Source organism: Kogia breviceps, chromosome 15, assembly GCF_026419965.1.
Source record: "Kogia breviceps isolate mKogBre1 chromosome 15, mKogBre1 haplotype 1, whole genome shotgun sequence".
NCBI classification, from domain to species: Eukaryota; Metazoa; Chordata; class Mammalia; order Artiodactyla; family Physeteridae; genus Kogia; species Kogia breviceps.
The window spans coordinates 78,407,399-78,550,809 of record NC_081324.1 but is presented as its reverse complement, the minus strand read 5'-3'; the positions used below and the strand labels follow the sequence as shown (position 1 = coordinate 78,550,809).

Below are 143,411 nucleotides of genomic sequence, written 5' to 3'. Positions count from 1 at the left end.
CTGGTCCTCCTTCCCTCTCTCCCCCACATTCTCCATGGAGACATTTCCCCATAAATCACTGCCACCCAAATGCTCATCTCAGGGTCTGCTTCTGGGGAACCCAACCAAAGACGGGGTCTCTTTTCATCTCAGCCTCCCAGGTGCCCCTCCCTCCCACCCGGGTTCCATTTCTTCCTCACTCTTCGCCTTGCTTTTCCCTGCCCTGCCTTCCTTCCGCTCCTGGACGGCTCACTCAGCCACCTCCACCACCACCTTGGAAGCAGATGGCATCATCTGGGCAAGAGAGCTCCCTTCACAGTGATTTATGATCGTTGGTTGGGCAGCTGTTATTTTTAGCTGTCTCGCCCCACCTTCTGCTGTCCTCCAGGATAGAGGAAGTTCAGCCCTGTTTCTTGGGCGTCAGAGGGGGGCTATGTCAGTGGTTTTCAGCTGGAGACAGTTTTGTCCCCCGAGGAGCATTGGGCAGTGTCGAGAGACATTTTGGGCTCTCACAACTGGCATCTAGTGGGTAGGGACCAGGGGTGCTGCTAAACATCCTACAGCATGCAGGATAGCCCCCCCGCCCACCCCCCCCCTAAGAATGATCCCAAATGTCAGTAGTGCTGAGTTTGAGAAACCCTGGGCTTTGTGTTTCTCTACTTCTTTTAACTTTTTGTTACAGTATCAGGATATCACATCCTCCTCTTGTAAATACAAGGCAGCCAAGATGCTATGTCGCCTGCTGTCTGGAGCCTGCAATCAGAGAAAGGTCCAGAAGTGATATAACTAACACATGTCGATGTTTACTCTGTGCTAGGTCTGTAGCAAGCTGTTTATGTTATTAGCAGTCCTATGAGGTTTTAGAAACTCCCCATTTTACAGGTGAAGAAAGTGAGGCTTGGAGAGGGAGAGCAACTGCTGAATATCAGTCACCTTTGAACCTGGGATTCTCTCCAAAGCCCAGTGCTCTTCAGCGCTATGCTACATGCTGTCGACTAACTGATGGCTCCTAAAATGGTTACTTCCCATGGGACACAGCTGCATATGTTCATTGTGCAAGAGGCATCTGTGTTCCCATGGTCGCAAGTCCCCAAGAGGACAGATCATGAGACAGCATGGATGGAGGCCCTGGCCTCATGAGGGAGTAAGGTCCTATCTCCATGGGTGCTTAAGTCTGACAGATGTCAGGCCAATGATGGCCCTTTGAAACTGTCTCTCCTCGTATCGGTCAGCTTTGGCTGTGTAACAGTCCTTCCCCAAAGTAAACACCTGTTATTTTAAGTCACTATTGAAGTTCACAATTGTGCAAGTCGGCAGTTTGGATCTGTGGTCAGCTCCCAGGTTGTCTGGGGGCTGGCGGATCTGGATGACTCATCTCTGCTACACCTGGTCACTCAACCTCTGGCAGACTAGTCTGAGCTTTTATATGTGGCAGGGGCAGGATTTTGAGTGTGTGAGAGGAGCTATGACGACTCTCCGAGCCTTTTCTGGGAACCGGGAAATGTCAGTTCTGCTGCATTCTGTTGATCAAAGCAAGTTACAGGACCAGCCCAGACCCAAGGGGTGGGGAAGTAGATTCCACCCAAAGTATTATCACCGTGCAGTTTCCTCCATCGGCATTTTCCTCCCAGGCTGAGGTTACCTATTCATGTAATCTTTATGGCTGGTGGTACCAGCACTTAACCTGGCTCCACGAAACTGTCAATTACTGAGCTGTGTGGCCTTGGTCAGTTACTTAACTTCTCTGGGCCTCAGTTTCTTCATTTATATTATAGGACAAAATATACTCTTCCTGCCTACCTCACAGGTTGTCATAAAGCTCAAATAAGATAGTGGAGAAAGGGAGCTATTATTCTATTACCTGTCCTTGAAACAGAAGGAGGCCCGGCTCCTCACACCAGACACACCAGACACGTGCCTCTCTCCCCCTGAGCCAAGTCTCCTGAAATTTATCAGTAGCCAAAGCCTGAAAAGCTCCTGGTGGATTCTCCATCAATCCTCCTGTCTCTTTTTCCAAGGAAAACCCAAATGGTTTTGCCAGAAACGCTCAGAATTTCTTTCACTCAAGTTCAACTCTTAAGCACTGACCAAGAGCCCCTTTTATGATTGCGTTGTTTGGTTCAAGAGCAAACGTGGAGATTCCTTGGCCTGAACTGCTCTCTGTTAACCCCTCTCACCAGGAAAGGCTCTCTATTATTCAAGAAATACAGCCTGTGTGCTCCGAGACATCTCATACGCCTCTGGTTCTGAGATGGCAGGAAAGAACTGTGGCCTCCTGGATGAGGCCAGCTCTGTGGAAGAGTACCAGGCCTGCTCAGTGCATGGTTACCCTCCTGCAAGGGACCCCAGGGGTCAACCACCAAACATCCCGCAAGCCTGGGGAAACTGAGACCAGTGGTATGAAAAGAAGAGTGTGATTATCCCAGCTGGGGGTAAAGGGCCTTTGGGTTGTTCGGGCCAGAGGAGAGAATGAACACTGTCATATAGTTATTAAAACTGATTAACCCCAGTTATTGAATGCTGACTTTGTGACATGTCCCCTGCTGAAGGCTGGGGACCACTCCTGTCCCATTCACTGTTATAATACCCCCCATGCCTGGCGTTGAGCCCAGTCCAGGAGATGCGGGGATTTGTGGCATGATCTCATTTAATACCAAGCAGGTGCCATTATTACCACCCACATTTTGCAGATGAGAAAACTGGGGCTCTGGGAATGGAAAGAATGTGTCCAAGTCACACAGCCAGGAGGTGCCAGAGTCAAGACTCAGACCGGTCCTATCTGGCTCTGAAGTGCCTACACTCACAGCTACACAGTGGGGGCCCCTTCAACTCTGCTGGCTCCAGAGAGTCTAGACCTGTGGGCGGGATGCGGGAGGGGCACCAACAAAAACATGCAAAGCAGACAGACGACCCCGAAGTTTCTTCCTGTAGCAGGCCGGAGCCACTGTTCTCCCCACCCTCCCCCAGTCAAAAGCACCCTGCCCTTCTCTCCTGGTGCCAGCACGGCACATCGCCAAGAGGACCAATTTGGCCTTTTTGTACTGACTTAACGCTTTTTACATCCTTACTCGTACCAGGCACTGTTCCACCACTTCCCCTGCCTTAGTTAATTCCAGCCTCAGCACTAGGAAGATTCTGCAACCCTCCAAAGTGATCCAAAAGCGAGTGGTGTCCCTGGGCTTCAAAGCCAAGCAGATTTCACCATCAACATGATTGCGTTTACCATTTTGACTTCTCACCATATGCCAAGCACCGGCTAAGCATTTTACGTGCACAAATCCTCGCTTCAGCTCTCTGAGGTAGAGCTCTTTATGATCTCCAGTGCACAGAAGAAGAAACTGAGCTACAGAGGAGTGAAGTCACTTCCCCCAGATCACAACGACAGTACGTGGCGGAGCCGGGATTCACCCAGAGCTGGCTGAGACCGGAGGCCACGGTCTTACTCGTGAGGCCTCATGGCTCCCCCTGTGGGCGTTGAACCTGTTGACTGTGCACGTTACATAACACTGAGGGAAGAGATTAAAGAATGAGTGCGCGAATGAAAGGGAGCACTTCCAGGCACACCCGCCCCCGGTGACCAGACGTGAGAGGGCAGGGGGTCCCCGTTAAGTCTTAGCTCTGGAGCAGCTGGTTGCAAAGGTGGAGAACGGGGCGGGACTGCTGGACAGACCCCAGGAGATGCTCACGGCAAAAGCGTCACCTTCTTACAAAACCCCCGGGGAGGGGTCTCCGCGGGCCAGTGCTCCTGGGGCGCTGACACCTCTCCTGGCTGGACAGGGAAGAGCGGGGGACTTTGGAGGAAGGCCATCATCCTCTGCCCGTGGAAAGGTCACCACATGCTACGTTCATGAGAACTTGGCAATGACCCCTCAGTCCCTGCGGAGGGCAGGATTCCATTTCTGCCAGCGGAGTTGCACAGAGCTTGGCAGAAGCCACAGCCAGAGGAGCAAGGCATGCCTTGTCCATCGGGCCTCACAAACAGTCACTGCCCAGCCAGGGCCCTCTGGAAGGAGCACAGTTAGAACAACAAGAGACCAAATGGACATTTAAGGCGCCTCCTCTTGCCCCACAAAAAAGAATCCTGCTTTCTCCTGGGTGCAAGGAGAAGTAGGGTTTTAAAAACATTACTGAGTGGCTGGTGTGCCAAGCTCTGTGTGTACTCCTGGACCCCAGTAGTCTATCCTTATAGTGACCCTATGTTTATTCTCCCACAAAGGGGGATTCTATTAAAATATGAGTCAGATGACATCACTCCCCTCCTCAAAGCCTTCCAGTGGCTCCCCAGTCCCTTAGAATGAGGTCCAAATTCTTCACCATGGTCCACAAGGCTTTTCCCCTACCCTGTTATCTCTGGGGTCTCTTTTCCTACTGCCCTACCCTCTCGCTGACTCCACCCCAGCCATACCGCTATTTCTCCAGCACATCAAGCATGCTTATGCCTCAGGGCCTTTGCACTGGCTGTGCCCTCTTTCCCAGGTATCCCCACATCCCATTCCTTCATCTTCATCAGGTTCTGATGAAGTGATCCCTCATCAAAGAGGGCTTTACTGACTATCCTAGAATCCCCTGTCCCTTGCCATCTCCCTTCCCTGTTGTGGTTTTCTCCAAAGCATCGTTACCCCCCTGACACACTAGAATGTCACCTCCATGTGTATAGGGACGTGGTGTGTTCATTCTGTGTCTCCGGGACCTAGCACAGTACCTGGTACTTAGTAGATGCTCAAAAAGCATTGGTTGGCTGAATGAATGACCCTTTTAGATTGGAATGAATGACCCTATTTTGCAGATGAAGAATCCGAGGCTCAGAAAGTTTAAGGGACTCACCTGAGGTTTCCTACCCCATAAGTAGACAGCTCCAGGTGAGGAAGAGAACATCACTTTATAAAATGCATAATCTTCTGTTATCCAGTCTTCTGTTGTCAAGCATTTTTATTGTTTCTTCTCTCTAATCAATAACTTGATGACCCTCCTTGTACATTCGTCTTTTTTCCTATATCTATTTCCTTAAGATTTTATTTCTTCCCTTCTCTCCCCTGTTTCTGTTACCATATTCTGGGGGCTTAGAGTCAAATTATTATTATTATAAAATAGTTTTAGGTCTTGCTTTAGATAATTATTTTTCTATAAATCTTTCTAAAAAGCTTTATCGTTTTGTTTTCCTGGTTTTCTCACTAAGTGTCAGTGATTAAAAACCATGATCTCTAAAAAAAAATATGAAAAAACCATGATCTCTCCATTTGGGGATTATTTATTTTGATTTATCATTTGGTCAACTGGGGCTTATATTTGAGTAGGTTTTTTTTTATGGACATGTAAGTGGCAAACTTTCTAAGTCTTTGCACGTCTAGGAACATATTTCTGGCATCTTAGCCCATGAAAGGAGATTTGAAGGGAGTAGAATTCTTGGGCCACAATCCATTAGCCAGGATTGGGTATACAGGGTGTATGTGTGTGAGTGTGTGTGTGTGTGTGTGTGTGTGTGTGTGTGTGCAGAAGTATTTTATTGAGCTATCATAAACATACAGTAACATGCAGAAATTTTTAGTGTGTAGCTCAATAAAATTTTGTCAAGTAATTCACCCATACAACCATCAACCAGATCAAAATATAAAATATTTCCATCAGCACAGCATGTTCCCTTGGGCTCCTTTCCATCCTTCTTCCACCCACCAGATAATATGTTCTGATAATGCCATAGTTTCGTTTTGTCTGTTCTTGAAGTTCATATAAATGGAATCCTACTGTATGGACTCGTGTCTGGCTTAGTTCACTCAACATAATGTTTTTGAGATTTATGCATAATGTCATGTGTGTCATTAGTTCCTTTTGGTTTGTTTTCATCTGAGTGGTATTACATTGAATGAATATACCACAGTTGGTTTATCCATTTTCCTCTAGATACACAGAGTGGTTTCCAGTTGGGACTATTATTCTCACACAGGTCTTTTTGTGAACCTTGCATTTACTTCCCTTAGGTGTGTATGTAGGAGGGGAATTGCTGGATCATGGAGATGGTGTTTAGCTTTGTGAGAACCTATCAAACAATTTTCCAGTGTGGTTGGACCATCTTTATACTTGTTCCACATCCTGAACAGCACTTGAAATTGCCAAGGTTTTAAAAAATTGTTGTGTTGACGTTTTGCTTTGTTTTAACCATTACGATGGGTGTGGAGAGAGATCTTGTGGTTTTAACTTGCATTTCTCTGATGACCAGTGGTGAACACCTTTTCATGCGCTTATTGCTTGTTTGGATACCTTCTCTGGCAAAATGCCTGTTCAACTCTGTGGTCCATTGACTTCTTTGACTTTTGGTTTTGATTGTCAGAAATCTGAGGCAACCTGATTTTTTTCCTTTACAAAGGTCACCTGGGTTGTTGCTTTGTTTGCTTAGAGTTTTTCGGTTCATTTTGCTTCACTTTTTCTTAAATACTTGTAGATTATTTTCTTATCTCTGAAATTTCCTGCCATTGGTATCTGCTAGATTTAGATTTAGCTGAAACTCAGTCCAACCAATTATATATGGAAAGCTCAAGGCAGTTTTCCATTATTATTATTATTATCTTTTAAAGGATCCCCAGGGGGATCCCCTTCTTTTTTAATAAATTTATTTATTTTATTTATTTATTTTTGGCTGTGCTGGGTCTTCGTTGCTGCAAGCTGGCTTTCTCTAGGTGCACAGAGCGGGGGCTACTCTTGGTTTGGGTGCGCGAGCTTCGCATTGTGGTGGCTTCTCTTGTTGCAAAGCATGGGTTCTAGGCACGCAGGCTTCAGTAGCTGCAGCACGTGGACTCAGTAGTTGTGGCTCGTGGGCTCTAGATCGCAGGCTCAGTAGTTGTGGCGCATGGGTTTAGTTGCTCTGTGGCATGTGGGAGGATCTTCCCGGACCAGGGCTCGAACCCGTGTGCCCTGCATTGGCAGGTGGATTCTTAACTGCTGTGCCACCAGAGAAGCCCTTTCCATTATTATTTATTTGCTTTTTTTCTCTACTCACTCTGTTCCTTCTTCTGTAATTCTTTTTTTTTTTTTTTTTTTTTTGCGGCACGCGGGCCTCTCACTGCTGTGGTCTCTCCCGCTGCGGAGCACAGGCTCCGGACGCGCAGGCTCAGCGGCCATGGCTCACGGGCCCAGCCGCTCCGCGGCATGTGGGATCTTCCCGGACCGGAGCACGAACCCGTATCCCCTGCATCGGCAGGCGGACCCTCAACCACTGCGCCACCAGGGAAGCCCACAGAGCAGCATTTCTGGTTTGGAATTCCAGGCACCTAGGAGAGCAGAGTGGAGATTTGCAGCATGGCTTTGGGTCAAATAGTGTCTTGCCTCTGATAATTGTGGGATCAGAGGAATAGCAAAGGCAAATGCCCTTAACTCTTTGCTAAGCCTGGCTTCCTTCAGCGGCAGGCAGCCACGGCAACACGCTCAGATGACTAGCTTCCCCTTGGGGTTCCCCACAGCATGGCAGCCTGTACTACGCTACTTCCTTCCCAGAGGCACCAGCGGGATAGAAATGAACTGCTTGTTACTTCCGGCTCCTGAGAGTGGTATGCTCTGGGGTCTTTTCCCCAGACTTGACAGTAACTTACTCTTTCACACGTGACCTTCCATGAATCTGTTCAGATATTCCTCCAATCTAATCCCATCTCCACACTATTTTGCATAATTATCTGAAGTTTGGGGCAATGCGGATGCCAACCTTCCCTAGTTTCTAGATCCAATAAAGGCTTTTCCCTGGTTTTTCTATGCCACTGGTAATTTCAACAGATATCCCAGAGAGAAACACAGAGAGACTTGTCTGCAAAAGGCATCCTCTGCCCAGAAGTCTTTTCACCATTCCCTGAAGCCGTATGAAGCCGGCATCTAATTAAATAGAGATCAGTCAGACCTCACCTGTTAACACACTCCTTGTATTTTATTACACAATCCGAGAACCTTCTTATTAAATGTAAATTGCACACGTAACTAAGTGTGCTGTAAAGGTGTAGTCATGGCCCAGGGCCTGTTTTACTGCTGAAACCAAGGTACTTTCAGGTTTTGAGAAAAGGGAAGAGTTACACAAAGACCCTGAAGCCTTGGAAGGGCTTTTGTTTATAAAGGAGGGGAGGTCTGGGGCCGGCCTCTACCTCAGAAATCGTTTCCTTCTTCCCTGAGCACCTCAAATTGAATGCTGAGTCCCACCCCCACCACCCCCCCGCCCGGGTAAGTGAGCAGCCCAGGCTTTAGCAAAAGCATAGGTTACGAGACCGCAGAGCTGGGATTTGAACCCATGTTTACCTCCTTTAATTCTCAGAGCAGGCTGATGAGGTAGACATCATTATTTCTGCTTGGAGGTAAAACAACTGGGGCCCCAGAGAGTAAAGTTGAGAGGCAGGCGCCTTGCCACCACACTCAGCTAGAGTGGAGCCGAGCCTCAGCCGAGGCAGGGGTCTAAGGACCTGCTGGGAGCCCAGGATGGAGGTGTGAGCTGATGGGAGGGCTTGGGGACGGGACAGCCGGGAGGTGCCGGTTGAAGCTGCTGGAGTGGGGAAGAGGCGGCTCAGGATGGAGAGAAGGAGGACGGAGGGAAGATCGGGAGCAAAGAACCATGTGCAGGATGACACCAGAAGAGGCATCCACAGAGCGGATGGGGCAGGGCAGTGGGCGAAAACCAAAGGAGGTTCTTCCAAAGGATGAGGGTCCTCAAAGGCCAAACTTCCTCTGGCAGGGGCTCGACATAGAGTTGCTGGTCCCATAGGGAGGGGCCATCAGAATTACCCACAGGGCTTATGAAACTCAGATGCTTGGGACCCCCCCCCCCATCCCCGCCACCCGCCGCTCCAGAGTCTCTAAGTCAGTAGGTCTGGGGCAGGGGGCGGGGGGGCAGGAATTCGCGTTTCCAACACGTTCCCACTTGACGTCCATTCACGCGTCCCCATTCCGGAGGGCCAGCTTTCCTGAGAGGAGGGAACGTTGGCATGGATGGGGTTCAAGGTGCTAGGCCAGGTCCCTGAGCTTTTCTTCTTTGCTCTCCTACCTCAGTCCTTTCTGCAAACTCCCCCAGACCCTCTGTTTATCCACAGCTCTCTTTTTGAATGGAAGTATAAGTACACCCAGTAAAGTGCACGTATCTTAAAGGCACACGCTTGATGGGTGTTTGCATGGACGTACACCTGTGTGTCCACACCTGGACCAAGATGCAGAACATTTCCAGTGCACCGAGCGGTCTTTCTCACGTGTCCCCATAATCAGTAACCCACACCTAGAGGTATTCTAGGAAGGAACGGGGTCCTTCCTCTTGAACTTCGGAAGATGCAATCACACGGTATGTTCTCTTTGTGCCAGAGGCCCCTTCTCGAGAGTTGACAGGTTTATGTTTTATTCCTCACTCACTGCAAACATTCGGTCCAGAAGGTGCAAGGGCCTACACCCATGAACACTCCCCTGTGCCTCTTCCTGTGTGGAAGGCGCGTTTTCCTTGAGATCCTCCTACTTCTTTTCAGTTCTCAAAACAGCCCTGTGAGGAAGGTGTTTATATTCCTGCCATTTTATGAGGTTCAGAGAGGTTAAGACATCTGCCCCAAATCCCATAGCCTATACGAAGCAGCCTCAGGTAGTTTGAATCCAGAGCCTGCCTTTAACCATGAGACCATCCTGCCTCCCTCCCAATGGAGCCTTATGACCCAGTAGACATGCATGTCAGTGTTTGCTGATTGAATGAAGTGGTGAAGCGACCTTCCCACCTGCAAAGCAGCTGTTCTGCTGATCTTTGGAGTTGCTACATTAAAAAGCAGCCTAGGATCACTTCCCAGGGCTCAAAGTCAGGCTAGCTTTGCTCGCGGGGTGAACAGTGGATTCACGTCCCAAGTGGTCTAGCCTCAGCCTGACTCACAACTGAGCTGGCCAGTTTGGGAGGCTGAGCCCCGGGGCCTGGAGGTTGGGCTCAGTGAGACATGCCCCCCGGGGCCACCAAAGGCCAAAGTGGACTGCACTGCCTCTCTTGAAGCATCCTGGCACCTCTCAGGGTCCCCAGCTGTGGTCCTTGTGTGGCATTTATACCAGCCAGAAGCACAAGACTGCTCTATTAAACCGCAGAAGGCAACCTCGAGACAGTTGAACAGCCAATAGCCTTTGTGCTAGCAAAAGAGATACAAAAAAAGGTGTCAAAAATGGATAGTTTTGGGCTTCCCTGGTGGCGCAGTGGTTGAGGGTCCGCCTGCCGATGCAGGGGACACGGGTTCGTGCCCTGGTCCGGGAGGATCCCACATGCCGCGGAGCAACTAAGCCCGTGAGCCATGGCCGCTGAGCCTGCGCGTCCGGAGCCTGTGCTCCGCAACGGGAGAGGCCACAACAGTGAGAGGCCCGCATACCACAAAAAAAAAAAAAAAAAAAAAAAAAAATGGATAGTTTTTTTCTCCCCTAATTTTTCAAAGTGGATAAAAAGAAAGAGAGAGAGGAAGAGGGGGGAAAAGGGCCTAATTATAAATGAGGAGTGGCGTGAAGTTAATGATGACTCATATTTTAAATTGGTTTTTGACAAAAACAAGAAAGAACTGAAGCCAGAACAATTAGGAAGTAATGAAGAGCTTAAAAAACAGAGAGAAAAGCAGGTGAGGGAAGGACCCCTGAAGGCCGTGCCTGGAAATGACTAAGCGTGTCTCAGGGCCAGACTAGGGGTGGATGTCCCATAGAGGAGCCTCCGGAATGATTCTAAAGAGTTGGTACAGATGAGAGGGGCTCAGAAAGTCCAGCCAGACCACCAGCCTCAAATCTGCCCACTCCTTGCCATGTCCAGCTCCTCCACGCTGATCCAAGCCCCTGACATCTCTCCCTGGAGCCCAGAAATGACCACCTTGCTGGTTTCCTTCCTTCCTGCCTCTGCCTCTCTCCCAATCCATTCATCTCAGGAGCCAGAAGAATCTGTCTAGAGGCAAGGTGACTGCCATTCCCTTGTTCCAGATCCTTCTGTAGCTTCTCAGTGCTTATCAGAGAAAATCTCAATGTCTCGCCTTGATCTCCAAGTTCTAATCTAAGTGGCGAGCCGATGTCTACCTGTCCAGCCTCATCTCAAGCCAGGTGAGCCCTCACCCTGTCCACGTCAGGATTTTGGCGTCCTCAAACATATCACATTTGTTCCAACCTCAGGGCCTTTGCACATACTCTCTCCTTTACTGGAAATACCCTGTCTTCACATGAGGCACAGAGGGACCCATTCAAGTTTAAGCTTCATGTCAGAATAAATGTTGCAGAATACCTAGCTGAAGGATGTCTCCCCAGTCATTCTCTTTCACTACACCCTATGGCATTTCTTCATAACCCTTATCATGGCTTGTAATGATAGCTTTTGTTTATTTGCTTGCTTTTATGTTGTCTAGCTCCTCCTCTGGACTATGAAGGCAGGGACTGTGGATGTTTTATTTACCAATGTATAACTCAGAATCTAACACAATGAATTACATGTAGTAAACTAAATGAGAAAGCCATCTTATGCAGTGATTCCAGTTCTGGCTTCAGGCACAGCTGGATCTAGGTGAGCATTGTCATTAGGAATCTTTCTCTATTTACCTACATCCGCTCTCCTCTGTGCTGTCTTCATTCTCAGGCGAGGTCTCCTTGGGGCAGGCTTTAGCAACTCCAGTGGGAAAAGAGGCTCTCCTTTCGAGTCGTTTCAGCCAGAGTTAAGTTACCATTTATTCATTGGACAAGTCTTTTTTATTGAGTGAGCACTTAACTATGTTCTGGGCACTGTTCTAAAAATCAAAGAGTCATCAGTAAACAAATGGAGTCCTTGTCCGCTTGGGGTTTACATTCTAGTGGGGGAGACAGACAATAAACAAGTCAGGATAATGAACCCCTTAAACCAATGATAACCGGGAGGGGGTTGGAGAGTAGTGGGAAGGAGGTGGACAGGTGAGAAATCAGTTGATGTGTGGGACCTCTGACTGCCCCGGCTGCAGGTGCCTGCTCCTCAACCAATGTCATGACAATGAGAGCAAGGGGAGGATTGTCCCAAAGGAAAATAATGAGATATTTCCAGAAAAGGGTGGGATGGAGACAGTCAGGCAAACCCAGGAGGTGTCCTCCTCAGACCATGGAGGGAATAGACTCAGGGACTCAGGAGCCAGGATTGCTGACCCTACACCAAGTCTCATGGTAGGTACCCCTCTGTGCCAGGCATTGTGGAAAACACTCTAGGCACTGGTGGAGAGAGGTCATTTCTGGCCTTGTAGCTTCTCACCTCCAGGATGGGACAGTGGTGTGTCGGGATCAAGCAAGGGACCCTGGAGCACCTGAGCATGTCAATGTCTGACTCAAATCAGAGCAGGCTCTCGGAGGTCCCTGAGAAACTTTCACAAGCAGGAGAGAAAGATCTGGAGACACCACAGATGCATGAGGCTCGGCTCCCATCCTCCACCCTATTTCAGCCACACCATGCCTGACACCACGGGCCCCTGACTGGTTGGCTGTCAGTGGTCCTGGTGGTCATTGGCTATTGCACTGCTTTCCTTTTCTGCAAAATGTTTCTCTGGCCTTAAGATCAGGTATGCCCATGAGAGCGCACTGTCTCATCTGTTTTGTGGGTCTCAGAAAGTGAGAGTTGAGAATTGCAATTTAGTGGGCCTGGGGTAATATTTTCTCCAGAAACACTTGTGTCTGGGGAGGAGGCCAAGCTTCGAGTCGGGTTTGTTTTCAACCATCTTGGAAGGGTTTTCAGGTTGCCTCCATGTTATTGGGACGTCATCTGAGGCCCTGAGATTAGTGTCCAAGGGATTAGAAATGTTGCCTTGTCCTCAAGATGACTGTCTCAGGCAGGAGTAACACCTGGCTTTCATCTCAAATGCGATCTCAAAGGGGTCGGTAATGACTGCCTGGACCACCATGCTGAGCACAGATACAGGCTCAGCAGGAAAGTTTGCCGTGATCCACTGATAATGTCTGCCAGGGATACAGGAAGAGTGGGTTGTGCACACATGCCAGATATTTACCACACCTGATCAAATGGACAACACTGTGCTTCCTAGAGAAAAATGTCCCACTAGAAATAGATGCAGGGTGATAACAGGCATCGTCCCAAGGTCACATGTCAGGGTAAAGAGCAGAGTCTGAGGTCAGACCACTCCTGGTTCCACCACTTGTATACTGTGTGACCTCGGGCCAGTTATCTACCTCTCTGAACCTCAGTTTCCTCTTCTCATTATTATAGCAATAACATCACTCCTATCACGTAGGAGTTTTTAAAGATCAAATGGGATTACATATGCAATATGATTCAATAAGCCCTATCTCCCTTGTTTCCATCCTCTCCTCCTGGGACCATCCATACCAAGGAGGTGAGAAGTCAGAAAGGGGAGGCAGAAGACCTCCTGGCATAACCAGCTAAGGAACATGCAGAGGGGCTAACCTAGAAATGAACTAAAATTGGAATAATTAAGGAGCAATCGGAAGTTTAAAAAACCAATCCCAAAGCTTCCACTAGAGGTACAAGCTTGTCCGGCTGGCCCACTGCTTCCTGGAGAGGCTGTTGGGAGTGGTGGTTTGAGCCAGACCACATGGGTTAAAGGCCAGCTCTTCCTGCTACTGATTGTGTGATATCACCTCTCGTGTCTCAGTTTTCTCATCTGTAGAATGGGAGTGCTGAGAGCCCCTTCCCCTAGGTTGAGATGTCAATTAGTCCAGACCTAAGGAAAGTACTGGCACAGTGCCTAGAACATTAAATATTATTAGAATGGTTATTATTATTATTATTATTGTCTAGCAAGTATTTGCTTCCTCTGGAGCCTGGAAGCCTCATCACTAGGCTTCTTTCTTTCTGTCACATCATCGCCACATGAAAATGGGGGATGTTGAAGAAATCACCCCAGAGGAGAATTCCTCCAGCTCCGCCCAGGAGATGCACCCTTCCTGCGTTCTGGGGCTGGAGGACGTCCAAGGCCGCTGGGTGACCACAGCGTGCGGAGGCTTCTGAATCCCATCCGGGCAGATGGTGTCCCCCGGGTCCTTCACTAATTATCCTACAACAGAACCTTGCTGCTTCCCACCCTAATGCCCAGTAATCGGCCAAGAAACCTTGCAATCCACTATTTGGAAACAATTAGCCCAGTTCACGGCCTCTGCAGCGTCAATTAATGTGGACGTGAATATAAATTATGGGGAAGCAGGGACGGACACAGGGGGATGAGGTCACAGCAACCATAAACCTCTGGCTCAGATGAGATTCCCTCGGAAGGGGGCTGACAGGGGGGATCCTTCACCCTTCAATTTTACAGGTGTGGGCCACTCGCCACCGGAGGCCTCGAGGGACCCAGAGTCAGAGGTCTGCGGCCAGGGCCTCTGAGCTCAGGTCCTGGTCATCCAGGACTCAGACCGTCTACCTCGGCCATCCCCCTGCCTCCATGCAGGCTGCCCCAGCACCCTCTTCAACCTAAGAGGAAGAAGCTGCAACCCCACTGATCTCTCGGTCTCTTGGGACCAGTCTCAGCTTTGGGGAACCCTTGGGGAAGACAACACAGATGCCCTTCACTGACCCCACCGCAGGCTAAGGGCAGTTCTCAGAGGGAGGAGGGGCTCCCCCAGGCCCACTTCTCAGAAGGCCCCACCCAAATATGTCGGGAAGCAAAGGCTCAGAGGTGAGGCCGACTCTGGCTTTAGTCCCAGCTTGGCTACAGAGTGGCCATGTGAGCGTGTACACATCTCTTAGCCTCGCCAAGCCTCAGTTTTAACATCTGCAAAATGGGGATTTAAAAAATCAAGGAGGCAAATGGGTTCCACCCCTGTACTTTGGTCACTGGAGGTTTCTGTCGGCAGCTGCTGGAGTAATAGTTAACAGAAAAACAGCAGATCCCTTAGAGGGCTTCAGAGCTTCCAGAACACCTTAAAACCACAGTCCCCGTGGATCCCCCTGAAGGGTGGGGAAAGGCAGTAGACCAGTCATCTCGAGACTCCACCAGACCAGTCATCTCGAGACTCCACTGCGGGAGGATCCACTTCCCAGCAAGTCGCTGGCTCTCTGCAGCGCGGGTCTCGCTGCCTGTTGCCGGGAGACGTCAGCTCCTCACCACGTGGGCCTCTCCGCAGTCAGCTCCTAGCTTTCTCCCCAGCTTTCCCCAGGGCGAGGGGTCCGAGAGACTGCCAGGGTTAAACACTGTGCAGGCATATCATCTTACTTGTGCCTCACTAAGGCAAGGGCAGGAGAAGGCAAGAAGACAGGAGCCTCTATCTCTATTGGAACCAAGTCTCGGAAGTGACATCCGTCACTTGAGCTGTATTCTCTCCATTAGAAGAAATCACTAGGTACCAGCCACACTCTTGGGGGGAGGGTTCACAGGGATGCAGGGATGACTCCCGGGAGGCAGGGGTCACGGGGGGCACAGAGGAGGCTGCCTACCCCGCAGGGACAGTTAGCGTCATTCCTGAGTGCCAGGCACTGGATTAAATGCTTTGTGGGCGTCTCCTGTTTAATCCCCGCTTTGTCCCGTGGGCTAAGTGTTACCCACCCCTCAGCAAGGGATGAGCAGAGCGAATGATCATCCAACAGAGAAAGACAAACTGACCCCTTAAAAAAAGATGCTGGTGGGAAAGGAAAATACATCCTAAGAGGCAAAGGAAAAAGTCTGCCAAATACTGTTACCATCCCTACTTGATGGGTGAGAAAGTTGAGGCTCAGAGGAGTTAGGTAACTTGCCCAGAAATTGGGAGGAGCTACTGGAATTTGAACCATGTTTTTATCGTTGGCCTCTCACTCCACTAAGGTCAGGCCACTGTCCTTTGGGATCCGGCCACAGACTGGCTGGGCCACCCTGAACATGGGAAGTTGAATATCTGATTAATGGGGTGAGGAAAGCAGCCTACTGGCAGGTCAAGGGAACTTTGCAAATGAACTGTAATTCAGTAACGCTATTTCCTTGCCTGGGGCAGAGTGCGTGTTCTGGGCCAGCAGAAGCCAACTCCTTAGCTTATCTGGCTGGGCTCGTTGGAGACTCGAAAGTTACTGGAGAACTGTAGCCAGCCAGCAGTTTGCTCAGGTTAAAACTGGGAGAGCAGAGCTGATCCCATTGGAAAGAAACTGCCTTGAACTCCCAAAGGTGGCAAAGCACAGGAGCAGAACCCAGGAGGCCAAGAGAATGGCCTTATCCCTCCCTGACCCCAGCAAGCCAGCAGGGCAGCCTTCCAGAGCTCTCACCCAGGAGGGATGGGGACTTAGGCCCCAGCCAGGCCTGGTTCCCTGTCCCAGCTCGGCCACCATCTGACTGTAGGGCCCTGAGCAAGCCACAAACAACTGTAAGCCCCAATGGCCAGGACAGGATGTGATGGTAATCCGAACTCGCAGGACCGCGGAGAGGATTGAGAAGGCGTAAGACCTGCAAAACACCCCTCAGAGAGTGGGTGCTGAGCCCACGCTGGCTCTTCTCGGCGTGTGGGACGTGCCAGGCAGAGGCCTGTCATTGCTGTGCTTCTCTTCCTTGTGCTGGGCACAGACTTGGCTAATCAGTTAGACCAGCAAGGAAGAGCGCAACTTCTGGACAGGGTGAGGGCTCGAAAGATGCAAATCCGGGAGTTGGAACCATTCTCAATCATGGAGTCGCTACGAAGTGGGTCACGGCGCCATTTCTAAAGAAAGCTTTGGTCCAAAGAGTGATCGATGGCAATGGGGTCTGTTTCAACACCTCAAAAGAATAGAGTGCCCCCGACACCCGGGAGGCAGCCAGGCGCAAGGCAGACGGGGAGCAGTGCTTGTCACTCATTCCAGAGGGCTTCCTAAGACCCCCACGGGGATGTGGATTGATCTGCGGTGTCTGCCGTATGCCAGCTCTACCCTGGACCCTTCTGCATGATCTGTGGTGGCAGTTCTCGACCTACTAGAAAACCGTGAAATGATGTACATGCTCTGTGATCTTGGGAGAGAGACCTAACCTCTCTGAGCTTCAGACAACAGGGTTCATATCAGAGCTGTCCTCAGGACTTGAAGGTGACACACGAATCGCAGTGCCTGGTGCCTGATGTAAATCCTCCATCATTGGGAGTCCCCACTGCTATAAAGGTTGTGCCTCTTTAGAATGACTCTGCAACGTCTTAGAACCCCTGAGTCCCAAGGAGTGACGCTGCTTGTATCTTCCCGGAAACGGATCAAGGGAGCAGAGTTCTGGCTGGCTGCTCACAGGAGGGAGAGGGGACCCGGCCTCTCTGAAGGCTTAGGGTGGGCCTGGGACAGGTGAGGGACACTTCCCCCTTGCCACTCACGAATGTCCTCCTTGGATGCAACCAGAAATCTTGGTGTTTTTTCCTCCAACTTGGCATAGGGGAAAAAGGCCCCCTCCATCATAGCCCCGTGTCCACCAGGGTCCTAAGGAGAGGGAGGGGCACGCGTGTGACAGAGAGATGGATGGTTTCAGTGCCCACCAGGGCTCCTGGCACCCGAGGGACAGAAGCTGTGTGCGCGCGCGCGTGTGTGTGTGTGTGTGCACGCATGCACACATGGCGTGTGAGACGCTTTATCTTCGGCGGTCAGGTCTTCTAGAACCAGCAGTGAAGTACACAGTGTTGCCGGAAGACACTTCCCATCCACTGGGAGGGCTGCCTGCAGAGTTTGGGGGCTGCTGGCTGCAGATGGTCAGATATTAAATTCCACTCGGCCTCCCATCTGGTGGCGGCTCTGGCCGGCCGGGAGAATTCCCTGTGGGCCAGCTCTGGGCTCTGGCAAGGCACTCTGCCCCAAGCCGACCCTCCGGTGACCCTCAGACAGGGCTGTGCTCAGCTAATCTGAGGGGTCCCCCACCTCCAGCCGAGCGTCCCCTCATCTCCTGCCAAGGTAGCCGCCTCCGATCTCCCCCCCCCAAGTCTGCTCCCCCAGAGCTGGGGCTGAAACAACACAGGACGGGGCATCACATCTACCAGGGGTCACGTCCTGGCTCCTCTGGGCATTTTCCAGGACCTGAGCCTCCATTGCCTCCTCTGTTTTTCCTACGTCCCAGGGCCATTGGGTGGATGAAATAGCAGATCACACAGGTAGATCAGGGTCTCTTGACCTTGGTTGGCCCTGTTTATATATTGGTCTGGATAATTCTTCGTGGTGGGGGGGTTGCCCTGCAGGGCAATAGGCACCGTCCTTGACTTCCACCCACTAGATGCCGGTGGCACCGCTCCCTAGTTGTGACAACAAAAGCTGCCACGCGTCCCATGGAGGTCCGGCTTCCCCACCAGCCCTGCCGAGAATCGCTGGCGTGGAGTGCTCGGTGCCCTGCCTGACACGTGGTCAGCCACTTGACAGACAGAGGCTGCACCAGACCAGTAGCCGCTGTCTGAGCTCCGAGCGCTGGCAGCTCAGAACATGGCAGGATACACAGTAAGCACTCAGATGTTCACTGCGCTTGCGGTTGTCTGGCCAAAGGCCCTTCTGACGCCTTTCAAAGGAGGTTGTGAAATCTGTGGTTCGACAGTCATACACCTCGTGTGTGTGGAGAACTATAGGCCAGCTTGCGATAGATACGTATGTGGGCCCAGGTCTTTTTTTTTTTCAATTTGTTTTATTGAAGTCTAGTTGATGTACAATGTTGTGCTAATTTCTGCTGTACAGCAAAGTGATTTGGTTATACAGATACATACAATCCTTTTCATATTCTTTTCCATTATGATTTATCATAGGATATTGAATAGAGTTCCCTATGCTGTAAAGTAGGACCCTGTTGTGTATCCATCCTATACATAATAGTTTGCATCTGCTAATCCCAAACTCCCACCCCATCCCTCCTCTGCCCCCCTTCCCCCTTGGCAACCACACGTCTGTTCTCTATGTCTGTGTCTCTGTTTCTGTTTCACAGATAAGTTCATTTGTGTCATATTTTAGATTCCATATATAAGTGATATCATATTGTATTTGCCTTTTTCTGACTTACTTCGCTTAGTATGATCATCTGTAGGTCCATCCATGTAGCTGCAAATGGCATTATTTCATTCTTTTTTATGGCTGAGTAGTATTCCATTGTATACATGTATCACATCTTCTTTATCCATTCATCTGCCGATGGATATTTAGGTTGTTTCCATGTCTTGGCTGTCGTAAGTAGTGCTGCTATGAAAGTGGGGTGCGTGTATCTTTTTGGGTTATGGTTTTGTACAGATATATGCCCAGGAGTGGGACTGCAGGATCATATGGTAACTCTATTTTTAGTTTTCTGAGGAACCTCCATCCTGGCTGCACCAATTTACATTCTGTGGGCCCAGTTTTTGAGTAGGTGAGAGAAAGGGACCAGGGGACAAGGGAGGATTGTCCTGGTAACCCTAAGAGGTCGCTTCTCTTATGCTCCTGTTGTGTGGACAAGGAGACGGAGGCGTCTCCGGAACTTGCCTGTGGGCCCCGGCAACGCGATGGAGGGATTTCCACGGGTCCTGGAGGGGCTGTGTGCTGCGAGGGGTTAATGCTGCTCTGCCCAGAGCACAGCCGCCCGGCCGGCAGGTCAAGAAACAGGGACTGAGAGTTGAGCTGGATCTTGAGCCATGAGGAGGATTTCTTTTAAGGAAAGGAGGGGAAGGGAGGGAGGTCCAGGCAGAGGGTACAGCCTGAACAGCCCTGCGGCTGGACATGTCTCAGCTTTCATTCTATAGGGTGTCTGACATTTGGGGGGAAGTGGTGCAAAAAGAGAAACAGCAGCAGCCTCCCCCTGCCTGCCTCGGGGTACTGAGAGCCGCTCCTCTGCCCGAGAACAGCAGCGCCAGGTGCGTAGGGTGGCCCATCCTGCGCCTCCAGTAGCCACAACCCGTCTTTTCTCAACCTCATTATCCCGGAAGTGTTATGATCCTGCCCAGGGGATGTCTGCTGTGCTAGGGTGACCAAAAGTCCCAGGCCAGGTCTTCTGGATAAGCAGAATAATTTCCATTTCTATTTAAAGCCGAATAATGATTTAAAAAAAAAAAAACCTGAGGTTTATCCAGCTCTTCCTACACCCCAGCCCAGCACTGAATACTTGACTGGCCTCACAGCACTGAACGCCCATCCTGAGCCCCAAAGTTAATACTTTTCTTCTCAAAAGAAAAGAGGAGGAAACTGAAGCACAGAGACGTTAAATGGCTTGGCCAAGGGCACCTAGCTGGGTAATAGTAGAGTCAAGATTCAATCACAGGAAGTTGGACACCACAGTCAGGAAGTAACCACTGCACCACACAGCCTCATAGGAAGAGCCTCTTACCCAGCACGTGGTGGCAATGCTGCTGACAAGTCTGACTTTGAGACCCTTGCAAAGTACTGGGTTGTGAAATGAACACAGACAGACAGACACACACACACACACATACACACACACACCCCTTTCTGGGTCTTTTGTCCCATAGGATGCTCCCCTGACACCAAAAGTGTCACACACTTTTGTGGGGTCTCTACCTGAGGACCCCCGAGAAGGGGGCAATGCTTACATTTGATCATGACTTGCTCGTGGTGGTGGTTCCTGCTCTGTGGTTGATTAGAGCTGTGGGGACATGGGATCCCTTCCACAGCCTCTCACCCCCTACCTTGTGGAGGACCAGTAACTCTCTCTGTAATTCACAGGGCCCTGAGGGATGGGGGATGACGGGAAAGGAGAGATGGTATTCATTCAAAAGTCTTTACTGCGATTCTGTTAGGCATCAGAGAGCCAGCCAGTGCTGAACATGACACGGAGACGGAGACAGGCAGGGAGGTAAGCCCAGGGGACTCAGGAAACACAGAGTGGGGTACTTGACCCAGTCTCAGGAGGTAGGAGAGGCCTCCTGGGGATGGTGAGGTCTCAACTGAGATGTGAAGGAGAGGTAGGATTATAGCCAGGTAAAGAGTGGGGGTGGGGGGATTCCCTGGTGGCACAGTGGTTAAGAATCCGCCTGCCAGTGCAGGGGACATGGGTTCGAGCCCTGGTCCGGGAAGATCCCACATGCTGTGGAGCTACTGAGCCCATGCGCCACGACTACTGAGCCTGCGCACTAGAGCCCACGGGCCACAACCACTGAAGCCCACGTGCCTAGAGCCTGCGCTCCGCAACAAGAGAGGAGCCACAGCAATGAGCAGCCCACGCACCGCAACGAAGCGTAGCCCCTGCTCAAGGCAACTAGAGAAAACCTGCGCACAGCAACGAAGACCCAACGTAGCCGTAAATAAATAAATAAATTTATGAAAAAGTAAAAAAGGGGGTGGGAAGGTATTCCAGGCATAAAGAAGCACTTGTGCAAAGGCCCTGGGGTGAGCCCATGCTAACAACTTGTGAGTCTCTGTGTTCAGCTGGAGTCTGGATCATGGGGTGGGGGAGGGGAGAGGCAGGGAAGGAGGAGTGGGCGGGGGCTGCATCGGGTAGGGGCCTGTAGCTCATTCTATCTTGAGGGCAGTGGAAGGCCACTGATGGGCTTCTCTCAAGAAGCCAGAAGACCCGGTGATACTGGACTTGCATTCCACATGGCAAGGATTGGCTGGAACCACACTGTATCCCACCCTTTAGACGGGACCTGTTCTCTTCAATTCTCCAAGTCCCTTTGTGACCCATTTCTTTGAGTCATTAGCTGGCCGGCTCCTGCAGGTCCAGTCGGCCCTCCGTGTCCAGTTCTGCACCTGCAGATTCAACCAACTGCCAATCCAGGCCCTTCATATCCACCTGTTCCGCATTTTTCCGTCTGTGGTTGGTGGAACCGACAGATGCACAGATCCTCAGGGCTAACTGTACTGCACCATTTTATATAAGGGACTTGAGCATCTGCTGATTCTGGTATCACTGGGGGGGGGGGTCCTGGAACCAATCCCCCGTGGATTCTGAGGGGCAACTGTATTTGCTTTTGCTACCCTGGGGTTAGAGGCCATTGGGTGAAAATGTCAGCTTGCCAAGGGGTTTCTTCCAAGCTGCCTCCGCAGTCTGCCCAGAAGATCTTCCCTATGCAGCAGCCCCTCCCAAACCCCATGGAGAGAAAGACCCATAGCCCAGGGAGAGAGACAAGTGGCCTCATCCAGAGGGAGGTGAAGCCCAGCCTTGCTTTTTCGCACTCTGTTTTCACATCCTAGCCCATTAGGTGAAGCTGCTTGAGGGAATAAAAAACAGATACAAGTGGTTTTTATTGCATCAAAGATGAGTGTTTTCCTGAATGAAGTTACCTTCATTCAGCCTTTGAATAGCTAGATTCTCAAGCGTCTCTGAGCTCAGAGAGCTTCTTCAGTGGGCATAGGAGAGTCGAGCAAGGAGTAGGTAGTTCTTCACCTTGCTGTTGTGGTAGGGAGGGGGTGGGGGCGGAGGTCATTCATCGCTTTGGGATGATTTGCACTCACTGACTTCCAAGAGCTGAGCAGAAGTGAAGAAGAAATGATTCACATTCTGATTCAGAGAACGTTTATTGAGGACCTACTACGTACTTCAACCACTGTCTACAAGACAGCAAATCCCAAACTATGTCACCAGCTCAGACCTCTTCTGAATTCTTGTATTTGACTTTCTACTTAATGTCTCCATTCAGATGTCTCCCAGACATTGCAAACACCGTGTTCTAAACTCAACTCTTCACTCCCACAAAAATAGGGAAGGAAGAAAGAAAGAAAGAACTCTCTGCATCTTCCCCAGATCAGGAAACATCAACTTCATCTCTACAATTGTTCAAGCTAAAACACAGAAGTTATTCTTGACCTCCTTCTTGCTCAACCACACAGCCAATCCACCACCGAGTCCTGCTGGTTCTTTCTTGTAACTGCTCTGCCCAGTGCTTAGTTAAGGTAGTACTAGCTGCTGTAACAGTTAGACCCTATAATCTCAGTGGCTCAGTAGAACAGAAATGTCTTCTTGGGTCAAATAAAGTCTAATTAGGGATCTCGAGGGTGATTCAGGGACCCAAGGGGCTCCCGTCTTATGACTCCACCATGCCATAGGGCAGCAGTCCCCAACCTTTTTTGGCACCAGGGACCAGTTTCACGGAAGGCAGTTTTTCCACAGACGGGCCGGGGAGGGGGGGTGGTTCGGGCGGTAATGCGAGTGATGGGGAGCGATGGGGGGCGGCGGATGCAGCTTCACTCGCTCACCTGCCACTTACCTCCTGCTGTGCAGCCCAGTCCCTAACAGGCCGTGTACCAGTACCGGCCGTGGCCTGGTCCTGCCATAGGGATTTTGCTTCCAACCAATGGAAAGGAAACGAGAAGGCAGGGAAGACACACCTGCTCTTACTTGCTCCAGCCCAGAAGTGACACCATCACTTCTGCCCTCATTTCATTGGTCAGAACAAGTCACATGACCTCATCCAGCCACAAAGGGCACTGGGAAGTGTAGTCTCTGGTGGGGCAGCTGCTTCCCAGCCACAGTGATACACTGTAGAAGCGGAGCTTTGGTGGACAGCAGGCCATCTCTGCCTCAGTTCATTTCTTCCACCTTCACTGCCACTTCCCCAGTCTGAGCCAGTGTCCTGGCTCACTTGGGCAACTGCAACAGTCCCCTTCTGGTTTCCTTGACTCCATTCCTGGCCCTTCTCTAGTCTGTTCTTCACACAACAGCCAGAGTGGTCCTTCAAACCATACATCAGACCACCCATGTTCCTTCTCACGCTCAGAAAGAAATACAAGCCCGTCACTAAGGGATGCAAAGCTCTGATTAGCCTGGCCCCTGCCACCTCTCCTACCATCATCTGCTTCCCCTATCACTGTAGCTCCTCCAGTAACCACCTCCATCCCTGACGTGTCCTGTTGTCTTGGCTCACCTTTCAGCTGGCCTTCCTCATCCTCCAAGATTCAGCTTAAACACTAGCCGTTTCCTCAGAGAAGACTTTTCAATCCAATCAGGGCCCTTCATAGGAGGGCTTTCACAGTGAATAACTGGATAGCTATTTGTATGGCTCCTTGTTTATGTGCCTTTTCCCACATAAGCTGCGAGCTCCTGGAGGGCGAGAAACAGTATCTGTTCTCTTTACTGGTGTCTTGGCAACCTAGCACATTGCTTGGCACATAGTAGGGGCTCAATACATATTTGTTGAGTGAGTGAACGAATGAATGGATGAATAACATGATGTCATGGACTCCCCAGCACAACCCGATGCACTAGGTTCTATTATCATTCCCATTTTACAGATGAGAAGATGAGGCTCAGAGACAGGCAGTGGTTTTTCTCAAGGTCACACAGCAAGGAAGTGGTGGACCTACGGCTCAGAGCTCTTTCTAGCTGGGCCTCTTCTTAGCACTCCCATTTGGGGAGTACTTTAGGAGTATTTCTCTTTGTCTTCTCCTAGGCCTTCCATCCCTGTGGCTGTGCCGAAGCTTTCCATTGGCTGAATCCCACTGGAAGCTGGATACAAGGGACTCAGCTAATTGGGTCAGCCTCCAAGGGGCAGGAGAGTCCAAGTGGGCCTGGGGAGACAACAGTCAGCTCACATCCCTTTCAGGCTGAAAGATGAGAGGTGGCCCCATCCATCAGCGTTTCTTTGGTTTCAAGCACCACAAACTGACTCTGGCAAAACTCCCGCAAAACAAGGGACGTATTGGAGGGATGCAGGGTAGCTCCAAGATTTCAAGGAAAAGCCGAACAACTGAGCCTCAGGGAGGAACCAGAGTTCCCAGACTGCATGTAAAAGCGGGGGCTCCCCAGAGAAAACTGTGGTGCAGTTGCCAGAAGAAGGGATGCAAATGCCAGGCCCACAAAAACAAGAGATGTCCTCACAAGACTCACTCCTACCAAAGGGAAATACAGCCTAGTCAGTGGAGAAGCTAATGCCTCACCAGACCTCGGAAGGATCATGCATTGGTGCTCAATCACCGTTTGTGGGTTGGAAGAATTAATGAACCAAGGAATGCTAGAGAATCTGGGCTTTATCCAGAGGGCACGGGAGACCTGGACGTGCGTCAAGCTCCAGAGGTGACGTGGTCAGATTTGCATTTTGGAAAGGTGAGTCTGATTTGGGTGCGAAGACTGGGGTGCAGGGGGCAGGAAGCCTCTTGGGGCTGATGGAGTGTCCCAGGCGAGGAAGAGGGCAGCTCAGACTAGAGAGTGGTCGTAGAGAAGGGAAGATAGGGTTACGTCAAGCAATTTGGGGGCTGAGGGCACAGTCAGAGCGATATCCAGCAAGTTACCACTGTGGGCGACCGCAGCTGAAGCCTGTGGGAGAGGCCTGGGAGCCAGTGTAGACCACGCATCTCAAAGTCACCCTACTCAGGGGTCAAGGGAGTTGGGGCCCTCCAGCTCCTGTCAGGCATAGCTTGAAGGTACTTCAAGGGGGAGATGTTAATTTCCTGATATTTCTTCTGCGAAAGAGCTGGAGGTGCCGCCAGCTGGAAGTTGGTTAGGCACCTGTGGGTGTGGTGGGTGCCGGGGTGATACAGCTGCCACACTGCCAGAAGGTACTACGGTCAATATTTGTTGAATGAATAGGTAAATGAATGGCATTTGTAGTAGGACATTGGATGAATGCCTACTACCCGCCAGTGCCTTATAGCTGTTTGTTAATGTGATTTTCAAAGCTTTTGGAAGGCAGGTAGTTACTGGGGCTCAGAGACATTAGGTAACTTGCCCAAGGTCACACAGCCAGCAAGAGGCAGAGCCAGGATTTGGCCCAGTCTTGCTTGGCTCCAGTGGCCACGCTCTCTCTCTTTTTCATAATGGCAGCTGGTGGGATACAACAATGATGTGGATACTCTGGGCTAGAAAGTTCAGGAGGGGCCCAGATTTTCTCATTCACCCTCTTTGTCTCTCTGTCTTCTCTTTGGCTCCAAGGCTGGGTCAGCACAACCCTGTCTCCAAGTCTAGTCAACACACCCCCTTGCCCTGAGGTCACTCCAACCCTCTAAGCCTTCACTTCAGCCAGAATTTCCCCTTAAGATTAGTGGGCTTTGAAGTCCAGCAAACCTAGGTTCAAATTCTGGAGCTGCCACTGCTTAGCTGTATGTCCTTGAGCAAGCAATTCTACCTCTCTGTGACTCGGTTTCCCCAGAAAGTAGGCCAGTATTTGCAGAGTGACTGTGAAGATTAAGGAGGGTTAACGTGGCCCATAGGAAGTGCTCTAGAAGTGGTAACCATGGTGATCTTGAAGAAGTGATGCTTAGCTTATTTTTCAGTTGCTACCTCATCTTTCTAAGCCCCAAACTGCTCCCTCTCGCCACTTGCTTCTCAGCGACCATCATGTTAATTACATAGACCCTGGGGCCAGTCTTCCTGGGTTCAAATCCTGGCTCTGCCACTTACCAAATGGGTGAGAGGTAATATACATGAAGTGCTGAAATGTAGTAAGCGCTGAGTGCTACTCAGTGTGTGGATGCGTGGATGAGTGGTGGATAGATGGGTGGGTAGGTGATGGGTAGGAGGATGAAAAATTGTAAGGCTGCGCTTTTTTAAAATTTATTTTTTAGGCTGTGCTTTTTAAACTCTATTTCCAGAAGTCCTAAGTGCTTGGGGGCTCCCAGGAGGAGGACAGGCGGGCAGGGGTCTCGCCCTCACCCCATGATTCCTAAGTAGCTTCTCTTTCACCTATTTTATATCTTGGCTTCTGCATACATACAATTCCATTTGGAATTTTTGTTTTTAATATTGCTAAGTTTCAACACAAATTTGAACATCATCTGTGTAGAGAAGTGCATCAGAATCACTGAAGGCTTGTCGAAACCCAAGTTGCCAGACCACACCCCCAGAGCTGCTGAGTCAGTAAGTCTGGGGTGGGTCCAGAAAATCTGCATTTCTAACTCCCAGGTGACGCTGATGCTGCTGGTCTGGGAACCAGACTTTGAGAACCACTGATTTCTCCATGCAATTAAATCTAGCTATTGAGCGCCTGGGATGCGCCAGAAAACTGCTAGGCATATCGGAGAACATCAAAAATGGATTCAGACATGGCCCATATCCCTCAAAGAGCTTCTGATCTCAAAACAGAGACGAGAATCCCACACAATTAATAGTAATAATACTAAAGATACTAATAATTGTAAAAGGAGGAGGAGCTACCATTAAGTGAGCATGTACTGTGTGCCAAAGACTGTGCTAAGTAAGGGCTTCACAAGCACGATCTCATTTAATCAGCACAAGCCTATCAGGTAGGGACTATCATCGTCCCCAGTTTTAACAGCTAAGAAAGCAGAGGCTCCAAAAGGGGAATTAACCTGTCTAAGGTCACACAACCAGGAAGTAGCAAAACCCAAGACTGACTCTGAAGCTTTGAAATCACACCATAAACTCGCACACTCCTCTTTTCCCCACAATTAGAGAAGAGTATGAGACAGTTTGCTCGAGTGTCAGTTTGAATAAATCAAATGCCAAAACACATGACACTAATGAAACTCTGGGCTGTCAGGCTAGGGAGAAGGAAGTGGGTTCTCTCATTATGGCTTTAAAAGTCAGAGTGAGGGGCTTCCCTGGTGGCGCTGTGGTCGAGAGTCCGCCTGCCGATGCAGGGGACACAGGTTCGTGCCCCGGTCCAGGAGGATCCCACATGCCGCGGAGCGGCTGGGCCCGTGAGCCATGGCCGCTGAGCCTGCGCGTCCGGAGCCTGTGCTCCGCAACGGGAGAGGCCCGCGTACCGCAAAAAAAAAAAAAAAAAAAAAAAGTCAGAGTGAGGCCGGCAGGATCCCTTTCTGGGGTTCGGGGAGGTATAGATAGCACAGTGCCAGCACGCCAGCAGGCTGGGTTGTCACTGCTCATGGCCTGGGAGCCTGTCTGATTTCCCCACTGGACTGAGTGTTCCAGGGGCCAGAAATCCTCCCTGGGGGTCTCAGTTGCCCCAGCCCCTGGCCCACCAAAACAGAGCGGGCAGGGAATGTCTATTAAATGGACCATAGAAGATGCCATGGAAAGTGTCCAGACCCGTCGCTCACGTTTGTTTTTCAAATGAAAGCTAAATGAGGAAGCTAGATACATAGATTAGAAACAGATCAACTCGGAATGCAAGGGGAGTCCACAGCACCCTTCCCCCACCACCTGCACAGCTGGCAGCCCCCAAGACACTGCTGCAGAACCCCAGGGGGTCAGAGAACAGAGAAGGGAGCTCTGCTCCAGTCCAACCCCTTTAATCTTATACAAGGGGAAACAGTGCCCCAGAGAGGGGAGGGGCCTTACCCAAGGTCACACACACAGGGGATGAGGACAGAGTCAGATGAGAGGTCACACACCTAGACCCCAGTTTTGCTAGCTTTCTGGAATACCGAGCCGGAACTGTACCTGCTCCTCTCCCTACCACCTCCCCATTACCCTCTCCCAGGGACCGGTCTCAGAATTTTCCTTAATTCTTAGAAATAAGCCCAGGTGTGTCGTCTTTTCTGTGCGTGTCTACAGTGTGGTGCGGAGGGGCAGAATTGTGAGAGAGGGCTGCTTTGGTGGGGGAGGGGTGTCATTGTTGCTGAGATGCTGTGTCATTGAACTCCGAGCATCTGCAGGCTGAGGATGAGGCCCCTACCCAGCTCACTGGAGTGGACGGACAGGAACAGAGTTGCCAGCTTGGGACCAGAAGGCTGCCTGCCTCAGCTTCCCCCAGGAGCTTGCCAAAAAATTACCACCACCTGAGACCTACAGATTCAAAAGCTGTGGAGGCAGAAGCCAGGAAGCAGTAGTCCTCCTCTCAGGTGATTTTTATATACCTGACAGCTTAAGGAGCTCTGCTTTTTTTGTTCTGATTAAGACCTCCCTTGCACTGAAACACCTCCACTCGGGTGCTGAAGTCCATATTCTTGGTCAGAGTTCTCACGCTGCTGGCCATAGCAGTTTATTTTGGTGGAAGGTCGCTTTGAAAACATTTGTGTGTGAATGCCTTTAGTTGGGGCACTCAGTCCAGTTAGCCCCAGGCCCCACTACTCCCTGCTGCCTGACCCAGCCCGCTTCATCTGTTCCCTGGTAGCACTGGCTTCTCCCTGCCATTGCCTTCAAGATGCAAATATTTTAATTGGCCCCTTACACCCCGGTGCGACAGGCCATCAGATGCTCCAGGTTTAGAGGATTCTGAGATATGGTGCCTTGAGCTGGGATGGGGGAAGCACAGGTAGGAGGTCCTATACTGGCAGTGCAGGAGATATGAACAGCAAACTTAAGGTTCCTGCCTATTTTTCAGTTGGGGCCCTCAGCTGCTGGAGACCCCCACCCCTCTTCTCCCCCCACACCCTAATGCCCCTACCTTCACATCCTTTTAGATACCCCCTCTGTGGACAGACGCTGAAAGATAGGGTGGCAACCAGAAGGTACAAGCAGTCCCAGGGGTGGCCCAGCGCTCTCATCCCACTCAAGTCAGCCCCACGTATCAGGGACCCAGGCTCCAGGTCCCCAAAGCTGAGTAAACAGAATCACGGACCTATCTGGCAGGTCTCCGGAAAACAGGAAAGCTACAGTGAAGGTTTAGCGCCATCTGTCGGCTATTCGGGGAACTGCCGCTTTGCCAAATAGGCTGTGCAGGGCAAAGGGCGCCAACAAACTTGCCCGCGGGGTTTCTCAGGCAAGAAGTTGCCTCCTTTTCGGCCACTAAAGCGCCCTGGTTCTGTTGCTCTTAACCTTTTCCAGGTCTCAGCCTTCTTTAAATAGCCACCGAATACTACAAATCCTCTACCCCAGAAAAATACACCTGCACTTGATTTTGCATTTAATTCCAGGGAGTTGGCTATCCTTGGGTTTAAGATCACCTTCTGAGAGCCAGAGATGCCAAGAGGTTTGCCCAAGCTCACACAGCCCATTAGTGGCAAAGCCAGGTCTGAGAGGCAGATGTTCCCGTTTCAAATCTAGTGCTTCTCCTGCTAGGCTGCCTCTTTAAGCCTTAAAGGGGCCGCTCCTTATTTCTTCCCTGTCAGAATCCTGCGAATGTCTAAGAGGTGTCTGACCACTCGGCAGCCATCGGGGGGCGGGGGGGGGGGCGCTGTGACACCCCCATGCCTCCAAGGGGGTTCCAGGCTCTCCGATAATCCTGTTTCTGTGCCCTGGCCCTGCTGGCCTGCCATCTCCCAGACACCCCGCCTCCCCGGGGCCGCAATGGTGACCCAACCCTCTTTGGGATCCTGAACTGGGAGCCATGACAGGGATCTGATGGGCCTCTGACAGGTTGTTGCCCTTGGATGAATTGCCAGACCTCCCTGGACCTTGACCTTCCTGTGTGTAAAATGCCAGGGCTGGGGACAGCCATCTCCAAGGGCCCTGCCACAGTGCTGGGCCTCTCTAACTTTTCAAGAGTGACCCGTGGGCTCAATCCTTCACAAGCACATCTGACCGACTTCCCCAGCCAAGAACCCAGGGGCAGTATGGAAAGCTGAATTCTTTTCCAGAATCAGGAGCCCTGGGTGGGTAGGGTAGGGTAGGGTGGAGAGGGGTGAGGGTCTACTTGAGGGAGGGGGAGCTCTGTGCAGTGGGAGAAGGGGGGACGCAGAAGAGGCACCCCTGGGTCTTTCAACACCCCTGTGAGCCTTCAACTCAGGACGGAGCAGCAGACCAAGGGGCGTTGCTTGGGGATGGAGGTGTGTGGGATGACAAGGGGTGGACAAGGCATATGGCTGGGGGGGGTTAATGACATAATGCACAGTTCAGTGTACAGCGGATGGCTAATAAGGGAGTTAAGGTCATCACATAGCTGGACCCCAGTAAGCTCTTCATCCGTTTATTCACCAAACGTTTTTTGGGTTTGGGGCTGGGGCAGAGGTTCTCACACTTGAGTGTGAATCAGGACCACCTAGAGAGTTTGTGCAAAACACAGATTGCTGGGCCCCAATCTGAGTGTCTGGCTCAGCAGGTCTGGGTCAGGGCCCAAGAACTGGCATTTTGAATACATTCTCAGGGCATGCTGAGGTCTCCGGTCCAGTGAACACGCTTTGAGAAGCACTGGCTTCCAGTGACAAATGAGACAGACCTGCCATGCCTTTGTGGAGCTGTTAACAGTCCAGCTGAAACAGTAAATATTCTAAAGTGTGTTGTGTTATGAAACACAACCGGGTGTGTGGGCAGGGTGCTGTGGGAGCTCAGAGCAGGGACATCTCCAAAGAGGGGATGTTTACGCTAAGACCTGAAGGCTGAGTAGAACTGGCCCAGCAAAGCAGCGGGGGAGTGGTGAGGTTTTGTTAAACACTTACTGAGTACGTGCCAGGACCCATCTCCCATTTCTCGTCTATTCCTCCCAGTCAATGGGAGGGAGGCAATATTAACCCCATTTTACAGATGAGGAAGCTGAGGCTCAGGCAGGCAAAGGACCAGCCCAAGTTAATGGCGAGAAAGTAGCCCCAGTCTGTCTGTTCGGAGGACACCTGTCAGCAGCCGCACCCCCTCTGCGGCTTCTGCCCCGCACCCCGTGCCCCCCTCCCCTGGGGGAGCCCCCACCTTGACACAGCTGCAGGGCGCGGCCAGCCACCCTCTGCCGGCTCACCCTGCCCAAACCCTTCAAGTGTTTTCACTGCTGGGTGAATTCAGCAGATGCCTTTCAATCGCAGCCTATTGAATTAGCCCCTCTCTGCAGCCAAAAGAAGATAATTATGTTTTCATTAGCCCTGGATAATGTATTACCCCCTCGGTGGCAGCACATCGGCCAACCTCCTCCATCCCTCCCCTCCCTTGGCTGGGCCAGAGCCCTCTGCTCCCCTGGGCCCACCTCTAAGCTGCTGGGTGGGGACTGGTTAGGGTCCAGGGTGGCAGAAAGCGGGGAGAGGGGATGGCCTCTCTTCAGCTGGGAGAAGCCTTTTTTACTCACCCACCATCCACACAGGGATGGAGGGTGTGGGCCCGAGAGAAGATCCAAGAATGACTGATATCATGATGACCATTTATGGAGAGCTTATTCTGGGCTGACCCCTGGATGGGTCTCGGCTGGTTGAGCTCAACAGCACTTGGGGAGAGGAGGCATTATCAACATCTCCCCCCAAACACCAAGGAGGTCCTGGTGGAATAAGGTTAGAGGCAAAGCCCAAGCAGCCTTTAAGCGGGAGAGACTTCAGAGGGTACCACACCCAAGGAGCTTTTGGGGGACCATCCCTCCGCATAGTCCGAGGGCCATCACATGGTTATGAGGCTCTGGTCTTTTAGCACCAGTTTTTGAAGCCCTCTGGCACAAGCAAGGAGGGCTCCCAAATGCCAGACACTCCCCTACCCTCCCCGAAAGACGGCAACAACATCTTCACTCTTTCTCCACAAGGCGAAAGGGGAGGCAGGAAGAGCCCCACTTTGGGGTCAGTAGGACCGAGTTCTAATAGCTGTTTTTACCACCAATTAACTGGAGCAAGTCACTTTGCCTCTCAGAGCCTCCACTTTCCCGTCTGTAAAATGGGAATAAGAAAAAGCAATCATCCCTTACAATTTCTGTGATGAGTCAATGAGATATACCTATAAAATCCTTGGCTCAAGACTGGCAAAAAAGACTGGCTCAATACAAGATAGCCGTTATCCTTTCCACTGCAACAACTAGAGTGGTTACTAGTCCTCTTAATGCTAGCGAAAAAACCAGAGTAAGCGAAGGGGAGTCTCTGTCTCTCTTTCCCTCTTCCTTTCCCCTCTCTTTCTGCCTCTCTCTTCCTCTTTATCTCTCTCTGCTGGTGTCTCTGTGTCTGTTTCTCTCTCTCTCTCTCTCTCTCTCTCTCTCTCTCACACACACACACACACACACATACACACACACACACACACACACACACACACAGAGACACTCACACACAGACACTGAACTCGAGTTGTAACTAGCTCCTTCCCTGGTCTCAGAAGCCCGCCTTCCCAAATCTCTGCCTCTGGAGAGCTGCATTACCGTGCTTTGCCCTCAACGGCGCCAGGACACCTGATGGCAAAGACAGAACTGGGGGAGTGGGGTTTATGTCCCCCTCTCCCCAAACCCAGGCCAACTCTGCCTTCTGCGGGCACAGTACAGCCTTGGCCCTGACCCCACCATCCTGTGGCTGTCCACCCACTACGAACCACCCTTCTCCCCGTTAAGAGCAGCTGGTGCTCTGGGATAGAAGTCGCCCCAACCTGGGGCCGCCTCTGGCCCTGAGCCACACACGGGCAGGCACGCACAGGAGCTGTCTGGAGCAGGTGAACGGCCAGCCCAGTGGAAGAGCAGATTCTCTTCTTCTGGCTTCCTGATTTTCCCCAGTTGCCATGGTAATTGAGGGGAGCAGCGCTCTGAGTCTGACTCTGATACCACTGAAGCCCAGCGCTCAACTTTGAAATGCTTCAGGCAGGGGAAGCTGCGCCCAGGCTGGATGCTGCCCTGGGACGCCCCATCCAGCATGGATGTCCCTGTACTTATTCTCATCATGGTTATTATTACTTGGGGCTACTGCTTACTGAGCATTTACTATATGCCAGGCACTATGCCAAGAGCTTCACCAGCATCACCTCGTCGTTGGCATCTTCATAACGATCCCAGGCCCGTTTCACTGCCGGGGAAACTGAGGCTCTGAACCTTGCACCGCGTGTCACAGTCAGGAGGTGGCAGAGCCCTGGGGCTGAGTGGGAATTTCTGGCGTCTTCCTTTCAGCGTGTTGAAGACAAACAGACCGCCACACGCCCACAGCTCCAACAGCGTCTTCATTCTTTCCTCTCCCACCTCATGCCCCCACCCCTCTTCCTGCCCCTGAAGTCACAGCCCCTTCTCCCGGTGCTTGATGTGAAAGACAGTTAGAAAAGCATTTATTAGTGACAGGAGGGGGGAATTCCTCTTCGCCTCTTCTCTGCACTACTCGGAGCCTGAGTGGGCTTGTTGCTCCACTCGGCGGGGCTGGGAGGGAGAAGATAAGCCACCCAGAGCCAGGTGCTGTGTGTGTGTGTGTGTGTGTGTGTGTGTGTGTGTGGCTGAACTCTCCTCTCCTTCCTTGGTTTTCCCCCACTTCCCCAAGAGTGTGTACGCAGCAGCAACAGTGAAATGCAAAATCCTTTGCAATCTGCCCAGGAAAAGACAGCTTTTGAGCCGGGTTTATATGGTTACCCATATGTTAGGGCCCCTAAGAAAGGAAGGAAATCTTGCTTCCCTGCATCCTCCCCTCCTCCCAGCCCAGCCCTAGGCCTCTCTCACCTTGGGGTTTATGAGGCCACAGGTGAGCCTGTCCCCTCCATCCTTGCCCCTCTCCAGCTGCCAGGCCTAAGCGCTGCTCCAGGGAAGAAGAGAACAAGGCAACATTTCCAGAACCGGCCCCTTCTCTCCCCGTCTGCCCGCCCAAGAGCCGGGCTCAGAACTCAGGCTCATTGGGGCTTCCAGCGGCGCCGAGCGTGTCCCACGTCCCGTTAGGGAATATTATCCCAGCACTGATGTAGAGGCAGAAATAACCAGCCCTGCCTCCTGTGGGGCCCTCTCTGCCCAAAGGGAGCTGCCCTGTGGCTACACTCAGCCCCATCCAGGCTCCCAGAAATTGTCACGGGGTGTGTGTGTGTGTGTGTTTCCTGATAGAAAAAAAATGGAAATTGGGTTATATAAAAGATGTATGCTTTGGAGCCCAGAGCGGCTCTTTTAATGAGGGTTGCGACGTCTCCCTCCCCACACCCATAAACCAGCCGGGTTGGACGTCACCGCTAATTTGTTTCAGCGATGATAGGATAAAGGAGGGACATTAAGAAATAAATTCCCCCTCGCGACCCTCGCTGAGCTCACGGCTCTGCCCCTACATATTTATGCCGCGTTTCCGGCCTCTGGGCGAGGAGCTACTTAGCCCCGCGGCTCCTCGGGGCAGCCAGGCGGCGAGCGGCTGCCGGGCGGACGGGGTGAGCCAGGGGCGCGCGCGGGGCGCCCGGCACTGCGCCGGGGAAGCCCAGGGCCTCCGTCCCGAACTTGGGTTCGCTGGGGCGGAGGGAGGGGAGGGGACCTGGGAGGGGTGGGGCTCGGGGAGAGGGGGCGGGAAGGGATCCGAGATGCACAAAGCGGAGGGGAAGGGCGAGGGATGCGCGCGTCTCCTACCCAGAGGTGAGTGGGTGCGACTGGCGCCTTCCAGCCGCGCGGGGCGGCGGACCGGGAGGATTTGGAACCGGGAGCGCGGTGGCTGCGGACGCCCGGGAAACGGAGGAGGAGGAGGAGGAGGCGGCGGCGGGCGGGCGGGCGGGCGGGCGGGTGCGCAGCGCAAGGAGGCAGCCTCGGCACTGCCGGGCTCGGCAGCAGGTGAGTTCTCGGCCCAGGCGTCCCGCATGCCCTCGCTGGCCGCTAGGGATCCCCGCTCTCGCGCCAGCCCCCAGTGCTCGCGGGGAGGCGCAGGCTTTGCGCGCATCCCAACTTGGTCCAGGGGGCCTCGATCTCCTCCCAGCAGGCAGCCCCAGGCCGGGGGCTCCGCTCCCGGGCCGTTGTCGCGCCCGCCGCGCTCCAACTTTGCAGGGACCGGTGTCCCTCTTCCGCCGCGCGCTCGGCTCGGAGCTGCGGTAATGGCGGCCCCTTTTGGCACCTCGCGCTACCCGCCGCGGGCAGCCGGAGGCTGGGGGACGCCAGTCCCGGGGGATCGTTGCACCTGCCCAACCTCAACTTTCAGCTTTCCTCCGTGCCCGGCTCTCCCGAGGCACGGCCGCCGCGAGCCCGCGGTAATGGCGGACTCTTGGGCACCGCTCGCCTCCCTCGGTGGGGGGCCCGAGGCCGGGAGGGCTCCGCTCCTGCGAGACGTTGTTGCTCCCGCCTGGTTTCCAACTTTGCGAGGGTTCTTACTGCGCTCCCGGTAATGGCGGGACCGCCTGCACCTCTTACTTACTGCGTCCGGGCGGGTTTGGCGTGCAAGAGCGCTGGCTCCTGGAACCTGGGAAAGTTGTGCCTCCTGCTCGAAGGAGGCTCTAGAGCTCCCGGACGGGCGAGGGGCACGCTCTGCTGGGAATCGGGGCCGGACGGTGCACCACGAGCGGTGGGTTTACCGCCAGGTAGCCAAGGGTCGGAACAGGGCCCCCGTGAGATCCAACTTCCGGAGCCACCCGCGGGGTCCTTGGGCCCGAGAGTCCGGACAGGGTTCTCCGAACTGTGCTCTAGAGACCTCGAGACCCTCGCCTCCATCCCCAGGGCATTGCGGCCGGAGGGCTCGCTCAGACCGCGCCGTCTCGGGCGGCACGTAGAAAGGAGAGGCGCGCGCCCGGAAGGCAGCTTTCGAGTGACACCACTGGGTTCTAATCCTAGATTTACCGTTTACTTGCTATGTGGTCTTAAGTTAGTCCCGTTACTTCTCTAAGCCTCAGTTCTCTTGTCTGTAAAATGGGGGAAACGATACCTTTCTAGTGCGACTGTCATGGGGACGTTAAAAAATCACGAATGTGAAAGTACTCCCATGGCCCAGCTCAAACCCCAACCTCGGGCCCCAGAAGAGCACGCGACTGACCGTGAGGGACAGCATCCCTGGGCGGAGATGCGTGTGGTGCTGGGAGGGCCCCCAGGACGCATCATCTGGCCTCTGGTGGTCCGGAACCTGGGGAGAGAGAAGGAAGCAGCTGCCGCTCAGCCTGGTACCCCAGAGGAATGAGGGCAAACTTCCCTCTTTCTTCCACGTTTCCCTAATTGGTATTGGGGCAAACATATTGTGTTCACAAAGGTGCAAGGGAGCATTGATTTTCCTCATTGTTATTTTATTTCATTAACATCTTTACTGGAGTATAATTGCTTTACAATGGTGTGTTAGTTTCTGCTGCATAACGAAGTGAATCGGCTATACATATGCATATATCCCCATTTCTCCTCCCTCTTGCGTCTCCTTCCTACCCTCCCTGTCTCACCCCTCTCCCACTGTTATTTTGAACTTAAGATAAAACAAGGAAGGAGCCTCTAGTGCCCCAGCCCGCCCGCAGCAGTCATGTCTGTCCGCTCTCCTCTGCCCTCAGGAGCTCAGATTTGAGAAGGCTTGGCACGTATCCAAAGGGAGTCGTTCTGTCCCACCATTTCCACCACCACCATCCCAGTCCTTTCCACCCCAATCATTTCCACCAATCCAGTTTCTGGGAGCCCCCGAAAGAGTGCACAACTTTGTGCCGTCTCCAAGGTGCTGTTGCACACGAGGTATCCTTGGAATACCCCCAGGAATACTTTTAAACCCCCCCCCAGGTCACCAGCACAGCAATCTGAATCCCATTTTGCAGCTTTGGAAACTGAGGCAGGGCAGCCAAGCGACCCACTCATAGCCACCACCTACCTGGTAAGTGGCACAACTGGAGACCTCAGTCCCAGCTTTTAGTTTCTTAATGTGGGGGGGGGGTTGCCACATCTGGGCACGGAAGCAGTCTGTGCTCCTGCTTCAGCACCCACAGCCTCATTTCCCGCTACGTCTGCACGGCTGGAGGCCACGCCAACAGTCAGGGACATGACTGTGTCTCCAGAAATTGTGAGTTTCCCCAAAGGCCCAGCCATGGAGGGAAAGAGCAGGCAACATAGTAGAGAGATCTGGTAAGGACCCCTGCTTGAAGCCAGGCGTAGCTCACTCCATTGGCTGTGTGACCCCTGGCTGATCACTTAACCTATCTGAGCTTCAGTTCCATTATCTGCAAACTGAGAACAATAACTTCCACAAGGGGTTGTTTTGAAGATTTTGTGAGAACATATGTGAAAGGTGATCTGGGAACAGTACTTTTATACCAGGATTGATTATAGAAGAAGGAGAACTCAGAAGGGAAGTCTTCTGTGGTACCATTTGGGGCCGGTAGTGTGGACGTGGTTTCTAGATCAGCCTGCCGTTTGCTTGTTCTTCCTGCCTCTTTGTTTTCCCCAAATGGCCAAAGCCAGCCCTCCCTACCCACCCCCAGCCCCCGCAAAGGCTCTGTCTTCCCCGGGGAAGGACCTCACCGGAAAGGGTGAGCGGCTAGGGGTCCTATAGTCGGGTAGGCTGCTGTCTGAGGGTCCCTGCAGCTGAGCCACAGGGAGCTGTCCAAGGTACCAACCGGAGAGTTACCCAGAAACTTTCCCACCCACCGGTGGGGGTGTTAATTTCCTAGGATGCAGGAAGACTTGGGGGTCAGTTCATCCGCGTGTTGTGAACACACACAGGTCTGGCTGTGTTGCCTTCTTGGGTGTATGTTCTGGAGCGTCTTATGACAAGACTCACTAGCTTGCCTGCCACTCAGGGTCTTGGGTCTGTGCAAACCTTGGTGAGCCTTGGAACGTGGTTGAGAGGGGCGGGCAGCAGTCATGACCGCTAGAACCGGGGCTTTTTCCTGTTAGCAACCAGAATACTCAGCAGTTGAACCTGGCGTTCCGAGAGCAGTTTTCATCTGGCCAGTCTGAGTAAAGGGGAATATGCTTCCCTCCACCACCACCGGACAGTGTGGGCTTATGTAGTTAACAACACAAAAGCTGCCACAACTATAAACGTGACCCCTTCCCTCATTCTAATACAGGATCGCTTTGGGGTATATCTAATCTGGCAAATGCCAAACATCAGCCCAGCGGACCATCAACCTCAGAATAATCCAGAAAGAACGGGTCAAAAGCAGAGATGCCAGATCCTACCCCGGGGCTAATGAATCAGTGTCCCCAGGGGAGACTTGAAGCTTCTGTATTTTTAACCAGACTTCTCCATGAGCTTCTAATGCCCTCAGCTCTTATCCAGTACCCTTATTTTACAGATGGAGAACCCAAAGCCCAGAAAAGGTACATGACTTGCAGAAAGTCACACAGCACGGTATTGACAATGCTAGGATAGGACCTCAGTGTCCTGGCTCTTTGCCCAGTGCCTGTTTATGATAATGCCACCTTTGCTTCAGCGTAAAGAATCCCCCATAGATTCTGTACTGAAAGGAAATTCAGTTCCATCTCTTTCCTGGTTGTCATCGTAGGTTGGACGAACTGTTCAGGAAAGACTGAGCGTGATTCTACCCACCTTGACCTTGCCATGCATTAAGACCCGAGTCCTCATCTAGTGTTGGGCGTTAGCCCCTTTGGTTGATCCATCTGTCCTTTCAGAGAGGAAGTTCCTTTATAAAGTGACCTAATGGGTATAACGTTAGGAACCAGGTAATCACAGGGGCTAATAAACCCTGTCTGCTTATCATTGATTTCACCAAAGCCATTGGTTTGGGCTCATTTCAGCAGCCAGGTCAGCTCCCTCCCAACCTTTGCAAGTGCTGCATATGTTTCTGCTGCTTCCACGTCCATTCCTAGGGAAGGAGGATGATGAGCAGGACCCTGCAATTCTGGAAAAATTGAATCCATTTGAGTCTATCAAGCGAAAAGGATCTAGCAACAGAAAATGCCCCTGAGTCCCCAATAAAAGTGTAGCTGACAGGGTTCAGCGGACATGGATCTTGGCATAGTTGTATCTACCAATGATCAGCCAAAGATGAGCAGCAGTTATGTGTGGTTCCGCAGCAGACGTCAGCACATTTGTCAGATGTGTGATGGTGAGTGTTAAATGGCAGACCCAGTGCCGGGTCCCAAGGGCAGGCGCTCGGATTAAAGCGTGAGCCCTGCTCTGACAAAGCCTGCAGTCTGGTCGGGTAGTGGGCACCAAACAAGTTTCGACAAGAGAGGTAGAGGTGAAATGTTGCCGCGGATGGGTGACTGGAGGTATCAGGGAAGACTTCACAGAGGAGGTGGCATCAGAACCGGTCGCCTTCGGATTTGTAGCACCCTCTCAGTGACAGGGTCTCCGATGCTGAACTGGGTCAAGTGCAGCCGGGTTGAAAGGCAGAGCACGCACCGAAAATCAAACGAGGATGTCATCTGGGGAAGCATCTGACGCCAGGCTCGGGCACTTGTGGATTCTGTGACTCGGGGTGAGTGAGTCAACCTCTCTGAACCTCAGGCATGTCATCCATTAAATGGAGATTATAACTTCTGCATGGGGTTGCTAGAAGGATTCAGTGAGATAGTATAAATGTGATTCTGGAAAGGAGACAGACAGCACCAGGCCTGTGTCAATGATCAGAACGGAGAAAAGAAATGCAAAAAAGAGAGACCCGTTAGTTAGCCAGCTCATGTGGGCCGTGCCCCTTCCCCTCACTCAGCCCTGATTTCCTCATCTGTGAAATGAAGGAGCTGGAATCCAAGGGCAACTCCACTCGGAAACGTGCAGATACGTTCTCTCTGGCTGGTACAGGGTTTGCGTTTCAGTTTGGTTTGGTTTGGTTTGGTCGTTCTTCTTGTCTTTAGGTCACAGGCCCCCACCATTAAATACTGTTTGTCACTTGCCTACTTTGAGACATTTCAGTTTACAAGCCCTGGACCAACTCCCCTCCAAGATTTTTTCCACCTTACGTTCCATGTCTCGCCAGAGAAAAACATTCGCCCCGTTCTTGTCCATCAGTGGCATTTGTGATTCCTGCTGACAGTTCCTTAAAAAAAAAAAAAAAAAAAGTTGCTCTGTTAGGATTGAAAACAGATGCCTTTGCAGGGGCAAAGTCTCCATTTCCAGCCTGGGCAATGTTTTCTTTCTCCTCGCCTCTGGTTTGCATCTTCTGTCACCTACCATCATTAGACCACCTCTTCTCAAATGGGATCCCCAGAAAACACAGACCTTCTTTTTGGCCATGCAAGATGCTTCTGGAGTCTTGGGCTGAAGGCACCTGAAAGAAATTCCGTAGATTTTCAGGGGTTCCTAAAAAGTGCCTCAGCTTCTGCCAGGAACCTTTGCCCACCAGCATTAAATAATACTCAGCAATTTCTTATTTATTCAAAGCCTGACAGCTAAATTGCTACCATGGGGATTAAAGAAGTGAGCCTCTCTGGGACCCGTTTGCAGGTTGAAACGAGGAAGGGAGCTTGTGAACTCTCAACTGCAGATAGTATTGAGCAGCCAGTGTTCCTCATCTAAAGGATTTCTTGTCTTGAACAAGAGCCAGGACAGCTGCTTCTTCATCTAACAAGCAAACTCTGAGCTCCTAGCTCTGGGCCAGAACCCATAGGACAGGCTGGGGCAGAAAGAAGTGGAAGACACAGTCCTTACCCTCAAGCAGCTCCTGGCGTCCAAGAAAGGGATCCGCTTGCCATGAGCAGAATGCCACGGGCAGGTGGTGTGAGCGATCCATCCTATGTGGTCATTGAAACAGCCACGTGGATCGTGTTGTGCTGTATTTCATTCCAGGAGTTTTAAGCATAAAAATTGAATCAGATAAATCAGAATATGGATAAGTCAGAATAGTACTCTATAGCCACATATTTGACATATTTGGGGCAGGTTTTTCTCTTTGATTTTGGAAGCAGTCTCTTCGCTCTGGAATGTTCAGTAAGGAAAATGAAAACCAATTATATTCATGTACCAAGATTCAGGTAATGAAAAGAGTCAACAACATCTCTGCGCTAGTTTATTAAGTTAAGTCTTAGCCGAAAAGGCCTTCATTTGTCATTTCTCCCCTAATATCACGGTGGTCACTGAACTGAAATCCCTTGATTTCTCACAGTGTGTGCTCTTGAGGGATGAGACTGGTTGGATGTTTTGGTTTGATATTTTTTTTTTTGTTGATTATTTTTAAACAAACATGCAAAGCTCCTACGTGCACAAAAATGTGGTTTCTTTAACTGCTGTTTTCAATGCCCAGGGTTTCTTGGGGGTATCTTCTTCAAGGCTTGCCTCCAGAAATTATATTGCTTTCTGAATCTCCCTACTGGTGCTATTTCATTGGGCTTTTAAGAGTTCATTTGCTTTTCAGAAACAGCAAGAAGGCATTTGGGAGCCACATTTTACGGTCAAAACTGGAGGTTACGTTGAATGAAATCATGTGGCGATTTTGTTTGGAGGAGGGCTCCTTTTAAGAACATTATTGTGTAATCAGACTGGATTTCTTGTCTGGTTCCAAAGCGGTGTCTAAGTCGAGCAGCCCTCTGCATTTCATCTTGAAAGTCTTATGACGGGAACCAGCCACAAAGCCCCAAATCTCCCCGTTCAAGAACCCCCTGACAGCCTGTTTCTGTGCAGTAGATGGACTTTTCTCTCCTGAGCAGTGGGGATTAGATTTACTACTTCAGTTGCCATTGTGTAAAACACAACCTTAGCTGAATAGTTGGTGAAATTTGCAAGAATCTTAGGTGTAATGATGGTGCTGTGAGTTTTGTTTAGGATATGCATGCTTAAGAATTTAGGGCTGGAGCATTATGATGTCTGCAAATTATTTTCAAATGGTTCAGTGCAAAGATGATAGATATATAGAGTCATAGAGAGATGAGAGATAACAGATGTAAATATATAGGTAGGTGGGTAGTTGGATGGATGGATGGATGGATGGATGGATGGATGGATAGATAGATAGATAGATAGATAGATAGATAGATAGATAGATAGAGTCAAAGAGAGAGATTATGGATGGATGGATGGATGGATGGATGGATGGATGGATGGGTAGATAGGTACAACAGACAGGGCAGATATGGCAAACGCTAATAACTGTTGAATATAGTTGGAAGTTTATAGGTGTTACTGCATTATTCTTTTAAAGTTTCTATATTTAAATATTTCAAAGTAAAAAGTTGGGTGGCAAGAATAGCTTTAGTTAGACTTTCTTCTGTATTAAAATTTCCCAAGTTTCTTAAGAGAATAATATTCAGCCTCCCCATCTCTATCCCCCCTTCCCCCCACATATACACACATGCACACCCCCACACACACTCATAAGCACCTCTTTTCCTGGAAGAAAGAATCCAGCAGTTTAGCAGAATGTCAGTGTTTTCCATGGCAGCCTTTCTTTACATTTTTCCCTCAGCATTTTATTTAGAGCTGTGAGTCACTGTGCTTTATGAAGGCTGGTGACAATGTCATTTACGGCTGTTTAGCATCCCAGTCGAGCCCTCTTCCACGATGCTCATTACAGCAGGGGCAGTGAGCAGGTGACAGTTCCCTCTGTCATCAGCAGAACAGGCTCCAGGCCTCTTGAGGAACTGAGAAATGAGCTTGAGGTCTGTCCCCGGAATATCTTCCAAAGTTGCCTTTTCCACCACTGGCTTTACAGCCGGGGCACACCTGAATGTGTTTGAGCTCCGAAGGGTGATTCAAAACTGCAGCTTTGGCATCCTTCTCAGTGTCAGCAAGCTTTCCTCCCAGGCACGGGGGTCTGACTTGCCGTGACATCAGCTCTTGAACGTCTCAGCAGCCTCTGGACGTGAGGGGATGCAGAGGAGGCAGGATTCTGGCCAAGCTGGATTCAAATCCAACCACTAGCATTCGCCCTGTAACCTTGGGCAAGTTATTTAGTCTCTCCCGAAATGTCCTTTTCCTCTTCTGTAAACACGAGTATGGCTCCACTTCACTGGGTTCTTGGAAACATTCAATGCTTGACTCATACTGGGTGCTCTGTACGTTTATTAGTAAGGATGCGGATGGCCATTAGGGTAATTCAGTTTAGACCTGCTATGCCCTTGACCGTAGCGTCGCTTCGATATTCCTCATCCCTAGGGCAGTGGGGCTGAAGATTTATCAGACAGGGTAACAGGAAACAGAAGGTACCTGCAGCCGTGCTACTTTATTCCAAGATAATTTAATAAAGGAATGACTTAAGGACATGGTTTTAGGCACCAGGAAGGGAGGGTGAAGTGTCCAGAAACTAGCAACAAGAGGAGTGAGGACCACCCCAGGCCTGATGAAGTGGGGGGAGGGTACAGCGTTACTGAAGCCCTTTGGACCGTGGGATGGGGTGGCGGACGCGGCGGGGGCGAGGGGTGTCCCAGCAGAAGCCATGCTCACACAGAACTGCACACCTCTCCAGACCACAGCGCGAAGATGGGAAGGAGCAGCCTCTCTCTCCTCCTCCTGTCTCATCTTGTTTGTGCCTCAAATTGGAAGCCTCCAATCAAAAGCCAGAGGGCAAGGAACCTACTGATACCCATAAGGGTCAGCCTCCTCCTGGAGCCCAGAAAAAAGTTTAGAGAAGGATGGAGAATAGATCTGGGGACAAAGGATGGAGGACAACCAACACAGACAAGGAAGAGAGGAAGAGCTTTTGCTGATAATCGTCAGTCCAACCAAGCTCAATCCGTTAGCTCTGAACAGAAAGACGCTTCTCTGATCTGGGTTGTGCTGGAGTGTCTTCAGTTTTCTGTAGGGTCCTCATGAAGTCCTCAAAATGAATGAGGCGTTTGCTTTCATTTCAAACATTGAAATGTATCCCTACGTACTTTGAGGAAATGGGACTGGGCATTAGAAAATCCAATGAACAGTGCCAGGGCCCTGAGACTTAACCAGCAAATTGTAGGGTAGAGTCCTGGGTCAATAAAGCATCTGGTCTATTGAGGAGACTTGTTGAATAAGCTGCTGAAATAGGTTCAGTGTTCAGGCAACAAGTAACTGGTTTAGTGTCTGTTGAACTTTCATTCTGTGTTGTTCTGAGCACATATCTGGGGGAAGTGGGCAGCTGTGTCACATCAGCCAGGTGTGCATACTGTGAAAATGGGAGAAGTTCATGAATACCGAGCAAGGCATTCTCGTGGTGATACCCCAGGGACCCTGAGACTTTTTTGCACCTTCAAGGACCGTAGTAGATTAAACACGGAGGAACTTTCTTGGTGAAAGCAATGTGCTGTTGTTGAAAGAGTCCTGGGGTGGGAGCTGGAATTGTCAGGTCGCTCCAGCAAAGATACTAACCGTGGCTAGCATTCTTCACACATTTGTTGAGGACCAGGTACTATGTTAAGTGCTGGGGTCACATAAGCACAGATTTTCCAAAACGTGGTAGATACTCCACTGGTGGTACCCATTTTTTTATTGAGGTAAAATTCAGGTAACATAGAATTCATCGTTTGCAAATATACAATTCAGTGGCAGTTAGTATATTCACGATATTTTACAACCATCACCTCTATCTAGTTCCAAAACATTTCATCATCCCAATAGGAAACCCCGTACCCGTTAAGAATTGAAAACAATTGTTCAAACAAAGCTTGAACACACATGTTCAAGGCAGCATTGTTCACAGTTGTCAAAAGGTGGAAACTACCCAGATGTCCATCAACATGGATGAATGGATAAACAAAATGTGGTCCATGCATACAATGGAATATTATTCAACTGTAAAAAGGAATGAAGTACTGATACCTGCGACCACACAGATGAACCCTGAAAGCATTGTGCTAAGTGAAAGAAGCCAGACGCAAAAGGCCACTTACTGTAGCCTTCCATGTATATGAAATGCCTGGAATAGGCAAATCCATAGAGACAGAAAGCAGATAGGTAGTTGCCAGGCAATGAAGAGAGGGGGCAAAAGAGAGAGACCGCTTCACTGGTACCCAGTTTTTTAAACTTTTTATCTGGAAGTAATTTTAGACTTATAGAAAAGTTGCAAAATAGTACAGTGATTTTCTTTATTATCCCTTATCCAGCATCTCCTAATGTTATCATGATTCATGGCCATAATGCGGTTATCAAGAGCAGGAAATTGACAATGGAATAAGATTATTAACTAAACAACAGACGTTATCTGAATTTCACCACTTTTTCCACTAACGACCTTTTTCTGTTCCGGGGCCTTATCCAGGATTCCATGCCACTTTTAGTGCATTATTTCTCTTTACTCTTCTCTGATCTGTGACAGTTTGTGAATCTCTCCTTGCCTGTCATGCATTTGAGACTAGAAAAGATTACTGGTCAGTTACTTTCTAGAATGTCCCTAAATTGGAGTTTGTTCAGTGTTTTCTCACGATTGGAGCAGAGCGGTGTCCATTTTTCAAATTTGCTCATTAAATATTTGTTTTGGTCATAGAAAAATGTAGCTGGCACCTTCGTACCATGGTTTCATGGGTGTTCTACCTTTGGATGAAGCCATGGTATGTACTTAAGGGGAAAATGAGTCAACTTTAAGGAAAAATAGAAAATAAATAATTGCGCAGTATGAGACAGAGGTATGGCACGAAGATACGAAGGTGGCAAGACCAGTTGGCGAAACATGATATTATTTCATGGAGTCGTCACAAGAGCCCTGCAAAGTAGATACTATTAATATTTGCCATTTTCCGTATGAAGAAATAGAGGTGCAGAGATGCTAAATGTCATGCCCAAAGCCCCAGTCAAGCACTGGCAGAGTCAGGATTTGAACCCAGGACCTACAATCTTAACCATGACATTCCCCCATAAGCCTCTCTTCCCACCTCTGTGATACCAGCTAAGATGTTGTTCACGGTGACATCATTCTCTTTGTTTCAAGGGGAAATTTGCAGAGCTCTGTCCAGTAAGGCTGAATCAGGTGGGGTAAGGCTGAATCAGGTGGAAATGTGTCACTCGGTGCCGAGGAAGGGATGCCTTCTAGGGGCTTACCAGGTGTACTGGAACAACAGGAGATAAAGACCCAGCCAGCTCAGGTAACCCAGGTGGAGTCAACTAAGGAAAACATACAGGATCTGGGACTGTGTATTCCCTCCAGTGGGAGGAAGGAGACTGGTTTCCACTCAGATCTTGTTGGAATGAGTAGGCACAGACTGGCTTGACATTAAAAGAAAAAGCTCCATTTCGAGAAAAAGGTGTCACTCCAGGAAGGGTTTTTGTAAAAATACCAGGTTAAGAGAACAAGCAGATATGGAGTTAAGGATGACTGTTGTGTGAAGCGCTGCACCATTCTCAGTAGCTTTAACCCAGGGAAGTGAAGACAGGGTAAGCATCAGCCAGAGGGCAAAGGCTGGGACAGATGCACAGAGCTCTCAGGAAGGTGGACATCCCATCAAACACCTGGACCAACTGGGAGCACCCGTGACAGGACCCAAATCACTGAGCACATCTGCCCCTTCACTGAGCAGCTTCTAAATGTGACCTTCCTTGTTTCTCTTTAAAACTCACTATCTAGCAGGGTCCCACCGTCAAATAAATACCTACAGGGTCCTGGCAAGAAGCAAATGAGTGAGGGGGCTGCCTGGGGGCTGGGGGTAACTGGAGAGCTCATGCCCTATGTAAAGGGGGCATCACCTCTCGTTCCAGCTGTTTGCTGACACTGAGGAATGCAGACCATGTACGAATGCACCTTCCAATAACCCAAGAAAGCCAGAAATTTGTCTCTCGTGTGAAACTTACAGTCATCTGTATGCCTGTGGGCTGTTGTTTGTAAAATCTGACCAGAGCCTTTTTGAAGCAAGTGATATCCTGGCTTTGAAGCAGACAATTTTGTGCAGAACAGTTTATAGTTGGGTGGAGATGGAAATTTCATTTGAAATTGCCATTTTTGTAGGTCACAGAATGGTTCAATATCTGAAGTTGTACATGGTTCAACCTAATATTCCCACACTCCCTAGACTGAAGTGTTCTGGTTGAAGCTTCATTCGACTGCAAAAAATGTAACACAGGCATTTAGCGGCAAACCAGACCAGTGTTTCTTAAACTGTAATGTACATACCAATCACTCAGAGGTCTTCTTAAAAATGCAGATTCTGATTTGTAGGTCTGGGGGTGGGGACTGAGACTCTGCATTTCTAACCAGCTCTTAGCTGATGTCTGTGGTCCATGACCACACCTTACATAGCAAGGTATTAGACCATGGCCATCATTGGTGATTTTACAAGCTCTACTGAGATCCCCCCTCTTTAGCTCTCCTTTTCCTAAATCCAAGTGCTGTTACCCAAATATGTGAAGTCTCATTTATTTCTTCTTTCATTTGTAGTGGGCTATGTATCACTTCTCTGCAACAGGTAAGAAGTGAACCAGTCCTAGCCCTGCCTTTCTTCCTGGCAGCCACCAGCTGGAATGGCCCTCTAGATATGGCATGGGCTCTCCAGTTCCCCACCGTCTCCACCAGTCCCTCTCGCCTCCCGCCTGGGCTACTTCATTCAATAGCTGTAGACTTGGAGATTGAGACTTTGACATATTGAGCACCTACTATGTGCCCAGCACTGTGCTGTGCATTGAGGGTCCAACAGTAAACCAGGGAACTGTGATCTCTGTCTTCAAGGTGCGTACATTCTCATAGTTCATTAGAATAATCCTTTTTGAGAACAAAGTTGTTACTTGTTAAAAGCTGAGTAAGTGAAGGAGTTGTAGCAGGGGTCTCTAATATGATAGTCTTAAGTTTTATTGTATTTTAAAAACTACATTATCACTTATGGCTGCCTTTAATCAACACTAAATAAACTAGCTTTTTATCCTAATTATGAAATTGATCTATAATATTTACCTTGACTAGCAACTAGTATGGGGTCTGTGGACCCCTACAGGTCTCTGGGATATCTGAAAATCCTAGAATTATATGCACATCTTTTATGACAATTTGCCCCTAGCCCCCACCTATCGGGGTATCCTCAGACCCCCCTGTTATCAATCCTGAAGAGCTGAATAGTAATTGGGGATGGTTCACCAGAAGGGGATGGATGAGGAGACAGTTGACTCCTTGGGCTTATTTTGAATAATCAAGAAACAGTATAGCCAGACAGAAAGGGCATGTACCAAGAAGGCTGCTGCTGACATTCTGAGATTAGCACTGCTGTTGAAAATAGGTCCCTGAGAAACTTTCCTAATTTCACAGGGAAGGCAAGGAAAATGAGCATGTAACCTGAGTTTGAGAAGAAGTCATGCAACAGACCTGAATCCTAGTTCTGACTCTAAGAACTTTTGGCAAGTTCTTCCCCATCTATGAGCCTCAAACCCCTCATCTGTAAAATTAAGGTTAATCCAGTAACTTCTACTTTTATTGCTTATTGGGTCAAGGAGTGCTTAGAAAATCATATTAGTGCTATGGACCCCCTCCCCATATAAATTCACATATGCACTAATTGTGTGCACTAAAAGTTTTGCACACAATTCCAGGATTTTCAGGGATTTCTGAGCCCTGTAGGGGGCCCATAGACTCAATATTAAGAATCACTGAAATAGAAAACTCCTAGAGTCCCTTTCAACTTCCAATTACTAAAATTACAGCTGGTGATCAGGCCAGCTGAAATAAAAATACACAGCAGTACCTGGAAAGTGATAAAAGCAAAGACTTTGAGCTGTCATTATTTGTAGGTGAAGTGATTGCTTACAAGCTCTGAAACTGAACATTCTTGTGGCTAAAAAAGAGTTTAATATTTTTTTTAAAGCAAAGGTTTTGAGTTCCCACACACTTGGTTTGAATCCCCGCCCTTGACACTAACTGGATAAACTTCTATGACTTAATTAACATCTGTGAGCCTCAGTTTCAACACCTGTAAAATGGGATTAATAATACGTCCTTCATATGGTTGTTGCAAGAATGAAATTAGATAGTTCAATAAAGTTCTTACATATAAAAATGTTCAAAGTATTAGGTTGAACCCTAGGAAAGTGGAGAATTTGATCATTTACAAAACTGCTAATTCCATATATTTCAACCTAATTAATAAAAATTTAATAAAAGATATTGCTTTGATAGCTGATCATTTATTCAGTAAATACTTTTTCTGTGTTTACTAGGTGCTAACATATTCTAAGAAGAGAGTCAATTACATCTTTCAATTCAAAGCAGACCTATGCTGCCTTAGAGTTAAGTGACCAGCAGATGTATACCAAGCTCATACCTACTTTGGTGAATTGTTTTCCGTCCTGTCCTTGACCCTTGGCCCTATGGCCATGCTAATACAGGGTAACTGCAAATGCATGTAACCAATCTGAAAGTCTTGATCTTTTCCTTACGTTTAAACCATTTACATTTATTGTTATTACTGATGTATCCGACATATTTGAGTTATTCCTGCTATTGTAAGTTTGTGTTTTCTACTTAATGTATTCTCCCTTTGCTGAAATTCATTTTTAATTGATTCAAGCCTGTGTGGATGCTGTGATCTATTTACAAGGAACTTTTGAGTTAAGGGAACAGATATTATCACTCCTCCCTTAAAATAATCATTCTTACTTCTTCTTCCTTCCATGAGCACCTTTTGCCATCCTCTTGACCCAGCTTCCCTGCACCAGAGGCACCCAAAGATGCCAGGCATGAGGAGAAACTTGGTTGAGTTTCCATTACCAGTGAGCTATTATTTGGAGGATACTGTTCTTGATGTCCTCCTAGAATTAAAGACTCGACATTACCATTGCAGTTGACATTTGCAGTTTACAAAGCACTCTTTCCAGCATCCGTCTTATTTAATCTTCACAAAAACCTTGGAAGCAGTTGTTATTACCTTTTCAATTTCACAAAATGAAATTGAGATTCAAAATATTAAAAATGACTTGCCCCAGATCAAATACCCAGTAAATGGCACAGCTGGGGAAATGAGCCAAGTCAAGTCTATTTGCTGTAATCCCCCTTAATTCTCAGAATTAAGGAAGTAATGGCATCAGGAAATGTTGACTCTTGAAATATACTAAACTAAATTATTTATTACTACTCAAAAAGGACAATTCTATCAAATGAGTGTCATTCATTCTTATCCTTTCTTTCCTCCCATCATGTTCTATCTGCTTGTAGAAGCCAGAGCTGGAAAGTCCTTCTGGACAATTCCTTCTTTCTAACCCCAGACATCAGTCACCAAATATTGTTGACTCAACCTCCTAACAATCTCTTATATCTACCCACTTTCCTCCTTCTTCCCTTCACCACCCTAACCCTAACCACCATCATCTCTCATCTCTGGCCTACAGCAGCCTCCTAACTGAGTTGCCCATAGCCAGCCTTGCTTTTCCATCCATTTTCCATCCAGCATCTTAATAAAATCTAAATCTAACCACAGAACTTCTTTTCTCAAATCCCTCCGGTGTTTGCCATCGCTATAAGAATAAAGTCCAGGAAAAAAAAAAAAAAAAAGAATAAAGTCCAAAATCTTTAACTTGACTCTCAAGAGAACTTCATGATCTAGCTCCTGAAGATCTCTCCAGCTTTGTAAGATGTTGACTTTCTTCTCCAACCACAGTGGACTTTGTCCAGTGCCTCGAACCTGCTCCCTCCCACCTCTAGTGCCTTCTCTCCTCCACCCCTTGCACCCCTTCATCTGGCCAACTCTGTATCCTAACTCTTCTTCCAGGAAGCCTTCCTTGACCACCACCACTCAGGCTATGTTAAGTGTCCTGTCCATGCTCCCATTAGCACCCTGTATTTCCACTTTGTTCTACTCACTATACTTGTCACTAATATCTCTCTCTACTCCCTGCTTGACCCCTGGCTTGGGAGATCTGAGGGTAGGAATGCTGTCTGTCTTGTCTATTCTTACATTCCCAGTGCCAAGCTCCTTGCTGACACAGCTGGGAGCTATGTAAGGGTTAATGAATGAATAGGTGATATGAATGAAAAAAAAAAAAAGGAAAGAAGGGAGGAAGGGAAGGAGAGAAAAGGGGAAAGAAAAAGAAAGTAAAAGAGGGTAAGTTTTCTCAGGGGTAGAAAATATGTGCCATCTTCTTGTAATGACTCTTAAGAACTGTTTCAGAGACCACTGGTAATATGTTTCCTTTTTACAGTAATGAGGCCACCCTCTTGGTCATGATTATGTTCACATATCTGGGCTGAAATACTTCATTTTCCTCGAGGTGTCATTAAAAATAATAGAAGCACCATGCACTTTACATGGATTATCCCATCAAATGTTTTCCCATTCACTTATCCCATGTAACTTATTGCTTCTTCTTGACAAATGAGGAGTCTGAGGCTAATAAATGGTAGAAGAGGGTCACAAACCCTTGTCTTTCCAGCTTCAATGCACATGCCTTCAACCCCTACATGACACTTAAGGTGATGCAGTGTGTCTGTCAAGAGTGGGGGCAAAGGTACATCTGTGAGGAATTTTGTGCTACTGAGGGGGTCCATGGATGGAAAGAATTTAAGAACCTTCACCCCGAACCCTGGAGTTTTCTGTCTGTGGGATGGATATAGTGCTGTACAGCCAGCTGAACTAGTTCATAGAAATGAGCTTTGCAAAATGAAGATGGAATGAAGTTTTCATAATTTCCCGGATCTCTTCCAACATAGGGATGACAGCCCTATAGCTCTCTCCTGCTGATGCACTGGACCAGTAATACCCCCACCCCACCCTAGTGGTATTGACTCATCACCAACTTCCAGGGTCTGAGTTTCTGGCTGCTTCTCTTGAGTACGTTCCATCGCACCAAATTCTGTTCTTTCAGTATTCTGAGGAGGAGCTGGTGACAGGCTCCCATTGCACTGGAGAGCGGGACCAATCTGCGTGTCCACAGCTCTTACCTGGCCCTTCTGCACAAAGTACTTGAAGCAACCTATGTCCATTGGACACTACAGACGGCCAGGAGAATAATGGCTGCTTGTGTTTTAATTATTAGTAACAGGAGTGGGGAAAGTATCCATTTACGGAGCACTTACCATTGCATGTGGTGCATAGTAAGAAATCAGAAAATACTAATAATTATCTCATTCCATCCTCACACACATACCCTGAGGAGATGCTATTATCATTCCCATTTTATAGATGCAAAAACTATGACTCAGAGACACTAAGTGACTTGACCACCATCACAAAGCCACATGGAGAAGCTAGGGTTCAAATACAAGATAGTCTGACTTCAAAGACCTTGTTCTTTTTTTAAAGGTGATACAAAAACATAGTACAAAATAAATAAACAATGAAGGAATATGTAATATGTATGAAGGAATATGTAATACAAGTGAGTTTCCTCCTCCAACCCCACCCTTAGCCTCCCAGTCCCCTTTCCCAGAAGCAACTTCTGTTACCAATATCGTGGGTGTTTTTCCAGAGATTCTCAGTGGATCTCCAAGCTTCCATGGAAGTATAAATGAATACATACAATGGGTATGCAAATATATTAATATATTGGTGTTCTCCACCTGGCTTTTTAAAATTAACAATGTGTCTTAAAAGATCATTCCCCATTGGTCCTTTTACATCTAATGCCCCGCTATTTAATGCCTGCACTGTATTCCATTGCATGGATGTGCCGTAGTTTATGTAGCAGTTCTCTATTAACGGATACTCAGATTTTCTCAATCTCTTGATATTCTGAACAATCTGCAAGGAAGAGGTCTCTCTCTCTCTCTGTGTGTGTGTGTGTGTGTGTGTGTGTGTGTGTGTGTGTGTAAGAATGTTTCTTCCAGTTTATCTGTAGGGGAAAGTCCTAAAAATTGAATTGCCAGGTCAAAGATCTGTGTATTTTCAGTTTTGGTGTGGATATTGTCAAACTGCCATTCGAAGAGGCGTATAAAGCAGCGATAGAAGAGAGTGGGGCTTTCCCAAAGCCTCATATCGGCGTGTCAAACGCGAAACAGTCCTTCATCCTTACCCTCCTGGCTGGGATGCTCCTTCCTGCCCCTGAGGTGTGGGCATATTAGATCTGGGAAGATCACGGACAAACTGTAGCCATGAAACTGGGGGAATTATGTGGCTGGGGAGACTCCCTGGCACCAGGGTGCCCGTGTCTCTGGGATCCCCAAGACACAGAACGCCAACTTAACCCCCTGGCTTAGAGACATTGGCGGGTTTGTAGCTGTGACTTGCTGGAGTGGGAGAAAGCACGTCAGTTTGATTCCCAGGTGGCGTTCTCTCTGGGGAAAGACTGCAAATTAGCAGTTTGGGAGATGTAAGGAAGTTGGTTGTTTTGCTGTGTTTTGTTGTTTGGTTTTTTTTTAAAGAGCACAGTTGGGTTACGGTTCTGGTCTTTTGTTTTTATTGGGGGTGGTGATATTTTGGTTTTAAGACATGGAGGGCTTGGGATTTGTTTTTAAATGAGATTGGAGGGAGATGGGAAACAGGGTCGTGACTCCATTAGAGATTTTGTGGGTGTTTGAACTGAAAACAGCCAGGAGTTCTTCACAGGCTGGAGGTTGTTTTCTTTAATATTTAGTGGTAATGCACATTAAAATGGTAATACCTGTGATTTCAAAATAATAATTGAAATGATATTCAAATAGAAAAAAAAAGGTAGTGCAAAGTCTGTCTCCGTCCTACTACTGATGTCCAGTATTTCTCCTAAGATGCAGCCAGTGATAGCCGTTCCTTCCAGAATATTCTCTACACTTACATGTGCAGAATGTGTGCATTTGCACCTTTCTTTTTTCACCTAATGATATATCTTGGAACTCATTTCCTACCTGTAAATAGAGATCTGCATCATTTTTTAAATGAAACATTCATTGCACAGATGGGTTAGATTTCAAATGACATTCAGACAGCAAGATGTTGGGTCCTGGACTATTAGCCTAGGTGACCCGCTACTACGACCTCTCTCTTCACATGGTTTGAGGTGGGTCTTCTCTCTCCCCCACTCCTACCCCCATCACACCTAAATTCCCAGTGGTCAACCTCAAAAGGTGGCGAGATGTTTGCTCACCGTCTGTGTCATTTTTCTGGCTTCTTTAGAAAGCAGGAGTATCTTCTGCCTGCCTAGGTTATTAGTAGATGCTCGAGGGGACCTCAGGGACAGTGGGGTGGCAGGGAGGAGCTCTGGTCTGGGAGCCACGAGAGTCAGACTCTAGACCTCCACTGCCCAATGGCAATGCAGTGTGAGCACGTGTGTGATTTTTAACTGCATAGTAGTTGCATTTAAAAGCATCAAAAGCAACGGGTGAAATTAATTTTCATAATTATGCTTAATCCAATATACCGGAAACATGATCCTTTCAACATGTAGTCAATATTGGAAATTATTGAGATATCTGACATTCTTTTTTTCCTCCTAGTCTTTGAGACCCCATGTAGATTTCAGTCTTTTTGAAATTTATTTATTTATTTTTGGCTGTGTTGGGTCTTCGTTGCTGTGCGTGGGCTTTCTCTAGTTGCCGTGAGCGGGGGCTACTCTTCGTTGCAGTGCGTGAGCCTCTCATTGCGGTGGCTTCTCTTGCTGTAGAGCACGGGCTCTAGGCGCACGGGCTTCAGTAGTTGTGGCTCGCAGGCTCGGTAGTTGTGGCTCGCGGGCCCTAGAGCGCAGGCTCAGTAGTTGTGGTGCACGGGCTTAGTTGCTCCGCGGCATGTGGGGTCTTCCCGGACCAGGGCTCGAACCCGTGTCCTCTGCACTGGCAGGTGGATTCTTAACCACTGCGCCACCAGGGAAGTCGAGATTTCACTCTTATGTCACATCTCAAGGCACCAGTCACAATTCAGGGGTTCCATGGCCACATGTGGCTAGTGGCTGCCCTATTGGACAGACGACTCTAGACACCTCCAACTCTGGCTGATCCATGTTGAATGAACACCCTCCCCCTCGCTTCTCCAGGCCTCTGTCTCCTTAGTTTTGAGTAGGGGAGCTGGGCAATCTTTTGGATTTTAATGGCTGCTCATCATGCTAACACGGGCCGACTTTCAGTGCTAAGAATGAAAAGCTTATTGTAACTTAATGTCCACATCTGTAAAACGGGGATGATTGAACGTGATGAGGCAGGGTGAGGATACCAAGTATGGCAGCTGATGAGGACGTGTTTTGGGGGAGGCATCATCTTAGGGGATTGTCTTTAGGATTAGGATCAACCCTCGTGAGTGCCCAGAACCCACTCGCTTAGAGCCAGGGCTGCCCTCTAGTTTACTTCTCTGAACCTCAGTCACCTTGTCCTTCTGTAAAGTGGGGATAAAAATGACATGCGCTTTACAGAGCCGCTGTCAGGATGAAATAGGCACCCGTGCAGAGGGCTCAGCGCTGCGCTTAGCACACAGTAAACTCTGCTACAGTTACCATCTCTCCAGATGCAGACATGGGCCCAGGACGGGGAGAGGCATACCCAAGGCCACACGGCGAGGCGGTAGTAGCAGATGCTGGTCTATTTTGGCTCCCTGCTTCTCCCTGGCAGCCATCCCCAAAAGTCAGCCGTGAATTTCTTCGCAGCAAGGTAAATGAAATAAATACACCAGAAACCACTGAACTACTCCAGTGAGGCCTGGGTCCAAGTATTGTGTTTCCATGGTACGTGCTGCGGTGTGCACGTGCATGTGATGTGTTTAAAATCGCGGCTCCAAAGGTCTGAGCTAGGTTGGCGGGATACGCAGCACCTGTCTTCCTGTATCCAGTGCCTCGTACCATGACTGGCGTGAGATTCCTCTGTGTGCTTTCAAGCGTAGGGCCCCCTTCTAGATGGCACATGACGTACATTTGGTGAGGCTGTGACAGAGGAGAACGTGCACTGAATTAACAGCCAGGAAACCCGAATCACTATATATTATGTAACAATAACAGGAAGCCATTTCTTCTGAGCATTTGCTCTGTGAAGTTACTGAAACCCTTGCGCTTACTATGTCATTTAATCCTCCCAGTTACCCAGGGAGGGAGGAATTACTTGACCCATTTTACAGATAAGGAAGCTGAGGTTCAGAGAAGATAAAGAACTCGCCCAGAAACACACAGATAGAGCCAGAAAGGACTTTAAAAATCTCCCCTGTGACAGAAGCGGGAACACCCATCCCGGGCGGCCCAGGATTGAGGTACCTCCTGGGTACTGGACATTCGCAAAGAAGGACAAGAGGGTCTCCTTCCAGCAGCTTCGTGTATTCTTTGGGGACATCGAATCTGTTCACGGTCAGCGTGAGGATGAACATACGGCAGCAGATGAAGATGTGTTTGGGGTGGGGGAAGAGGGGTAGTGTTGAGGGATTATTATTAAGATTAGGATTTTGCCCCTGGTGAAGGTTCAGAAGCCACTTGCTTAGACAGAGAGCTTGTTCAGCCCCCACCCTGTCTCTCAGCAGACGCTGAGTATCACTGCCTCTCCCAAGCCCTGCCTCTCTCCAGTTCCTTCCAAAGATCAAGCTGTCTTTCTAGGGCCAAAGTCAGAGAAACAGCACTTCAATTTCCCAAGCACCAGCCAACAGCCTCCTCTGATTTAGAAAGCAGCTGAGAAAGAGAGAGGAAAAGCTGAGTGTGGCCTGGGAGGTTTGCGGGTTGCTTTATTTTTTTAAAAAAATTAATTTATTTATTTTTGGCTACGTTGGGTCTTCGTTGCTGTGCACAGGCTTTCTCTAGTTGCGGCAACGGGGGCTGCTCTTCGTTGCGGTGCGTGGGCTTCTCACTGTGGTGGCTTCTCTCGTTGCGGAGCACGGGCTCTAAGTGCACGGGCTTCAGTAGTTGTGTCTCGCTGGCTCTAGAGCGCAGGCTCAGTAGTTGTGGCTCAAGGGCCTAGTTGCTCCGCAGCATGTGGGATCTTCCAGGACCGGAGCTGGAACCCGTGTCCCCTGCACTGGCAGGCGGATTCTTAACCACTGCGCCACCAGGGAAGTCCCTATTTCTTTTTTCTTAAGCCAAGTCCTGTCTCTGTCCTTTGGTAAATTCTGGCCCAAGCCAGCGTGGGGAAGAAGAGAACTGGGGGGCCCCACCTCCCCGAGAGCTCACCTTCAAGTCCCTTCTTGAATTAAAGAACGGAGCCCAAATGCCAAACGTGGACGCTCAGGAGAGATCTGGAGGTCCCAGCTGTCTCTGCCTGCAACTAAACAATGAGCATCCTGGGTTTGGTACCCAGAAAAACGGGGCTCCGGGAGAGTTAAGGAAGCAACAGCCGGGGCAGGGGCTGGGGCCCAGGTAGGGAGGTGGACCAGTCCTCCCCAGTGAGGAATGACATAGCGGTTCTGGATGGTTTTCTCTGCAAACCAGAACCCCGGCAGCGAGATGCTGGAAGACACTCTGCCTGTCAACACATGGGCTGCACACGCTCACACACACAGCAGAGAAATGACACAGCACGAGGGCGATGCACGAATACAAAGAGAGAGACACACACACACATGGCGACACCAGATGGAGAAGGCAGCCGGGCTGGGTCTAGGTGTTCATGATCGCCTCACCCACAGAGAGGGGCTGGCGGAGTTGCATAACGCAAGCTGCAAAAGGGGCAGGTTGAACTTGCTAACCGCCACCCACCTTGAGGGGGATCCAGGAGGCAGTGCCTCCTTCTCAGGGTGTCATCTGCACCCACCCCCTGCTCTCAGAGGCAGCAGGAGTTTGTCAGCTGCCCCAGCCCTGGGGTGACCCCGGGAAGTCGCTAAAAGGGAAACAAGGGAGTGTCACTTTGTTAGTAGTGGCACATGGGGGTTCCCTCCTTGTGCGAAGGAATTTTGAGGGTGCTGGAAGCAAGGGCTGCCCGGGTAGAGAGGAGACTGAGGCTCGGGCTGGGGGACAGGAAAAGAGATGGAGGGATTCTCTTCCACCCCTACCCCCCGACCCCGCCCACAAACAACAGATCACCTGCCCCCCCCAGACACGTAAGACACGCTTCCACAGCCGCCCGCTGTGCACGCGCCACAGGTGCGCACACCTCACCTGGGCCACAGCATCTCCAGCTGGCCTCCCTACGGGCCTTTGGTATCCCCTTTACTTCTCTGAGCCTGGGGGAGCTGGTGGGAGTTGCAAAAATCACTAGATTAGAAACTTTTTAAAACTAGAGTATGAACTTAAAGGCGCATGCTCAAGAGTGGAGCAGATTTGAGTTCAAAGCCTCCCTTCACTGTCATCCTCCATATGACCTTGGACAAGTCACTGGACCCGCCCAAGTTTCAGTCTTCTCGTCGCTTGAAAGGTCACTGTGAAAATCAAAGGAGAAAAAAAAATTAATAATGTACGTGCTCGGCAGGTGCCCACTGGCTTTAGTCTCTGGGGCTTTTTCTTCTTCATTCCACAAATATTCGTTGAGCACCAGCTGTGTGTTTATCTAACAGTCCGTGCTTCCTAATGCTTCTCCGTTAGGGTTTCAGACAGCCTGTGGTACACACATGCTCCCCAGAGTTTGGTGTGGACCCCCGTCTTTGGTATTTATTATACCAACTTTGGCTTAGCATGGTATGGAATGTGGCCAAGTCTGTCCTTTTGAACCTGGATTGTCGATAATTACAAAAATGGTCATAAAGTCCAGTTGACATCCCTCATCGGTGGTCCCATAGAAGGTGACGTCATTCCCTGTCCCGTGGGTTTGTCGTGGGCGGGCGTTGGGAGTAGCCAGAATGGAGAGCCCGGTGATCTTTGTCGGCCGAGCTCCTGACCTGAGGATGGAAAACGTTGCAAAACTCAGAGAGCCAGAGGCTGCGTGACAGGTTGAAGCGGTGACTTCTTGCGGTGGGAAAGAGATAAGAGAGGTCTTCTGGCTCTTGCCATTTGATTTCTGGGGCTGCCTGTCAGTGGTTTCCCGCAGGGAGCCCCTCGGTCTCATGGGGCTTTGATCCTGAGGGTGAAACCAGGCAATATGCAGCTACCTGCAAAGGCATGCCCCTCGAGGAAGAGGATTTCATTTCTAGGTTGGCTTCAGAACTTCAGAGCATCTTCTGGCTGGACTTCTCAGTTGGCTGCGTTTCCCATGTTGGTTTTGAAGGTGGTGTTGGACACTCCACATCCATCTCTCTTTTTTCATTCTTTTCTTCCCCTCCCTTTTTCCTTCTCTTGACCTCAGGAGGCCCCAGATTGGATCTGCGTCTAACGGGATGGCGATGCCCAGAGGATAGTCCCCGCTAGCATGCGTCACCTCTAGACACATCCGCCAGACACGTCTGCTCCCCGGCCGGCCTGACCTGTTGCTTAGGGACACGTCCCTCTGCTTCCCCTGACGTCTGCCTGATCAACCATCGCTTCCTTAGAGAATAAGGAAGGAGGCAGACACAGGAAATCATGCCGCCGACGGCCCAGCGACAGTGAGTGAGTGACACTGAGTTGACGTCAAAGGCAGAGAAGACCAAGAGCAAGAGCAGCTCCCTCTCCAGACTCCCCTTGGCCCCTGCAGCGCCAGCCCCCCGCTCCTCCTCGCGTCACAGCCAGAAGCCTGGCTGCTCCCGGCGAAATCGTCTCGGCTTGACACACTTTGAGGTCTTCCGACCCCTGGACACTAGACACCATGGAGAATCACATGTTCAGCGTCAAGCAGATCCAACCCAATGTCATTTCTGTCCGCCTCTTCAAGCGCAAAGTGGGGGGCCTGGGGTTCCTGGTGAAGGAGAGGGTGAGCAAGCCACCTGTGATCATCTCCGACCTGATTCGAGGGGGCGCCGCGGAGCAGAGCGGCCTCATCCAGGCTGGGGACATCATTCTCGCCGTCAACGGCCAGCCCTTGGTGGACCTGAGCTATGACAGCGCCCTGGAGGTGCTCAGAGGCATTGCCTCCGAGACCCATGTGGCCCTCATTCTGAGGGGTCCCGAGGGCTTCACCACGCACCTGGAGACCACTTTCACTGGGGATGGGACCCCCAAGACCATCCGGGTGACACGGCCCCTGGGTCCGCCAACCACAGCCGTCGATCCGTCCCACCAGCCGTCAGCCAGCAAAGAGCAGACCCCGGCGGTGGACGGGGCCACGGGTCCTGGCAATGGGCCGCAGCACGCGCCAGACCAGGGGCAGGAAGCTGGCTTGCTCTCCCACACCAATGGCCTGGCTCCCAGGCCCCCAAGCCAGGACCCTGCCAAGAAGAGTTCCGGGGAGAACAGTAAACTGCTCAAAGAGATAGAGCCTGTGCTGAATCTTCTCACCAGCGGGAGCAAAGGCATCAGCGGAGGGGGACCTGCCAGAGCGGAGACAAAGGACGCAGAAATCCAGGTGGACAGGTAAGCCCCGCAGGTGCACGTGTGCCTACGTGTGTCGTATGCGAGCATGTATTGCGACCGCCTCACAGCCCGGAAGCTAACCTGAGTGTCTCGGTCTTCTGCACACGTACATCCACTCAACCACACTTGCCTCTTGCCCTGAAAATTGCTGTTGCAGGAATGCAGCGGCCCTAATGTCTAGCACGTGTCTCTTGCCATGAAACCCAGGGTCCATAATCCCGGTAGCTGAGGTCCTGGCTTCCAGCAACCCCACAAGGTGGGGAGTTTTGCAATCCACATTTCACGAGTGGGAAGACAGAGGGTCAGAGAGGAGGGGCCTTTCCCGAGGTCACCCGGTGGTGACAGGCACATGTACGGCAGGCTTGGGCGTGGGTGGACGCCGAGGCGCCGGGGAGACAGAGGAAGCGCTGAGAGCTGAGAGCTGAGTAACCCTCCGCCCAAACTAGCTCTCTCCTGGCGATGGCCGGTCCAGAGCAAGGAAGCTTTGAAAAGGAGGAGATGGAGGCAAAGTAGAGAATTGGCCCTGACGCCCCCAAAACACTGGAATTGCTCAGGTTATATGGGAGCCAAGGCTAGCACTTGAAGAGCTGGATACCAGCCCCTATGTATTTGCCAGATTGGCATTTTCTGAATCTCTGGGGAAGGAGAGCTGCCAACACAGTGGGTGATTCTAGCTCCTTCTCTGGTGAGGAGTCAGCAGCTGGACCGGGTGGTCAGGAACTAGTCAGGAGAGAGAGAAAAGTTTCTCCCTGCCTTCTACCACTCCCATCTAAGGTCTAGCACTGACCCTGCAGCCCGCAGTGTTACTAGGCAGACCCTTCTTATTTACAGAGGGAGGCTCAGGTCTGAGCCCCCCAGAAATCCAGGCCGAGACTTCCCAGCTCCCTCCTCAAGGACCCCTGAGTGTCCCAAGAGCATTTAGAGGTCACCAGGAAGTCCCTTGGGGGCCTGGATTAAAGTAGCTCCCCAAGCCCCTGAATGTATTTGTTTAACAAATGTTTGCTGAGGACCTACTGTGTGCCACACTGTCTGGCACTGGGATAGAGCAATGAATAGACGAGTGCTCTGACCTTGAGAGTGAATGAAATTGACAGACCCCCTGACCTTTGAAAGCTTACAGTACAGTGGGGAAGATGAGGGTGTAAACTACGTAGACCATTCGTCATACGTGCTAAGTAGATAAATAGAGCGGGGAAGGGGTTAGGAAGTGTTGGGGAGGGTGACATTTCAGATCGGAAGCTGGTGGGTCTCACTAGGAAGGCAACACGGGAGGACCCAGAGGAAGGCTTGCAGCTTCGTGGGGGAGGGGTGTTCCAGGCAGAGGGAAGGGCAGGTGCCAAGGTCCTGCGGTCAGGTGTGCCGGACACATCTGAGGAACTGCATGGGATCCAGTCCTCCTCCCTGGTGGGGCGGCCCCCAAACTACCCATTGGTGGGCCCCTCAGTCCGTGGAGCCCACCCCGGCCACCATTGCATCCTGGGGCTTTTCCAGCATCTGACACCAGGGCAGAAACTGAACCAGTGCCAGCAAGACCCCAAGGAGGAAGGTGGAGGCTCTGTCAGAAGGCTTGGGCAGAGGGGAGACAAAGGGCACCTGCTGCCCGTCCAGCCCCTGCCCTCCCAACCACCCCTTCTGACTCCTGTGAGCCCCCTGCACACACCCTGGAGCCTTTCCCACACCCTGGGTCCCGTCTCCACAAGAGGCAGCGAGTCTTGGGCCCAAAACACAGGCCATGGTGTGGGCAGAGTTGGGGGTCTCCAGAGCCCTGCTGTCCATTTCCAGAGCTGGGGCCAGGATCAGTCCTCGAGGTTCTGCTGGTGGCAGGGACCTGGTGCCTGATTCTCCCTCAGCTAGGGAGGTCCCCCAGGCTAGAATCCAGCCCTCAAGGCAGCCACCTCCCAGGAGTCCCTACAGCAGCACACCCAGTGGAGATGACGTGTTGAGCCTTGAGATAGCTTCTGGGCAGCCAGCAGGCCCCCCAGGTCTCACTCCGTGGACTTAAATTCTAAGACAGCTGTATAGTCCAGAATCAATCACTGGCCTTGTTTTCCAGGAGGCATTGGGAGTGTCCGTCCTCAGAGGCTCCTGGGCACGGCCTTCCCCTCCTAACCCTATACATGCCCCCCATCCTCAGCACCACCTCTCCCAGGAGGGTCAGCAAGGCAGCGAGTGGGGCCATCTCACCGCGTGGGGCAGCTGAACCCCTGTACTCATGGCCCACGTACGTGGTTCTGATTCTCAGCTGGGCACAGGGTGGGCGTGAGGTGGGGGCCTCAGAAACCCCGGGGGCTCTAAACACCATCTCAGGGAAGCAGCCTTGTGCCCCCGAGAATGAGGGAGGGACACAGCGGTCTGCTGCGGGGTCCTGCTCCCGCAGACCTATTTTACCACCTCAGGAGGTTGCATCTGAGCTCTCGGCTGCCCTCGTCCATTCAGGCTCCTCCATCCAGGGAGCCCACGTCAGTCGCACGTGCAGTGTGATTGACCAAAAGTAGCCGAAGAGATACTGCTTTGGTGGAGGTATGATTTGGGAGAAAGTGACCCAGGGCAAGCATATGCCTCCACGAAACCCACTAAGATGAATGGTTCTAAGGCTGAGTAATACTGTGTAATAGCATGTGTTCCCCAGCTCAATGGCTAGATGTGAAGCTCCCCGCCTTTTTGTTTTGTTTTGTTTTTGTTTTTGTTTTTGGTGGTATGCGGGCCTCTCACTGCCGCGGCCCCTCCCCTTGCGGAGCACAGGCTCCGGACGCGCAGGCCCAGCGGCCACGGCTCACGGGCCCAGCCGCTCCGCGGCACGTGGGATCCTCCCGGACCGGGGCACGAACCCACGTCCCCTGCGTCCGCAGGCGGACTCCCAACCACTGCGCCACCAGGGAAGCCCCCCCGCCTTTTTTTTAACAAATATTTTTAAATGTCCCCTTCACTAACCAGCAGCTCATTCATGGAGCATAATACCTACCCACACTTTACATTTTGTAAATCAGTATAACGCCCTAACTATAAAATAAAGGAGATAGAGCATAAAAGTCATTTATAATAAAAGAGCCTATAATTTAATATATCAGTGCACAGGCGTGGCTCCACTGGAATGTCACATGTTTGCACCTAAAGATAGACTTGCTGCAAACACGACGGCGTCAAATGCAGATTGACACAGGTGTGTTGTGTTGGCAACTCAAATGCCACCTGCAGCGTCACCTTGGTGATGTGATTTTCCAATATGGTGAGTGATTCCTGATAAAACGATGTCCTGCCTTTCTTTGATTTACCCAACAGTTGCGTGCATGGAAAGTTGGGTATAATTTAAAGCCAAATTTATACATAAGCCCAAACTGAGATCTTGGCTGAGAAATTTAAGCATGCTTTTTTATCTAAGTGGACGTCCAAAGTTTGTGTGGCAGTCTGGATCCTTCTTCCTTGAGTGGGTTTGTCGCTGGTATTGCAGGAGGCCCCTCACCCCGCCCCATGCCACCTCCCCCCTGCTGCGATGCCAGGAGCATTTGCCATCACCGTAACAACCTCAAAAGCGCTCCCACAAATTGCCAGACTGTCTGCTCACGGCTGAAATAAGTGTCTCGTTACGAATCAGTGTCCCAAGTCAGGAAATGCAACTCAGAGGCAGCACGCTCTCCAGGGCCCTGTTGGGGCTGCTGGCCTGGGAGGATTCGAGCCCCTTGGAGCACAGGGCTGCCTGGAAATGACTCATCCTCCCAGGGGCCTCTCCATCCAGGCTGCTTTTTGGGGTGGGGTCAGACTGGCATCCCAGATGTTAGATGACACTGAGGCCAGCTGCCTGCCAGGCCCAGAGCCCCACATTCAGGTCACACTCAGTGTCTGCGGCTTCTGGGTCCCAGCAGAGGCTGGGCCGTCACCGGTTCTCAGCAGCGACCTGGACTCTTCTGCGCTCTTGGCCTCATTTTCTTCCTCCGTCCTTCTTTCCTCTTGGCTGTGGACTTATTCCCTTGCTCCGTCTAATCCCTTTCCCTCATAGGGCACCCCTAGTCCTGTTGCTTGGCGGGCTGGCCCTTATTTATGGAGAGAAGTGATATTTACTTTAGACACAGTCTCATCCCTTCATCCCAGGGGAAGGTGGCCCTGGCAGGCAGCGGCAGCAGGTGAGGGGTGGTCAGGAAGGAAGGTGGTGATTTGGGGACGTTCTGTACTTGGGAGCGGTCACTTTAAAATGCTGCATGTCAGAGGATATCCAGGTTGCTCAGCTTGCTGCCCTGAAGGAGGGTTCTAAAGAGGCCAAGGTCTCCGGGCCAGCATCCATCTGGACTAGCTGGTCAGCCTCTCCCTGTGCTCTGATAACTTCTCATCCACTCACAGGGCCCTTGGCTGCTTACAAGAGTACCTTCACAACAGTCAACTCTTCAGAGCTTGCATGAATTCAGCTCCCTAAGTAGCACCTGTAGTTTTAGCCCCCGTTTATATAAGAAGGAACTAAAGCTCAGAGAGGTGAAGCAACTTGCCCAGGGTCACACAGCACAGGCCACAGGGTTCTATCCAGGTTCTACCTAGACGTCTCACAGTGAGTGTCTACAGTTAAAGAGAAACCGGACAAGAGAATGTGGCTGGAGGAACGGAAGTCAATTTCAACCCTATGGAATCAGCTTAATTGGGGGAGGTGGCCTCCTTCTAGGACAAGCCCGAGTTTTATCATCATCACGTTGGTCAGCCTCTGCTGAGCACTCCAGGTGGGCCTGGCCCCAGGCTACGGTCTTTACATCAAGTAATTCACTTTCTCTGCATAGCACCCCGTTTTCCTGATAAAGAAACCAAGGCTCAGAGAGGTGCAGTCACTTGTGCCAGCTCACACAGCCAGCCCATGGCAAAGCCAGAACTCAACCCTAAACCCATACTCTTGACCTCTACTAACTTTGTAGATTGCACTGTTGGCCACAGTGCCCTTGACCACTAGCCATCAAATTTCTGAGGACATCAGAATATTTTCTCAGTCTGAAGGGGAAACCGAGGCCCTGAGGTTGTCATCTACTAAAGACAGCCCCCCTGGAGAGCTGATCTCAGACCAGCCTATGACAGCATTGATTCCAGGACGGTCTGCATTAGAGAATCTCCTCCTAGGCTGCACTTGACATGCCTCATGGCTTTGAATCACTCTGGTGGCATTTTTCAACTAAGGAATTGACGCCGGTAACTTTGTCATCACGCTGAATCTGGGTTCAACTTTTCATTCTCACCCTGAACATTCGAGTGTGAGTGGCTTCCCCAGTCCATCCTTTCCTGGGCAGGGGACAGAGGTCCTTTTTATATCAGTTATTGCTCTTGCTCTGTGCCCTCCTCCCATCTGTATCCCTGCCACCTGGCCCAGTGGGCACCCAGACCCTCATTCTGGGGCAGAGCTATGGAAACAAGCCCACCCACCTCAAATTGCATGTAACCAGAGGGCTTCTCTCCATCTTTCAGTGGCTGGATACTTAGGGAGCATCTATTCTGCCTCAGATACTGTCCTAAGAGCTGGGGATCCACTGATGATCCATTATCGAGTCCTATCATAGGCAAGAAATGAATAATAAACAAATAGACACATGCAATCATTTTAGATAGTGATACATTATGTGAAGGAAGTAATGCATTGACTTCAAGAGAAGTGGCTTGGGGTTGGGTAGCACATTAGATGGGAAGGTCAGGGAAGGCTTCTCTGAAGGCATTTATACCGAGGCCAGAAGGTGTGAACCGTGTGAAATCTAGGGAAGTGTGTTCCTGGCAGAGGGTACAGCAGGAGCAAAGGTCCTGAGGCAGGGATGAGGTGGATATGTTCAAGGAACTGAAAGGAGGAGGCCTGTGGGGCTTGAGTTCAGCCAATAGGAGGAGAGTGGTAGGCAGTGAGGTTGGACACCTGGGCAGGGGCCATCAACCATCCCACCACCGTGCCACCCCCCTCCCTGTCACCACCCCCTCGTTGTATCAGCCATCGTTCCTGTGGCTACTGTAACAAATGACCACAAACTTGGTGCCTTAAAACAACACATCTTTATTCTCTTACCTTCTGGAGGTCTTAAGTCTGGAGGCTCTAGAGGAGATGCTGTTTCCTGGCCTTTCCCAGGTTCTAGAGCTGCATCCCTTGCATCCCTTGGCTTATGGCCCCTTCCGCCATCTTCAAAGCCAGCAGCACACCTACCATTTTGCTCCATGGTCACACGGCCTTCCTCTTCTGTGGTCAAATCTCCCTCTGCTTCCTTCTTAAAAAGATAGTTGGAACAACTTTTAGGGCCCAACCAGATAATCCAGGATAATCTTCCTATTTTCAAGATCCTTAATTTAAGCACACCTGCAAAGATGCTTTGTCCATGCAAGGTAACATATATGGATTCCAGGGACTAGGACTGGATATCTCTGGAGGCTGGTATTCAGCCTACCATGTTCACCCACCAAGCCCCTCCCCGAGCAGTGCTGTGGCCACCAGGCCCTGGGCTGGCCGATAGCTGCCCCAGTCACCATCACCTTCAAGTCTCACTGGACTGGATTCAGCGGCCTTGCTTCTAGATCCACCCGCCGCCACCCCCCACCACCCTGCCCCCTTGCCACTCACCAGCTGCATATTTTAGGAAAACCCCTTGACCTCTCTGGGCCTAACTTAGTTCCTCCCTCGGTAAAAATGGTACATGCACAAAATGAGCCCTAAGATTCCCCCCAGAACAACCGTTCGGGTTCTTCCTGAAGGTCAACGGCAGCCATGCTTATTGCAGGCCAAGTACCTGACCGATCCACCTCCTGTAAAGCCACACCCGGAAGGTTCACCGCTGCCTTCGACCTCTCTGGAGTATCACTCCAGGAGGAGGAACTGCGACATCCCTTTAGGTCAGAGGTCACATACCGGGGGTTGAAGGTCATGAATAGATCTCCCATGAGTTTTATCTGGCCTGCAGAGTTTACTGAAAAGGCGAATTTGTGGCAAAATAGATACATGAAGAGATTTTACATTAAAACCGATTTCGAGCCTCTCAAAAAATAGATCAGAAGAGCTGTTAGCAAGAGGCCCACATCCTGGCGAGGCAATCAGCCATGGGAGCTGGGATCCAAACTCAGCCCCAACCCCCCAGCCTGGAGCCTATAGACAAGAGCTGGAGAGTCGTGTCCCGCTTTTTTTTTAAATAAATTTATTTATTTTTTGCTGTGTTGGGTTTTCGTTGCTGTGCACGGGCTTTCTCTAGTTGCAGCGAGCCGGGGCTACTCTTCATTGCGGTGACTTCTCTTGTTGCAGAGCACGGGCTCTAGGCACGCAGGCTTCAGTAGTTGTGGCACGTGGGCTCAGTAGTTGTGGCTCGCGGGCTCTAGAGCGCAGGCTCAGTAGTTATGGCGCTCAGGTTTAGTTGCTCTGCGGCATGTGGGATCTTCCCTGACCAGGCTTCGAACCCGTGTCCCCTGCATTGGCAGGCGGATTCTTAACCACTGCGCCACCGGGGAAGTCCCTGCCCAGCTTTGGTGACGTTAGCAATGAGAGTCATGGTTGTTCCTGAGCTCAGAGGCCCTCGCCTCAGTTCTCAGCTACAGCACTTGCCATGGAATTCCCGCTCTGAAGAGCATACTTTTCTCTTTATCAAGAACTTCCCCCCACTCCAGCAGGATGAAGTCTAGCAGGAAAGCTGCACAGCGACCCCACACCCACCTCCACCGCCCCCAAGTCTTCCAGCTTCAGCTCAGCTCCCGTCATCCACAACCAGGTAGAGGCGGACGCCAAAGGCCGCTGGAGTGTGGAGGGCGAGATGGGGGCTCAGGGAGAGTGTGGTGTCTGCCGAGAGACGCAGGCAGGGCTCCTGCCAGGGCCAGCTGCTCCTTGGCGGCCTCCTCGCCTGCTTGGGCCAGAGCAGGCCGTCCCCACCTCCAGGCTGCGCCCTGCACACAGGCCGGGCCCACCTGCTCCCCATCCGGGGTCCTCGGGGTGGGTTCGTGGTCAGCCCTGGGCCGACCGGCATACGTGCAAACTCCCTGTGGAGTCAGGCCCAGGACCCCCATCCCCCCCTGCGTGAGAGATCAGGGGAGCCTCGGTTGGAAGGATCTGGCAAAGGTCCTCAGAAGGTTTAGAGATGCTAGACCAACTCTTGGCTTGAGTGCGATGATCCGGGTCACCAAGTGGAAGAAAAGGGCTTTAGTTTAGTCCTTTGCCAAAAAACACAGAAAATGCTCACCAGGTAGGAGGGAGAGCATCCGACCTGATCTTATGGGGGGAGGGTAAGGGAGCAGCTGGGAGGGGGGTGACATTTCTAACCAGGAGGGGACCTTGCTGCTCGCTACAAGAGTCTAGCTCAGAGCTCTCCAAGAGAAGCGGGTCTTCAAGGGTATCCTTGGCCGATGTGGGGTGCTTTGGACAATGCAGATTTCAGGCTTCCCACTATCTCAGACTCTCCGGGGGGTGGGCTCAGGGGAATTTTAACAAGCCCTTCAGTGGATTCTGATGCACCCTGAAGTTTGAGAACCCCCAAACGTGACCACATGATGGCTCTGGCCTCGCTGGTCTACCAGAATGCCAAGTCCACTGGAGGGTGGCCTTTCCAGGGGGCTAAGGACGCGGAGAGTGCGTGGCAGCCTCTTAGTGACGGCAGGGTCCTCAGTCCCATCTGGAAACAAGGGACAACTAGTAAATAAATCCTCACAGACCCTTGGGTGGGCGTGGAGCAAGGATAGAAGGGACTGGGAAGCATGGGACTGGGGCCCTCGGCTGCAGCTCACCTGTGCTTCTCAACAGGGAGGAGTCTATTTCTCTCCTTGCCCATGGGGACACTGGGCAATGTCTAGATATTTTTGGTTGTGACAACCGGTGGTGGGGTGATGGGGGATGTTACTGGTATCTGGTGGGGAGAGAGGCCAGGGACTCCGCTAAACATCCTACAATGCACAGGACAGCCCTCACCACCAGAGAATTATCAGACCCCAAATCTCAAGAGCTCCAGGCTGAGAAACCCTGATCAAAATCAAGACCCCGCAGGCAGCTGGGCAGGACAGAGGCTCAAGAGCACTGGCAAAGGAGAGTCACCACCCAGGCTTCTCAGAAGTCAATCCAGGCCCCATCCACTCCCATCTGCGGGCTCCCAGGGTGTTTGCATAAATGAAGCAATGATACATTGGAGTTACCAAAATTGCATTTAGCTGATAAATACATTCACCACCTCCGCCTCATTTGGGGGGGATATTTGCTATCTAGATTTGAGGCTCTTCACGAGTGTGAGGTCCAGTCAGATGGCTCCCCTTCCCCATAAGCCCTGTTCACAGTGAGTCTCAGCTGGGAGGACGGCAAGGAGGAGACATTTGATTTCCAAGCTTCCTCCACTTGTCACTGGTGCTGTGATCTCTACAAGTTACTTAATCTCTCTGGGCTTCAACTTCCTTAGCTGTAAATAAAGATAAATTGAGTTCATGTTTGGTTAGTGCTGACTATGTACTAGGCATTTTACAAGCATGACCTTGTGTAACCCCCAGGAGAGGTGGCGTGTGAAATGGTCCTTGAAGGGCGAATAGGAGTTGGCTCTCAGCAGAGGGAAATGAAAGGGCATCCTGGGGAGGGCAAGGATAAATGTAGGGGTGGACATAGTGTGCGCGTTGGGAAGAGAGGAGAGTGGAGATCAGGGCTAAGAGTGACGGGAGGTATGAGTCTAGAAAGGAAGCAGAGAATTCCCAAATTTCTGGGCTCTGTGAACAAGACGTGATATGCAATAGCTCAATGGAATATTACTCAGCCATTAAAAAAAAGAATGAAACAGTGTCATTTGCAGCAACATGGACGGACCTAGAGATGATCATACTAAGTGAAGTCAGTCAGACAGAGAAAGACACATATCATATGATATCACTTACATGTGGAATCTAAAAAAATGATACAAATGAACTTATTTACAAACCAGAAATAGACTCACAGATATAGAAAAAAAACTTATGGCTACCAAAGGGGACAGTGGGAGAGGGGAGATAAATTAAGAGTTAGGGGTTAACATATACATACTACTGTATATAAAATAGGTAAAAAACAAGGTCCTGCTATATAGCACAGGGAACTATGCTCAATATCTTGTAACAACCTATGATGGAGAGGAATCCGAAAGAGAATATATGTATGTATAACTGAATCCCTTTGATGTACACTTGAAACTATCACAACGCTGTAAATTAACTATACTTCAATTTAAAAAAAAGAAAGGTCTGAGTACAGACATCCTGCCTGGGCCCCCATAAACCCCCAGGGAAGACACCCCTTTCTCAAGTGGAAGCCTTATAGGCCTGCAGTCTTTAGAGACATCAAGCCTTCGTCCAGCACTGGCCAATGCTATGCCGCTGGCTATAAAGTGAAATAAAATTAAAAATGCAATTCCTCTGCGACAGTAGGCGCATTTCAAGTATTCACTTGCCTCATGTGGGCCGAGGCTAAAATACCGACAACACAGGCAGACACAGAATGTTTCCATTGACTCAGGAAGTCCTCCTAGACCATGCTGGCTTAGAGGAATCTGGACTGTTTTATAAAGAACTAGCATTTTCCTTTCTCTGTTTCTGCCTGATCAGCCTGTAAGCAAATTAGTAGTCAAAGCAATAGCAGATGCCACAGTCTAAGCGCCATAAGCTTTACCTCGTTTAACCATTGCAGTAACCCCGTGAGCTGGGTATTATTATTAACCCTATTTTGGAGATGAGTATACTGAGAATTAGAAAGGTTAAGTATCGAAAATATCCAAAGTCACACAGCTTATGACCAGCAAGGCTAAGAGTTGAACCCAGCTCTACCCAATCCACAGCCCATGTCTTAACCAGTAGGCTGAACGGCCCCTACAAATCCAGCAAGCGGATACCTCCCAGGCTGAGCAAATTCATGGCCATAAATCACATATTCCCCTCACACCTGGTTATCAGTGACAGACTTGGGGTGGGGGTGGGAGCTGAGAATGTACCTAAATCTACTTCTGATTTTGTCCCCGGGTGCAGGAAGCAAAGTAGCTCCATGTCAGACGCTAACGGGTGTTCCCTAGGGTCCCATATTAAAAATATCCTTCCCCTGCTCATCACAGGACTCTTAAATAAGTTTGTGTTGACAGAACACTTCAAATACATTATTCCAACAAAGGTGTTAAAGGCTTTTTTTAAAAAAAAAGGTTGATTTAAAGGAATTCTCCCTGCAGATTCACACAGGACAAGCCATGTGAGCTGTTTCAGAGTTGCCCAGGTAATTTTAACCCTGTAATTTTTGCAAACTGACCTCATTCAGTGAGAGATGTTGGATTGTTCTTTAACCTCTGGCTTAGCGCAAGCATCCTGACTCTTTTTTCCTATCTCTGTTTACAAAAAAAAAAAAAAAAAAAGAAGGATCTGAGCCAACCATCAGTTTAGACCTAGTTTCAAATCCCACCTCTGCTGTGTGCTTACTGCTGGACCTTGGGGAATTTACATAACCTCTCTGAGCTCAGTTTTTGCATCTGTAAAATAGGGCTTCTAATATCTGTTGAGATTAAATGAAATAACTTCTGTGCTGGCACCTGGTACATTACGGACACTCAAACAGTACTAACCTCTTCTCTGCTGAATCCCCATTTATGGTCATGTGATACCCTAGGATCAGGAGTTTTAGAGCTGAGAGGGCCTGGAGTGACACTTAGAGCAGCCATCTCAGCAGACAATCCCTCTGTTTATCACCATGTAGGTAAACCATTGACTTGGGAAATGTCTGTAGTCAAGAACCGTTCCTGGTGTGTTTTGGTGACATTTTAAAGAGGGTAAAACAGAATGTTCCCTCTGACGATCGCAGAGCTCTCCAAGCAAGGTGAGCAGAAGTGGCTTTGACGTGGGCCACCGGAATGCTGTGAAACAAAGCAAGGAGGGGGGTCTGGTTAGCTCCCCCTCCTTGTGAGCAGCCAGAGGGGCCACTTACGGCCTTGTACTCAGAGCTTGGGCCCTGGCTTCTGATTCACCCCAAATGACTGTCAGCGCCAGATTGCGCTTTGGAGGAGATCGTGGACCCAGGACCAGGAGTCCCCAAAGCTGGGAACATAGAACAGAAGGCTGGATACGGCCAGCCTCGACACCCGGGACCAAAACTGAGATGGACCACAGAGCAAGCCGTATCACCCAAAGCTGGGGAAGAGACAGATACCGTAGAGCGAAACTGGATGGGAGGGTCACAAAGAGGCAGATGGTTAGGAAGCAGGAGGGCCGTGCTCGGAGGGCAGGAGAACAGAGGTCAGGCAGGACTGATTGGGAGGGTCTGGATTTGGATGCAAAGTCAGTCCCATTTCAGCCACGACTTCTCTCCATCTCTGAGGATGGTCAGCCTGTGGAATCTAGCCAAGATAGCCTCTTCTTGAACCTGTCAGAGTTCAAGGGCAGAGAGCCGGGAAAGCTTCATTGTTAAGAAGTCAACGTCCAGAGTCAGGAACAAGCCTGGGTTTGAATCCCAACTCCGTCGTGCCTATAGCTGTGAGACTTAGGCTATAGCGACTGAAACTCTCTGAGCCTCGGTTTCCTCATCTGAGAATGCCTGTAATGAAGATGGTGATGATGTAAGAGGATGATGACGAGGAAGAAGACTCTGATCTGATGAGAAGGATGAGAATGACTCTGGCAATAGCGTTGGAGATAATGAGGCCGTCTGTAAAATAGCGATTAACATTCATACCTTCCTCATACGGTTGTCCCAAGGACTAAATTCACTAAAACATATGAAAAGTGCTGGACACATAGTAAGTACTGAATAAATGCTGTCGTTATTCATAGTATTATTTTTTCTGTTGCTTATGTTCCCCTTATTTTCAGAATCATTCCTGTTGATCCCGGGCTGGTACCACTAGTCTTGTGATCAGTGCCCTAGACGGCATTTGTCTGACTCATCACCTTGGCCGGCAGGACCCGTTTCCAACCCTCTCCCTCTTGCTTCCTGTGTCTTCTATCATTAAGTTTCAGGGATGGTAAGCTGCCCAGGACCGGTTCTGCATAGGATTCTGCTAGGGGAGGGGCCCCCTGTGTTCCTAGACGAGGAAATGAGGGACAAGGGAGGGAAGAACAAAATCTAAGGCGTGGTCGTCCTAAAGCGATGTCCACAAAATGGGTCTGTGGCAGCCACCAGTGCCAAGCTGGATGAGCTCAGCTTCATGCTTGATCCTACAAAGCGGCAGGCTGCGTGACTCAGGACTTTCAGGGCCGGGTGACCAGCCCGTCACCCCAGACGTCGTGTCTTCCTCACGTCCCCTGCCTTGCCTTTCAGAGATCTGGACGGCAAATCACACAGACCGCTGCCCCTCGGTGTGGAGAACGACCGCGTCTTCAATGACCTATGGGGGCAGGGCAACATGCCAGTCGTCCTCAACAACCCGTATTCAGAGAAGGAGCAGGTAAGTGGTGGTGCCAGCCTGGCACCCACACTCCACGGCTCCCTGAATCCTCTTGGGGAGACAAATCCCAAACCACGTGGGGGAGGAAACCAGCCAGTGTAGCTGGAGAGCTGGGGGGGGTGGAGCTGAGGCCAGGAGTGCTTATCCTGGGCTGTGGATTTTGGCTTTGATATGGTTGAGTTTACTTTGCGAGCTTGATAGTTTTCAAACTTTCCTTCTGTTTCTACCAGGAAAGACATTCACATAGTTCTAAATTTAAAAGATATAAAAGGTACACATGGTAAAACCTTTTTCTCTCTCCCGTCATCCCACCACACGGTTTTCCTCCCCAGAGGCGAGCAGTATTCATTAATCATCATTTTAGGGGTCCTTTTAGCAATATTTTATGCAGAGACAAACAAATACACAAACATATTTTCACGTTTTTCTTAAACATCTTTATTGGAGTATACTTGCTTTACATTGTTGTCTTAGTTGCTGCTGTATAACAAATTGATTTCAGCTATAGGTATACCTGTATCCCCATATCCCCTCCCACTTGCGTCTCCCTCCCACCCTCCCTATCCCACCCCTCTAGGTGGACACAGAGCACCGAGCTGATCTCCCTGTGCCATGCGGCTGCTTCCCACTAGCTATCTGTTTTACATTTGGAAGTGTATATATGTCAGTGCCACTCTCTCACTTCGTCTCAGCTTACCCTTCCCCCCGCCCCGTGTCCTCAAGTCCATTCTCTACGTCTGTACATCTGTGTCTTTATTTCTGTCCTGCCCCTAGGTTTTTCAGAACCTTTTTTTTTTAGAGTCCATATATATGTGTTAGCATACAGTATTCGTTTTTCTCTTTCTGACTTACTTCACTCTGTATGACAGACTCTAGGACCATCCACCTCACAACAAATAACTCAATTTTGTTTCTTTTTATGGCTGAGTAATATTCCATTGTGTATATGTGCCACATCTTCTTTATCCATTCATCTGTAGATGGACATTTAGGTTGCTTCCATGTCCTGGCTATTGTAAATAGTGCTGCAGTGAACATTGTGGTACATGACTCATTTTGAATTATTGTCTTCTCAGTGTATATGCCCAGTAGTGGGATTGCTGGGTGCTATGGTAGTCCTATTTTTAGTTTTTTAAGGAACCTCCGTAGTGTTCTCCATAGTGGCTGTATCAGTTTACATTCCCACCAATAGTGCAAGAGGGTTCCCTTTTCTCCACACCCTCTCCAGCATTTATTGTTTGTAGATTTTGGTTGATGGCCATTCTGACCAGTATGAGGTGATACCTCATTGTAGTTTTGATTTGCATTTCTCTAAGGATTAGTGATGTTGAGCATCCTTTCATGTGTTTGTTGACAATCTGTATATCTTCTTTGGAGAAATGTCTATTTAGGTCTTCTGCCCATTTTTGGATTGGGTTGTTTGTTTTTTTGGTATTGAGCTGCATGAGCTGCTTGTAAATTTTGGAGATTAATTCTTTATCCATTTCTTCATTTGCAAATATTTTCTCCCATTCTGAGGTTGTCTTTTCATGTTGTTTATGGTTTCCTTTGCTGTGCAAAAGCTTTTAAATTTCATTAGGCCCCATTTGTTTATTTTTGTTTTTATTTCCATTTCTCTAGGAGGTAGGTCAAAAAGGATCTTGCTATAATTTATGTCATAGAGTGTTCTGCCTATGTTTTCCTCTAAGAGTTTTCTAGTGTCCGGTCTTACTTTTAGGTCTCTAATCCATTTTGAGTTTATTTTTGTGTTTGGTGTTAGGGAGGGTTCTAATTTTATTCTTTTACGTGTAGCTGTCCAGTTTTCCCAGGAAGAGACTGTCTTTTCTCCATTGTATATCCTTGCCTCCTTTGTCATAGATTAGTTGACCATAGGTGCGTGGGTTTATCTCTGGGCTTTCTATCTTGTTCCATTGATCTATATTTCTGTTTTTGTGCCAGGACCATATTATCTTGATTACTGTAGCTTTGTAGTATAGTCTGAAGTCAGGGAGTCTGATTCCTCCCGCTCCGTTTTTTTCCCTCAGGACTGCTTTGGCTATTCGGGGTCTTTTGTGTCTCCACACAAATTTTAAGATTTTTTGTTCTAGTTCTGTAAAAAATGCCATTGGTAATTTGATAGGGATTGCATTGAATCTGTAGATTGATTTGGGTAGTATAGTCATTTTCACAGTACTGATTCTTCCAATCCAAGAACATGGTATATCTCTCCATCTGTTGGTATCATCTTTCATTTCTTTCATCAGTGTCTTATAGTTTTCTGCATACAGGTCTTTTGTCTCCCAAGGTAGGTTTATTCCTAGGTATTTTATTCTTTTTGTTGCAGTGGTAAATGGGAGTGTTTCCTTAATTTCTCTTTCAGATTTTTTGTCATTAGTGTATAGGAATGCAAGAGATTTCTGTGCATTAATTTTGTATCCTGCAACTTTACCAAATTCATTGATTAGCTCTAGTAGTTTTCTGGTGGCATTTTTAGGATTCTCTATGTATACTATCATGTCATCTATAAACAATGACAGTTTTACTTGTTCTTTTCCAATTTGTATTCCTTTTATTTCTTTTTCTTCTCTGATTGTCGTGGCTAAGACTTCCAAAACTATGTTGAATAATAGTGGTGAGAGTGGACACCCTTGTCTGTTCCTGATCTTAGCGGAAATGCTTTCAGTTTTTCACCATTGAGAATGATGTTTGCTGTGGGTTTGTCATATATGGCCTTTATTATGTTGGGGTAGGTTCCCTCTGTGCCCACTTTCTGGAGAGTGTTTATCATAAATGGGTGTTGAATTTTGTCAAAAGCTTTTTCTGAATCGGTTGAGATGATCATATGGTTTTTATTCTTCAATTTGTTAATATGGTGTATCACATTGATTGATTTGCATATATTGAAGACTCCTTGCATCCCTGGGATAAATCCCACTTGATCATGGTGTATGATCCTTTTAATGTGTTGTTGGATTCTGTTTGCTAGTATTTTGTTGAGGATTTTTGCATCTTTATTCATTGGTGATATTGGTCTGCAATTTTCTTTTTTTGTAGTATCTTTGTCTGGTTTTGGTATGAGGGTGATGGTGGCCTCATAGAATGAGTTTGGGAGTGTTCCTTCCTCTGCAATTTTTTGGAAGAGTTTGAGAAGGATGGGTGTTAGCTCTTCTCTAAATGTTTGACAGAATTCACCTGTGCAGCCATCTGGTCCTGGACTTTTCTTTGTTGGAAGATTTTTAATCACAGTTTCAATTTCATTACTTGTGATTGGTCTGTTCATATTTTCTATTTCTTCCTGGTTCAGTCTTGGAAGGTTATCCCTTTCTAAGAATTTGTCCATTTCTTCCAGGTTGTCCATTTTATTGGCATAGGGTTGCTCGTAGTAGTCTCTTAGGATGCTTTGTATTTCTGCGGTGTCTGTTGTAACTTCTCCTTTTCCATTTCTAACTTCATTGATTTGAGTCCTCTCCCTCTTTTTCTTGATGAGTCTGGCTAATGGTTTATCATTTTTGTTTATCTTCTCAAAGAACCAGGCTTTAGTTTTATTGATCTTTGCTATTGTTTTCTTTGTTTCTATTTCATTTATTTTGCTCTGATCTTTATGAGTTCTTTCCTTCTGCTAGCTTTGGGTTTTGTTTGTTCTTCTTTCTCTAGTTCCTTTAGGTGTAAGGTTAGATTGTTTATTTGAGATTTTTCTTGTTTCTTGAGGTAGGCTTGTATAGCTATAAACTTCCCTCTTAGAACTGCTTTTGCTGCATCCCATAGATTTTGGATTGTCGTGTTTTCATTGTCATTTGTCTCTAGGTATTTTTTGATTTCCTCTTTGATTCCTTCAGTGATCTCTTAGTTATTTAGTAACGTATTATTTAGCTTCCATGTGTTCTTTTGTTGCGGAGCATGGGCTCTAGGCACGCGGGCTTCAGTAGTTGTGACTTGCAAGCTCTAGAGTGCAGGCTCAGTAGTTGCGGCGCCCGGGCTTACTTCCTCCACAGCATGTGGGATCTTTCTGGACCAGGGCTCGAACCCGTGTCCCCTGCATTGGCAGGTGGATTCCCAACCACTGCGCCACCAGGGAAGCCCTGCACATATTTTGTTAACTGTTCGTTTTAATAGTGAATATATTCAATGCAAGCTGTTTGAGTGTTGTCCGTGTAGGACAATGACATTCTAGCTGAGGAATCAGTGACCTCACTCTGTATGCTCATTTACTGCATAAAACCGTATTCAGATTCTTTTCCCAGATAGGCCGAGTTGGGTCAAAGTCATTTTTTCCTCCTCTATTTACAAATGGGTATCAGCAGCCAAAGCCACCTTCACATAGAGATTCTTGGAAGTCCACAGAGCCCCGCCCCACTTCTATTTTCTGAGGGTCCCAGGATGTTTAAAAGGTAAAAAGTCCAAAACATGATCACCAAGCTTGTTGTGCATTTTAAATATTTACACTTAGCAAGTTAATGCTTTTAATAAACACACACAGTGCAATGCAATATAATAGGGATGGGCCACAAGATAATTACAGGTTTTCTCAAAATTAATTCATAGTGCACATATACATTCTGGTCTGGCAATGGGACCACGTTTAAAGTTGTCTTAATATTCTGATCATCTTGTGAGATCATTGTGACTGCAGGCATAACCTCATTTGGAGAAAGCAACAACAAGCTAACTTCAAAACCCCTTGGGACTTCCCTGGCGGTCCAATGGTTAGGACTCCCTGATTCCACTACGGGAGGCGCGGGTTCAATCCCTGGTCTAAGATCCCACATGCAGCCCTGCAGGGTCAAAAACAAAAACAAAAATGAAACCTCACCTCCAGAAGCCCTTGTCTGTGAACCCAAACTGTGATGAGTCTGACTCGGAAGCACCCGCTTCCGTAATCACCCTCCACAGACTATAGAACACGGACCATTGAATCAGGGGGAAAGAGAGAGAGTGGGGAAAGAATAAGCCCTTTCAAGCTTCTGTGGAGTTATTATAAAGAATGAATCATTTTCGAAATCATGCTTTGAATACACTACAAGGAAATTATACTCCAAGGTACTTAACACTGTTGGTTAAGTTTTATAAGTAGCAATTTTTTAATTGCACGGATGGGTGCGTACCTGCTGGTTTGCGGGGCCATGGTTCTAGAAACTGAGCTGCCACAGCTCCCACCCAGGTTATACTTGCTGCTCTGAGTGGTGGTAGCCACAGACTGGAACAGTGCCGCCTGCGGCTGCAGCTAAGGGGCTGCAGCGTGGTGCGTGGCATCCAGGCCCTGGTTTGGATGGCCCGCTGCCCGGCTCAGCCCCACCGTGCTGCCCTCATTTTAGAGCAAGCCAAGCAGGGCAAGTTGCTGCAGGCCTACGAGGGAGGAGCTGGCGCTGACACCAACAGTGAAAGAATGAGAACTTACTGGCTTTGTACAGGTTTGGACCTCAGCTCCTCGATTCGTTTCCTAGAGCTGTTTTCGGGAGGAAGCACCACCAACTGGGTGGCTTGAACAACAGGAATTTATTATCTCAGAATCTGGAAACCAGAAGTCTGAGATCAAGGTGGCTACGGGGTTAGTTCCTTCTGAGGGCTGTGAGGGAAGGAGCTGCTCCAGGCCCCTGTCCTTGGCTTGTAGATGACGGTCTTTGTGTTCACATGGCGTTCTCCCTGTATACGTGTCTGCCTCCTAATTTCCCTTTTTGTAAGGTCACCAGTCATATTGGATTAAGGCCACCTTAATGACCTCATTTTAACTTAATTACCTCTTTAAAGACTCCAAATCAGGTCACATTCTGAGGTCCTGGGGTTAGGGCATCAAGGTATGAATTGGGAGAACACAGTTCAACTCCTAACAGTTCCTAGTATGTTCTGTGTCTGGCAGGCAGCCCCCTCCCTGCTGTCAGGCTCTTGTCCCGGTTTCACTGTGAGACTCCTGGTTGTGACAGCCCACGATCGGAGGAGGGCAGGGTGCCCGACCTCTGTTTCTAGATCTGCCAGATTCTGATGTCTAGCGTCTATCTTCCTGCCTTAAAATCCTCCCTCCACGTTCCCCCCACTCCCACTCCTTACTTCCCAACGTCTGCTAAAAGGTTCACGTCCTCCCACTTACCTAGACCGGAAGCCTCCAAGTCATTGTTGACTTTGTTCTTTTCCCTCCCATCCTCTCATGCTACAAGGCTCTTGTACTGCTTCTGGCACCCCAGCTCCCATCTCCTCCCTTCCTGTCGTCTGCTCCTGTGGCTGTATTTTCCACTCTCCTGGCCCCTCCCCTGCACTGGTGCAGCAGCCCCCTCCTGGGTCTCTGAGCCTTCACCCTCCCCCTCCTGTAGTCCCAGCAGTCACATATTTCCTAAAATTCAGCTTCGATAAAGCCACCCCCTCCATAAGGCACCTTTTCCACTGTCTACTAAATCAAGGCCGAAGTCTTTGGCTTAGCATTTAAGGAACTCCACAATTTTGAACTGCATTTATTTATTTAAACATCTTTATTGGAGTGTCATTGCTTTACAATTTGAAATGCATTTAGACCTTATATTAAATAGCTCAAACTGCCAAAACAACAACCGCAGAGTCAGCAGCTTAAACAACAGAAAGTTATTTCTCACAGTTCTGGAGGGTGGTGCCAGCATGGTCGCCTTTGGTGAGGGCTCTCTTCCTGGCTTGCAGACAGCCACCTTACACAACCTGTGCACACAGGGAAAGAGAGAGAGAGAGTGATCTCTCTTCCTCTTCTTATGAGACCACTAATCCTATCAGATTAGGGTCTTGCCCTTATAACCTCATTTAACCTTAAGTACCTTCTAAAAGCCCTATCTCCAAATATGTCACAATGGGAATTAGAGCTTCAACATACGAATTCGAGAGGATAGAATTCAGTCCATAGCAGACCTCCAATGAACATGTTGTTGAACAGGTAGTGTGTGCTGGGCACTGGTCTAGAGACTGGCAAGAGAGCAAAGTGGGTGGTGAGTAGGCGAAAAACTGTATCTATATCTAAACGTCTATAAAGATATATGTAAATCTATATGAGATAAAGAGATATAATTACGTACATTCGTGTGCAAATACATATACACTCACAAACTACAGGCAGTGATAAGTGCTATGAATAAAAATAAAGCATGATAAAGGGACAGAGAGTAACAACGATGGGGCGCTGTTTTAAAGAATGATCAGGACTGATCTCTGACTCAGCAACGTTTAAGTGGATGGAGACATAAGTAAGATAGGTTAGGTTTCAGCCACTGGAATTTAACCCTTCAAATCAGGAGTCTGCAAACTTTTTCTGTAAAGGAGAGGATAGGAACTATTTTTGGCTTTGTGGACCATCCCATCTTAATCTCCATCACAACTTCCCCACTCTGCCCTTGTATTGCAAAAGCAGCCATAGACAATATGGAAACAGACAAGGTTGGCTGTGTGCCAATAAAACTTTATTCACAGACACTGAAATTCAAACTTCATGTAACTTTCACCTGTCATGGGACATTAGCCTTCTTTTGACTTTTTTATTCAACAAGTTTAAAATGGGAAAACCATTCTTAGTCCTTGGGCTGTACCAGAATAGATGGTAGACCAAATTTGGCCCACGGGGCCACAGTTTGCAAACCCCTGCTTCAGAGCATATGCACCTAGAAGATGCTTCTCCCAAGAGAACGGGGACCACTGTAGGGCCTAGAACACAAGTCCCTGGCACACAGTACGTATTCAGTGTGTATTCGTTGAAAGAGAGACAGCAGGGAGGGAAGGAAAGGGGCAAGGAACGAGGGTGCCGGGGCTCCTACAAGCTGAATTCCTGGTTCAGGGCCCCAGGCTGACATGACCTCACCTGCTGTCTCCTCTTGGGTTGTGAGATCATTTCCTTCCATTTCCTCCGGGCCTCTCTGCAGCCTCCCCAAGCAAAGAGGTGTTGACAAAGCCTTTGAAATGCCCAGGAGCTCAGAGCCTCCTTTGCAAATTTAGGAACAGGCGTCGAGGAGCCCTCCCATAGAACCCACTGAAATCGAGTCAGTGTCTCCCGCGACCTGAAAAGCTTCCATTGTCCACCCCAGACACAAATCCAGAAACAGACACACACAGCCGCAGCCCGAAGTCCACTTGTGCCCCATCCCCAGCTTAACAGCCCACAAGTGGCACTAATCTGAATTTTTACTTTAGGCCCCCACTCAACAAAGTCATTTGCATCCCCCCATGCAGGCCCCTGACTGCTATATTAATCTCCCCATTTGTCCCCTCCTGAGTCATCTATTATTACCGCTGGCTAATTAAAACATCAAAGCCCAAGTACAACAGCCCTGCCAGAGGCCTCCTAATGCCTGGTTTCAAGTGGGCAGTTCACACAGCCTGGGGTGGACCCCCAATTACTTGTCTCGCAATGACCCCCTCTGGCACATCTGGCCTCTTTTCCTGCGTGTTATCTCACTCCCTCAGCCCTGCCAATGATTGCTGCTGGGGCTGTGCTGCCTGCCCACTGGCCACGGCCCGCCCCTCTCTTCCTCCCTCCTTGTCAGGCTCCCCGCCCTCCCGTCGCCTCCACGGGTCCTGGGCCCGCCCCCACCACCAACACCACGTCTGTTATCCCCACTGTGGGGTTCCAGCTGTTCCTCAAACCTCCAGGGTGTTAAGAGAGAGAGTTTCTAAACAGGCTAAGGGACGCCCTGCCTCGGGAGGACGGCTGGGGCGCCTCCCACGCGGGAAAGGTAGGATTTGATTTTCTCAAGGTTGCGGGTCGTCGGCACGATCAGAGGGATATGTCACCCAGAGGTGACCTCCATCACCTGGACACCTCCTGGAAGACACAGGAGTGCAAATAGAATCCGAAATAAAGGAAGTTTAGGTTGTCTGGACAGGCCTTCCAAGGAAGTGGAGTTTGGACGTGGCTTCACATGGGGACATAAGTAAAACAACTTAGGAGTTGAGCAGGATGGAAGGGCGATAGGGAATCTGCCTTTTCCCCATGAGGGAATTCATCCATATCGTTCTCCTGCTCCCGGGATGGCAGTACAGTAGTAACGCTTACAGCAATAGTCGTTGTCACAGGACTACAAGTTTTACTAGTAGCAGAATAATGACACCAGTAGTGATGAAGAATGGCTAACGTTTAGGAGGCTGTTGCAATCACCCCAATGAAAGATGATGGAGGCTTGGACAGGGTGCTGGCCAGTAGACGGAGGGAAGGAGGACCAGATGGATTCCAGAGTTATTTAGAAGGCTGACATGGATGGGAGTCAGGGACGGACTGGGGGTGGGAGATAAAGAGGAGGACGTCCAGGAAGCTCCTCCCTGTGACATGTGCACAGGTGGTGGATGGACGGTGGCGCCCAACACTGAGATGGGAGCCGCTGCGGATGGCTGGGTCTGGCCAGAGCAGGGAGGTGTGGAAGACCTTGAGTCATTGTACCTGCTTTTTGTTCTCTGCCATCGCTCCCTGCACCGCGCTGGCATGATCCTTTACAGCGGCCTGCTGTCACCTGCCTCCTGTTCCCCAAACTCCAACATGGCAGCACGGAGGCTTTAGCGCAGAGCTCCTCTTCCTTGGCCGGAAAGGTGGCTGTGCCTCTCACTTCTCTGCCAGCAAGACTGTGCTCCCGCCTCTTTGCCTGGTTGACGCCTACTTATCCTTCGGGTCTTGACTTCGAAGTCAAATACTCTGGGTCAGGCGCCTCTTCTGCGTGCTTCCGCAGCCCCCTACACACTGCCAACGTTCCGTGTTATGGCACCCACTTCACTCCATTCTAATGGTTCATTAAATCACCAACCCCATTGGACTGTGAATTCCACGAGGGCACAGATCACATCGGTATGTTCGTCACTGTAGCCCTGGCCCTTACTGACTTGCCTGGCACGTAGGAGATAGTCAATAAACGTGCGTTGAATGAATGAATGAGTGAATTGTGCGTGATTGTCAAGAGACAGGATAGTCAAACAGTTAAGGGCATGGTTTCAAAGGCCAGACTGCCAGGCTTTGACGCTCCTGGCTCCAGCTTACTAGCTCTATAGTCTTAGACAACTTAGTTAACCTCTCTGTGCCTCAGTTTCCTCATCTGTAAACTGGGGATGATGTTGCTTGGAACATAGCAAGTGCTCATTGGATGCTAGTTTTCAGTAGTTGTCCTTCAGAGTTCCCTGTGATTTCTGTCCTAGGCTTAACCCGATTTAATCCTAATTCACAGCTCCCTGCCAGCCTGAACACCTCCAAGCTGATGAGACATGGACCCTGCCTCCTTTCTGATTCACCTCCTTGTACTCCTCCTCACTCATCCACTCCAGCCACACCAGCCTCCTTGCTGGTCCTTTGAACTGAGCAAACTCATCCCTACCTTAGGGTCTTTGCACTTGCCTCTTTTCCCTCCACTTTGTCACCATTACCTCCCTCTATATTATAGTCTTATCACCACCTGAAATTGTATCATCCACATATCAGTTTACTTATTATGTATCTCTGCTTCTCCCAAAGCGATGCTCCAGAAGGACAAGGATCCTGACTGCCTTGTTCACCTCAGTGTCCCCAATGCCTAACAGTGTCTAGCACATAGTAGGTGCTCAATAAATACAATCTGAATGTGTGAATGCCCCGCCTCAAGGTCACTGCCCACTGCTCTACTCTTTGGCCTGAGTGACGCAACCTTGCCTCATCTTCTGCCCTCCCTTGCTGGGCGGTTGCGTCAGGGTGTGCCTGCTGCCTGTTCCTTAGAGTTGCTGATGCTTGTCTGATGCACGAGCACACCTCTGCCCAGGCAGGTAGACAGCCACTCAGAAACACCCGAGACAGAATGTGATCCTTATCGATGAAGGTCAAAATGAACGGGCCAACATTTGTCAGCCCGGATTTATCCCCGCTTACCTACTGGACGGACAGTTTGCTTACAGAGGTGAAGATAAATGGAGCACTGAAGACATTCAAGATGGAGAGAACAGTAAGTGCAAAGGCCTGAGGCAGGGACATGTTTGGCCTTTTTGAAAAGCAGACACCTGAAATCGGGGGAAAGTATTCTATGCTTTAAACCTTTCTCACGTAAACTTTTTGTTTTCCCAGTACTTGCCCCCAATTCAGTCGCTTATTCATTCCACAAGCTTTCATTAAGTCCGTGCTATGTGCCAGACCCTGTGCTAGACGCCGGAGAGACCACCTTTGAGTTCCTGACCCCTCTCCCCAGAACAGAACCTGAAACATTCTTCCACGGTGCTGCCTTCTGCACAGGTAGAGGGACCAAGTTCCCAGCTACCTTGTATGTGTCCGCCCCAGAGAGTCACAGACAGTAGGTGACTGGCGACAGGTTCCAGGAAGAGCATCACCTCTCCCCATCCCAATGGAAACAATCTTCCAGTGCCCTCAGACGCATAATATCTCATCTTTATTCTCTCCTCCAGCCCCCTGCCTCGGGAAAACAGTCTCCCATAAAGAATGGCAGCCCCTCCAAGTGCCCTCGCTTCCTCAAGGTCAAGAACTGGGAGACCGATGTGGTTCTCTCTGACACCCTCCACCTTAAGAGCACGTTGGTGAGTACCCCAGCAAGGGGGAGACCAGGGCTGCTCAACCCAAGCAATATCCACACGTGGGACTGGGTAATTCTTACCGTGGCGACCAACCTGTGCATGATAGGATGTTGAGCATCACCCCTGGCCTGTGCCAACCAGATGCCAGTACCCCCACACACACCAAGTTGTGACAACCAAATATGTCTTTAGACCTTACCAGATGTCCCCTAGGTGGGAAATTCACCCCCATTTGAGAACCACTGGTGGATACTTACTTGTGCAAATACTTTTTATTTGTGTCCCTTGTACTCAAAAGGGGAGTTGCTGGTTCTAAGTACATTCTTTTTCTCTCACACAATATGACCACTGATGGAGTTTTGGACAAACCCTTCTTGGTTTTCAGTCTGTCCTCTAAATTTTATATATTTTTAAGTCCATCAACCAATCTATTGTTTTACATTGTTCTGGAAAATGGGCCTCTTGGAGGAATGTTGTATCAGTTAGCTATTGGAGTGTAACAAACTTCCCCCAAAATTAGTGACCTAAAACAACCACCCCTTACTATTTTGCAAAAGCCTACAGATTGGCTGCGTGGTTCTGCTGATCTCACGCTTCTGCGATCATCTGAGGGGTCAGCTCTCGGCAGGCTGGTCTAGGGTGGCCCTGGCTGGGATAACTCAGCTCTGCTCCATGTGGCCTCTCATCCTCCAGCAAGCTAGCTTGGTCTCCTTCACATGCTGGTTGCAGTGTCCTAAGAGAATGAGCAGAAATGTGTAAGATCTCTTGAGGTCTAGACTCAGAATGGGCACAGTGTCACTTCTGCCATATTCTGTTGGCCCAAACCAGCCCAGATTCAACAGGAGACGGAAGAGGCTTTATCTCTTGAGGAGAATTGCTGTAAAGTCACATAGCAAAGGGTGTGAATACAGGGAGGGGAAGAATTAGGGCTATGTTTTGCAATCAACATCCCACAGACACATTCTAACAAGTTACTATAATCATTCTACTAGCTCCTTCTTGATCAACATGGGATCAAAAAATATTTGGGGAGTCAGCACCAATGGTTCTGCTTCCCAGGGAATGGCAGTCACAAAGCCCCTCTCCCCCCAGTTAAGTAGAGCAAACACGTTCAGAACCGTAAAGTGCTGCTTATCCTTTCCTTACCTGGGCTGATAACCAGGTCCAACGGTGATTAGAAGCTGGTATGTGAGACATCCGCTTTGGGAATTAAAACCAGGGAAACTCCACCACGAAGATCAGATGCAGGTCCACAACCCTACACGTGCCACAGTTGGGTGAAACGAAGTAATAGCCCAAATCTCTTTTCCTTCCAGGGAACGGGATGCACCGAGCACATCTGTATGGGGTCCATCGTGCTTCCTTCTCAGCAAATACGAAGGCCTGAAGACGTCCGCACAAAAGAACAGCTCTTTCCTCTTGCCAAAGAGTTTATTGATCAGTACTACTCATCAATTAAAAGGCAAGTTCATGTCTACACTGGGAAGACCAGGTACTGGGTACAAAGACTTCAGGTCCAAATGTGCAGACAGACGAACCAAGACCTGAGCATAAGGCCTCTGCCTGCCGTGCACAGAGGTCAGAAACTGGTGGCCCAAGGGCCAGATCTGGCCCCTAGAAGTGTTTTTGTTTAGCCTGCAAAGTGTTGCTTAAATTTGAAACTTTCCAAGCAATTCCACGCCTGGGCATATTCCCTAACAAAACTCTCACACTTGGTCACAAAAAGACCTGCATAAGAACGTTCTCTGAAACATTGTTAGAATAGGGAAAAAAAATTAAAGAGCCAACTAGAAACAATCTCAACTCCATTGATAGGAGAATGTATAAGTAAACTGTGGCATTTTCTGTAATGGAATACTATACAGCTGTGAACACAAACAGGTTAAAACTCTGCATGTTTATGGAAATGAAGCTCCTAAATAGCTTTGAGCAAAGGAAGAAAAGGACAGGCTGGAGAAGGCTACATTCAGGACAGCCCCATTTACGTAAACTTTTTAAACATGCAGAAAAATACTATACGTGATTTAGGGGATGGATACACAAGTGGCAATAATATAAACAAAAGCATGAGAATGTTAGATGCCACATTCAAAACAGCAGTCACCCCTGGAAAGAAAGTGGGCTACAGTGCAGAGTAGTCCCCAAGGAACTATAATATATTTTCTTATTTATTTATCATTTCTTAGGCTTGGGACATGGGTATTCATTACATTATTCTCTATACCTTTTTTTTTTTTTTTTTTTTTTTTTTTTTTTTTTTTTTTTTTTGCGGTATGTGGGCCTCTCACTGTCGTGGCCTCTCCCGTTGCGGAGCACAGGCTCCGGACGCGCAGGCTCAGCAGCCATGGCTCACGGGCCCAGCCGCTCCGCGGCGCGTGGGATCTTCCCGGACCGGGGCACGAACCCGTGTCCCCTGCGTCGGCAGGCGGACTCTCAACCACTGCGCCACCAGGGAAGCCCTATACCTTTTTGTAAGCCTGAACCTTGTCATAAGAATTTTTTAACTTTCTAAAATTCAGTTTATTGCCACCATTTAAAAATTAGAAGAGTTGCCTTTAAAAATCAGATTTCCAGTTTCTCTTGAAAGAAGACCTGGCAGTACCAGGCCCCCATTCCTATCAGACAACAGCAGGCTAGAGCAGAGTTGGAGCCGCCCCCTTTGGACCAGGCGTAGGCTCACCTGTGTGCTGCAGTCCCCATCCAGCCAGTTCAGTCATATGTACACTTGCCGGGCCTTTGTAGGCATTTGAGTTTGCCAGTCTCTGCTTTATGCTCAAACTGTTGTGTCCAGATATCAATCCAGACTCTGTGGCTTCTGGCCTCCTGTAATAGCTCACTCCTTCCACCAACCTCTAATTCAGTAGAGAGGATGATGCTCCCATGTCTCTTCTCTCTTCCCTCAGATTCGGCTCCAAAGCCCATATGGAGAGGCTGGAAGAGGTGAACAAAGAGATTGAAACCGCCAGCACCTACCAGCTCAAGGACACAGAGCTCATCTACGGGGCCAAGCATGCCTGGAGGAATGCCTCCCGCTGCATCGGCCGGATCCAGTGGTCCAAGCTGCAGGTGGGCAGTCGGGCTCAAATACTACGAAGAGCCCTTTGGTGGGGTTGGAGGGGGAGGAATGAGCTTTAAAAAGTGTCAGCTCGGGCTTCCCTGGTGGCACAGTGGTTGAGAATCCGCCTGCCGATGCAGGGGACACGGGTTCGTGCCCCGGCCCGGGGGGATCCCACATGCCACGGAGCGGCTGGGCCCGTGAGCCGTGGCCACTGAGCCTGCGCGTCCGGAGCCTGTGCTCCGCGACGGGAGAGGCCACAACAGTGAGAGGCCCGTGTACCGCAAAAAAAAAAAAAAAAAAAAAAAGGGTCAGCTCCTAGCAAGGGCACTTGGTGGCTCTGGTGAACTCTCAGATGGTGATCACGGGGTCCCAAATTCTCAGATCATAACTGAATCTGGCTTATATCTTATTGAGCCCAAACAATCTTTTTTAAAAATTGAATTTGATGTCTCTAGATAGGACTTATACTCTCCAGTTTACTACAGACCCCACTTGCCCCTTTTGTCTTATACCTCCTCTCTTTCCTTATTTACACTATCTGCCTACTCCCTAAAAGCATTAGATTCTGTGTCCCCTGGTGTGATTTTTTTTCCTCTAGGGAATAGTTTCATTTTGGAAGTAGATTAGTTATCAATCTCGGGTGCCGGGGGGGTGGTGTGTGTGTCTGATTTTGTTGTTGTTGTTTATTTTTAAGTCCCTAATCCCTAGGAACCCCACAGGAGATCCAGGCAGCCCATTGAAGGGCCCTACTCTGCTCGACATCCCTTTCCTACGTTCACTTACACTCCATGCTACTTTCGGGGGATTTTTCCTGGTTTGATTGGCCCTAGTTATCAGGGTAGAAAAAACAAGATGAAACCCAGCCCGGGGCTCAGTAATGAGATGCTCACGACTCCAGGGGGGCAGCAGCCAGGGTGGGCTCTGGGCGCTCCTCCCCTGGGAGGGCTGCCCTGGCGGTGATGAATGGGGAAGGAGAAGGTGACCGCTCCCACGATATACCCCTTGCAGGTGTTCGATGCCCGCGACTGTACCGCGGCTCACGGGATGTTCAACTACATCTGTAACCATATCAAGTATGCCACCAACAAAGGGAACCTCAGGTGAGCTGACCCGCTTAGGGGAGCGGAGTCTGATGTCCCCCCATTGTTGACCCTTGGGTCTGGCGTTCACTCCCCTGTGAAGGAAATGCTCCCCCTCTCTTCCCGGGGACGGGCGTCAAGCCGAGAGAGGTAGCCTGGCATCCTCCTTCTAACCACCATGTGCCTTCTCTCCCGGGAGAAACAGACTCCCGTGCGGTTTGCAAGACTACGGCAACCAAAATCACGTTTATCCCACGGTTCGATATCACCCACGGAGGAAACAGGAAGGGCGGTTTCAGATTCCCAGGAACAGGAAAATCCCGTTACCGGCGGTGACTTGCTTCTAGCCGCTCCTGCTCTGTTGCCTGGAGCCGCCTCTGAGGCTCCCCGGCTTTAAAAGGCAGTTTCTCTTCCCGCTGCTGTGGGGACCACCGTTTCTGGTCCCACCAAGCTGAGCCACACCTGGGACGCCTCTTGCCCCGCCGCGAAGAACAAAGCCACAGGATACAGGCCGAGGCAGGAAGGCGCCAATGTGAGCTGGTGACTTCCACATTGGCAAGTCTCAGCTGGTAGAGGAACAGCTAGAAGGGAACAGCTGGGGCCCCCGCAGACAGGCGGCGACAGTTGCTAATCCTGCTCCCTCAGTCCTGCCCCTACATCTGTTCCCAGCAGCTGAGGACCAGCTCCATCTTGGGGCCATGCAGGACCACTGCAGGGATATTCCCACAAGCCCTCAGGCTACACTGAGCTCATCCCCAAAGTGACCTATTGGCATTAAGCATGGGCTTTCTTGGACAAGTCTCTTCCTTGAGAAGGAAATGGTGTTTGCCAGCTGAGCCCACCAATAGGAAAAAACCCTGTAATGTAAGCCCAGGGCCTGCTCGGGAAATTAGTATTCAGATCTTTTTCCTAAAAGACCTCACGCCTCAGAAAACAATAAAGAGCCCTCCTGCATATCCTAACATTAGAGGAGGGGCCCAGGCAAGGTCTTGGCCTCAGGGAGTTTCTGGGTAATTTTGGAAGTTTTCAAATGGTGCTGTGATGCGGTAATATGGGGCGGGGGTTGCCACAGGGAAGGCAGTGCACCTTTACTTCTTTCAATTCTGTATTGGGGGGGAGGGTCTAAATGAGTTATTCTATTGATGAAATATTTGGCCAATTTTTTTTTTTTTACAAGTTTGAAACTACACATCTGGACACGATGAGAGGCCATAAGAGAATGTATACCATGTATAGAAACTATCTAAGCATAAAGGAGGACGGTGGACAAGGGAGATGAAGGGAGGGAGAGAGATGTAATTCACACAGTACAGGGCATTAGACTTGCCATTTTGCGACATTATGCTTAGGAGACTTGGGAGATGGGAGGTGTAAACCTGTTCCATGTCTTCCATTGGGCTCATTTCCACACACAGAGTAAGCATCCCATCCCACTGTGTGAGATTCTGGAGTTTCTAAACACACTTTTAAAATATATATAAACAAACACAAACAGGCTTTATCTGCTGCTCAACCAAAGAAACAGCCATGTGGTTTAATGCTGGAGGGAAATGCTCACAATTTTACTCAGTCTGTGTTCATCTCCAATATGGCACCTTTGCTAAGAGATTTTTAAGAGCATCTTTGGCTCTATATGACTTCCGCCTTCAGCCTGGGTTCTAGACTCACCCCGAGGTGTGACACAGCACTCCCTGCAGTATTAAATGCAATATTGTCTTATGCAGACAGTATGACCTAAATGTGCTCAAAAGGAGGCCCTGGGAACTAGATAAGACAGGGGATGCTGTGTGGAGAAAGCAAATTTGAATCGGGCCTTGGAATTGGGTACATGACAGCAGAAACGGACTCCAACCAAGGGAGCAGCAGGGCAGGATTCCAGGGGCAGGATGTGAGTGGGTGCAGATCTGTGAGCATTGGGTTGGACCTATGATGTCATCCCCGTGTTGACACAAGCCAGGATGTGGTTTCCATAGCCTAGGATTTGGTCCATGAATGGAACTGATGAGTCCAGGTAACAGGAGCTCCTGGCAGGAGATAATATCAAACCACTTAGTGAAAAAATTACTCTCCTTTCCATTTGTTTCAGTCCTTCTGATGGTACCAAAGAGGATAAGGCATCATTATAACACCTCTCCAAAACGCGGATTTGATTTCCCTTTTAACAAAAAGAGAACAGGGCTCCAGTGAGGTGCCTTCCGTAGGCAACCACATCTTTCTACAATTTAATAACAGTACACGGTCTCACAGTTGCCTATTTAGGTGGGCAAGGCCAGGGGCGATCTTCAGTTTTCTTTCAAAATAAGTAAATATGAGTACAAATGGAAGTTGATTTCTTATTAATCGTAAGTCTGTAGACTTTGCTGTGGTACAGGGGGTGAGCAAATGGGACAATAAATAATGATGGTGGTAAAAGAAAGACTGAAACTGAGAATCAGTGGTGAGCTCTTAAAAGGAAACAGGATCTGATGTTTTTTTCCCTGAGGATTCCCTGCTGCAAAAGAACTTTCTGGAAAACTGGCCCAAGTCAAGATTGTTTGAAAGTCTCCAGCTAGAGAAACATTCTGTTTCCTTCAGTGAACTGGCACCAGGCCTCCTATCCTCCACCCTTCCTCACCCAGCGGTCCAGTGGAGAGACAGAGCAAGGTCCCTCCCCTTCCAACAGCTGCTCCGTGGGCCCTGAGCCTTATGCACTCATTGGCCTGGGTGACACTTTTTCCAGTATGTCCCCAAAGTGCAAGCCCAGCCCTGGTGCCACATGTCCCCTTCTCTCCGCCACAGATCTGCCATCACCATATTTCCCCAGAGGACCGACGGCAAGCATGACTTTCGAGTCTGGAACTCCCAGCTCATCCGCTATGCTGGCTACAAGCAGCCTGACGGCTCCATCCTGGGGGATCCAGCCAGCGTGGAGTTCACACAGGTGCGTGCCCCCACTCCTCCCCCAGCTGGTCTCTCATCCCCCCAGACTGTCTTTATCCACAGACTTTTCTTAGTTTAATATGATCGTAGGGAGAGTGGTCAGTGAGGTACAGCTTGCTCATCTCCAGAGCTCCTGCTCTGTTTGTCTGTAGTCCTGCTGGTTCTGCTACAGCTGGTCATTTGGTCATTTTCAGGCCATTACCTCGCCCGACCCTCATGATGGGAACTATTGCCCCATTTCACAGATGAGTAGACTGAGTCTCACCAAGGCCCAACACATTATCCAAGGCTACTAAAGGAGCAGAGGAAAAGCTAGAAGTACAGTTCCAATCTCCTGCCTTCCCCTGGGAGGAGAGGAACTGACATGTGGAAGCCAGGTCTGGCATCATCTTTTCTGAGTTGGGTAATATTTCAGACTCATATACCCCTTCATTCATTCATTCATTTCCTTGTACAACATTTCTACCCACCCAACCCCTCTCTGGACACACTGGACTCTCCAATACCAGTAGCGCCACGGATGCTGGCAACCCAGTCAGTTCATAAAAGCCACCAGGAACACGAATACCACCTTCTCCCCATCCAGGGCTCCTTCCAGGAGGTGATGTGGACAGATAGCACAGGTAAGGCCTGGAAGCTTCCACCAGCTATGCCCACAGGAGACACAATAGGCAGAGCCCATGCCTGGAATATCTCATGCACACAGACCTGGTACCCCCTTTATTTGTCACCCCCTCGGCCACCGTTCTGCTTTATCTTTGTTCTTTCCTCAAACCCCCCTCAAACTCTACCCCACGAGGGAGCTGCTTAGGCCAAGGGCTACCCCACACCCTCATCGCTGCTGACTTCATTTGCAAGTGGCTTTTCTTATTAAAATATTATTATCCTGGGGAGGGGGCTATAACCAGGGCGACTAGGAGTCAGACCTGTGTCTTTTAGCCTCAGCCAGACTCTCTGCTCCACTTGGCTGACCTCTAACTGTATATTTGGCTGACCTTGTCCTTGTGGCCACCGGAACAGAAACACCATGGCCTCTCCCTCTCCTTCTGTCTCCAGAAACCTCACTGACACAACATGTTCTCCTAAACCCACGCTGCTGTGCTTCCTCTGTCTACTAACCCAGCAGAAAGAGTCACCCCAAACAGAACCACAGAATTGTAACTTTCAAAACCCCTCACCCAGTACGGCAGCCACTGGCTGCATGTAGCTAGTGACCACTTGAAATGTGGCGAGTCCAAACTGAGACGTGCCCTAATTGTAAATAACACGGTCTCAGAGACAGAGAACAGAAAAAGAATGGAAAAGATCTCATTAGGAATTTGTATCTTGATTACCTATTGAAAAATAATATTGTGGATGATATCGGGCTAATCTATTTCTATTTATTAATAAATTAATACATTTATTGTATTAATAAGTATAGTTAACTTTATGTTAAAAATCTAAATATAGTAATATTAATAACTTATTTAATAATTTATTATTACTCAGTTCGTGTTTATGTTATATATTATAATTTTTATATTTTATTGGATTAATAAATGAATTGCATATTTAATGTCAAATATACTATTAATATATTAATATCATTACTATTAATATATTAATATTATATATTTGCCATATATAATAATATATTAATACATGATGATATTAATATTTGATATAGTAATGCTTTTAGTACAGTATTAATAAATTACTTACTATAATTACTCTTACTATAATTAATATCATGCTATAATTCATAATTATTTAATTTAATTTAATATTATTAAAATTAAAACTTTTTAAAATGATATATTATTTAAATTATTTTCACCTGGTTTTGCTCTGTTTTTTTTTTTTTTTTTTTTAATTTTTAAAATGTGGCTGCTAGAAATTTTTAAATTACTATGTGGATCACTTTATATTTCGATAGGATGGCTGCTCTAACAGATGCATTTTATGTGGTCATTTTGAGAGATCTGCCCTCATCAAATCTGGTAGATTTTCTTCATGTCTTGGGCACCGGATGCAAACACTTCCGGAGCAAGTGCGTAGGCGTGCCCAGCCCTGTGCGAGGGCACCACAGATGCAAGAGTCAGTTCAGCTCTTGCTCCCGGAGTTCCCAGTTGACAGGGAAGACCTGGAAAACGTAACCAAGTGAGGGGCTGGAGGACACGTTTGCTTTCTGTCCCTTGGGACCACAGAAAGTTATACTAGTTACGTGATGATGTCAGGGAGAACTTCATAAAGAAGGTGGCAGTGACCCAGAGCCTCCAGGAGGGCTGCTGGTGGGCTCACACTGGAACCTCTGCCCCTCCCCCCATTGCTGTTGTGTCTGGAGGGTCTGGGGCGTGGTGGCCTGACCTGGCGGGTCTCGTTGCAGATCTGCATCCAGCAGGGCTGGAAACCCCCAAGAAGCCGCTTCGACATCCTGCCACTCCTGCTCCAGGCCAATGGCAATGACCCTGAGCTCTTCCAGATTCCTCCAGAGCTGGTGCTGGAAGTGCCCATCAGGCACCCCAAGTAAGAGGGACTGGCATGGGGTGGGTGAGGGTGGGTGGATTTACCCAGAGCCCCTCTCTACCCAACCCTGCACCCCCGGCTCTCTCTCCAGCCCAGGCAGAGGCTGAAAGGGGGGTCTTGCCTCCTACCCTCATCATGGGGCCAGGGCAAGGTGGGCTCCCTCAACATCAATAATTCCTCCTTCACCAGCCTAGGGACCACCATCTTTTCTGAATCAAAATCTCCCTCCTTATAAGTCAGATAGAGAAAGACAAATACTGTATGATATCACTTATATGTAGACTCTAAAAAATACAACAAACTAGTGAATATAACAAAAAAGAAGCAGACTGAGAGATACAGGGAATAAACCAGTGGTTCCAATGGGGAGAGGGAAGGGGAGAGGGGCAACATAGGGGTAGGGGATTAAGAGGTACAAACTATTATGTATAAAATAAATCAACCTCAAGGAGATACAGTAAAACATGGGGAAGATAGCCAGTATTTTATAATAACTATAAATGGAGTATAACCTTTAAAAATTGTGAATGACTATATTGTACACCTGTAACTTATATAATATTGTACATCAACTATACTTCAATTAAAAAAAACAAATCTCAGGCTTCCCTGGTGGCGCAGTGGTTGAGAGTCCGCCTGCCGATGCAGGGGACACGGATTCGTGCCCCGGTCCGGGAAGATCCCACGTGCCGCGGAGAGGCTGGGCCCGTGAGCCTTGGCCGCTGAGCCTGCGCGTCCCGAGCCTGTGCTCCGCAACGGGAGAGGCCACGACAGTGAGAGGCCCGTGTACCGAAAAAAAAAAAAAATCTCCCTCCTTACCCCACTCCTAAGCCATCAACCTGGACCGGCCCTTTTTCCAACCCTAAGGGCTGAAAGAGCAAAAGTACCTCCTGTGTTGTTGTGGGCACAAATTTTAAATAGAGAGAGCCATTTAAATCTCTATGTGACCAGACGCAGCTCAAGGTCAAAAGCAATTTGGGGCAGGGATGGGGCTGTGAGGGCTGTGGCCAGCAGCACAAATAAAATTTACACTTTTCGAGAGTAAAGAAACTCCACAGTAAGACCCCGGCCTCAGGGGCAAAATTGATGGAGGAAGCACCAAAAAAAAAAAAAAATTAATCGTCAAGATAAATAGTATTTTAATGTAATATTTTTTAAAATAAAAATTAACTTTTTTTTTTTTTCTTTTTTGTGGTACGCGGGCCTCTCACTGTTGTGGCCTCTCCTGTTGCGGAGCACAGGCTCCGGACGCGCAGGCTCAGCGGCCATGGCTCACAGGCCCAGCCGCTCCGTGGCATGTGGGATCCTCCCGGACCGGGGCACGAACCCGTGTCCCCTGCATCAGCAGGCGGATTCTCAACCACTGCGCCACCAGGGAAGCCCAAAATTAACTTTTTAAATATATCAAAACTTTAAACAAAGACCAGGTCAGGGCTGAAACTAGGGGGAAGCAAGTGAGGTGAGTTAGGGCAAGGTGGGAACCTGTCTTTATTTAAAGTTTTGATATTTTATTTGTCATGGATTTTTTTTTTGCATTAATTTTGATTTTTTTTAAAAAACATTGAATTAATTTAGAATATTGTGTAAATAAATTAATAGTATTGATCTTGATCCCTGGGTTTGTTGGTGCCCCCTTAAATTTTTCACCCAAGGCTAGTGCCTTACTACTTGCCTCACCCTAGTCCAAGTGTCCTGAGGCTCCTGACACTGCCCAATATCTGGGAACTTACCCAGTCTCCCTGGTGAAACTTGGCCTTCATTCATTCATTCATTCATTCACTCACTTGATACAGTTTATTATTCCCAGTCTGGGCCAGGCATTGTGCTGGGTTTTGTAGATGACTTGGTCCCCACCTCCATGGTGCTTTCAGTCTCAGGGAGGAGATCAGTTACCCAAGTAACCACTTAATTCCAATAAAGTGCTGCAAAATAAGTTTTATGGTACCTAGAGGCATAAAGCTTCCTGACCCAACCCAGATCAGGCATAAGGGAAGACTTTCCAGAGTCAATAGCATTTTAGCTGAGAATGAAAGGTGGGTAAGAACTGAACAGGCACAAAAGGAAAAGAGAAGGAAGGAACTGCCGTGCAAAGGTCCTGAGGTCAGAAGGAATTCAGCAATGCTCACTTTCTCCTGGGTCCACCTTCAGGGTGGGTTTAGGAGATAAACAGCAGCCCAAGGCAATGGTTCCCAGGTCTGGATGTCCATCCAGATCACCTGGGAAACATGTTAAAGTGCATATTCTCAGGGCCCAGCTGTGGAAGCTGTGATCTCACAGGTCTGACATGAGCCCCGGAATTAGGTTCTGGCATAGTAAGTCCCAGTCAGTCAGTGGCATTTCAGCATCCCCAGACTAAGGATATCCCGCCTGCATGTCTTCCCATGAAGCTTCTGCCCCATGGTGAGCTGGGCTGCGTTGCTCTCTGCAGGTTTGAATGGTTCAAGGACCTTGGGCTGAAGTGGTACGGCCTCCCCGCTGTGTCAAACATGCTCCTGGAGATTGGCGGCCTGGAGTTCAGCGCCTGTCCCTTCAGCGGCTGGTACATGAGCACAGAGATAGGCGTCCGCGACTACTGTGACAGCTCCCGATACAACATGCTGGAGGTGAAGTCCCTTCTTGGTCATCATGATGCAGAAGCAGAAGGCAAAGGGGATGAGCTCAGCTGTCCTTTCCCACAGCTGAGCTTTGGGGCTTGGAAACTGGAAGCGGTTAAAATAGAATCTGCAATTCTGGGGATGCCCCCTGGCCTTTCTGAAGCCTTCCGTGGCATTAAGAGTACGTGTACTACCAAAAAAAAAAAAAAAGAGTACGTGTACTATGTGCTCGGCACCACTTCAAGCACTTTGCATGTATTAGGTGCTCATTTAATCCTTACCACAACCTCCAAGTGTGATAATTCCCCTTGCACAGATGAGGAAACCGAGGCCTTTGGGAGGGTTAAAATGACAACGAGCTCAAGATCATACAGCGAGGGAGTGGCGGAGCTGGGATGTGAACCCAGTCTGGCTTTTTTTTCTTCCCCCCGCACCGGCAGTCTGGCTTTGTGATCCGAGTTCATAAGCATTCTACTGCACTGCCTGTCAGTGTCAAGCCTTGTTAGAAGGTTTGGAGAACGACCCATGAACATGGGACATTTTTGGTCTCTTTTCTTAAAAAACAAGGCTTGACAGTGATTCCCCACCATGTACATTTCTGGGTGGAGGTTCTGATTCCCTCCAGGGCTGAGTCATCCTGATCTACTAAAGAGTGCTGGGGCGGACTGCTCCTCGGAGCTCCGCTTTGGTGAAAGCGTCAGGATTGCTGTGGTTTTGTCAGCAAATGTTGTTTGTAACCACAGTCTGCTGTGATTGGCCTTGTTTCAAAAGAGGACACTGAGAAACAGAGAAGTTAAGTGCTGAGCCTATGTCACACAGTAAATAAAGCACAGGGCAAAATTCGAACTCGGAAACAAGCGTTAGGTTTATATTGTTAAAATCCATGGGTGTTCACCTGGGTGGACCTGAAGGGCATTATGCTAAGTGAGATAAATCAGACAGAGAAAGACAAATACTACGTGATCTCACGTATATGTGGAATCTAAAAAAGCCCAACTCCCCAAAACAGAGTAGAGTGCTGATTACCAGGGGCTAGGGAGGTAGGGCAGGAGAACTGGGGAAGACGTGGAAGTGTACAAACCTGCAACTAGCAGATAAATAATTCCTGGAGATTTAATGCACAGCATAGTGATTATGCTCAACAATGATACTGTTATAAATTTCAGAGTTGCTAAGAGACTAGATCTTAATTGTTTTCACCACAAAAAAGAAATGGTACTTATGTGATTGGATAAAGGTGTTAACTAACCCTACAGCGGTAATCATATTGCGATATATAAATGTATCAAACCAATATCTCTCACACCTGAAATACACATAATGTTATATGTCAATATATGTTATATGTCAATATTTATCTATATTTTTAAAAATTCCATGGGTGCTGGCCTGGAAAACAGAACCAGGGGTCCTCAGCCTCGCCGCACACTGGAATTACCTAGGGAGTTTTATTATGCGGGGGTCCCACTCCCCAGAATTTGGATGAAAGTGCTCCAGGGTGGAGCCCGGGCACCAGTATTTTTCAAAGCTCCCCAGAAGATTCTACTGGGAAGCCACTGATTTCTACAAACTCCTGGCAGGAAAGGAAAAAACATTTCCAGGCAATTTCCAGAAATATGGCTCAAGTAACATTTGGGAATGTTTAAAGTCATATATATATTTTTTGCATTTTCTTGCAACTAATTTCTATTCTTTTAACCAAAATAATGCTGTAGAAGTAACAATAGCAGCATGACTGGCTGTACACACTCTCTTCTTTTATAAAATAACTCAAGTTTTATATGTATTTATGTAAAGCAGCAAATTTCTTACTCTCTGTGTTTGTATCATCGCTAAAAGACCCCAAACAGACCCTAGCACCTCAGCCTCAAAAGAGTAAATTAATGTCTGCTTTCGTGATCCCTGCTTACATTTCAGCTGCAAAGAGTCGTCACTGGGTAACCTAAATGAGACACGCTCCCACCCCAGCCTTCCAGTTCTAACTGCCATTATGTACAAATGTTGACATCCGGGGCTGGGAAGCGATTTACCCAAACTTGAGAAATTGTCACATTCTAACCCCATAATGCGACCTAGGTTCCCACAAGTGACTAGAATTGACAGAGGAAGTGAGAAGCCAGGCTCTAATGAATATGGATTTGCTATTGGGTCTTCCCTACTCCTGACATCAGCTCCTGCTTTAGCTGGAGCTGTAACATAAATGTCAGGAGTTGTTTTCTCCAAGTAATTTTGCCAAAGGAATCTGCTGGCTGGGGAGCCGCTCCCAGGTCTTGGGTGTTAACGCATCTCCCTGGGCTCCAGCCCCAAGGCCAACTGGCTCTGTGGCCTGTGAGCAAATCTCTGCAGCTCTCTGAGCCTCAGTTTCCTCATCTGTCAAGTGGAGTAGGCAGGCATCCCCATGAACTCAAAATACCCACGATCTAGACTCCAGGCCGTGGCCACTCTGGAGACGGAACAGGATGGGTGGAGAGCTTTTCCTACTAGAAAGCAGCTCATGTCACTCCCAGACCCACATCTCTCCTTAAAGTCCCCCAAAGACCCTGCTCATCATATTTGGAATAAAACCCTCACTCCTTAGCACACCTAGCATAATCCAGTCCTGCATCTCTCTCTCTCACCAACACCCCCTGGCTCCCTACCCTTCAAATACACTGGCCTTCTTTCTGTACCTCAGCACAAGCCTGATCCCACACCAGGGTCTTTGCATGCTGTTCTCTCTGCATAGAACATTCCCTCCCAAGATTTACAGATGTCTTACTTCTTCTCATCATTTGGGACTCACCTGTATGCCACCTCTGCAGTGGTCATTCCCTGACTATCCTGGTTCAATTCATCCTGCCCCCATATCCCTCTTTATCCCACTTCCTCACCTTATTTTCTTCCTAGGAATTAGCACTCATCAAAATATTAACTATTTCTCTCCCCCACTAGAAGGTAAGCTCAATAATAAAAGGTCCAGCCAAGTCCCTCTAGTCTCTTGATGCTACCAGTGGGTCCTCAGTAAAATAAATTTTAAAAAAATTTTGAGTAAGTGAATTAGTCTGCATATGAGTTTATTAATTAATTAAGAATTTCATTGGTGACACTAGCCCTGTCCCTCTTTAGTCTGAAACCCAGAGGTGCCCCAGCCTATGAGTCTGTGTTTCCTTCCCCTTTCAGGAAGTGGCCAAGAAGATGAACTTGGACATGAGGAAGACATCCTCCCTGTGGAAGGACCAGGCGCTGGTGGAGATCAACATTGCGGTGCTATACAGCTTCCAGGTAGTACCAGGCACACCTTCTGGCTGCCAAGCCTCAAAGGGGAACTAAAACCTTTCAGAGTCTCGGGGCAGAAGGTCAAGAGCCCAGCTCCCGGGAGCCGTCCTTGCAGGGATCTGCCTACCAGTGAGGCGTACTTCCCATCATGCATGCCTTCCTCCCCATGATGGATCTTGGGTGGGGACCATTTGAGAAAGAGGCAAAAAGATAGGGGTTTTGTGACTTGTTGCTTATGATTTTTTAGAATTGAAATGACAAACATCTGGGGCGTCCCTGGTGGTTCAGTGGTTAAGACCCCACACTTCCACCGCAGGGGGCATGGGTTCCGTCCCTGGCAGGGAAACTGAAATCCTGCAGGATGCATGGCATGGCCAAAAAAAAAGAAAAGAAAAGAAATGGCAAACATCATCTGTGTCTTGTCACTTCTTAGGCATCCAGACTTTCACCTAACAGAGACAGATACTCATCATCGTGATTGGAAGCATAGGTCCCCCAATGCATGTGGCTCCGTGATAAATGCTATTATATACAGTATGATAGCTTTAAAAATTATCGGCTAAACCGTGACACTTTTGAGAGCAAATGGGGGCCACCACTAATAATTGTAACAGTACAAAGGCATCAGCTGGGATTCTGGGCAAACCAGGAGGCCCACAGAATAGAGGTCACTCTCTGTAGTAGCGACCAGCTCTGTCCTCTGAGGGTGATGGTTTGGGAAGCTAGACCCTCATAGACATACGTGGGAGGCATCCACAGGCAGTAGTATGAACATATCAAATCATGTATAGACGTGAATATGAACCATAGGTCCCCATGTCAGGAACAGGGCGACTGAGTAGACTGGGGAACGTATACCCCAGGGAAGAGACCAGTCAAGATGGGATGAGGGAGAGGGAAGCCCCCTCCCTTCCCTCTCTACTGTGGAGGAGTGAAGTTTTAGGAATTATTGAAAATGAAGGAGGATGCTTTGGTGGACTGGTACGAAGATTGGCGAGCCAGAGGCAGCAGAGATGTGAGGGAGATGAATGATTGGAGAAGAGAAGTGCAGGAAAGGGACAGAGTTTTGTGGGCAGAAAGGGAAGACACTGCCCGGGCAAGGTAAGAATCCGAGCCAGCCGACTGCAACGGGCCCTGGGGCTGGGTTACGTGGACATTTAGTCCACCCAGCTCTGCTGTGATTGACTTGTTTTCATTTTAATAAACTCATCCTTATTACTTAAAATTGTTTATTTTAAGAGGATTTTGTGTCACCGTCGTAAATGGAGAGCCAGTACCCTTTGCCATAAATATAAGAGAATTGTAAATTTAGATAAATATATAAACAAATACACACAAGGAACAACACAAAGTTGTAGGATTCTAGTTGCCTGAGCTTCCTCTCTCATTAAAACAGAAGAGAGAGAGAAAGAAGGAGAAAGGACAGAAGAAGATTGGCAAGAGAGGTGTTTCTCCTGGGTCTAATCAGGACTGAAAGAACAAGGCAGAGAATCACCTGCCTAGAGTCAGCTCCAGGACCAGCCTTTGGGAAACACTGCTCTATGGGCAAGGGAGTCCTGCAATACCCCAGCTGCTCTTTCCTCCTGACTCCTTGTCCCCTCTCCTCCCACAGAGTGACAAAGTGACCATCGTTGACCACCACTCTGCGACCGAGTCCTTCATTAAGCACATGGAGAATGAATACCGCTGCCGGGGAGGCTGCCCCGCTGACTGGGTGTGGATCGTGCCCCCCATGTCTGGCAGCATCACCCCCGTCTTCCACCAAGAGATGCTCAACTACCGACTCACCCCCTCCTTCGAATACCAGGTCCTGCCCCTCCCCGCCTCTTTCGTGCTAAGTCTTCAATATCCGGTGTGTGTGTTACGATTACAGCGCATCTCAACTCAAACTTGCATTCCGGATGCTCAAGTGTGGCCACCATGTTGAACAGCACAGCTCAAGCTGAAAGACGAATGGAGATGAAATGAGTAGTCCGGGGTCACACGGAGAGTGTTTGAGAGGGATTCTGAGGAATCAGTGGGAAGGTGTAGCAGGACAGTGCAGGGAGGCTGGACCAGCCACTCTGTGCCAGGAGCCCTGTGGTCACCACTGACAGAATCGTTCCCTTCAAGGGCTAAGGGTTGGACGTGGCTGGACAGCCACAAGCCCCCAGGGAGCCCTGAGCATCTCCCAAGAGGAGCCAGGGTCCCTCCCTGCAGTGACCATAGCCCTCTCTTCCCAGCCCGACCCTTGGAACACCCACGTCTGGAAAGGTACCAACGGGACCCCCACAAAGCGGCGAGCCATTGGCTTCAAGAAGCTGGCAGAGTAAGTCTCCTCAAGTAGGTGGGGATGGGGGATGGATGCGCCCTCGAATTCAGAGAGCCCCAGAAAAGAAGCCCGGAAACATGCTTGCGCCTCTGCCCTCTTGTGTGATATGATTTCTCCATTTTCTCCAACCCCCCCTCCCCCCGTGCCTCCTTTGCCTCAGAGTCTGGGATGCAAACATCACCATGACTCTTCTCCTTCCCAACCTCACTTTCCTAAACTCTTGTCCTGGAGACAGTGTTGTGTTGATAAACCAGCTCTCCAATTAATAAAGTGGGCCATAGCAATGATAATAGATTTGTAACCTTAGCCAATTTCCGTGGTGTAAATACTCCCACTATGGCCAGTTTCAAGCTCTCAACAGGAAGTCACTGAAGCCAGAGTCGGGGGGGAGCTAGGGCAAGCTGGCTCCAGCCCACCACTGCCTAGCGAGGCCTCTCGCCCAGGGCTGGATCTCATTTCACTCACTCATTCACTCATTCAGCCAACAAGTGGATACTAAGTGCCTACTCGGTGCCAGGCACTGTGCTGGGCTCCAGAGATGCCATGATGAGCCAGATAATGTGCTCCTGCCCTCATGAAGCTCACAGCTACCATCAAGGAACGATTCATGGTGCCATAAAATAGACGTCAGCCAGTTTGGGAGGTCAAAAGGGGCTTCCCGCAGGAGATGACAATTGAGCTGAAGAATGAAATGAATAAGACTTCACTGAGAAAAGGAGGGAGGGAAGAGGGTTAGGGACCAAGGCTATTGAAGAGTAATTGTCCTGAAGAACTCGTGGTCAGCCAGGGGACCGGCTGACAAGTGGGGTGGGGTTGACAGATGGTTTAATGGGGATGCCAGCTTTCTGTCTAAAGATAGAGAACTTCCTGATCCACTCAGCAGAGACCCTCTATTTGGTGCTCACTTTTTGGCAGAGGGGCTAGTATGCACCGAGCTACTTGGTCACTTTCCTCAGCCCCTCGGGTCCGGCTCTCAACAGGTGACTGGTAGGTCTTGCAGGGACTGAAACCTAGATCCTGGCTCCACTAATATGGTCCACAGGTCTCCCTTCTCTCCCTCCCTCCCCTTTCTCCTTCCACCTAACTTGATCTGGCAGCCAAGCAAGAATGCATCAGCAGCCATTCTTTCCCTAATGAGAGAGCATCACAAATTCTCAGGGACAGCAGCCTTTGGCTTCTGTTCAGTTCAAACTGTCTCTGAGGGAAGAAGGGAGGGAAAAATCTAAAGAATTAATTGCACTATTAAGTTCTCGGTAGAAACAATGCGAGTTAATTATAGATGCTTTTTTACGATCCGATGATTCACAGGGAACCCTCCAGGCACCTTTTATTCTCTTCTGTTTCTCTCCCTTTAGCTCTAGTGCTCTGGCAGCGTGGGTGGTTTCCCTGATTCTAAACAATGATGAATTTACCACCGATAATCCCCAGGTGGGGGTAACTAGCAATTTGTCTACTCCGAGATTCCTAGTTAGAACAGGGATGCTTGCTCAGAAGGTGAGCCCAGGCATTCATAGATGGGAAGGAAGAAACACTGGTTCTGAATTCTCCATTTAACTAGAAAGAGCCTTGACTTGACATTTCAACTCCCCAGGGCTTTGGTGGTAGCAGTATGTTTAAAATCCATTCCTTCTTTTGATAGATATGTATTTAGTGCCCGTTAAGCATCAGCCTCTGCAAGACCCTGGATGTGCATGGCTGCTTAAACCAGACTTGGTCCTTCCTTTGTGGATTTATGAACCTCTAAAATCCCTTCTAGCTCAATACCTGGTGATTTAGTAGTGATTCATTCTCTCTCTCTCTCTCTCTCTCTCTCTGTCTCTCTCTCTCTCTGTCACACACACACACACACACACACACACACACACACATGAACGTAAGCCCCATGACAGCCATTTCTCTGTGTTTCCATTCCCATAACAATGCCTGGCGCATAGCTAGGCACTCAACAAACACTTGATGAATGAACAGATGAGTGAAGGAATGAGTGATCATCTTTTGGAGCAATGCTTGGCAAACCAAGGTTCTTAAGACCGGGATCAGTTAACCAAGTAACAAACTAATAAAACTAACTAACCGTGTCAGCTCATGACCAGATGGTCTGGAGTGACTTAAGAAAGGGATCAGTATGGCGCCTAAACTTGCACTTTGAGTATCCCTGAAGCCATCAAAGATTAGGAGAGCAAGTTCCCTCCTATTAAATTTCACGGATCATGGTTCTTACCCAAAAGTCCCAGCGTGGCATCCTCCCTCCTTTCTGCATTTCCCATTTTCCTCTCCGTCCTCTCCCCTCCAGAGCCGTCAAGTTCTCAGCCAAGCTGATGGGACAGGCCATGGCCAAGAGGGTCAAGGCTACCATCCTGTACGCCACAGAGACGGGCAAATCGCAGGCGTATGCCAAAACCCTGTGTGAGATCTTCAAGCATGCCTTTGACGCCAAGGTGGGTAGGGGGCAGTGCCAGCTCTCTGACCCTCCGTGGTAAAGTTGGGGAGGGGAGAGAAGGAATTTAGCAAAGAAGAATCCTTTGAGAATGGGTGATAGCACATCTGAAGGTGCCCATCAGCTCACTCACGCACATTTGCATATATCCCAGGGGACTCTGATGCTTGTCTCCCTGAGGACCCTCCAGGAGTCCAGGAATCATAACCCCCATCCCAAGAGCAAAATATTAGAAAGTTTATGAAAGACAATTCTGGAGTCGGTTTGGGAAGCTGTACCTTTAATACAATTCAGTGGGTTTCTTTGCTGCAGGAATTCTCAGAGCCTTTAATTTGCACATACGTGTTATCATTCCCAAAAGAGGAGAGGAGAGAATATAAATGTTTCCCAAAGATGTTTGCTTATGGATCACTTACTTTGAAGGAGCATCTCAGGAGACGAGGCTTCCCTAGCACCTACTCTGAGAAATGTTGCTCAAGTAATGCTAAGATACAGGGCAAAACAATCTCTCCCTAAGGCAGGTATCTCAGACCTGTTTGGCCCAGCTCCTCCACACTGCTGGACGGAGGATTAGAAAAGAAGCAGAGCAGACAGCTGGTCAAATCCAGCTGGGTCGTTCCCAGCCTATATGTGATCAAGAAGATTCCAGCATCCTTTGGTTGTAAGAAGCCCGGGAGTCTTAATCAAGATCTGGCTTACTGACAAGATCCGTCTTTACCGAATCAAGATGTGGCTTACTGACAGCCAAGCCATTGCCCCAGACTCTCTGTCGCCCTTCAGGCCACAGGCGCCCACAGGAAGGTCCCACACTGCCAACAAGCTATTAGCTCTACCCACTTGAGCCCATTGAAATAGTGGCACCCAGAACCTTTGGATCTCCTTCCAAAGGAGATGGCTCCAGATGACTCATCTTCTTCCTCTCTCTCTTCTCTTCCCCCATCACTTTGCTCTCTGCTACCCCTTCTCTCTCCTCATCACCTTCTTCCTTCCTCTCCCCACCCCTTCGTTCTGCCACGTAGGTGATGTCCATGGAAGAATATGACATTGTACACCTGGAACATGAAACTCTGGTCCTGGTGGTTACCAGCACCTTTGGAAATGGAGACCCCCCTGAGAATGGGGAGGTGAGATGAGCTTTCACCTGTTCGGGCACGTGTTTCCATCAGCAGAAAAGAGGGGCATCGGTTACACCTGCTATTCAGTAGCAAATCCTCCAAAGCCTTAAAGCCAGTGCCCTCAGTTTGGATCCAAGTTCTGCCAAGATTGGACAATTCCCAGTCTTCTGTCTATCGGTGTCCACTGACTAGCCAATCCCTAGTGAACATGTCACCTGAGTGAGCTACCTCTTTGGAATGGATGCTCCAGTCAAGAGCTTGGTGTCCCCTGCTCCAGATGAAAGAAGCAGAGACAATATTTTTGTAGAAAGCCACAAAGGGCATTTGTGTGCTGGGGGTGGTAAGGGGAGTCCACACCTGTAGCCCTTTATAAACAGCCCTCTTCCACATGCAGCATTGCCGCCCGGCCCCCAGGCATCAGGCTCCTCCTTTGCCAGTTAGGTCCCCAGACCCTCTCCCCGACCCCGTTCCAGATTTAATCATGCGTGCCTCACATTTCGCTTATCTCTTTCGGCCTCCAGAAATTTGGCTGTGCTTTGATGGAAATGAGGCACCCCAACTCTGTGCACGAGGAAAGGAAGTAAGTGAAAGACCCGCCAGTGTCACCTGACACCCTGTGAGGGTAACTGAAAATTGTCTTTTGGCATCTGGGGCTCACAGCTGAGTTCTGGGTAGTTTTGTGACCTGAAGTTCATTTGTGACTGATTTTAGCCGGTGGGCGTCTGTCGTCCTCTGGGGTGGATTATTTGGCCTTTGGTCACTTCACAGCCCTGTGCCTCAGTTTCTTTTTCCGTCACATTGGGTTGGTTCCACCTGCATGAACTTTCTAATTTGTAAGGAGCAAATTAGAAAATCGATGTCAGCGTCCTGTGAAAAGTTGAGCACTACATAAATGTCAGTTCTTATTATGGCCACGCTTTGGAAAACTACATTCGCAATCAGTGAGTTTCTTTCCCTAGAACTTTTCCATCTGATGGAGTTGCATCCACTAACGTGGAGGCTGACCTCAAAAGACATCTCGGGACTTCCCTGGCGGTCTAGTGCTTAGGACTTGGCACTTTCACTGCTGAGGGCCCGGGTTCAATCCCTGGTTAGGAACTATAAGATCCCACAAGCTGCGCAGTGCAGGCAAAAAAAAAAAAAAAAAAAAAGATATCTCATAAGGTGAAAAATGCCTGAGGTCAAAAGATGTTCCTGGTAAAATCGCATCTAGCATGGGGTTCGGTTCTAAAGATATTTCATAAGGTGACAAACACCCGTAACCAAAATCACCCTTGAATCCCCTCAAAGTAGAGAACGTATGGCATGTGCATACAGAGCTGCCTTTCCGTGAGAGCATCTCAGTGTTTCCTCCACCACAGAACAGGTCTTAAGCTGAGCATCGGATGCCATGGCTGGCTGGTGGTTCGAGGCTGTGTTCTGCACATCCCTCCTGGGTTTCTTTCAGCCAAGCACACGTTGCCAAACTTGCCTACATGCCATATCCAGGGGACAGCTGAGTCCCTGGTGGTCAGCCCTCCTTCTGTGCTCAAGGCCAACATCTTAGTCCTCCCTTTCCCTGCCTCTCTCCTTCCCACCCTATCCTGGTGGCCCCCAGTAGGTCCCCCTCTCCACTCCTTCAGGGAGAGATAGGGCACCATCCATTCTCCCCTCTAGGTACCGGGAACCCTTGCGTTTATTTCCCCGTAAAGGGCCTCCCCTCCCCCGAGGTGACACAGGAGTCCACCGTCTGGCTGCAGCCGTGACAGCCAGCGCAGGTAGAGCGTGTGTGCGCGCGCACGCGCGTGTGCACGTGTACGCCTTGCGTTCCTGTGTGTGCATGAGTGGTGTGAGCGCTCGTGTGCATGTTGGTAGGTATGTGTGCGCGTGCCCAATGCTGCAGCATCCAAGGCCACACCCAGGTCTCAAGGAGACCTGAGTTCTAACCCAGGCTGTGACACTAACACGCTGAGTAGCCTTGAGCAAGCTGCTTGACCTCTCTGGGCCTCGTCTTTCTCATCTGCCAAATGGGGAGAAACTACCTCTGCCCCAACCACCTCTGGGAGCTGCTGCAAGGATCGAAGGATAATAGCAAAGAGGAACGCATCTGGAAAAACCTCAAGCCTCATACAAACACAAATGCTGTTATTTTTACCCCACAACCGTCAACTATCCTTCCCACACTAACAACACAGCCACCCCCTGATATGTTACAGGACTTATTTGGAGAAGTGACTCAATGTGAGACTATTTTAGGGCAGCAAATACACTTACATATATTTAGAACTTTCCTGATGCTGGAGCGAAAACTTTGAAGAACATCCAGCTTAGAAACCCTGCTGCCAGAATGTGCAATTTCTTTTTTTGTCTTTTGCACTCATATTTGTGTGTTGAGTTTTTGTGTTTTGGGTTTTGATTTGAGAGTTTTATGGAGTTTTTTAGTTTGGGGGTTTGTTTTGTTTTGTTGCTCTGGGAGACATTTTTGGTTTGATTTGGTTTGGTTTGGTTTGGTTTGGTTTGGTTTGGTTTTTGCCTTCTCTGAGAGCAAGACTTACCACTTTTAGAGGAAAACTGGAAAACCATTCATGGTTTTTTTTTTTTTTTTTTTGATCTCGAGGCTCCTGAGCCTCTGATGCTGAGGTCCCAATGACATCTTCCTTCCCCTTTGAAACAACTTCATAAGAAATCCAGTCTCTTCAGGCTGTGTCAGTGATGAACGTTTTTCATGTTTACTTGAAATGTGAAGTGCGAGAGACCCTTGAAATGTCTAAAGACCAAAACTTTATTGAAAGAGAATGTTGTGATGGTTACCAGTGGGGAGAGGGAAGGGGGAGGTGCAAGATAGGGATAGGGGATTAAGAGGTACAAACTATTATGTATCAAATAAGCTACAGTGTTATATTGTACAACACAGGGAATATAGTCAGTATTTTATAATAATTATAAATGGAGTATATAACATTTAAAAATTGTGAATCACTATATTACACACCTGTAACTTAATATCGTACATCAACTATACTTCAATTTTTAAAAATGGAAAAAAAATTTTTAAAAGAAAGAGAATGTTGAACGGGGTAGTCCTGCACCATCCAATAAACCTTTCCACGGGCATATAAATGTTCCATATCTGCACCATCCTGTACGGCAGCCGCTCGCCGCGCATGGCTGTTGAGCACTTGACGCGAGGCTATGCACGTGGGGAACAGAGTGGTTCATGGTATTGAATTTGAATGAATTTAACATTAAAGAGCCGCACACAGCCAATGGCTACTGCAGTAGACAGCACGAGTGTAGTCCTGTCTACAGGACTACAGGAGGGCAGGAGACCAGCAGCATCTCCTGTTAGAAATGCAGAATCTGAGGCCCTACCCTGGACCTACTGAATTAGGATATGCTGCTTAACAAGATCTCAGAATGATTCCTGTACTCATTAAAATTGGGGAAGCAAGGAAACGTGGTCTGATGGGTTAAGGAATGGACTGTTCTTTTGGTTCTTTCTTTCAAGTGTGGTCCGAAACTTTTTTTTTTTCAGTTTTAATATTTTTTTCATCGAAGTATGGTTGATTTACAATGTTGTGTTAATTTCTGCTCTACAGCAAAGTGATTCAGTTATACAATCTTTTTTTATATATATAAATTTTATTTATTTATGGCTGTGTTGGGTCTTCGTTTCTGTGCGAGGGCTTTCTCTAGTTGCGCTGAGTGGGGGCTACTCTTCACCGCGGTGCGAGGGCCTCTCACTATCGCGGCCTCTCTTGTTGCGGAGCACAGGCTCCAGACGCGCAGGCTCAGTAATTGTAGCTCACGGGCCCAGTTGCTCCGCGGCATGTGGGATCTTCCCAGCCCAGGGCTCGAACCCGTGTCCCCTGCATTAGCAGGCGGATTCTCAACCACTGCGCCACCAGGGAAGCCCCTACAATCTTTTTTTATATATTCTTTTCCATTATGGTTTATCATAGGATATGGAATATAGTTCTCTGTGCTGATACTGTAGGACCTTGTGGTTTATCAATTCCGTATATAAAAGCTCACATCTGCTCCCCCCAACCTCCCACTCGAACCCTCCCCCCAACCCGTCCCCTTGGCAGCCACCAACAGGTAGCATCAAATGATGTCTAGGTGTCATTTTTGGCAGCCAAGGGGGAGTTGATACATTCTAGACAAAGCCATAGGTGTGTTACGGTCTCACTCAAGACCCAGAGGAAGGTCCTAGAGCCAGGACTGGTGATTTGGAGAGCCATCGGGTGTTGACCCCAGGAGGGGGCTCCAAGCCAGAGATCACAGACTCTCTTTCATCTTGGCAGGAGCTACAAGGTTCGTTTCAACAGTGTTTCCTCCTATTCCGACTCCCGCAAATCATCGGGCGATGGGCCGGACCTCAGAGACAACTTTGAGAGCACGGGACCCCTGGCGAATGTGAGGTGAGTGAAGGGCCCAGGATGTCAGGGACAAAGAAGGCTCTTGTGGAGCTGGACTGAGTTACAAAGTGGGCTCTTTCCTGGGGGCCGGGAGGGGGGTCTCCCTTCCATGTCTGTGTATCCCTCGAATAACCAGCTGCACTCTGGCTCTTTGGGGACATCCTCCCCCATTAAAGCACACGACCTGGACCCCTCCTGTGACCTCTTCCTATCACACTACTTCAGAGCCCCTGTCACGCAAGTTTCGCCCCATCACACAAACTTCACATCGTTTGTGCTGAAGGATGTTAATACCCCACACGCCACTCAGCGAGCTCCCTTTGTAAGTGCCGTTACTGGAGCATGAACTTGAGTTGGGGTCCAAGAGTCTCAGAGATCAAGTGAAAGTTAACATAGGTTAATATCTACTCCCTTTAAATCTACATTCATGCTTTTCATCTCATTCTCCTCTCTTCTGGGGACACCCTGCCATGACCCAGTGGTTTCCACCCTTGGGTGCTCATCAAAATCACCTGGAGGCGTTTGCAGTATACGGGTAACCAAGCCCCACTTCCAGAGATTCTGATGTAGTTGGTCTAAAATTGGACCCAAGCATTGCTTTTTCTATTTTTTTAAATCTCCCTAATTGCCTCCAACGTGCAGTCAGATTCCAAAAAAATACTGTCCTGACCCCATGTCACCCAAAGCATAGCCACATCCCATGAGAGCATTTTAGATAGTACCTGGACAGATGTTTTATATTTCAGTGGTTGTAGATTTGGTTTAACGGGTATTTGGAAAGAAAGAAAACTGGATGTCAAGCTCTTGGTTTGACAGATATTGGTCAAGATGAGGCTTGATGTCAGCCGTGTGTTCAGGCCGGGCCACGAATCTCTTAGACCTTCACCCACTGAACCTTCTCCACACCGGCTCAGGACAGTGCTTAGCAGACGATAGAGATCACAGGGTTCCTAGATATTCAAGCATTGTTTTCATCAGTACCCTTTTTTTTTTTTTGGCTGAGTCACGCAGCTTTCAGGATCTTAGTTCCCTGACCAGGGATCGAACCCGGGGCCATGGCAGTGAAAGTGCCGAGCCCTAACCACTGGACCGCCAGGAAAGTTCCCATCAGTACACTTGTTAATAAACTTCATTTATTTAAAGCAGTTTTAGCTTCACAGCAAAATTGAGGAGAAGGCACAGATTTCCCATATACTCCCTGCCCACCCACCCCGCCCCAACACACACACAGCCTCCTCTACCATCAGCATGCCCCACCACGGTGGTGCATTTACGCAACTGATGAAGCTACACTGACACACCATTGTCACCCAGGGCCCATAGTTTACATTAGGGTTCACCCTTGGTTCACCCTTGAACTGATGGGTTTTGACATCAGTTCATTTTCTTTAGCTTGACGTGGAAACATCCATGGTTTGACGGTCAGACCTATTTTTCGCTTACTAAATCTCTCATGGCTCAGAGCAGGGGCTGGCAAACTACAGCCCAAGGGCCAAATTCAGCCTGGCCACTGTATACTTTTGTACAGCCCATGAGCTCAGAATGGTTTTTACAGAAGAACAATTACAATTTATTTGATGATAGAAAACATTACCTTTGAACCCCAATTAAGCAAAATGCTATCCCCCCAAAAAAGAATTGCATTCTTCTCATTAGTAGACATATATAACTAAAAACTTGTACCCAGCAACTATTATTATTATTATTGTATTTTTAATTTTGTCCAAAAGTAAGGCAGGAATATATTTTCTTTTTTTGTCATATGGGTATCTACATAATAGCTTTGATTTTCCTTCTTGGCCTACAAGCCTGAAAATATTTACTGTCTGGCCCCATGTATGATAAGTTTGCCAACTTCTGTTTTGGAAGCTTAAAATAGGAATTTTGAAACCATAAGATGAAGGCTGTGATGAAATGGAACCTAAGAAGTGGCTGTGACACAGGCCTTCAGGTGCATCAGGAAGCATGTTAATGAATTAATCACCCAGACCAACTCTTAGTGAACACGAGTGGGTTTGAATAGCCAGTGAGTACAAATTAAAAGCAAAGTAACCAGTCCTCTCCTGGCCACCTGCTCTTTCCACCTGTCAGGCCACTGCCCTGCGGGGAAAAGGTGAGGAATCCAGCTAAAGGAGGATTGTGGGTGAAGGAGTGTTGGGGAAACATGCTACCTAATCCCACATCCTTCCCGTGGAAAGGCTCTGGAACCCCGGGGAAAGAAGGGCAGGAGAGGAGAGGAGAATGAGATGAAAAGCATAAATGTAGATTTAAAAGGAGTAGACATTAACCTATGTTAACCTTAACTTGATCTCTGAGACTCCTGGACCCCAACTCAAATTCGTTCTCCAATAACAGAGGACTTCCCAACTTGCCCCACCTCCTTCCCTCATCCTCCATCACAATCTCTCACCACCCTGGCTCCATCATCTAAAAAAGAGATTCAGGAGCAGAGGCAGACCCTGTAAGGAGTAGGCTAAATAGCCCCACTCCTTGGCTTGTCTGAATTGTCGGAACCCTCCAACATGCGAAAGAAGCAAGTTGGGGTGTTGTTCGTGTCCCACTTATAAACCTGTCCATCCAGTCCCAATGAGGTCAAGACCCACAGCCAGGACCAAGTCCTGGAAATGTGACATCAAGTCTCTGCAGGACTGAGGGGCCACCTGGGACACAGCCCTCCACTTCCCAGGCTTCAGAAAAATCTCATTAACTTGACGCCCATTGATTCAAACACCAACACTTTCTTGGTGGTATCTATGCAAAGAGACTTTGTGAAGCAAATCAATTTCACAGATATTGCAAGGGGTGGAGCCGGCATATTTATAAACCTTTCAACCCCTTTTAGAAGAACCTGTTTACACACCAACACTGGGTGTGTTAATGACAAGTCCTGATGTCCTTGTTAACACAGGTCCCCTAGAACTGCTATGCTAGGGTTTTCATTCTCTTTGTACTTAAAACTAATCTGACTGTGTCATGAGTAGAGTCAAGTCTTCCTCTAAGGTAGACTCATTTCCCCAATTAGTCCTGCTTAGAAATGGACACACAAGAAACAGCCAATTGTTCTGGGTCACCACTATCCCCAACTCATCCTCCTTAGGACCAACTGGGACTTTTCTCCTGAGGACAGTAATACCTAGCAGAGACCAGAAGGAAGGGAGAGCAGGGCTGGGGGTTCCCAGGCTTAAAGACGGCCTTCCCCAGATGGGTTTGGGGTAGTCTGACCATCACAGGCTAAACACTGTCCTTCTAGAGATACCAGAGGTCTTTGTCTGCTTGGGCAGCCATAACAAAATACCATGCACTTGGGGACTTCAACAGTAGAAATTTATTTTCTCACAGTTCTGGAGGCTAAAAGTCCAAGATCAAGGTACCAGTAGGATTGGTTTCTGGTGAGGAGTCTCTTCCTGGCTTGCAGACAGCCACCCTCTTGCTGTGTCCTCACATGGCCTTTCCTCTGTGAGCATGTGGTGGGGGGAGAGAAAGAGAGAGAGCTCTCTGGTGCTTCTCCCTCTTCTTAAAGGACACCAGTCCTATTGGATTAGGGCCCCACACTTATGACCTCATTTGACCTCAGTTACCTCCTTGAAGGCCCCATCTGCAAATATAGTCACATTGCGGGAGAGGGCTTCAACATATGAATTTGGGGGGACATAACAGTCCATAACCCCAGACACCCACCCAACGCCTCCCCAGTCCCCTAGCCTGGAACTTCTGTTGTCTTCTTCGCAGGTTCTCCGTGTTCGGCCTTGGCTCGCGGGCGTACCCTCACTTCTGCGCCTTTGGACACGCCGTGGACACCCTCCTGGAAGAGCTGGGTGGGGAGAGGATCCTGAAGATGAGGGAGGGGGATGAGCTCTGTGGGCAGGAAGAGGCTTTCAGGACCTGGGCCAAGAAGGTCTTCAAGGTAACCATCTGCCCAGATCTCAGAGACCCAGGGGGAGAAGTCATGTCCCCAGTGACCCCCAAGGACAGAGTACCATCAGAGATAGAAGAAACTTGAGAAAGTCCTTGGTACTTCCCTTATGTATCCAACCGGGAGACAGCTTCAAACAATTCAGATGAGTTTGGGTGGTCTTAAGATACACAATTTCCAACCAGAATCCAACCTCCTGCATTAAGGGTAAAGAGTTTGTCTATAAAAAATTATATAGAGTCTTGGAATTTCAGGGCTGGGAGGAATCCATCCCTCACTCACATTTGGTAGACAAGTAAACAAAAAAACGTAGTGTTGGTTAACCAAACCGGGGGCCATGCCTCGGGCTGGATCTCTGATCTCACCAGTTTGTCTGCTTTGACAATCTTATTCCTCTTGTGCTAGATCTTCAATGACCTATACAGTAGCCACTAGCAACAAGTGATCATTTAAATTTAAATGTAAACTAAGTAACATTAAATATGATGAATGGATAAATTAAATGTTGTGTGTCCGTACAATGGAATATTATTTGGACATAACAAGGAATGAAGTGCTGATGCATGCTACAAGGATGAACCTTGAAAACGCGTGCTAAGTGAAAGAAGCCAGACACAAGGGACACTTACTGTATGATTCCATTTACATGAAATGTCCAGAATAGGCAAATCCATAGACACAGAAAGTAGATTAGTGGTTGCCAGGGGTTTGGTGGTGGGAGTGGAAAATGGCTGTGGCTACTAATGGGTACAGGGTTTCTTCTGGGTTGAGGGAAATGTTCTGAAACTGGATAGTGGTGGTGATCGTACAACCTTGTAAATAACATATATATACAACTAGATGTAAATTAAGCAGAATTTAAAATTCCACTCCTCAGCTGCACAAGCCACATTTCATGTGCTCAATAACCACTAGTGGCTAGTGGTTACCATATTAGACCATTAGAATGTTTCCATCATGATAGGACATCCTATTGGATAGCGTTATTCTAGATATGAGGTCAAGAGAATAAACGAGCAATGGCCTCCATATGCATGGGGGCGCGTGATGCAGTTGACCCTCCGGGGAAAAACAAAAAAGCAATGAATGTGGACCCACCTTTACCTGCTCCTTCTTTGGCCCTGGAATGCATTGTTATCAGCAGCCCCAGGAGAAAGGGGACCACGCAACCTGCTGTCAGTCAGTTGACACTTTTCATCCTCACAAAGGAGCAAAAGGGGCAACTGAGGGCCCTGAGCTGTAAGGATATGTGAGTGAGGAGGCTGTGTTGATACACTTGTGCCAGCGTTTCTTCCTAGGCAAAGAGAACCAGGATAACTTGGCTCTTTTTGTACCTGGAGATAATTCTGTGGTTCTTGACTTCAATCAGGCAACACTGAGCATCCCAGAAGCAGGGCCTGTTACAAGCCATCATAGCCTTTAAGCTATCACATCCCTCATCCTCCCAGCCAACCCCCAGCCCTACCAACCACTAAATCTACTTTGTGTCTCTATAAATTTGCCTATTCTAGATACTTCATATGAATGGAATCATAATATGTGGTCTGTTATTACTGACTTCTTTCACTTAGCTTAATGCTTTCCTGGTGCATCCACAGTATAGTATATAGCAGTACTTCATTCCTTTTTACAGCCAACATAATATTCCATTTTATAGATATACCATATTTTATTTCTCCACTCATCAGCAAATGGACATTTGGATTATTTTAAAATCAACATGAGGCCCAAAAATGATACTAAAAAACCCTACCTTTGAAAACCTTTGGAATTATCCATGGTTTTTAACCTCCAAAACTCTGAATTCTGAACAGTAATTCTTAGAATCAATAAAGTTGGAGAACTTATGAACTTGGCAAAAAAAGAAAAATTTTCTGTGCAGGTATCCAAACATGCAATATAGTCTGCCTTGACTATAATTTTTAAATCTTTAGAGGAAGATAGGAAATTTCTAAGGTGTTTACTTTCTTGTTTAATGTTAAGCCTCTGCAAAAGTTGGTTTTAGAAATAAATGACATAATAGAGTTACATATTAAATAGAGGTTAGGTCCCAAAGTCAATAGTAAATGTGGTATGTCCAGCCCGTCAAAGGCACTCAAAAAGTAAAGGTGGATTGGTTGATGAGTGGATAAATGGATGGAGAGAAGGATGCATGGGTGGATGGATGGACTGATGGATGTATGGAAGGAAGGAGGGAGGGAAGGGAGGGAGGAAGAGAGGATGGAGGGAGGATGAGTGGATGGATGGAGGAATGGATGGATGGGTGGATGAATAGAAGGATGGATGGAGGGAGGGAAGGAAAGGAGGAAGAGAGAGAGGGAGGAAGGGAGGAAAGGAGGATGGATGGATGAATGGAGGGATGCAATGGAGGGAAGGAGGCTGTGTGGATGGGTTGATGGAAGGGTAGATGGGAGAATGGATGGATGGATGGATGGAAGGGAGGGAGGGAGGGAGGGAAGGTAGATGAGTGGGTGGGTGGGTTGATGGGTGGGTGGATGGGAGAATGCGTGAACGGGTGGACGGATGGATGGATGGATACATGCTATGACGTGGAGCTGTTGGGAGGCACGCTGTTGGCTGAAAGAGGTCACTGAAAGCCCCGTGTGTGCCACAGGCAGCCTGTGATGTGTTCTGCGTGGGAGACGACGTCAACATCGAGAAGGCAAACAACTCCCTCATCAGCAATGACCGCAGTTGGAAGAGGAACAAGTTCCGCCTCACCTACATGGCCGAAGCTCCGGAACTCACACAAGGTACCTCCCACCACGCACCTGGGGAGATGTTCATGACAGTGGGGGGAAAGGAAGACAGGAGTTCTCACCTCCGAAAGGTCCTTAGAGAAGGTGGGCGTCATTGCTTTGGTCTCCCTTTAGTGCAGTCCTCCCGGTAAAGAGAGGGTCAGGAGAAGCTGGAGACTTTTTACTGACAACTGTTTAACTCCATCACAGGAAGACTGTTGTTCTTCTCTCCCCAGGTCTATCCAATGTCCACAAAAAGCGGGTCTCAGCCGCTCGACTCCTCAGCCGTCAAAACCTTCAAAGTCCTAAATCCAGGTAGGAACACCTTGGCCCCCTCCGGTTCCCCACCTGTGCCCCACATGCCACACACAACAAGGAAGGGGGACTCCGAGGACTGGCTTCCTATTACCATTCTAAGGGTCCTCGAGACCCCCTTGCCACTAGCATCTTGGTTTCCTGCTTTCCCTTTGCCAAGCTCCAACCTGCAGGGAAGAAAAAAGTAAATGGTGATGATCCCTGTGGAAAGGGGAAAGAGAAAGGTTTTTCAAGGAATTTTTAATAGAGACCACACCCTTTTCAGACTGCTAATGTGCATTGTAATGTGCATCTTTTTTTTTTTTTTTTTTTTTTTTTTTTTGCGGTACTTGGGCCTCTCACTGCTGTGGCCTCTCCCGTTGCGGAGCACAGGCTCCGGACGCACAGGCGCAGCGGCCATGCTCACGGGTTCCCGGATGTGGGATCTTCCCGGACCGGGGCACGAACCCGCGTCCCCTGCATCGGCAGGCGGACCCTCAACCACTGCGCCGCCAGGGAAGCCCTGTAATGTGCATCTTAGTCAGAAATCACTTAGTCCAGACATCTCCCTGTGGATAATTCTTCTCTGCTGTCCTGAGAAATGCCTGCTCAGTCTCTGTTTAAATTCCTTTGGGATGACGGGAGGTTTATTAACCTATAAAACAGCCCCCTCTGTGTTTTAAGGTCCTAATTGTTAGAAATTATCTTCCTATTCCTTATAACCAAAGCAAATGTTCCTAGCACTTCATTTTGATCCTAAGTTGCCCTCTCCCGTGACACCCAAAACAGAGTCAGTTCTTCCAAATGAGAGAGCTGCCAATAGCCAAGGACAGTGACCAGTGTCTCCCTGGTCCTCATTCCCTCCAGCTGTTCTTCCTGAGACCTGGTTTCCCAAACCTTTTGCTTTAGTAAAAAGACACACTCTGTCCTGCTGGAAATGTCATTCCCCGCCCTGGTCACAGTGCAGTGGAGGTCCTGTGATCACTGCCAAGTGCACTAAGGCTATTATTACCATGCCTGATCTGGAAAGGATGCTCTAATGCCACCCAGGATTGCAGGTGTTGCCCTAACAGCCATGCTGATCTCCCATTAAGCTTACGCCCTTGCTGCTCTTGGACTTGAAGTCTTTTCAGAATGATCAGGCCGGGTCTCTACATCCCTCTGCTTGTATAAGTAAATTTTTTGGCAGTAAAGAAAGTCTTTGCATTGATGCCTGTTGAATGGAATCTTTTTCACTTTGCAGTGATAGCCCATGAAGATCTTTTGAGATCTTGATGCTTTGCCTGGCATAGTACAAAGGGTGGGCTCTCCAGCTGGACAGCCCTGGGTTCTGACCCCAGCGCTGCCACGTGTCAGCTGTGTGACCTCGGGCAAGTCCCTTGGGGCTTCTGAACCCCTGTCTCCTTACCTAAAATGAGATGGATGGCTATAAAGATTGCCAATGTTCATCTAGTACTTTCTGTGTTCCAAGCACTGTTTTGAGTCCTCTCTGTGCAGGATCTCCCAGAGTTCTGACCAGCCCAGGAAGTAAGTACTAGTATCATCCACGTTTTAAATACGAAAAATGACAATTAGGAAATGCAAGTGACCTTTCAAGGCCACACAGGCTCAGTGCTCTGACTCCAAGGTCAAAATGCCAAATGGCTATACCTATGGCCTCAAGAGCATCACAAAGGTGCTGTGAGTATTAGAAACAACACACACGAAGCAACTAGCGTATCCCTCATTCCCGTTACTATTCCTTACCCATCCCAGCTTCATACACCTGCAAATTTGGTATGTGTGCTTTCTACGTGGACTTAAAACCTTTTTTTTTAATTGAAGTATAGTTGATTTACACTGTTGTGTTAATTTCTGCTGTACAGCAAAGTGATTCAGTTATACATATACATACATTCTTTTTAAATATTCTTTTCCATTGTGGTTTATCACAGGATATTGAATATAATTCCCTGTGCTGTACAGTAGGACCTTATTGTTTTTCCATCCTATATATAAAAGCTTCCATCTGCCAAACCCAACCTCCCACTCCATCCATCCCCCAACCCCCTTCCCCTTGGCAACCACAAGTCTGTTCTCTGTGCCTGGACTTTTGATAAATCGGTCAACAGGATAGAGCCCCAGGGCTCTCATGTCCTCTCCCAGATCCTCCAACACTAAAGAAATGGATTGGGAAATTAATCCATTTGAATAATTAGTTAAATGCAATATTCAGAGCATAATGATCTCTGATATCGAAAGGGACTCTGTATTTGAAATATGCAGCGTACTCCCCATTTCCATCCTGTGGAAAAGTACAACTGCAGTAGCATTGGAAGAGAAGGGACTAAGAATCTACTGGAAATTTCTTTCAGCGACAGACTGTGAAAGCCCAGATCACAAAAATTACTCCCCAAACCATAGTACATAAAAAGCAAGGTAATTTGCAAATGTTTTGATGCTAAGTTGGACTGAAGTCCCAGAATAACCCCCAATCCACCTCTGGAAAGGACACTTAACTCTGAGTGACTTACAGGAAGATATTTCAACAAGGTTAGGAACCAGAAGACAGTATTAAAATCAGTTATGGATTAGCTCAAAAAGGATCAAATGGCGTCTAGGCGTTTAACTCTTTAAAAGCACACTCCATAGCACTACCTATTTTCAGGTTTACTACCATTTCCAGCTTTATACGGTTGTTTTGGTTTTTTTTTTTAAGAATAATTGAGTAAAAAAGCATGACTCTCTCTCCTGTTTTCCCCTGCCCAAGGCCAAAGTTGAGCTGTTTGAGCCAGGAGACCATAGCAAGATATCATGAATCACACACCCACCACTCCCACCCCCAACAAGAGACCCTTAATTGCAAGCAAAGTACTTAAGAGGAAATAAGCCACCTTTTGAAGGTGATCCTTGCAACTCTAAAGAGAAAAGTGACCGAAGTTCCTGCCTGGCCAGGAAATAAATTTTCTACCTACAGCAGTTAGCAAACAATACAGAAAAGAGTATAATGGAGCGATAATGGGTGGGGTGTAGATCATAGGTCCTAGAAGGCAGAAGGAGGAGGGGAAACACCGGGTAGGCTTTAGATAGACTAGTGAATAGAGGGGGGACATCTAGGAAGAGAGAATAGGAGCAAAGATGCTGAAGGGGCCCTGAGCGCTGGAGTATCTCAGAGAAAGATGGGACATGATAACGGAGAGTTCTTGATGGAAGAACTCTTAATTCCCAGCTACCCTCTGATAAAATTGCTTCTCTCCAGGCTTCACCATCTCAACAGAAGACATCAACATTTGGCTTAAGCCCAAGACTTAAGCATCCTCCCTGCCTCCTCGCTTTCCCTCCCACTATCCATCCAACTCTCAGCCGGTACTGTGGGTCTTGTGTTTCAACTACATCTCAGATCTACATCCACCACCTTTAAGCAAGGCCACGATCGTCTGTGGTCTGAATGCCTGCCATAGATACCTAACTTGTCTCCTTGTTTCTTGACATTTCTGTCAAAGATCCATTTTCCAAATAGCAGGCAGACTAATCTTTTAAGAAGGTAAACGGAAGCCTGTCCATCCACAGCTTCCCATCCTCCGATAGCTTCCCACTGGACTTAGGAAACCTTCAAACTCCTTTGCCATGACAGGTCATGACAAGACCTTCATGATCTGGCCTCTGCCTAGCTCTCTGATCTCCTCTGTACCACCCACCCCTGTGTTGACCCCTCTTCCAAACACTCCAGTCTTCTTTCCCTTCCTCAAATGTGCCACACTTTTTCCAACCTCAGGGCCTTTGCACATGCTGCTTCTCCTTTCGGGAACACTCTTTCCCCAGATCTTTGCATGTCCGTTCCTTCTCATTCTTCAGATCTCTGCTCAAATGTCAAATCACCAGAGAGACCTCCTTGACCATACTTACCTGCCAGTCACTTAGCCCACTGCCCCGACCCATCCACATCCACCCATCCTCATCACCAGCCCCATCTGAGATCTTTTTAAGTTACTTCTCAATGAGAATCAGGCCCTTTGTTATCTTTATCCGTCACTCTCTCACCAGTGCCTAGAACAGTGCCTGACACTCAAGACAAATTTGTGGAAGGCATGAACCTTATTCACTCAAACTGCTCACAACAGACACTGTTCACTCTTTTCCTTGAAGAACGAACATGAGCTAATTTTTGTTTTCCATTTAATGCTGGATGTTAGCAGACTGTTCTTTCATCTGCGAACCTGTCATTGAACCATTGCCAAGTGTGTGAGTGTGTGTGTGTGTGTGTGTGTGTGTGTGTGTGTGTGTGTGTGTGTGTGTTAGGCTCCCATAGGTGAATATAAATACTTCACAGGCAGGGAATACTCTGGGGGAAAGGGCTCAGATAGCTCTGCCTTCCCAATGTTGCCCTTTTTCCCTCCCCTAAAACTTTTCAATGACCCATATGTGTCCCCAACTTTTTTTTTTTTAAAGGCTTAGAAAATCCTATACTTAGAAACCCCCAGCAGAACTGAGATGTAAGACGATTAGTCTCCAGGCTAGGGCTACCCACTGGGGGATCAGCTTCCTGCAAAGCCTCGAGGACCAGCCCGCTGAGGTGTCCTAGGGCCATGCAGCCATTCACTGCCAGGATTCTCCGCATGCCGTGCCTGGTCAGCGGCTTGCAAAGTGTCCGTGGTCAGATTCCCAGCAGAGCCGGGGCCCACCTTGTGGCCCTCCTGCCAGCTCCATTCCCATCCCTGCCCCCTTATCTGCCCGACCACCTTCGGCTGCGTTCAAGAGGACTTAGGGGAAATGGCTGTGCGTGTGAGCCAGCTCAGCAAGTTCGGGTCCTCCGCATTTCTATTTTGTACTGGCCAAAGGAACAGAGGCAAATATACTTCCGAAAGAAATCATGATGATCTGGGAGAAAGTGGGAATTGATTTGCGGGCCTTTCAAAGGCTTCCCGTGGTCGGCGCTGGAGGCTCCCAAATTAGCAACCCCACAGCGCCCTCTGCTGGCTGTCAGCCTCCGCCAATCCCCTTCCTGGAGCTGGCAGGGGGTGATGATTGATGTCTTGCTCTCCAGGAACCAAAAGATTGCTATGAGCTCAGAGCAGAAGCAGTCGCGCAAGCGCATTTAATGGGTTAGATCAGTGCCCCAGAGAGAACAAAATCTGCCCAGGGAAGGAGAGCGGCACCCTCCACCCCACCAACATCATTCACAATTTCAGTTACCAAGTTCGCCCCATACTAAGGACAGGGGTGCCATGCAAAATATGCCAGCACGACTATTTTTAATAATGGCGGCTATTTGCAGCACAAAAGAGCCCTTGGCTGTGCCAAAAACTCCTTTAAATAGCGAGTCCCATTGGTCTATTCAAGCGCTGATTTACATACCGCGGAGAATGTAGAAACTTCACGTTGAATATCAAGTGTCTCTGTCAACCGAAAACCAGTTGGCAACGAAGAAAAAAGCGGATCTGAAAATGCGAATGTAACTCAAAGAATACAAAAACGATTTGATTTACCAAAGTGTAGTCATCCATCCCAAAGTTTTCAGGTATAAAAATGTGGTATATCGGTACTAAAACTTTAAAGAGGACCAGAATAATCCTAGTCTGAGAGTTCATTCTTAGCACAGACCTCCTGCACTTGAAATCCAAACATCAAAAGAAAGGGCATGACCTGGCAGGCACCAACGAGTTTCTCTCTGGGCTTTCTCCTTAGTTCCGTAAATTTTATAATATCGTGGGATTTGTGCACAACGAGAACCTGAGTTTAAGGCCAAGTTCTTTTCCCTTTTCCATGACAAGATGAGGACCCTGGTTGCAAAAGTGGGTGGAGCTTGGGATTTCTAGGAGAGATGGAATTTCACAGAATGGGGACATCATTGCCTGTGGCTCCAGTGGGCTAGTGGTTCCCGGCAGAACGCTGATTGGTACAGAGAACAGAGCCTATTCCAGTAGCTGGTTAATCCTGAGGGTCTGAGGTTCCTACAAACAACAAATATTTTTTGAACGCCTACTATGTGCCATGCACTGTCCTAGGTGCCAGAATAGAACAGTGGAAAAAACAGACAAATTCCTTGCCCTCTAGAGTTTATATTGTCCTGGGGGCCAGGGGGCAGACGGGGAGGACAGACCACAAAGCATGTAAAGGAGTAAACTCTGCTGGAGGTCAGTTGATGGTAAGTGCTACGGAGGAAAGAGAAGCAGGGGCAGGAAGTCAGGAAAGCAAAGAGGTCTGGGAACTGAACCCGGGGGTGCTCCAGTGTCCAGTTAGGGGAGATGAGAAGGAACTGGCAAAGGAGACTGAAGAGGAGCAGCCAGAGAGAAGATCAGGAGAGCCTGGGGTGCTCAAGAGAAGGGTATTGAGAAGGAGGAAGTGAGCAGCTGCGTCCAGTGCTGCTCTGGTGACCACGATGGGTGTGCCAGGAGCTGGCGGTCGGATTTGCCACGAGGAGCCCGCGGGTGACCTTGCTGAAAGCCGCGGCGTGGAGTGATGGGGGCAGAAGTCGGGCTGGCCTGAGCGCCAAAGAGAATGGAAGGCGGGGAGTTGTAGCCACAAGGACAGACAGAGGAGCAAAGCAGGCGGGCAGCAGCCGGTGGCCCTCATCCCACTGTGTTCCCCTGCCCTTCCCTCCAGCCGATCAACCATCTTCGTGCGTCTCCACACCAACGGGAATCAGGAGCTGCAGTACCAGCCTGGGGACCACCTGGGCGTCTTCCCCGGAAACCACGAGGACCTCGTGAATGCCCTGATCGAGCGGCTGGAGGACGCACCCCCGGTCAACCAGCTGGTGAAGGTGGAGCTGCTAGAGGAGCGAAACACGGCTTTGGGTAACTATGGCCGGGCTACACCCAGGGGTGCTTCCCTTCTCCAGGGAGTCCCAAAGGCAGTGGGTATCGGGAAGAGGAGACTTGTTCTTCTCAATCACCATTCCAGGTAGGAGAGTGGGTCTCTGTCACCCCCAGCTTATGAGACTGAAGACTCCTCCTTTGCTCATGGTTGAATAACCTTGGCCCAACTGGCTCAGCAAATAAATGTCCATGAAGCCAGGACATTGATGGTTCATCTTTGAGCCAAAGGGGCCTCTACCTTCCTTCATCAGCTAGACACTGATCTTAGCAGAGGCTACTCGTCTAACTTCCTTCATCACCCCTGCCTCGCTGCCACCAAATAGCAGCTGGAGTCTGCCCATGCCTCCTCTCAGAATCCAAAGGCACCCTGTGAAGCTCAGTGGTCCGTTGCGATTGAACCGTATTTCTGATCAAATTAGATCAAGTCCCAACCTGTTTCAGGGACCATCCTTGACATTCCTATTAAATAACTTTCCAAGGTAAATGGGTCTCCGTGCTTCATCTCAGTAGCCACAGGTGAGCTCAGAACTCAGGTACAAGGAACTGCAGTGACCATACATGGTAGCCCAGGCTACAGTGACACATCCCCTCTACAAAGGAGCTAGGACACAAAGTCAGGGCAGACTGTGAAAACAGTTTGTAGCCAAAGCCCTATTGAAAATCCCTTAGGAAGGTACCACTTTAGAGAGACATACCTTCTCTTAATAAATCCAACCCAGACAGTTCTTTCTCCATGTTGGAACAGTACTTTTTATCTTGAAGTAGAGGCTTGTGTGTAGGGGCTGTACTGGAGTAAAGTAAATAGAAGCAGTATTGTATAGTAGTTAAAACATGGTCTGGAGCAATACTGTCTGACTTTATGCATTTGTGCTGTGTGACCTTGGGCAAATTCCTTAACCTTTCTGTGCTTCCATTTTTCTCAACTGCAAAATGGAGATAATAATAGCACCCACCACGTAGGATTGTGCTGAGGATTAAATGAGTTAATAATATCGATTGATTTTGGACAAGCTTCTTGCATACAGGAGGTGATCACAGGGTCCCCAGGCCCCTGGGTATAAATGAGGGACATGGGAGGTGGACAGCCAAGGGGTTACTTGGCTCTGAGGCAGTCTGGCTCTCCAGACCCCATCCTCAGTCCCAGAGGCAGGTCTGGCCTCCCTAACTTGGACCTAAGCCCTCAAAGCCCAGACTCTCCTCCCCGACCCGTCTCTCACCTCCTCTGTGCCTCCACAGGGGTTATCAGTAACTGGACCGATGAGCATCGCCTCCCACCCTGCACCATCTTCCAGGCCTTCAAGTACTACCTGGATATCACCACGCCTCCAACACCACTGCAGCTGCAGCAGTTTGCCTCTCTGGCCACCAGTGAGAAAGAGAAGCAGCGTCTGCTGGTCCTCAGCAAGGTGGGTCCCTGGCCACGTACAAACCTTACCTCCTCCTCGTTGGAGAATTGTATAGTTATTGCAACAGTTGTCCAGTAGATGGCAGTCTTGAGCGAGGGCTGTTTTAGTCTAGTTTGCAGGTCACCATACTGGCTAGTCCACTATGGCTAGTCCTGCCATCTCCCTTCCTTCTAACTAAGGTCTAACAGAACGAGAGAGCGACCCCGTTGAATCTCAGAGTTCTCTGGCTACAATCGAAATTGCTGTTCTAACTCTTTTTCCTCCTGCCTTCAGAGCCCATGCTTAGAAAAAGATCTTGAGAGAATCAATCCCCCAGTGCCCTGTTTTAAAAATCAGCTTTTTCAGTGCTGAAGAGCTATAGGTATGACTTCAAGATATAAGAGGCCTCTGATGGTGAGGTGAACCAAAAAGCACAGCTTCTACCGCCCTTGCTTAGAAACCAAGCTGCTGCAAAAAATCCTAGCTGGGAGGTCCACTCAGATTTCTCCCAGTGGGGCTCCTCCCCGGCAAGCAAGCCACCAGAAAATCATGGTTTCGCTTTCTTCTGCTATGCAGGAGAGGGCATCAATTGGTGGCACAGGAAGTTCTGGTTTTAATTCAGGGAGTGCATCTTACTTAGAAATATGAAAACAAGCACCAGAAAAAAGCACTTAAAAGAACTGTACGTGGTTACCTCTAGGGAGTTGGAGAGCATTATCTTTAATCGTAAGTTTTGCAGAATTATTTAACTTTTTAAACTCTGTACACGCATAACTTTGATTTAAAATTTTAAGTAACGGAAGGGGGATAATCTGAAGAGCGAACAGAGCTTGCACTCTTTGCACAGGATTATTTAAAGTAAAATTTGATGTAACTGTATGTGTGAATCTGCTTCTTCCAAAAGGCGCAAACCCCATTAAAAGAGCGAGGATTTTTTTTATTAGGGGAAACACCTGTGTGAGAGAAAATGGAAACAGAGTCAGATAAGACTGAGAGAACCATCAGACCTCAGAACAAGCCTGACCCCAAGTGAAGGAGAGGGCAGAAAGTTTGAATGGAAGCATACAGGATCAGGTCCATGTTAGTTTCCAGAGGCATGTCAGTTTCGGTGAGCAGCTGCTGGGGCTTTTGGCCAACTGACCGCCAGCAGCTCGAAGTCACTGAGGCTGGGGGTCTGAAAAGCACGTTCTCCAGAACGCCATACCCTGTCAGTAGAGCAAGGATGGTCTTTAGGAACATGGGGAAAAGCTTGGTTATACGATGCACTGGTAATAGGCTTTACCCCTCCTTAAAATCTGAGCCTCCTATAAGCTAAGGGCAGCTTCTAAGATGTAGGAAAAATAACTCCAGAGCCCCAGACAGTTCCTGTGTTCCCCAGTAACGCCTGGGCTTTGCTGTCAACGTGCCCTTGAACGTGGTCCTCCACACCCCAACCCGTTCCTTCGGGGCTGTCTTTTACCATCTTGAATGTGACCCATACGCTCCGAGGATACACCTCCAGCCTTGCAGACCCACAAATCACACGCCTGCAAGTCATGACTCCCTTCACGGTGCATTTCTCTTGACCTTGGCAGATGGCAGGAGAGTGTAATATACTAGGAGCACAGATTCTGAGGCCAGACTGACTAGAAGAGCCGGCAAACTTTCTCTGTAAAAGGCCAGGTAGTAAATATTTTAGACTCATGCTCTATGTGTCCCTGTTGCTCAACTCTTCAACTCTGCCATTGTAGCACAGCAGCATAGACAATCCGTAAATGAGTGGGCGTGGCTGGGTTCCAATCAAACTTTATCTGTGGACACCAAAATCTGAATTTCACGTCATAGTCTAGGGTCATGAAATAGTATCGTTCTTTTGATTTCCCCCCGCCTCGTACCCCCAACCATTTAAACATGTAAAAACAACTCTTAGCTCACGGGCCATACGAGCAGGTGGTTTTCGGGCTGAAGTCTGCCCCCACCTCGTAGCCATGGGACCTCTATATCCCTCAGTTTCGCCATCAATAAAATAGGGATGTCAATCAGACTTATCTCATAAGGTCCTTGCAAAAATGAAAACCTGGCCCAGCGTAATTCCTAGGCAAGAGTTAACTATTGTTATTTGTAAATGTGTCTTCCTCCCTGGACCTCCTCAAGCGTTCCTTGGAGGTTTGCTCCAGGGTCTGGCTGCGAGTCCTTTTCTGCCCCTCTGCTCGGTGCAGGGTTTGCAGGAGTACGAGGAATGGAAATGGGGCAGGAACCCGAACATCGTGGAGGTGCTGGAGGAGTTCCCATCCATCCAGATGCCCGCCACCCTGCTCCTGACCCAGCTGTCGCTGCTGCAACCTCGCTACTATTCCATCAGCTCCTCCCCGGACATGTACCCCGACGAGGTGCACCTCACCGTGGCCATCGTCTCCTACCGCACCCGAGGTGCGCAGAGGCGCTGGGGGGGCCCCCGGGTCTGCGTTTCCCGCCCCCCTCCAGGGGCCTCTGCACGTCTGCCTAAACTTCTGCCGCGTCCCAAATCCTAGGGAGGTCACCCACCCCCCAAGACCAGGAAACTGGGATAAGAAGTAGAGCAGCAAACCGTCCCCTTAGGCAGAGCCAGCTCTGTGCAGAATCAGGAAGGAAATGAAATGTGCATTTGGAGGCCTCTCCAGAAGCCCGAGACCTGCTTTTACTCCCTTCCTCCCCTCATACCCCCAAGGCAGCAGCTAGAACAAGCCACCACCACCCCTTCCCTCCGATGGGGGAGCTCTCTGCTGCCTGACGTCCAGCTGTAGGTTGTAGGTCAGCCGGATAACCTGACCTCTGCACCCGTGTTTTCCTCCTTGGTTATAGCAAGTAAAATGCATGGTGCTCGGGAAGTCCCAGGCGGTCCAGTGGCTAGGACTTTGTGCTCTCACTGCTGGGGCCCGGGTTCAATACCCGACGGGGGAACTAAGATCCTGCAAGCTGAGCGGTGTGGCCAACAGACACACAAACAAACGAACAAAAAACGCGTGGTGCCTGAGAGAGCTCTGAGGCCCGGGGTCCTGACAGGCCACCGAGAGCACCTCGATCAAGGCCCTTTCAGTGGGCACGGTTGGAATACAAGCCACCCCTAACCACCGGTTTCACAGCCGTGAGCCCACCCCAGCTTTACCATTTCCTCTTCCCCGTCAGAGGAGGGGATCTAGACAGGGAACTCCAAGGCAGAAACTTGGCGTCGGGGCTGTGAGCCTTCTGCACTGGAGGATGGGGGGAAGCCCCCGGGGACGGGGGAGCTTGAGGGACAGTAAATGAGCCAGATCACCTCGCTTATCCTGTTAGATGGAGAAGGACCGATTCACCACGGTGTGTGCTCCTCCTGGCTCAACCGGATCCTGGCTGACGAAGTGGTGCCCTGTTTCGTGAGAGGGTGAGTGACAAACGAAAAGCAGCAGCCATCCCACATCTGTCTCCCCATGTCCTGAGATGGGGCGGGCGGACCAGCCGGAAGGGTTCTGGAGGGGTGGCTGAGTCCGATGGGATTGAGATCGACGTTCAGCATCGCTGCAAAGCTGTTACGGAAACAGGATCGTGGGGGCAGAGCAGCATAGCAGAAGCTAAGCCAGTCCTCTAGTCAAGTTCAGGTCAGTGCATCAGATATTTATCAAGTGCATGTCCTGTGTTAGATGGGGCTACAGCAGACAACCAGGCAAAATGCAGTTTTCGCCTTCTGGGAATTTGCAGACTAGTGAAACTTCTATCCACAGTCTGCTGGCCACCCCATGTGTTCCCAGTTTCTTAGAGACCAGGAAGATTTAACTCCCCTCCCCGTCGACCATCTTACCCCTCCAAACTCAGCTTCACGGGATACTTCTGCCCATAGCTAACAATAGCGTATTGCGCTCTTTAAAGTGTGTTAAGAGGATAGGTTTCACGTTAAACACGTTTTTGATCGGAGACGTATTACGGCCAGAGGTGTTAGTTTGTGTAAAAATCCCCTGGTCAATATGTGTTAAGTGTTCCTACCTCAATCAGTCAATCAAATAAAATAATGTAGCTTTAAAAACATAAAAATAAAAAAAATGAGGGATGTGTCTGAGCTTAGACCCACCGTAGTTACCTGCTTTATCAACTGATAACTTCCCTACCTAAATGGTGGGCCTGGCCAGCCATTCTTCTCAGCTGTTAAGGGTAGAACGGTCATGATATGGTCCACATACCATCAGCATCAGAATCCCGTGGGGTGCTTCCAAAATGCCGAGTCCTGAGCCTAGACTTGCTGCGCTGCCCAGGAATCTCCACCCTCTTCCAACACCCCCACCCGATTCTTTTGTACATTGAAGCTTGCAACTCCCTGATTTGGGAAGATCTCATGGAAGGTTAATTCAGTGGTTCTCGACCTGGGGTGATTTTGACCCCCAGGGGCCCTTGGCAATGCCTGGGGATATTTTTGGTTGTCACAGCTGGAGGGTGCTCCTGGCATCTAATAGATAGAGGCCTGGGTACTAGTCAGCATCCTGCAAGGCACAGGACAGCCGTCATCACTGAGAGGTATGCTGCCCCCACTGTCAGGAGTGCTGCGGCAGGGAAACCCAGGGTTATATCAACCCCACTCCCTTTGTGGCTTAGCCCAGCAGTGGGGATAGTTGGGAAATGGAGTGATAGCCAGACCCTGAGGACCCAAATTAATGGGACCTCCCACCCTGATAAGGGCCGCCTGTCCCCAGCTGAAGAGCTTTAAACCCCGTTGCGTGTCTACCCAAGACGGCCATCTGGTTTACCTAAGACCCAACAGTTCTTGATCAGATGTGAGCTCAGCAAGGCTTCTGACTCTCTCTTCCTTGTCCAGAGCGCCAAGCTTCCACCTGCCCCGAAATCCGCAAGTGCCCTGTATCCTGGTCGGCCCGGGCACAGGCATTGCCCCTTTCCGAAGCTTCTGGCAGCAACGGCAATTTGATATCCAGCACAAAGGCGAGTCATGGTCTGGCAGGCACATGGTTTCTACCCCCCTGGACCTGGGGAGGCCCGCCTGTGCCCCAGCATCCCGGAGGCATGGTGACGTTTTCTCTGCTTTGTGTCACTACCTGGGGACGGAGGGGGAGTATAGTAGCGACCAGACCCATGGGTGAAGCTTACGGTGTAATTCAAAGGACGTGTCCCAACAAACCGTCCACACAGCTTGTTCCAAGGCCCGAAATTCCATCCCCGGAAGACATTTCTTGGACTGTTCAGATAAGACCCCCATCTTAAAATGTAAGCAGCCCTAGAAGGGGTAAGCGTTAAGCCTTATCCAATGGCTGGGTGTTCACGGGATGGTCCCAAAGACTGTCATTCAGGAGCAGGGTTTGTTGTGGTAGAAACACAACAGATCAGCTTTGGGAGGAGAGAGAGAAAGAAACCCACATTTCTGACACGCATTTAACGGGGATTTACTGTGCGTCTCACGAATGCCAAACACCTTCGTAGGCACTAGAGGCGCAGCAACGAACAAGACAGAGAAACAACTTAAAAAAAAAAACAAAAAACAAAAACAAAACCTTGCTCCAGTGGAACTGTCATTCTAGTGGAATAGCTAACATTTACAAAGTACAGTTGACCCTTGAACGACATGGGTTTGAACCGCATGGGCCACTTATACGTATGCAAGCTTTCTTCATTAAATACATACGTATCGTACTACACCATCCGAGGCTGGTTGAGAATCCGCGGTCGTGGAACCTTGGATACAGAGGAATCTCGGATACAGGGGGGCCAACTATATAGGACTCGAGCATCAGTGGATTTTGGTATCCAGGGCAGGTCCTGGAACTGATGCCCTAGGATACCGAGGGACAACTGTACCAGGCACAGGTCTAATGTTTTACATTTACTTCTTACAATAACCCTATGAGGTTAGACGCTATTATTATTTCCATTTTGTACTTGGGGACACGGAGACATAGAAAGTTATGTAAGTTCCTCAGCATCACACAGAGCTGGAATTTGAATCCAGCCAGTCTAGTTTCAGAGTTTAGGGGTTTAGCAGTATCCAGTGGTGGGGGCTTTTGCAGAGGAAAGACTGAGACCCAGAGAAGAGAGGTCTGCTGAAGTCTGAGCACACTTCACCTACTTCCCTCAGCGTGTGCGCGTGTGCGCGTGTGTGTACGCGAGTACATCTACCGCCTGCCCTGGGGTCCGTGCACCTCTACCCCTGTAGCACGTGCTAAGGTCCTGGGCACCCCTGGCACCACCAGCCACCCCCGAAATCAGGCATCGGAGCCGTCGGTGACAGGAGATCTTCCCGGTCCCCAGGAATGAGTCCCTGCCCCATGATCCTGGTCTTCGGGTGCCGGCAGTCCAAGATCGACCACATCTACAGGGAGGAGACCCTACAGGCCAAGAGCAAGGGGGTCTTCAGAGAACTGTACACAGCCTACTCCCGGGAGCCAGACAAACCAAAGGTAACCCCCAGCCTGTTCATGGTCCCCCCCCCCAGCCCAGCCCAGCTCACACACACGCTCGTCCACTCATGCAAATCCCGTTCCCAGAAACCCTCACTCTTTCTGCATTCTCCTCCGTGACATTGCTCTGAACTTCAGGAAGCGTGGAGCATAAACATTTGACTTAAAATGTTGAACAGCCCACATTCTATGATGCCACTTACATGAAATATCCAGAACAGCCAAATCCATAGAGACAGAAAGCTGATGCATGGTTGCCAGGGGCTATGGGAAGGGGGAATGGGGCGGGTACAGGGTTCCTTCTGGGGGTGATGAAAAGGTTCTGGAAGCAGGTAGAGGGGATGGTCGCACAGCGCTGTGAATGTACTCAGTGCCACTGCATTGTATTATACACTTTAAAACGCGCGTATATTTTATGTTACGTGTGCTTTATCACAATAAAAAGAATTTTAAAAATTAAACAGGGAATTCCCTGGCGGTCCAGTGGTTAGGACTCCGCACTCCCATTGCCAAGGGCCCAGGTTCAATCCCTGGTCGGGGAACTAAGATCCCACAAGGCGTGCAGAGTGGCCAAATAAAAAAAAATTAAACAGCCCATAAGAGGCACTCCAAGTCAGAATGGACACAGGCCGCAGGACTGGAGCATGCCCCTGCTGGATCTTGGGGTTCTCAACTGCCCCCCCAGGGGTGTCCAGGAAAGGAGCCAGGATAGCAGGGAGGGGGGCACTCAGAGGGTCTGGGCAGCAGCTACTTGACATCTGGCATGGAAGTTCATCAATGTTTCGGTAGCAGGTACAGCTGTTCCAGAACATACCAGCTGAATGTCGGGCTCGCCTGGGGGAAGTTTCCTGGAGAAACCAGACAAATTCCCTGGAGGCTGCATTGTACACCCCTTGTGTCCACCTGACATTCTCTTAGCCCCCCTGTTATGCCAGCAATTCCTGCAGCAGCTGGCTTTGCCCAGGTGTAACCTGACAGCCCCTTCCCCGACCCCCATTCCTTGCTGTCTGTCCTGGGGCTTCTCTGGCACCCCTGCATAGGACGCCTGCAGTACCAGCCCCGCACCTAGAAGTGTACGGGAGTTAACACCCCCTGGGTGACCACGGGCCATTGAAGAGAGGAGCGGGTAGACGATGCCCCCCCTCTACGCCCCCCACCAGGGGATGGCTCTGGGGGGCGTGCTGCATGATTGCAAAGAGGGTTCTCAGCAGAGGGTGGCTCCAGAGTGGGGAGCAGCTCATCACAGCCTCAGATCGTCTTTCCCTCCTCTCCTGCTTCACTCTTCTTAGTCCTCTGCATCACTGCACAAAATATAGACCTGCCCACAAGGCCCTGTGTCTTGACTCCGCTCCCGGGGTAGTGGGGCCGGGGAGGGAGCTTCACAGGATTGTCCCGCAGCCCGGCTCCTTCTCACTGGTCCTCCTGCTCCCCGCAGAAGTACGTGCAGGACATCCTACAGGAGCAGCTGGCAGAACCTGTGTACCGAGCCCTGAAGGAGCAAGGGGGCCACATTTACGTCTGCGGGGACGTCACCATGGCGGCCGATGTCCTCAAAGCCATCCAGCGCATCATGAGCCAGCAGGGGAAGCTCTCGGTGGAGGACGCCGGCGTGTTCATCAGCAGGCTGAGGGTGAGTGATGGGCCGGCTCCTGGGATTCCTTTTCTGGCCTCCAGCTTCCTGTCTCCTCTTCCTCATCCTTCCTGTCTCAATGACTAGGGGACCCGGGATGACATCCCTGCTCCCATTTTCCCATTTATGACTGGGGGTAGAGGATACAGGTGGTCCCAAACCATAGTTGAGAGAGAAGGAAGGATGGTGGGACATGCAGGTACGTGTATTAAATATGGTAGGGAGCTATGATGTGTGAAAATAACAAGTGGGTGGACCACTGGGTAGCTAGATGGAAACCATCCTAACCCAACTTTTCCTGTCCCCAGAAACAAGCTGCAGCACTGCTCTGTGCAGTTGTGCAGGTTGGGCACTGCACAAAAAGGTTTGTCCAAGGGGCGCAAGTGGGGGATGAAAGCCACCCCATGCTTGGCTTCCCAAGCAGTGCACCTTGGGAGGAGGGATGCCTTTTCCTAATTTGCACAAAGGCTAGTAGCAGCCCAGTAAGCAAAGTCCTAACTACGTGGCCAACTGCCCCAAATAGAATAAACTGAGTTCCAGGCCTCCGCAAAGCTCCAGGGGTGATCCCATTCTTCTCCCTGCTTCCCTAAATGAGCAGTAATCAAACATCAGAAGAAGCCCTTGCTCTAATTCTGATAATAAACCCCACTAGGTTAAAAACAACAACGACTTTCTGGTAGAAATGCCAGAGCTCCAAGGAGAGCTGCAGAGCCCTCACCACTCTGTCTCTCTGGTATGAGTCTTGGGAGACACTTTCATAGATTCTGCAAAACTCTGCAGAATAAGATTGAAAACCACCCCAACTTCAAATGAATCCACTCTACAGATGGGCAACTTGCTTCAAAACCTCTGGGACCGAGGGTGCCAGAACTTAACTCTGCTGCATGCGTGTTCCCCAACCGCTGCCTTTCCTCAGCAGGGAGGTGCCTTTTGCCCTTGTTTAATGCTCAGCGACACTGCCCTCTGGGATATTCGTAATGCCCACCCCTCAGTCCTGCCTCAGGAGCTCCAATGGCTCCAGAAACTCCCAGATGCCACAAGTTCATCAGCACTCGTGCTGTTTCTTGAGTTGTCTTTTTTGTTTTGTCTGTTTCTGGGCAAGGCTGAGCTAAGATGCTCATCGTCAGAAAAACCCCTATGTTCAGAGAAGTCTCCACTTTGGCAACCGTGGTATTCCCTGAGTGCTAAGCGGGCACTTTGTCTTCTCTCCCATCTCTGCTGGTCTCTACAGGCTGTGATGTTTACACTAAACCCAGCCATGCCCAGATCTGAACTTGCAGGAACGAGGAGGAGGGAGGAAAGGGGGAAATGGAGAAGTTTCCACCGGACCCCCTCAGCTCTTCTAGCCTCAGAATCCACAAAGCAGCAGCGTGTTTCTGGATGGGCACAGAAGTGTTCTTTGCCAACTGGGCTTAGAGGCTCCATGCCCTAGAGGGCAGAGGGTCTTGCTGAAACAGAGTCTTGGAGACCAAAGGGGTCTCTGGGGGCCCTGGGTTACACCTCGTTTCTTTTTTCTTTCTTTCTTTTTCTGGCCATGCCGCAGGGCTTGCAGGATCTTAGTCCCCCAGCCAGGGATTGAACCCAGGGCTACGGCAGTTAAAGCGCCGGGTCCTAACCCCTGGACAACCAGGGAATTCCCTACACCTCGTTTCTTAAGGGACCGTCTTCTCTAGGAATATTACATTCCAGGGTATCAACGTGTCTGCCCTTCTCCGTGCCCTTGGCTGGCATTTGAGGTCTGTTTCCTGGTTGTTTCTGTCCCCTAGGATGACAACCGATACCATGAGGATATTTTCGGGGTCACCCTGCGCACATATGAAGTGACCAACCGCCTTAGATCTGAATCCATTGCCTTCATTGAGGAGAGCAAAAAGGACACTGATGAGTGAGCTGGCTCCATCCCTTGGGCGGGGTGGGCAGAGCCCTGACAGGCAGGGAGGTCTGATTTCATTGACCGTGGCTTTCCCACAGCGGGGTCCCCAGACCAGCAGCATAAGCAGTGTCTGGGAACGTGTTAGAGATGCAGATTCCCAGGCCGCCCCAGCCCCGATGAATCTGAAGCTCTGGGGTCAGGGCACCGAACGGTTTGTGTTTTTATGACCCCCGGAGGGGATTCTGAGTTCCCCTCACGTGTGGGGACCCCAGCTTTGGATGTGAACTTCCACCGGGGCGCCCCCAGTTAAGTGATGGCTCTCACCACTGCAAAATTTGCCTTCCTGTTCACTGCTCCTAGCATTTACACCACCTCTCTCACCCGCAGAGCGCCGCTAGCATTCTCACTGACACAAGTTCCAATTGATATTAATTGGACAATTCCACCCGTCCTCTAGAGATTGCTGGAAATGGTCTGAGGTACCACAAAACTGGGACTGAGTCTCACTATTTTAACCTTACATTAATGCCATGACATGTCACCCTTGATTGTAATCTCACTCCCCCCATTCTCTGCCACAGAGCACCTGGAAACCATCACCGTGTGCCCTTTTTTTTTTTTTTTTTTTTTTTTTTTTTTTTTTTTTGCGGTATGCGGGCCTCTCACTGCTGTGGCCTCTCCCGTTGCGGAGCACAGGCTCCGGACGCGCAGGCCTAGCGGCCATGGCTCACGGGCTTACTTGCTCCGCGGCACGTGGGATCTTCCCGGACCAGGGCACGAACCCGTGTCCCCTGCATCGGCAGGCGGATTCTTAACCACTGCGCCACCAGGGAAGCCCCGTGTGCCCTTTAAATTAGGTGGGAGTTCAGCTGCTTCGTTTTCAGTAGCCTGGGGCACGCACGCTCCATTTCTTAAGCATCCCCATTTTTTTTCCCCTCATGACAACACGGAGGTCTCAAAAACATACTTTGGTGTCCAGCAGGCTGACATTATTGCCTTGAAGATCGCATCTCGTCCTGGTTTGTTGTGTGGGTGAGCAAGCACTCATTCATCTGTTCATTCATTCATTCATTCATTCACTCAAGATGAGCCCCATCAAGGTGCCACGTCCTGTCCAAGGCACTGGGGCTGATGAGGAAGTGAAAGAGACAAAGCCCAGAGCTCAGGTGCTTTTCTCTGGGTCTGTATAAGGCAACGGAGCAGCCTTTGCTCCCCTGGCGCTAACTCCCTCCCCACTTCTCCTCCTACAGGGTTTTCAGCTCCTAACGGGACCCTCTTGCCCAGGTGGATGGCAGGGTGGCCGCACCGCTGCACTCGGCCAGGATGGCTGCAGGTTTTGTAAGCGCGGACACTGCTGAACCTTTCCTTCGGGCCCGCACACGGCCCCTGCTCTGCCTCCTGTCCTGTCGCCGTGTCCTGGTCCTCCTCTCCTGGGTTCTCACCTCTCAGTGGTTTCCTGGCCCTCTTGGGTTTTCTCCTTGAGTTTTCCCGCTGCAGTGCAATGCCTTCATAATCCGCAGTGGCTCTTACAGAACTGTTTCCCCCTCTCTCTCTTTCTGACAGGGGCAAATCACCGGTGCATGAAGCCACTGGAGCGTGGCTGTGGCTCGTGTTAGGGTGTTTTCTGGGGTTTGCCCTGGAGAGGCTGCGGGAACCAGACGGAAGAGTTTTTTGAGCTAGTCCCTCAGCTGTCCAAATCCCCCTCGTCCTTTTTTACGATGACGTTCTGGTCGTGTGTGTGTGAGCGTGTGCTGGGCCTGGGTCTCCCTCCGTCCTCATGCAGGCATGTCGCCTGCGGACCCTCAGTGCCAAGAAATATGCCCCGGCCCATACTGGGGCCTCACACATCCATAATTAAGGGTCTGTGCTAGCATGCCTGAAACACTTGGAAGCATCCTAATTGTCCTGGTTATACAGGGTCAGGGCATGGAGGTGGGTTGTGACGATCAAGGGGGAAATCTCCAATGCAAGGGGAAATCACTGAATTCGGTGCACTTAGATGCTGGCCCCAGTTAGCGGAGCCCTTACCGGGAAATTAACCCAGCTAATGGATTGGGCAAACCTACTCCCCAACCCCACACACCCCAGGATCAAATCAGGATAGCCTGACTTGGCACTCCCACCCACAAGACCAGAAGTAACGTTGTCCAAGGGAATGAGCTGGAAATAAGAATCTTCCCGTCTTTGCCACCGGCTAACTTTGGCCAACTTCACTTGTCCTTAGTTTCCACTAACTGTACTGTTATGAAGCCAAAAAGTGTGAATGGATCAAACTTTAAAGTTGTGGCGATTGAAAACGGTATCAAGCAAGAATATCGCTGTTATTTTTTTTTTTATTCCCCCAAATGGGGCTTGCTGTTTCACCCCTGGGGATAAAGTAATGGAAGCCGGTGAAAGCAGATCAGGTTGGAGAGGGACTCCGTCATGAGGTATCTCACGGCTTCCCCTGCAGGACCCCAGCCAGGGTGGGGAGTACCTGCCCTCATGCTTTTGGTCTCCCAAAAGGGATTCCCCCCAATTTTTAACCTGATAAGATAATTTTGACAAATAAATTATCCTCAACTCAGATCAAAAACAGGCAGGAAAGTCTTTGGTAGGAATCAGGGCAGGTACAGTTTCTCCCAGGCCGACCTGACAGAGTTCATCTTCTCAGGGGAGATGGGGTGGAAGGGTCCCTTTCTACACTTAAGTGCGAAAAGTCAATGGTGAGCAGCACCCGGAGAGAGCCAAGAAGTTCCACTGGCCCCCAGGAACTGCCTTCCCAGCGTTGCAAGCCAAGCAGTCATCCAGTTCCGACCTTCCGTCTTGCTTCGTTTTGTCTTGTCCGATGGAAAGACAGCTTTTTCTTTCCGTACAGCACACGGGCATTTCTTTCTTGATGCTCAGTTTGGAGGCCTGCCAAAGGGAGAGAGCCCTGGCTCTTTCTGGAAGGGCCTTAGATAGGGGGTGCCAAAGAGGTGTCCCCAGGAGGGGACAACCTTAGAGACTCTCTCTTTTTTTTTTTTTAAATATCTTTATTGGAGTATAATTGCTTTACAGTGGTGTGTTAGTTTCTGCTTTACAACAAAGTGACTCAGTTATACATATACATATGTTCCCATGTTAAAGACAAAGGGCAAACTCTATGTCGCCTTTTTCCACCCTTCCCGGCAGCCCCTGCTGGTATCGCATCCCTGGCACTCGGAGTTTGCCTTCGTGCCAGTTATGATTTCCCTGCCTGACTTTAATCCTGTTTCCTCCTGCTCAGGCTTCCATGGCACAGAGACCAAGCCCTCGGCATGCTTGGCCGACCCTCTCTGACCAGGAGGGAAGCCCATTCTAGACCCTTTCTTTCCTGCAAACATGATTCTGGCCAGTAGCTCTCCTCCCAGAGGCTTCCTTTCCAACCCTTTGAGCCTTTTGGAGACACCCTCCTAAGATGTCACTAGCTCCGCAGGGACTGAACCACTGTGTCCAACCTCCATCATAGAGGAATTAATCAGTGCTTCCCTTTCCAAATCAAGCTTCAATGCATGAATGCTTTTGCATCGCCAAATACATACTTACAAGCACTTATCCCATGCCAGGCACCCTCTTCGTATAGCCCTGCCCTTCTAGTAGCAGGCAGACAGAAAACTATCATCTTGCTTTATCAGGGAGTCTACAGAAATGATTATCTCACCAGGATTCATCTTTCTTCCCGAGAATGATTATTTTGTGTTTTTTTTAAGTAAACACCTTTCAACCCTCAACACAAGCTGTTTCATAACTCCTGGCTGGAGGACAGGAGATTGGTCTGATGTGTTTCTCTCATTTGCCAGAATCTCTGATACCAAGAGCCTCGCTGTCATGAACCTATCCAGAGGCAGAGAGAGTGGAGCCCTGATTTCAGGTGCAGCTCTGATCCAGGGTGGCTAAATGCTGCTCTCTTGTGGTGGTTTGTAGTTCAGTCCCAGTAGCCTGCCAACTTTGGTGTAACGGTAGGTGAACAGAAATAGGGCTGCGTGGGCATTTGGGGGTCGCCTTAGTTGCAGGCCTCTTATTTCTCTTGCGCTCTCTTGACCTGGTCAGCCGTCACTCCAACTCCACGTAACAAAAGTGAGTTTGGCCAGGAGAGATGAGACATTCCCTGCCACAGGAAAGCTGGAACAGTCATGTTCTCCTACTGTCACTGGGAATTCTGTTCCTGTACCTTGTGTTGCGAAAGAAGCAGAAGTCGTTAAACTCCCTGAGAGGATACAGGTTTTGGTTTCTATGGCGTAAGACAGCCAGGTATCTTTGCTTTGGGGGAATGCTTCAGACCCACCAAAGTGGAGTTTTAGAAGCAGACCCGAGTCCAAATGCTAACTCTGCCCCTGTTTCTGTAGACAGCTGTGAGCTGGTGACCTAACCTTTCTGAGCCTACATATCTACCTGTATCACAAGGTGGATTAAATGAGATAATGCCCATAAAATGTCCAGTTACAGTACCTGGCCCATTATAAACTATCAAATTTTGTTGCACTTAATCTATATCATTTCTTGCCTCTCCAGTATGCAGAAGGCACCATGGAGTGTACAGTGCAAAACACACTTCCTCTCTTATAGAAGGTTAGGGTCTGGGATATGCAGAGACACAATTCTGAGAATCTACATGCAGGTCTGGGGTTTGAGCAATCGGTGGAATTCCACCAGCAGGTTTGGGGAAAGGAGATTGCCAGGACGTAGGAAGAGAGAGGAGAAAAACACGGACAGGGAGCATACAGGGTAAATTGGGGCTGGCTTCAGACGTGGCCCAGCTTTGGAAAGGCTGTGGAAGGTAGGGGTACACTGCGGAGATAGGCAGGGAACAGACAGAATTTTGTCAAGGGATTTTGACTTTATTTAGTAGGCAACACAGAGTCCTTAGGAGTGCTTTTAAAAGGGGAAAATAAGGTGATTTGGGTTATGCTTGGAAAAGAATGTTCTGGCTACAGCACAGAGCCTGGATGGCTGACCTGTTGAACTATTGGTTGGTTATTGCAGAAACCCAAGGCTTGAATGAGGGAAAGGGCAGATGTAGTGATAAAGACATTCCGGGGGTTGAATTACCAGGACCTGGACTCCGACCTGTTGTGGAGGATGAGAACAAAGGGAGAGTCAAGAGCGTTGCCTCTAGGCTGAGAAATGGGTCTCGGGAGAAAACACAGACTCCAAGTAAAGCTGAGTTTTCAGAACTGACATGATAGCCAGCTTCTTCCCGAGTCAACAGGGTGGATCCTTCCAAGGTCCAGCCACGCCTAGATGAGCAGAAAGAGAACTGACCCCAGGCCAATAGACATCGGCCTTAGAACTCGGGATTTTCTTGCCAAACCGTGCCCCCACCCCGTCTCCACCCTGTTTTCCATGTTGTCGTGTCATCGTTGTGATCCTAAGACCCACTCCGGGCTCAGCAGTGGTTACCTGGGGGACGCAGGGTGCCGGGAGCGGGTCGCCCTGCGTTGCTGCGCCAGTGGTGGTGGGTTTCCGTTCCTTCCGGGGCTGGGGAGCCAGGGAGGTGGGCCAAGCCGGTGTCACCTGTCACTGAACGCGCTGCCACAATCTCGGACCTCCCCCTACCTCTGAGCTCTCAATGCTGCTAATCTCCGCCAAGTGTCCCGTGTGCTCCAGCACCTTCTCGAAGGACTGACACCCGCCCCATGCTCTCTGCGAGGTTGTTCAGGCTGTGCTCGCCGCATGCTCTTCTTCTGTATAATTCTCATCTTCTAATTTGATGGAATTCAACAAAAGTCTATTTATGCCTGTTTGCATCATGGTCAAAATATTAAAAAGTGGACTTGACTCGACTAACCGTGGTCTTTTGTTTGATTTGCTTGGAATTTCTCATGTCTTTGCCCACCGCAGCGGGCCGGGTACCAGGAAGCCCAGTCTGAGACAGAGGCAGCAGGAGGCTGAAGCTGGGGTAGGGGTGGGGTGGGGGTGCTCTTGGGAAAGGCGGGAGGGGAAGCTGAGCTGCAGTGTTGTCTCAACAGAAACTTCAGCCAGGGCTTCCCTGGTGGCGCAGTGGTTGAGAGTCCGCCTGCCGATGCAGGGGACACGGGTTCGTGCCCCGGTCCGGGAGGATCCCACGTGCCGCGGAGCGGCTGGGCCCGTGAGCCGTGGCCGCTGAGCCTGCGCGTCCGAAGCCTGTGCTCCGCAACGGGAGAGGCCACAGCAGTGAGAGGCCCGCAATACCACAAAAAAAAAAAAAAAGAAAGAAAGAAACTTCAGCCAACACTGCAGGGAATTCTGAAAATGGCCTTCCGGAGCTGTCCCGATTTGGGACAAGAAGCCCTCGCTCTCTGCAGCAGGAGCCAAGCCCCAAGGGCACGAGGGCATTCCCAGCATCCAGAGGAAGAGCTGTTGACTCCTGACATGGATCTGGAGGGCACTTCTTAGCAGCCTGCCCACCCTCCTCCCTGACACCTCTGCCCCCATCACAGCTGCATCCCTAGAAAGGACCCCCAAAGAGACGGGACCACCTTCTCCCTCAGGACTTCTTCCCTGTACGACAACCCTGAGACCCTGAACCTAGTTCCTGACTGGCTACAGACCCAGTTCCAAAAGGCAGAGACCTCAAAAGCCCTAAAAGGACAGATGAAGAGGAGCCGACCCCAAATACCCTGACAGAGTGGCTACTATAAAAGGATCAAGTGGGGCGGTGGGCTTTATCGTGCCCTTCTGGGCATGGACATTTAGACGCTGGGGCATTTTTTTTTTTTTTGCGGTACGCGGGCCTCACTGTTGTGGCCTCTCCCGTCGCGGAGCACAGGCTCCGGATGCGCAGGCTCAGCGGCCACGGCTCACGGGCGCAGCCGCTCCGCGGCACGTGGGATCTTCCCGGACCGGGGCGCAAACCCGTGTCCCCTGCATCGGCAGGCGGACTCTCAACCACTGCGCCACCAGGGAAGCCCTAGGTGCTGGGGCATTTTGACCTTCACACCTATTTCCTGGTCATAAAGCACAAAACATTCGATAGTCAACCTTTTAAATTACAGAGTTATTTATCCAACAGCAAACACTCCCTTCACATGGTTCCTGACACCTCTGCCCCATCCCTGAGCCTCAGGCCCAAGGTCAAACATGAGATGCAGATCAGAGAGGAAGCAGGGGTCAGGGGATGCTTCAGTACCCAGATCCAGGCTCTCCTACAAAAATGAATTAAAATAATGGCTAACAGTCATCAAATGCCAGTCTTTACAAAAATACTTTGACATGTTACCATTGCTCTCCTCAATTTAAAACCTGGGAAACTAAGGCGAAAGCAGGTCAGCCAGTCAACATGGCCAGTAAATGTTAGATGTGGAGTTTGAGTCCAGACTGTCCGGCTCTAGAATCTGAATTTTTAACCACCACCTTGTTGTGGACCAAAAAAAAAAAAAAAAAAAAAAGTTGTCTGCCATTTCAGTAAATAAAGAATGTTCCCTGCCATTCCAGTAAACAACTAATGTTGCCTGCCATCAAGCCATCGGCCTCTGCAGCCCACCCCTCCCCCATGGCGCACCTGGAAGGGGAGTCCGGATGGAGAAAAACAAGATGCTGGCCCTAGGTAGTTAAGATGTAAATCCAAGGAATAATTTCAATAAGCCCAGACTGTTACATCTTCCCACACGTAGAAAAGCACTAAAACCATTAACGTGAGATAGCTGGGGGGTTTTGTGTGTGTGTGACTAGCAGTAATCTTTTGATATTTGACTACATGTTTGTTTGGGTTTTTTTTCAGCAAAAACACCTATATATCCTGGCTCCTCCTTTACTTCTTTGGAACGGTTCCTCAGAGCTATCCGAGAGGCTGCCTTCCCGGGCTAGAGTTCTCAGTAAGGTTCCACATAAAACGTAATTCTCAACTTTTAGGTTGTGCATTTTTTTCCAGTCGACACAGTGCTGCTGCTAAGAGACCGTCACAATTCGAATC

General features: G+C 49.2%; 1 protein-coding gene across 1 annotated transcript; it reads left to right on the top strand.

Annotated features, from left to right (window-relative positions):
• Positions 1-34,689: 34,689 nt before the first annotated feature.
• Positions 34,690-141,303, top strand: NOS1 (nitric oxide synthase 1). The gene is made up of 29 exons (XM_059040340.2): positions 34,690-34,737; positions 58,905-60,046; positions 73,251-73,377; positions 84,700-84,828; positions 86,142-86,287; positions 87,729-87,891; positions 88,892-88,983; positions 91,741-91,882; positions 94,250-94,389; positions 96,818-96,992; positions 100,143-100,244; positions 101,851-102,045; positions 102,461-102,546; positions 104,843-104,987; positions 106,006-106,110; positions 106,623-106,681; positions 110,388-110,504; positions 114,231-114,405; positions 117,029-117,167; positions 117,389-117,467; positions 124,029-124,222; positions 125,480-125,649; positions 127,827-128,037; positions 128,920-129,007; positions 130,427-130,548; positions 131,869-132,017; positions 133,453-133,647; positions 135,414-135,532; positions 136,771-141,303. The coding sequence occupies exons 2-29, from the start codon at positions 59,343-59,345 to the stop codon at positions 136,784-136,786; spliced, it is 4,284 nt and encodes a 1,427-aa protein (XP_058896323.2). The 5' UTR covers positions 34,690-34,737; positions 58,905-59,342; the 3' UTR covers positions 136,787-141,303.
• The last annotated feature ends 2,108 nt before the right edge of the window (positions 141,304-143,411 follow it).

What these genes read in the sequence shown, in the direction of transcription:
- NOS1 (XM_059040340.2), top strand. Translation starts at nt 59,343, where the DNA reads ATGGAGAATCACATGTTCAGCGTCAAGCAGATCCAACCCAATGTCATT. An exon ending in GGGCCAAGAAGGTCTTCAAG is followed by an intron (nt 114,406 to 117,028) that starts GTAACCATCTGC and finishes TGTGTGCCACAG; the next exon opens with GCAGCCTGTGATGTGTTCTG. An exon ending in AGCTCCGGAACTCACACAAG is followed by an intron (nt 117,168 to 117,388) that starts GTACCTCCCACC and finishes TTCTCTCCCCAG; the next exon opens with GTCTATCCAATGTCCACAAA.